General features: G+C 40.9%; 1 protein-coding gene across 1 annotated transcript; it reads right to left on the reverse strand.

Moving 5' to 3' along the window:
- Positions 1 to 13,341: 13,341 nt before the first annotated feature.
- Positions 13,342 to 78,992, reverse strand: TNIP3 (TNFAIP3 interacting protein 3). The gene is made up of 13 exons (XM_074950021.1): positions 78,923 to 78,992; positions 65,489 to 65,621; positions 48,790 to 48,876; positions 46,899 to 46,982; positions 44,989 to 45,054; positions 43,542 to 43,673; positions 38,447 to 38,575; positions 34,299 to 34,418; positions 31,170 to 31,295; positions 29,347 to 29,400; positions 28,141 to 28,299; positions 24,410 to 24,470; positions 13,342 to 13,606 (listed from the first exon to the last, which is right to left on the reverse strand). Exons 2-13 carry the CDS (start codon positions 65,507 to 65,509, stop codon positions 13,575 to 13,577), a joined length of 1,071 nt encoding a protein of 356 aa, XP_074806122.1. The 5' UTR covers positions 65,510 to 65,621; positions 78,923 to 78,992; the 3' UTR covers positions 13,342 to 13,574.
- Positions 78,993 to 125,733: the final 46,741 nt, after the last annotated feature.

Consider the following 125,733-nt stretch of genomic DNA (forward strand, 5'->3'; position numbering starts at 1 on the left):
TTAGTTCCTTTCTGACATCCAACATTTAAAAAAGGAAAAATAAGCGGAGACAAATGTTATAAACTAAGGAGTGCTGCTGTATAGTTTATAAGAGTGTCTTGGAACTGTTGAGAGAACCTGGGTGATTCATGCAAAGCCTGCTCTGGATGTTTCCAGATTCTGGAAAGCCTCTTCTGGAAGTTTGGGCTGCAGAAAGATACTTTTGAACTTTGGAATTTGTGTCTAACAGCTTTCAGTTTTAGCAAACTCATTCTAGGTAGCTTCAAATGAGGCAGTAGCTACTTATAGGTACCAAATAATTCTCCCATAAAACACTCCCGGTGCTGCAATCCCAATCTGAATGGCACTGGGTCTGTTCAAGGTCCCAGGGAAATTTGTTGCCATGGAATCAGATAGTTAAACAGAAAGATTAAACTTTGTTTGCTTGCTTAAACTCTAAGCCTAAAATGAACCTAAGAACTAATGGGCCAAATTCTGCTCTCAGGTACTTAGAGCAACTCCACTGATGTTCGAAGGGTTACATAAGGGTAATAGAACAGAATTTAGCCAGTATTTCTGGACTATCCTATTAGAATGTTGTATAACTGTTGTACACTTATTCCCTCTTATCTGAAGAGGGTGAAGTATTCTTAGGACAGGTCACTACACATTATACTCTGGGGGGGAAAATCTCATTGTTGCCTGCGCCACCCATGTTGAAGATAAGCATAACGCCTTCGCAGGCAAACTGTTCACACTATTCAGTAATGTATTAAGTTAGTTGTTTGGTTATCTGGAGAACAAATGTGCTCCTGAAAAGGTTTGAGACAGTTCTGTGAGCTGCCACGGGTACCCGCGTAGCATATGCAGAGGTACACGGTGGCAGTGGTGTGCGAATGTATCTATGGTTTCTGAATACGCAATAATATTATTCTTTTAGAAAAAGTTGACAAACATGCTTAATAGACAATCACACTTAATCCTAGTTTTCTTTCCCACACTTAAAGGTTTGAATAGCTTTTTTGTTAAGCACGGTAAGCTTAGGGTTGGTTCCTTCTCCCCCTTCCCAATGGTATATTTTTCTCTCTAACCCATTAAGCAAGCTTATCAGTGCACTGATTTTAGACATGTTTTATAACTGAGGTGTTTTAAGTTGTTTTAAACTGTTGTCATTAAACCCATGAAACGGAGGTGGAGGGGAAAGGGAAGGTTTGAGAAAGAATGAACACAGAAACTTTTCAGCAGCCCCAAACTAGAGATTAAAAAAAATCAAAGAGGGTTGAAACAGACAAATAAGGATGGCTGCAAAAAAGCATTTCTTTTTCAATTATGAAAGTTTAACACCAATGGCATTTTCCATTAAAGGGAAGCATCTCTAAAAGTCAGAACTGCCATTCAGCTTAGCTCTGTGACATGAAAAATTCAGTGCAGATCTGTTCTACATCCTATTTTATCAGCTTTTCCAGCAAGCTCTTCGGAAGAGCTTTATCCATCAAAACAACAGCTCCATCTAGTGGGTTATCAGAAAAAGGTCAAAATAGCAAAGAGTAGCACTTTTTTTCTAAGGGCCACAATGCAGTTGATGATTATTTTACTATCTGATTTGTTGAGAGCAGGATTTTGTGATGAGAACAATTCTAACAAACAGCTCTCTATCTTCAATTTTTAAGTCGTATTTTAATTGTTCACTATATTTTCACACACTAAAGTATTCTTTTCAGAGATTGTGCTGTGTGTGTATAATAGATATAGATATTATTAAAGCATTCCCACCACCTAAACATTTAGGTCTCGCAAGACAAAGTCACAAATAGGCTTCGGTGAGAAAGTCTCCCTCTTTATGCAACATGAAAATAACTTATGCAATGATCTTAAAGCATTTTGCAAATATTAAATACACTTTACATCATTTTACTGATGCGGAAAATGAGGCACAGAGAGATTAAGTGACTTGCTTCAGGTAACACAAGTCAGTGACAGAATCAGGAGTGGAAACCATTCCCAGTTGCCTACTCTAGCGCCTAGAAATTCGGCCTCTTTGTATAACTAAGAATCACCTAATGGGACAAACAGGCAACTCAGATATTCCAGAGAGAATTTCCAAATTTGTTCTCAAGACTGTTCTTATAGTTGTGAATTCTGTGATGGGACATTGAGTCAGTGTTTAGTTCCTATTACGGATATTTTACTGAGTCTACTTACAAAAGCTACTTCAAGGATCTGTGCTTCCTGTCTTAAATGAATGGAAGTTAAAAGCCAATGCAGAAGATTACAAATGAATTCTACATTGAAAAAAACACTTCACTGATTTAATTGGCCAGGGAATCAATAACTAATATTTGATCTGGTAATATTTTTTCCCCTATTGTTGCCCAATACAGTGTACCTGAGTACATGTGCAAATCCAAAGAACAAACAATCATGTAACAACTGGAAAAGTTTGACTCTATGGATACCTACCACACCAGCAATCTTTTCTTGGTTAAAAAGAGTGTAGTGTATAGGAATAGAGCAGTAGCCCTTCAAAGAGTTTCCTGAGCCCTCTAGTGGAGTTCACTGTGTTCTATGTTATGGGAGCCACCAGAAATCAGCCAGAGCAACAAGGTGCATATAGCTAAGCCTTGCATGTTAATGTATAGTTAGTAAACATTATTAATGGGTTTTTCCCATATTAATGTTTCATAAAGAACAAAAGACAGAGAGAAATTCTGTTTACACTTCCCTGGGCAAAGCGCTGCAGCACACCGGAGGATATTCAAAACAGATTTATTTGGAAATCCTAACAAGTGAGGATTTCTAGAAAATGGGCAGTTGCAAAGAGAACTGGAGAAGGAACTGAAGACGTGTGTGTGCATGGTCTTATGGAGAACCCATGGATATTCCTAAAGATATTAGGAAATCTGTGTAGACACGCTCACAATCAAAGTCCTAAAGACCAGCAAGGAACGGACAGGATAAACTTATTAAATCCTTCCCCTCATTTTTATAATACCGATTGCAGAAGCACAGAAAATCAGGAAATTAGATATATGGGATGGAAAGAGCATCCTTGAACTAAACGCCTGGAAAACTGGAGTCATCTACTTAAAGACAGGTTACTCTATGTAGAGTCACTGTAAGCATTTTTGGACAGGCCGGTGAAGCAATTTTTCATGCCTGATCAGTTTGCCTCCCGATTTTCACACCCAGAAAACATAACCAACATTCGTCCATTGTAAGCACCACTAGGCCTGAGGATTTTGAAGATGGTTATCAAGATTCTTTGGGACACTTAATCTATTTTAATATAAAAATATGCATGCAAGAATTTTCATAAGCCCCAAACTGCCTAATGCAGGAGAATTGGAGTCCAGGCAGCTAGGGCTAGGGTCCACACAAATATGCCAGTCTTTTAAGAATTTTTGCAAGGGAGAACTATCCAAATAAGCCGAGTCTGGGAGGCCACTGCAGGTGTGTGCGTGCCTTGTGGGGACTATGACCACTTATACAGCTGTATGCAAACATACATTGCTAAAACTAGGCAGTGAGGAAGCATTATTATTATAGTACCCATTTTATAGTGTAGGAAAGATTAAACTCCATGAACAAGACTATAGATAGAGTACATGTCAAAGCTGGGAGGGATTAAAATGCAGGCATCCTTTTGTTTTTCGGCTCATGCTCTGTTCAGGAGACCACACCAACCCTCATGTTGTTGAGCTGCCCTTCTTGTAACAGGCTTTCAGTGACCTTAGTCTCACTGATGGCAGCCTGGGCAGCACTGCTCCTCACAGGAGTGAGGTTCTTCACCCAAATCAAGGGACTCACATCCATAGATTCAACAGTCCCCAAGGGGCAGCCCTGCGGGGCTGTATGACGGAGTGCTGTACTCACCACAGTTATGGCACCTCCTCCTGGGCATTCTGGAGAATAGCTCACCAGGATAACACCTGTCCCCATGGCTGAAAGCCATCCCTCCACCTCGGTCTCTTTGTCTTCAGCCCCTCTCTTGCTCCAGGAGCTGCTGCGGCCTCTTTGTGACTCAGCCTGCCTATGCACTGCCCCACGGGTGGTTGGGGAACCCAGGCCTGCCTGCCCTCTACTCCAGGTTCCAGCTCAGGGATCTTCTAGTCAGCAGTCAAGGTCTGTTCCACCCTGTACCTTGCTGTATTTCTCCGAACCCTTTCCTAACCTACCTGCTCTCCTTTCCTTCTCTGGGTCTGCCAGCTTCACTGCTCCCTCCTCCCAGGGAGCAACTGCAGCCTGCACATTTCCGCAGCCTCCCAAACACTCCTCCCTCTTTCTAGGGAGCGAATACAGCCTTTCCCAGCACTTCCATCTGTTACCAGCTTCCTGGCTTATATAGGTCCCAAATGTTCCTGCCCAGATAACTTTCTTCTAATTAAGTCTTCTCTTGCAGTCTTAATTCCCCCCAGCTTGCTGCCTAATAGGCTAATTGGCCCCTTTGGCCTGCCTTAACCCTGTCAGGGCAAGTGTGGGGTGGGCACCGCATCACAGGCTGTAAGAGGGATCGTGAATTAAAACAAGGTCTTTATATCTCAAAAATCAGCAACCAGCTTTCATCCTCAGCTAAAGGTTTGCACTGGTTACATTTTCAAGGAGCTTTGAGAGCTTCTCACCTTCTGCCTGCAACAAATATCCTTTAAAGTAAAAATAATGGAAAACTGAGAGTGGCTCTAACATTTCCAGGTACAGCAGAAGCTCAGAATTATGAGCTAACTGGTCAACCACACACCTCATTTGGAACTGCAAATATACAATCAGGCAACAGCAGAGACAAATAAAATAAAAATACAGTACAGTACTGTGTCAAATGTAAAGTACTAAAAAATAAAGGGAAAGTTTAAAAAAATATTTGACAAGGTAAGGAAACTTTCCATGCTTGTTTCATTTAAATTAACATGGTAAAAACAGCATTTTTCTTCTGCATAGTAAAGTTTCAAAACTGCATTAAGTCAACTTTCAGTCATAAACTTTTGGAAGAACCACCATAATGTTTTGTTCATAGTTACGAACAATCCCCATTCCTGAGGTGTTTGTAACTCTGAGGTTCTATTGTAAATCAAGTTGGGTGGTAGGGGCTGGCTCTGATTCTGACACTAACTGAATCAATGTAATACAAGAATGAGAGCTTTCTTCCCAGCAAAGGTAGGATCTGAAGTTTACTTCTTTCCTGCCATGTTTAACCATTCACAAAGTTGTGGGAGACCGGAATTTGCTACAAGTATCATTTTATTTGGATATCCTGATTGTGTTTGGGAAGAACTCCGGAGAAAGTTGAAGAAAGATTTCTAAAAGCATTAGTCTGGTTAGAAGCCTATAGACTGAAGCTATTAATTGATAAATGCCGGTTCTGCCGGAGATCAGTCAAATAGGTGGGTCATATTGTGTCTTAAAAAGGTGAAGGTACAGATCCTGATAAAATAGAGGCACACACTTATATGGCCATGCCCACAACATTACATAGACCTCAAGACCTTTCTATGATTTAGTGGCTACTTCTGCAGATCTGTGAAGAATTATGCTATTAGTGTAAAGCCATTGAATGAATACCAGGCAATACCAGTGCAGTACAGAGAAAAGGAAATGCAAGTCAAAAACTAAGAAGTCCACAAAGCTTCTTGATAGGGTTGCCAACTTTCTGACTGAACAAAACCGAACACCCTTGCCCCAAACCTTCTCTGAGGTCCCGCTCACTCTACCCCCAATCCCTCCCTCACCCTCTCTCCCCCACCCTCCCTCCCTCATTCATTCATTTTCACCGGGCTGGGGAGGGTCCCTTTTCGACCAGGTGTTCGGTTGAAAACTGGATACCTGGCAACCCTACTTCTTGAACAGAAACATTATGAGCCCTGGAAATCCTTTGGGACCCGATGAGATGAGACAAGGCCTTCTGATAGTGGAAACATAAGGAACTCTTCTGGTCTACAAGATCAAACCTGAGACAAGGCAGGGTCAAATAAACATAGTATATAGGAATCTCCTGTTACCCATAGGAGACGTTCTATAACTTTGGGTCTGAGCAGCAAAAGGGTGCTGGAAAGAAGTCATCAGACAAAGCTTGTGTAACCCACATACCGTCTGGGTGTGGTGTTCTGTCCCAGCTGGTGGCACCGGGACCACTTAAAGAGAGAGAATTAAATGAATCTGCTCTACAGCCTTAGGTAACAGCCAGTTGGCTTTTAGCTCATGCAGTAGAGACTCATGCACTAAGCTCCTGAGGTCCCCGGTTCAATCCCGCTCACCGACGAGGGTGGTTGTCAGCGGTGTTACAAGTGGGGACTCCTCCGGGGTTTCAACTGGGAAGACTCTGAAGCTCCGGACGTGCTTCCTCAGCTAGGGGAAGTATGTAACCCACACACCTTCTGGGTGTGGTGTTCTCTTCCATCTAGTGGCACTGAGATCATTGAGAGAGATATATAAAATGAGTCTGCTAACAGCCAGTTGGCTTTTAGCTCATGCACTAAGCTCCAGAGGTCCCTGGTTCCATACTGCCCGCCAATGACTGGGGTCTGTTAGCATTATGCTTGCAGTAGGCTTCCTGGGGCTAATCAGTCATGGAAGTGAGACTGATGTACCCTAGTGTGGAGACCAGTTTGTGGCTGAGTCCTTCCCCTTCACTGATGTATAACTATTGTAAAGCAAACAGCAGCTGAAAAAGAAAAGCTCATGGCCAGTACTTTGAAGTTCTGGCTATGGAGACACTATTAGCCTAGAAAAGAAAATATTCTGAGGGGGGGGAAGTTTTTGGACCGGCACTGCTTTGGGTGAGGCCTGATGAAGCTGGAGCTCAATGTCTTTAAACAAATCTTATTCACTTTCTGTATTACACTAGCCCCGGGAGGCAGTGGACACTGACCCTTGACATATGACAGTTAAAACTTTTAGTAACCACGTGCTGTGACGGGGGCCAGTAAACAAAGAGCAGCCTCTTACCAACACATTCCTATGTGTTAGTCTTATTCCATGGTGCACTGCAGGACAGTTGCGTCTACTCAAATTAAGGACCATGAAAAGTTGTGTGTTAAGGAAATACAACACATACATTGGGAAAAGAGCATGTGTTATACTTTGTGTTTGTCTGTAAGGCTCAAATCTTCGTAAGGGTATATACACACTTGAATGGACATAATTTAGACATGCAAGTATCCAGTGTGTGCACAAATGGGGATTTCGCTCACATGTGTATGCAACCCACAACTTGCATACACGCACAGTGCTATCTGAGTACTTGAGCTATGTGCATGCATTTTTTGCATATGACTACAGAGAAGTCATGTAGAATTTAATAGTGACAAAACCAAGAGAACGATATAGAACTTCAATAGGTGTCTATAGAATGTATTCTAAAAGACTACAGAATTTAAGAGAATAAGTGATAAATTATTTTAAACAGCCTATGGAATTTAATAGAAATGAATATCCCTTCAATAGAAATGTATAGACTTGGTCAAATATTCTAAACAAAGGTTAGCCAGAATGAATAGCATTTATTTAGTGGTCCTGAAGGTCCTCAGTATTATAAATACAACGCATAGCATTGACGTATCATCTAATTTGTATGAATCAATGTACATTATATATTTGTCATTTTCTTTTAAAATGATGATGGAAAGACCCAGCATGTTCAAAAGTTAGGCAGGCTATTAAAAATACCCAGACCCACAATGATGGGGAGAAACTAACTAGAGCTGCTGAGCTAATTAGATTTTCATAACATGGATTTGGTTCACACTAAACTTGAAAGCTGTAAGGAAGTTCACTTTCCTACCAGCACCCTTGACCCCCTACACCACAGAAAGTTTTTTGGTTGCTTTTCCTATGTGTCTTTTATCTATGCTTTAATGGTAACACTTGACTACAAATGGGTTGCAAGTGCTTTAGGGCTTCAAAGTTTGCACTCGCTAAAGAGAAAACTTTTATTAATCAGGGTTCAGTTATTTTTTTTTGGGGGGTGGGGGGGAGAAAGATTTCTGTCAGCACAGTAATAGCATTCCAAGCCCCCTGCACACGGGAATTCTACTTCTCACAACTCTCAACTGGCTCATAAAATGTAAAGGCATGGTTTGCTGTGACTACAAAGTAAAAGACTTTGGAGAAAGGAGTGAGAAAACTGGACACTGTCATAAGCATCTGTGGAACAGTGGGAATTTATGGAAAGTTTGTCAGTAGTAGCCCTATCAAAGCCTCTCCATGGGAGCACTATTAAATTAATAGCACATTCAGATTAACTGGCACTTTTCTGGCAATATATTTTTTATGGCTCGACAGGTATATGTTAATACAAAACCCTGGTTAACAGGGATATTCCTATACTGGAGACTTTTTTTTCGGGTCAAAGACATGTCCTAAATCAATTGTCTATCAGGCTAAAATAGATACACAGCACTAATACTCAGCCTCACCCATGGTCCCAAAATACCCGGCTGTGTCTGCTGAAATTATCCATAGTGAAATATTTAACAATGCTGCTATTGAAATTGTTGACATTAAGCACTGGAGAGAATATGGTTGGGCAAGTCACATCTCTTGCACACTTGGACCACATTCATTCCTGGTATAAATCAACTGACTTCTGTGGAATTAACATCTCTATTTGAATGTCTGTTCTATGCTCTTCCATATAGATTCATATACCATGTGCATCCCCGTAGCATCCTAGTCAATGTGACCATGTCCTCAGTGGAGTTACACCGGGGATAAATTTGGCCCATTATTTTGATCTGCAGATTCAGGGTATATCTACACTGGAGCTGGAGATGTAATTTCCAGCTCAAGCAGACTGTGTGTGTGTCTGTGTGTGTAGACTAGCAACCCAAGTACGTACCTTCAGTTTTAGATGGGTCAGCAAAGAAGTAGTGTTGGTATTGTGTGACCCAGCCAGCACCTGATCAATAAACCCCCTAGGTAAATCTCAGGTTAAGTTTGGATAGCACCTAAAAGTTCAGAAACTCATCTGAGCTTTATCTGAATATTAAGACATGCTTTCTAGCAATATTTCTAGTACCTCCAGTTTCTGGTCTGGTTTGCAGCTTCCAGGCTGGATGAGAACCAGCAAATATGAATATTTTTGTAAGATGTTACCTGAACTTTTTCCAGACTCCAAAAGCATTCATTTCAGGGCAAGTTCTAGTCTTAGGGAAACGGTCAGGTTGGTGTTTATGAAATCCATGCCAGTTTGCCTATTCTTAGGGCAACACTCTGGCTTTAAGCCCCTGCCACAGTTAGTGGGGGTAAGTGGGAGCAGGGTGGGCACCGGCAACAGCTCTCAGCAGAAGCATTGTGCTGTTACCAGTTACAGCAGTGTAATGCTGTTGACTTGAATGGATTAACTCAGTTTATACCCCCGTGAGCGGATAATCAGGCCCATCGTTTGCGCAGAAGGAACACCGCCTGTAGGCTGGAACAGAAACTTCTCCCCCCCCACCCCACCCCCAATACATTTCCCTGACATCTCCTTTCCTAGCCCAGCTAACCCATACCAGTAACTGAGTGACATCATGGACTGGGGAGAGAGGTGCCAAAAAGCAGATTTATTCTTCCCCCGGAGATGTCACCTCTCCTTTTATCAGGTTACCCTGAAGCCTGCTTTCCACTCCATGACATCACCCTTCTCCCTGCCCAAGTGCATTTCCATCAGCAATGGGAAATGCCATCAGTCATTTCAGTCCTGGAAAAGCTGGATAGTTAATCTGTTCTCTTGCCTTTTATTGGGCCAACACAATTCTGATCCACATTTTCAAGCCCATAGGTCTTGTGTCACAGTGATTGACAGATTGCTTTAATAAATGTGCTTCACCACATACCTGACTTGTTTGCCTTCATTTGTCTGACCTCTCCGTCTCCATAGACACAACTGTCCCCACGAGCTTATTGCATGATCTGTAACTAGCAAAGGCCCATTGCTCTCCCAGAAGCAATCCTCAAAACAGGAAGCACCTGGGTGTTCTCTATTTATGGGGCAGGTGGAGAAGAAACAGAGTCAGTGGCTGCTGTAAGTGAAAATACAGAATTAACCAGCACCCAGGTTTATGGTGGGAGTGTGTTTTATTAATCAAGAAAATACATTACTTTCCCATGGTGCTTATACACCTTTCAACTTGCATCTACAAAATCAGAGACACTGTCTACCATTTACAGCAAGGGAAGAAAAAAAAATCTCTTATGTAAAGTTAAAATACTAAGATCAGGTTTAAATAAATCTCATTTTTGAATTCTGGGGATTATTTCAACCAAAGTAAAGGTATATTGTAAACGCAGTGCAAAGGTGATGCGAGGGGTGGGGTTGCCAATGTAACTTGCAGTTTATCAAGGTAAGACAAGACAAACAAACTGGAGCTAGGGAGGCTGAGCTTTAGCTTATCATAAATTGTAGTCATGTGATGCCAAACTCTTGCTAATGCTTAGACTAGACTAAGGCTTTTACATGGCCTTTCATGCTCCTAGAACCTCAAGGCATTTTATCATCAAGAGGACCCCAGACTCATGGCTGGCGTACAACATGGGCCATCAAATAGAATAGTCTATTTCACCTATACAACTCATGTTTAAACACTTTTTTAATTAATTGGGTATAATAAATTACTGTTTTCACAGAAAATAAGGTCTTCGTTGCTGAGCTGCTTGAAAGCATTCTTGCTATACTTAATGACCATTTACATAGCAACATAACACTTTACACAATGGAGAATACCACCCAATTCTCTTCTCCAAAGAGGTTACAGTCTAAGGCCCCAATCCCCCAAGGAGCTCTTTTCCTTATTCTAATAAAGTTCCGTTTTCAGTATTTTAAAAAATGACTCAGTAATTCTTTATCATGGTCATATGTCAACACTGACTGCTTGATTTATGCTGCCCACTAATCTCCCTTCTCTAGAATTTATTTTAACACTCCCAAACTTTAAACAGCTTCCAACAGACACCTTTATGAAAAAGCCAGCCTGCCACGAAAGTATGCCACATCCTTGATTGCATATTTGGTCCCCCTTATCCACTGCTGCAATACAAATAAATTGGAGAAAGCTAAATGGGAAGGTTAAAAAGGAGAAATGGGATGATATTTGGGAAAGAAAAATATTGACTGAAGATAGGGGAGTAACAGGAGATCTGATAAAAGGTGGAATAATCTTCCAAAGAACGTGAAAGAAGCTCCATTATTCAGATTGGACAAAGCACTGGAACTGGAGATAACAATTCCGTAGAAATGAATCACAGTAAGTTTAATCTAATTGATTTCCCCACCCCTCCCCAGTTGTCTGTCAAACAGATAAACCAGTTCTTTGGTGTGTGCTGTTCTAATGTGACAACACTAATTCAGAGAGAAGACAGTGCCTGGATTTGGGGAATGTAGCATCACATAAAAGGTAAACAGACCTCTTCCTTCCACTCCCACCATATTAGAAGCAAAGCCTCACAATTAGCATCACTGAGATTTGTGCAAGTAAATATTTACAGAATCAGGCTCTAGCCAACTCACCATTAAAAACCCTGTGTCCATACCAAGAAAAAAAAAAGTTAGCAATGCAAACTCTGGTTTCTTAGCATGAATGACTCATGTTGAGTCATCTCTGCTTAGGCCAGATAATGGTTCCTCAAACTATATAATGAGTTAAGCTTCACAAATAGAAGGCGCAACCTTCATAGTTGAGCAGAAGGGCTGAAGTGAATCAAATGGGGGTTTGTTGGCTGTAACACCAGATATACAGAAGCTTGTCTGTTTTGAACATTCACTACAGCTGAGCGTTGGGTATTCTTCCCACAACACTGGTCACCTGCTGAGAGTCTGAATTGAATTAGGTTACATTATAATTGGATTTTCCTAAGGCACTGCATTAGCATTTTCCATGATCTCACCCTTATTAGCCAAATCATTAATCAGGAGTTGTCTGCTAGTTAAATTATCTGCTGCTACAGTGTCTGTAAGCCAGCTTCATACCCATGCAGAGATAGCAGCTTCAATGGACACTTGGGCTTTTATGCCACAGATTTCTAAAAAATTGTGAAAAAATAGTTATTCTCCAGAGAATGGTTAATTTAGGATTTTGGTCATGTCCCTCTTGGTCTGCGTGACCAAAAAGGGCAGGATTTGTCTCCTTGAATGCAAAAAACAAAGCGGTTGGAGGAATTAATTTAATTGCAGAGAAATCCTTTCCCAGGGATTGTTTTCCATTGGGTCTGAATTCAAATGCTGAAAACATTTAATCCGGGAAGGTTATCATTTTAATGCAGAAGTCTTCGTACATTAATGGGAATAAAAATGGATTGTTATTAATGTGGGAATTATCCTGCATATGGCTGTGAGGGCTGGTAGGTCCACTTGAAAACTCTGCCTTGGTACAATTTAGGAAAGTGTGGTGTGAAATTAGACTCACACTAAGAAATGTCTACTGATTTAGCAAGAACATCCATTAGACTTTTCATGTGACCTAATGTTTAAGGCACAAGACTTACCCCTATGTAAGGCAGAGCCAACAGACTGTGGCAGAATCCCTACAAGAACTGTCCTACTAAATATATGAAGGGAAAGAGCAGTAATACTGTGAGCAGATTACATCATGCAGTATTTGCCAAACATCTGTCATGCTGATTTCCTATAAAGTTTCATGGTTTAAATAGAACTATTCTATCTAAAATGTAATTGTGTTCTCAAATTAAAGGTCGGACAATTATGCTTAGCATTATTAATTACTAAAATCCTCTATAAGTAGAAACTTGTTTTCACGATCAGTATAAATCAGTGGAATATTTCCATTAATATTCCATTTACACATATATATGCACAAACACAGAATTATGATCATATCCTTTGCAGGCTTGAGGCCCAAGCTTTCTGCTATAGAAATAAATGGAAGAATTGGCCATAACTTAAATGGGAGCAGGTTCAGTGTCTACCATGGAAAATTGAACATATGACACAATTAGTTATTATGCAAATGTTGTTAAAAAGTAGGGTTGCCATTTTCATCAACCTATTATTAATAATAATCATGTTTATTACAGAAGTGCACTAAAAATGCGGCTCCTTCCTACTAGGCACTGTATAAACACAGAGTAGCAGACAGCCGCTTCTCTGAAGAGCTATCATTCCAATAAATATATATATGCAGCGAAATGAGTGCAGAATTCAAAATGGCACAACAAATAATTTTCAGAAATTAAATAAAATGGATTGTGATTCTTACACAAGATCACAATATTAATGTGCTTAAACATTTTATATTCAAATCGGATGCAGCATCCTCTTAATCCACAGCAGTAGTTAAATGTTGTATCATAAGATGTTTCTATAGATCCCTGTAGCCAGTATGTGCAGCATCTTCCACAAAAGGAAGAGAAGGGAGTGGTGTTTCCCCAGATAATTTAACCAGTTCTTGAAGATCACATCTGTGAAGGATCTATCTGTGTCTCCATCATCACTCCCACCGTCATCCCCACGGGGATTTCACCAGGTACAAATAACATGCACTGGAGACATAAGGAGTTATAGGCAAAAAACAATGAACAATAAAGTTACAAGGAAACATCAGGCTAGCTCCCAGTCTTTCACAGTATGGGAGCATGTGTAATTCATCTGCACTTCTCTAGGTCGTATGCTTTCAGTGATGGACTTCTTTCTCTGAGGAAGTATCTGCAAGTAAATGAATACAAAATGTTTTAAAATTAAAAATATTAACCCACTTGTGATTAATTTCCCTTTTTCTTACTTGATTTTTTCCTTGAAGAATTGAAGTTCCATATAATCAAAAGCTTACAGTCCCCACAAGTATACAATAAACCAAAAGAGAAACAAGATGGGTTAGGAATGCCATTATTTTAAACAGTGGTCAGTGGTTACCATCTCATAGTCAATTGTAACCTCTCTCAAATACCAGCTGCAAAAGTATATGTTAGGACCTATATGCCACAGCCTTGCACCTAGTGTAGTCTTTTACACTTCTGCAAAGTGGGAATAAAATGTGTCAATTCTCATTCGGCAGAGGTTTACGTCCACTTTGCAGAAGCGTAAAAGACTACACAAGGTACAAGGCAGTGACAAATCTAGTAGTATTAACTCTTAGCACATCAGTGGTTCAAGCATATGTCTATGATAGTAACGCAAATGAGAGTGGACAAAATGTCACCACAGAAAGGAAAATACATGATTGCCACTATAAACACATACATCCTTTCTGAGGAAGTTTCAGCAGAAGTTCCTGAAATGTTGTAACATGTTGCTAGGAAGACCGTGAAAAAGCATGCAGTACATCACTTACAAGCAAATAATTAAAACAACAATAGGAAATACTTCCAAGAGTATTCTGCATTCTGACTATATCAGAGGGAATAATGTACTGCTCCAACATGTTACATCTGTCGTTTACTTCTGAAATTTACAGTACTAATGACATCCAAATGCAGTTAGTCCTGTACTCAGAAGCCAATCACAAAACCTACCAGCCCTTTGGTTCCCAATTGAGGGAAGAATTTGGATGAACATGCTGAGAAGAGGAAATTAAATCCAAAGGTCCATATCTGTGGCAGGAGATGAAGAGATAACATTGCTGGAATGCCAGGTTTTCATAATAGAACTTTGTCTGTAACATCTACAGCTAGAAGCCAATTTATCACAGAGACATAAAGTGAGTGATGAGTATAAGATGGATACCAATTAGATGATGAATATTTCTCCATTTGTGAAGGTATATATGTAGTGTCTATTCAGCTGACATGCCACGTGGGTTACACATCCTCACACCTGGAAGGATCACCTCACCTTTGATCATAGTACTATTACAATGGCACACCCACACAATTAGAAATAGCAGCAGAATTAACAGCGCAATCAATGACTCATGGTAAGTTTCTGAAAAAGGTCTATTTAGGCCTAATTCTACATTGTCTAGAAGGTAGACTGCTGTGCTGGCCTGGGGCCTCCTCACACCTGACAATGCAAGATCAAGACCAGAGAGATATTTTCTTCCCTTATTTTTTCTTACTGCGGACATTTGCCTAAACATACAGTCCTGTGGCTAGATTCTGATCTCAGTTACACTGATGTAAATCAGTGTTACTCCAAATCTGTATTTGTACAGAGAGCTGAATCCCAAGGCATAACATTGTAGCATCAGCACTGACTGTTATAGAAATGAATGTGTCACAAGAAGGAATGATAATTTCAGGTAAGAAGCAAGCAGTAGGACTGATTCTCCATGGCCCGGGGTCTTTTGTAGTCATTTACACCCATTCAAATGAACGGAAAACCCTACCAAATCGGAATGGTAGCATTTTACACCTATTTTGCACAGGTATAAATAACTATACAAGGTACAAGGCAATGTGGAGTTCAGTCTACTGTTTTCATGTTAATATCCTCAGTAATAAAAAAGGAAAGGGTAAAAAACCAAGATAATGTTATAAGCAGAATTATTTCTAAAAAAAGATTTTTCAAAGGTGCCTGTCAAGTGTCAGTATCTGTAACTTTTTAAAACGTTATTGAAAAAATTACAGTGGGAGAGCTAGATTCTCTGTACTTCATGCAGAACTGAGGTGGTGATGGCCTCAATCCACCTTTGGTCTATCCAGATCCTAATAACTGTTGGGGACCACTTCAGTTCCTGCCATAAATTAGAAAAGCAAAGAGGTGTCCCCCAAAAGGGACAGTCCAGCAGTTGAGAATCAGCCAAGTGCAAGGGCATTCCAGGTATGTTCCCTCCACAGATGGTCAGGGATGGGGTGATATTCAGCTGCCACAATTTAAGAATTACCTTTTAAACAAGAAGAATCCCTTGATAAACTGGTTAATTTGGCTTTCTGGCTGCTTTGCAGCAGTGCAAAGCAATTGGCATCGGAGTCTAAATCTGGCCCACAGTAGTTTGCGTTTCAAAAATGCACTGCAGTGAAAACAGACAAAGGGAACTGGGCCCTCACTTAAGCACGAATAGCGTATTTTTGATAGACTCAAGTAATAAACACAGTACTTTCAAAGTTGTTGCATCTACATTAGTGAACAAATACCATGGAACTAATTTTGCATCTCCTTCAGATAATGTATGAGAAAGAAGGAATTTCCCCATGGCAAATGAATGCTTCATGAAACCAGCAGGAAAGAATCTAATTAATTAACATCTGTGTATTGACAGTACCAGTATTACCACTGCCATATGAACTCACAATGTAAACCAGAGAAAACCACGTTACCATAAAATGCCTTGATATCTTCCCAATGTCTTCAATCTAATTTAATATTAGCTTATCAATGCATCTGAAGCTATTTAAAATAGCTGGGACCATTTATTGACAGCAAAAGCAGGAAATGAGTACATACTGGAACATCCTATTGCGGAGGTGGGCTGTTAGCGTTTAAAGCCATACTACTGTTGAAATTTCATCTCATATTTTCTCAGCGGTCATCTCCAACTGGTATTCAGCTGAAACAATATGGCATTTTCTATGATCTTAAGTTGAAGGTGGATTTTGAAACCAAAATTAGAAAATGAAAACTTCTGCTGTTTCAGGGAACAGAAATTGTAGGTCATCCTGAGTGTGTTGATGGTTTGCATTATAGTGGGAGAAAGGATTATTTGAGCATAATTTCTAAAAATATTTGAAAGAGCTAAACATGGGGTAAATTGTCAAATTCTTAGTTTCCCATGTGAAGACCAGCTCATGAATACATCCTAGTTTGCTGAAAAAGCTTCAAGCTTTATAAAGGCCAACTTTGAAATACTTGTGCAGTTTCAAATATGCATGTGTGTAAACACACCTTGGGCCCATCAATAATTTCCCATCAAAACTGTTTTCAGCACTTTCCATGGAAAGTGTTGAGTTTTCAGGTTTTCATTTTTTCTCTGAAAAGTTGTAATTTTCAACAGAAAAAAAATCCATTCTCCCACCAGCTCTAATTATAATATTAGTTGCAGAAGAATGTGTATGTTAAAGGCAAAATTGGCTCCTGAGAATGAGAGGTGGCACTACACTAGGGGTACCTGGACACATCTTGCCTCTAGAGATGTGCAGGTGTCCTGCCACATTTGTGAAATGGTTCCACAGGCTGAGCTCTGCTTACCCCATCTTGGCCTACTTAGCAGCATTAGCTAACCACTCCCATTCTTCCCAGGATCTTGCAACTAAATCAGTACTGCCTGTTGAGCAGGGAGTTAGATGAGGAAGGACAGTTTTATCCTCTTCCTGTGCAGTAAGTCAGGCATCATTTGACCCCAAATTAAAATATATAATGAATATATAAACATTAGAACTAAGAGCTCCAGTACTTAGATCAGGGGTTTTGAAGGGATAAGTGTGCTTCTTGAATATATCTACTGGGGGACCACTAGTTATTTCTGCCAAAATCAAAACAAACCCAAGATGCATCTTGGGAGCAAAAGAGACAACACATGCCAGCAGCAAGGACATGTGAGCTCCGAGCAATAAAACCTCTTTTCCAGAGAAATCTTTATGAAAAGAGGGTTCAGGGAAAGTCTCCAAAACCATTTTTTTTCCAAATCATCTTTTCAATTTTGCACAATTAGATGAGGAAAAAAGCCAGCCCCACCTGCTAAATAAACTGAATTAAGTACACTTGCTGGAATTCTTTATCCTTTGCCCCTAAAGCAAATAAAAACAAATTCCAAGAACACTGAGTGCTATAGCACATAAAGTAGGTTTAGGAACTGGTGCCCCACAAGGGAAGCATGAACATGAGAGCAAGGCTAGATTGCAAGAAAGTGAGGAAAGCCTCAGACTTGAGATCTAGCAAAAATCCAGGCACAAAGTAAAAGAGGAGGGACCAGGTTCAGCCCTGCAGAAAGCAGGTGCAGCTCCATTAGAGTCAAGCCACTGCTATGCTTGCAGGCCCTTGTTCTCATGGGAGACTTCAATCACCCTGATATCAGCTGGGAGAGCAATACAGCGGTGCACAGACAATCCAAGAAGTTTTTGGAAAGTGTAGGGGACAATTTCCTGGTGCAAGTGCTGGAGGAACCAACTAAGGGCAGAGCTCCTCTTGACCTGCTGCTCACAAACCGGGAAGAATTAGTAGGGGAAGCAAAAGTGGAGGGGAACCTGGGAGGCAGTGACCATGAGATGGCCGACTTCAGGATCCTGACACAAGGAAGAAAGGAGAGCCGCAGAATACGGACCCTGGACTTCAGAAAAGCAGACTTTGACTCCCTCAGGGAACTGATGAGCAGGATCCCCTGGGAGAATAACAAGAGGGGGAAATGAGTTCGGGAGAGCTGGCTGTATTTTAAAGAATCCTTATTGAGGTTACAGGAACAAACCATCCCGATGTGTAGAAAGAATAGTAAATATGGCAGGCGACCAGCTTGGCTTAACAGTGAAATCCTTGCTGACCTTAAACACAAAAAATAAGCTTACAAGAAGTGGAAGATTGGACAAATGACCAGGGAGGAGTATAAAAATATTGCTCAGGCATCCAGGAGTGAAATCAGGAAGGCCAAATCACACCTGGAGTTGCAGCTAGCAAGAGATGTTAAGAGTAACAAGAAGGGTTTCTTCAGGTATGTTAGCAACAAGAAGAAAGTCAAGGAAAGTGTGGGTCCCTTACTGAATAAGGGAGGCAACCTAGTGACAGAGGATGTGGAAAAAGCTAATGTACTCAATGATTTTTTTGCCTCTGTCTTCACGAACAAGGTCAGCTCCCAGACTACTGCACTGGGCAGCACAGCATGGGGAGGAGGTGACCAGCCCTCTGTGGAGAAAGAAGTGATTCGGGACTATTTAGAAAAGCTGGCTGAGCACAAGTCCATGAGGCCAGATGCGCTGCATCCGAGAGTGCTAAAGGAGTTGGTGGATGCGATTGCAGAGCCATTGGCCATTATCTTTGAAAACTCATGGCAATCGTGGGAAGTACTGGACGACTGGAAAAAGGCTAATGTAGTACCCATCTTTAAAAAAGGGGAGGAGGAGGATCTGGGAACTACAGACCAGTCAGCCTCACCTCAATCCCTGAAAAAATCATGGAGCAGGTCCTCAAGGAATCAATTCTGAAACACTTAGAGGAGAGGAAAGTGATCAGGAACAGTCAGCATGGATTCACCAAGGGCAACTGATGCCTGACTAATCTAATTGCCTTCTATGATGAGATAACTGGCTCTGTGGATGAGGGGAAAGCAGTGGACGTGTTATTCCTTGACTTTAGCAAAGTTTTGATACGGTCTCCCACAGTATTCTTGCCAACAAGTTAAAGCAGTATGGGCTGGATGAATGGACTATAAGGTGGATGAAAACTGGCTAGATCGTCAGGCTCAACGGGTAGTGATCAATGGCTTCATGTCTAGTTGGCAGCCGGTATCAAGTGGAGTGCCCCAAGGGTCGGTCCTGGGGCTGGTTTTGTTCAGTATCTTCATTAATGATCTGGAGGATGGCGTAGACTGCATCCTCAGCAAGTCTGCAGATGACACTAAACTGGGAGGAGTGGTAGATATGCTGCAGGGTAGAGATAGGATACAGAGGGACCTAGACAAATTCGAGGATTGGGTCAAAAGAAATCTGATGAGGTTCAACAAAGACAAGTGCAGAGTCCTGCACTTAGGACGGAAGAATCCCATGCACTGCTACAGACTAGGGACCGAAGGGCTAGGCAGCAATTCTGCAGAAAAGGACCTAGGGGTTACAGTGGACGAGAAGCTGGATATAAGTCAACAGTGTGCCCTTATTGCCAAGAAGGCTAACGGCATTTTGGGCTGTATAAGTAGGGGCACTGCCAGCAGATCGAGGGACATGATCGTTCCCCTCTATTTGACATTGGTGAGGCCTCATCTGGAGTACTGTGTCCAGTTTTGAGGCCCCCCACTACAAGAAGGATGTGGAAAAACTGGAAAGCGTCCAGCGGAGGGCAACAAAAATGATTAGGGGACTGGAACACATGACTTATGAGGAGGGGCTGAGGGACCTGGGATTGTTTAGTCTGCAGAAGAAAAGAATGAGGGGAGATTTGATAGCTGCTTTCAACTACCTGAAAGGGAGTTCCAAGGTGATGGATCTAGACTGTTCTCAGTGGTAGCAGATGACAGAACAAGAGGTAATGGTCTGAAGTTGCAGTGGGGGAGGTTTAGGTTGGATATTAGGAAAAAACGTTTTCACTAGGAGGGTGGTGAATCACTGGAACGCGTTACCTAGGGAGGTGGTGGAATCTCCTTCCTTTGAAGTTTTTAAGGTCAGGCTTGATAAAGCCCTGGCTGGGATGATTTAGTTGGGGATTGGACTAGATGACCTCCTGAGGTCCCTTCCAACCCTGATATTCTATGATTCTACGAATATTGTGTGTTGTTTCTGCTCCCTTCCATCTCCCCTGCACACTGTCCTTCCCTGTACTCAAAGCTGTCCCCTCCTCCACCTTTATATATTGCCCTTTTCCCTCTTTCAACCAACTAATTTATTTCCCTTCCAGTTTTTCCCCATCTATGGCATCTGCATTATCAGGAGGAGAAAGATGCACAGGCCTAAAGAGGAGGTAAGTTGCAGAGCAGGCCAGCTCTCTCTTCCTACCCATACTCCCAGTACCCATCCTTTCCACTTTCGTCTAGTCACCCTGCTTTTCTTACTCTGCTCTGGAGACTGGCTTTTGGATCAGAGGCTCTTATTAAACGGTCTCTTGCTGGCAGCCTGATCTCGTATTGCCCACTTTCTGGGCAAAGGCTGCTAAAGGCATGTCTCTGCAGGCACAGAACACAGCACACAAAAGAGGAAGAGCTGTGCTCTTTTTTATTTATGCCCACATTTATTTATGCCCTCAGACAAAATGAGCTGCACTAAGGCGTTTTAATAAGATACAATGTGTACCTTTATGGCTATGAATGGGAAGAAAATCTTACGGTCTTAGAACCAATAAACATGAGTGCAGCCCACACCTTTCCACTTGCAACTAGCTGTTTTAATACTCCTGGATTCAGTTTGGATCCCACTGGTAAGACCCTTGGAGGTTAATCACGTAGGTTCCTGTGGACATAGAGCATGTTTCCTCCCAAAGGGCACATGCATGGCCGCATGACTTTACCCTGGGGTACAGCCTGATGTTTCTTACCAGACCACTAGCAGCAATAAGGGGTGCCTTTAAGAAATGCTACCCTGCAAATGTGCAAGGGCTTGGAATACACTGAGTCATTAAACACACCATAAAAGGGGAAACACATTTAATGTACATTTTTAAAATTAGGCTTCAAGTGGTTAAATTGTTCCCATAGCCTGCAGCTAGAGGCAGCCTATGCGGTCTCCTGGCTCCTAACCTTTTCTGGAGGATACATTTTTCCTAACCTCTAGGGGCCTATTAAAACAATTTCTGGGTGAGTGACTATTTGTTAATATCTAAGTTAAATTCCCTAAAGCTACAGACACAATTTTATAAAGTAACTGGACTGTTCAGTATTAAGTAGACTGAAGTAAAAAAAATACAAACTGACCATACATGGTTACACATAAATACGCCTTATAAACGCACAGTCACTGTTTTGGAAATCTGCAGCACTCTAGTCCAGATCAAATTTTCATGAGACAAGTGAAGTCCTTTGAATAACTGAGGGTGGAGATAATCAGGTATGCTGCTGCAGACTTCAAAATCTGCATTCAGGTTCTCCCAACTAAGTTCAGCTTTCTAAGGCTGACGACAGCTCTCCCAATCATGGCCAGCCAGCTTGGGGCTGCTCTGGGGACAACTGGCTAGACAAGACAGCTTCATGCACTGAAGCTCTTAAGCATTTAAGGACTAAGGCATATGCAGCCAGCCAACCAACTTCCTCCAGGCCAGCTGGCTCAGTAGGACCAAGCTTTATGTACTGAAGTCCTTAAGGACTGCAGAGCATACAGATGGACTGACAGCTTACCCAAAACCAACTAGTTCAGCAGACTGCAGTAGCATTAAGGAGAAACAGGCACTTTACAGTATTGCCAAATCCCACTTATGTGAAACACCTTGTTATGTGAAACTGTTGGGGAATACAATCTGATTAAATAAACAGGACGTTAACGATAAGTGAGGTTCAATAATCAAAGCTCTGTCTGTTTGTAAATCCCCAACCATAAAGTCATATTTCACTGCTGTAATCTCTGCAGAAATTTGAAATACAACTTACACTGGGGCTGTTGTGCTTTTTAAAATGCCACTGCCTTTAGTGTTACAACTCAGGTTTAGCAACAAAAAAAGTAAGACTTTCTAGTTAAACAGAGATGTGAACATTGTTTGTCTTGAACATTACCATTGTTTGTTTTAGTCTGGTTTTGGAGGGAAAGCTTTTTCAAGGAGAAGTAGGTAGGATAATTTTTTTCCTCTTTAACTCCTTGTTTTCCTATTCCCTTTGCATTTCCTCTCTTCTCTTGTTTTCATTGTTCCTCCCACCCCGCCTTTGCTCTGAGGAAGGTATTCATTACCATTAAAATGAGAAAGGGTCCAAATCAAAACCCCAGATCCAAACCACCACAGTCCTTGGAAAAGTTCAGCTCTGGAGCCAAACATTGCAGACTAGATCTATATGTAAGTGATCCTCTGCCAACTGCACAAAAAGAGGGTCAAGGTGTCTGGTCAAGGGTCAAGGGTCAAGGTGTCGCCACCCCCATTTACTTTTGGAATTTCAAAATTCAAAGTCTTGCCAAAACTCAAATAAAGTCAATTAGCTTTAACTTTAGTCACTCTTGTTATTATTAAAAACCGATTTTACTTAAGTGCACTCAAAATTTGGGACTTCCTTAAGATTAATGGCTAATTTTTGACTAGTAAGAACAAAATATAACCTTCAGAGGCTCAGTGTGGCCCTTTCCAAACTCAACATAATTTCTCTATGTTACAGATTAATTATATACTATGGGCCAAAATGATGTCGCACCTGTTCCTTTAGCTGGGGGTAGAAAAGGAGGGAAAGTGAAAACTCTTTGTACGTTTCAACTCATTGAGTTTCCAACTGACTGCCTGTTGAAGGGGATGTCGTTGGCCCCTGTCCACCACCAGTGGTGGAACATACAGGGAGCGTGGCTTTAAAAGAACATTTTAGACATGGGAAAGTCAGAAGCAAACTCAAAGACATATAAAAGGAGAAATAGGTAGGCACAAGAGGGGTATTCCTCAGACCCTTTAATAGAGACATACTACCATAGAACCGCATCTGCAGTTACTTCCTAACCTCCACTCTCATGTGTTCACAACATGGAGGGCATGGGTATGATACCGTCAGCATTCTTTTGTGCAGTTAATTCCCATGGGTTTAAAGGGAAGAAGCCATAAAATAACTCCATCTTCCTGGTGTCTGCCCTGGGCCCAGCATTCCATTCTCTCCCACCCCACCCCACCAGAACCTCAGGCTGCCTCATCTTTAGGGGACTAGTCCATACATTTTAAAGGATAGTACTATTTTCATGTACTGCATCTCCTACATATAACTGCTGGAGAAGAAATGGCTATATAGCTTCCCATTTGGATGTTGCAAGATAGCCTCAAGAACGACTCCTTATCATCATATACAGTATTCGTACACACTACAGAATGATACATATGGTGATACCATGCAGTAAGTACCATTATAAATTTAACTTCACAATTCAGAATAGCTTAAGTCACTTGAGAGGTCATCTAGAAGAATGGGGGATTAGAGTACAGCAAGACCCAAAACCCTGGATGACACCAAAATCCCCAAATTGGAGAGGAGGAGAAGTTTCCAAAGAGAAGGGGAAGGAAAAGGGACTTGGAATTCAAAACAATATCCTTTTCCCTGCTCCCCCACCTAGTATCTATAGTGGTCGGAACCAAAATTCATACACCCACAACTTTGTGTGATTTCAAATCTGGATCCTAATTTTGCATAGAAAGCCTAATCTTTTGTAAATAATTTGTATGCTCATTTGTCTCCAAGAGTCATTAATAATTGATACTGCCTTAGTACCTAGCATCTTTAACCATTCAGGCCACAGTTCTAGGCCTCTAGATTCCTGATTTTGTGCATCAGTTGATGTTAACACTGTCTCTGTCACTCAATCCAACGGGAAGAGGTATTTCAATTTGCATCTTTTCTATGGAGTGGGGAAAAAATTCTGTGGAGTGGGGAAAAAATTTTGTTAACAGGGATAACTGCTAAAACCTGTTCCATTTCTTACCCTGTTGTTCAGCATTATTCTTATTTAGTCTCAACGGGGGCACCCGAAGCTCTAAAGGCCAACTCTGAGGATAGCCTTTCTTTAAAGATTATTACTGGGAGTTCAATGAGGCACTCATACAATTCTGTAACATACATTATAAAAAAAGAGATCTTTTAAGGCTCAAAATGAAGTTGAAACTTATATCATAGATGGGACCCCAGTAGAACCTACAACTTCGGTCTTGTGTATCAATTGCAGCCTTATAAAGTCGAGCCTTAAAGTAAAGCATGCACTATCTACACATGAAAGTTTACTAAAAAGGCCTCATTAAAAAAGTGAATTCACAGTATGTTCAGTACAGCTGTTGTCTTACCATTTGCCTTGTGCTGCACATCTGGCGGAAACTGGTCCGGAACATACCACTGATACTCTGGCTGCACAGAACCATAAAACATTATTACAGCAACATGGACTTCATAGACACTTCAAACAAAAGAATAGTGCTGTGTTAAAAATATAATTATGCTGTGAAGCTTTTTATTAGTCATACAAAAGTAATTTACCAAAAACCAAAAAAAAAAAATAAAAAACGTAGATTTGACTCTAAATGTCTATTGATTGAGCTTTTCAGCTTTTCTTTTTCTAACATGTGTTTGAATGCTGTGCACAGTATAAAACTTTCTAAATGCCACAAATCAAAGCCAACATTAGTAACATCAATCAGATTTTCAACAATCTTATGAACACTGTAGACAGAGAGTGAGAAGACAGAGACAAACGAAATGGATCTGAAGACATTATAAACATTTCCATTTTTAACTAGGACCAATGCAAGCAGTTGAGAAGCTAAGAGAATGGTATCATTGGACATAGCAGGTGAAGCTGTTCCAATGTGAAGCGTGCAGTTTGTCAGCATTCGTTTTCAACACCCTTCATCTCAAAGGTGTATTCCCCTGTCCTCCCATAGACTTAGATGACTGTATCAATCGCATTAGATAGCATCATGTGCCACCTTGAATATGCTGTACGACAGGAACTTTTTTTTTTAAAGACTTTTTCTTCTTTCTACAAGAGGACGATACCAAGATGGGGTCCTGGTCCATAACTTGGGCTCCTAGTCATTATGGTAATACAAACAAACAAGACAATGGTGATATTGCCTGGAAATTCCTCCACATTTTTCATAGGAGAGGGAAATTTCTTTCTTTATTTTACATTGCAAAATGTGGTAAATAACTACCAGTCTATTTGAGTCTTAAAGACCATTTTATAAAATTGTTTGTTTTCTAATTACATTAGGACTCAGCCCTTATATACATCTGAGCACTTTCAAAAAACCTTTTAACCTCAGTTGGAGTAGTGTCAGGCTTTCTATCTAGCTTCAGATAGCTAAGGAAGCCTGTGAAATGCCATACATCACAACGCTCAATTAATTAATTGGATGGGAAAATTCTATGGTCCCTGTTTTGCAGAAATACCTCTGGCAAAATTCACATTATCCCCTAAAGAATTCCAATTTATCCATCCTCACTGGGAAGACACTTCACTGATTTCAGTAGAAGTTTTGCCTAAGTTAGAGCTGCAAGATTGGACTCTTGTTATGGACGATGGCTAAGGTCAGTAAAACCTAAATCCTTTTGCAATTATGTAACATTATTCAAGAAGTGACCATAAGCCTCAGGAAAATGAAGTCTTGCTACAATTGGAAGTTCTATACTTTACACAAGAAGTACTAATTTGAGCCAAAGCACATATGTACACACTTAACTTTAAGCACACGAACAGTGCCATCGACTTCAAGAAGTTAAGCTTGTGCTTAAGTGCTTTGCTCTATTCAGTTCATAATGCACATGCAGTTCTCTAATTCACTACTACTTCTTTTCTCTCTCATATTACAGTCTTGAAAGAAATCCAAGGACAGAAGAGAGAGATATTTCGAGTCAGACTAAATATAAAAGTTTCCTTAAAAATTTTCAATAGAAACAAAAAATGAGATGCAGAAAAGGTTAACATTCAGAAGCACATTCAGAGTAAATGCACAGTATTACATTTGTTAAATCAAGATGCTCATTAAATCCTCTCACATTTCTTCTTTACTGAAAATTTCTCAGGGAGCTAAATAGCAAAAAGCAACACTATGCTCACATAAGAAAAATATTTCATAGAAACCTCAAAAAATAAAGGATGGGAACTTCAAAGCAACAATCAGAAATGGACTGCACCTTCTCAGCACTCCTTTAGGAATGGCAAAATTTATAAACCCAGAAAGTCCTTCTGGTACAATTAGAAACACAGATGATGAAAGCTCAAGGAGGAAAGCCAAAATAATCTGGGACCGAGTCCAAACTGCAGTGAGAAACATTTTACAATATTTCAAACTCTGATAAACACAAAGATTAGTGTATTTCTAACACAAAAATGACCTGCTTGCCCACAATTTTCCTCAGTTTTCTGAAGTCTGAAAGCATAAAAAACACATTTTGCAAAGTTAAGCTAGAATTGCCGGAATAATTAATACATTTAATATGTAACATTATATGCATAAATATAGGATTTTAAAATTAGTAGGCTCTTATTTTACTTTTTTGTTTAAAGTGTAATGTAATATTGTTTTACAATAAAATAAGCTTGCCTGAAAAATGACATATTTCAAAAATCATTTAGGGCCACCTTCTACTACCCTTACTCATGTTGAGCAGTACCTTAGTCCTCAGGTAGTCCCATTTAAACACAGCTATCCTGGAGCAAGATATAACTAAATATGCATCAAGATGTCAGCATTTGGCCCTTAGGGCTTTATAGCAGAGTTATGTATCTTGCTACTAGTTCATCTCTTTGCACAGAAATGTTTGCATGCTATCCAGAGAGGATATGATAGTGCAGTGCTGTATAAAGTCATCCCAATTATGGGATGGCTACATTACTCTTGAATGACAAAACCATACAAGAGTCAATCAGGTTGTCCAAATAAATATGGTGATTCACTACATACGATAGGAAAATTTGACATTGTATTCAACAAATATTTATTTAGGCCAACTCTTGCTTTCACATAAGTCAAGAAAATAATCACATTGATTTCAACAGGACTAGCGTTTGAACTTTTGTTGTCACTATTATTTATTTTGAATGCCCAGAGACATGCTACGTATCTCACAGAACAAATTCATGTTTATGAATACAGGTAAACCATGCTGCACTGTAGAAATGAGACATGACTTGTGATGGGATTCTGAGTTGATCTAAATGATAGTGAAATTCTAATCAAACTTCCTGCGTAAAATTTATTTTCAATAATATTAGATATTTTCTAATTAAATCAAATGTAAAATAACCCCCTTTCCCCTTAGGAACATTATATATAAAATGCATTTATAAATGTTTTAATTATTTCTCTCTATTCAGAGAAAGCATAAATTGTACAAAACCTACAAGGGTCAGTTTTAAATGGTAAAATTCAGACTGAAATCAAGTTGGTGAGATATGTAAGTATGTCAGAGATCTACTCAGGAAGCACTTGAGACGAAGCAGAAGTAGGGGAGAAAAGATGTCTTTTAGCCTTTGGGCCCTGCAGAGACTGATCTCGCCCTCAGCACCATTCAGAGCACACTCAAGAAATGGAGAGAAATCCCTGCAAGGACTTTCCCTCCCCTTTAGCCCACTTCTGCAGATTTTCCCAAGGAGGCAGGAAAGTGGGACCAGAGTTACAAATTTAACATGAAAAATTATAGGAGAAAACAGAAACATCAAAGAGAGAGAAAAGACTTTTTCAGATGAGGCTTGAAAAGAAGTGTGGAATCAAAAGGCCAGTCTAGATTTCACGAGAGGTGACAGAGTAGGACTTATTAAATGAAGACTGGGGATTTGTGTGGAGAGAGACAGGGAGAGAGACTGAGCAGAGATCAGGCACAAGGCTGATTCAAGTCCATGGACAGCTTTGAAAACACAGAGGAAAAATTTCATCTGGATCCTGAAATGGACTGAGAGACAATCAAGCTCATTGAAGAAGAGGGTAGAATGAATCACTGAAAGGATCACAGTACTCATGTTAGGTTGCCATGTTTTAAGATCTGCAAAATGATAATTGACAGAAGTCCTACTCACAGGGTGCTGTTGCTGATCATACATGCCCCTTGATGCCATGTGTACTCGAGGGTCTTGGTAGTGGAGAACTAATCCACAGTTTCCATAATTAACACAAGATGGAAGGAACATCTGAGGTGGGAAGCAGCACCTCTCAGATGGCACAGGGAGGTCTTTTGTCTGTAGGAAAAACATTTTTTTTTTAAACCATGCTACTAGCCGCACATGTGGATCAAACAGAATGCCAATACAAATTAACCACTGAACACTAATAGCGAAGAAGGGTCCAGACCCATAACTGGCTACAAGACTTCTAATTTAACCTATTCTGAATGTTGATGAACAAATAAATCTCTCTTGATACAGCATCTTCCGCACACCCTGCCAAGCACCACTGAAATTTTTCTGTTGGATCAAGTATTTGATACCTACCTTGCAAACACTGTTTTCTGGCACCAATTGACATTTTTATCTCTTGTAGTAGCACTCACTGTTCAACCAATACTAACCACATGCAGACTTGCTTAACATGGAACCTGGTTAATAAATAATATAGATAGTAATGAGCCAAATCTTGAGGTCCTCACAGTTTTTGCTCTGTTGTTGCTCAGACTTTCCTGAAGCCCAATGAAGTCAATGGAAATATGCTTTGGTAAAGACTGAGCCAAAAAAAAAAAAAAAAGTAAAAGCTGGAGTCAGCACCTCACAAATTGGCCCAATCAAATAAGTACTTTGCACTGATATACCTATCACTTGTCACGCACCCTCACAAATATTATCAAATCAATCACAGACCCTTTATTGAGTGAATTTGGGCCAGAGTTAATACAGTGAAACATGCTTATAAAGGGTGCTTTCAGAGTACACAGGCATTGTGCTGAGCCTCTGCAAACGGGTGAATTTAATCCCTAGTGAACTCTGATGTAGTGAAACTTGCTCATTGGATAGCATGCCTGTAGCAACCGCCATATATGTAGAGAAAGTTTTCTATGGGGAGCAAAGAGTTTATTATTATGGAATCCTTTCAGAGCTGATCCTGCAGCCCTTACTCTCATGTATCATCCCAGTGACTTTGGTGGTACAAGACAGATAAAAGCTGAAGGATCTGGCCCTTAAGGAGGAAAGATGAGTAGTTTAGAAGTAGGGATTTACTCTACTAGCTCACAGAAGCCTTGAAACATTTAATGTAAATGCAAAACACAAAGTACTGAAGAGGCACACACACACCTGTTGCTTTAATTGCTTCTCTAGAAGTTCTTTTTCTCGCCAACATGCTTTTATCTGTGGAGAAATACAATTTTCACTTTGATAAACCATCTTGACTTCCTGTCCCAAAGCTGCTTCCAACACAACTGTCAGTTAATCACAGAAGACACCACGCATTACACATACACTGGAGCTTCTACAGCACTGGGGCTGGAACAACTCCCAAGTATGTGCATGTTATGATGAGATCCTTACTGGCGCATGGGCCATCTACAAGAAACTACTTTGTGTGTGCATGACACAGAATGCCTCTGCTATCCCTGATCACATCACTGGAGAGGAGTAGGTGGTTCCCCCTCCCCCACATATTGGTGTTTTAGAATGATCTTCCAACACTGAAGTGGAGGACTGTCATACCCTCCTATGACCATTGGAAGGAAGCTCTATGCAGCCATTTCTACTCCCGGCTGGGATCTACCATAGCACAAATATCAATGAGAGAAATGGCTTTAAAACCACCTGAACTCTTTAAAACATTCCCAAGCTGATTAAAATGTCATTCCTCCACAGAAATACCCAACGTCTACTGAGTGGGTAGCATACTAAGGATGTCCATGCTATTCCCATGTGCTTGAATGCCCCGGATGGCACTACTTGTAGCAAGAGGAGGACTTGTGGCACCTTAGAGACTAACAAATTTATTTGAGCATAAGCTTTCGTGAGCTACAGCTCACTTCATCGGATGCATTCAGTGGAAAATACAGCAGGGAGATTTATATACATCTCTAAGGTGCCACAAGTACTCCTTTTCTTTTTGCGAATACAGACTAACACGGCTGCTACTCTGAAACTACTTGTAGCATCACTAACAATTTTGCATTAAAATGAAATGCTGCCTTCTGTGCCATACATCTTTAATAATATTCTCTCATTTGGGGCCTTATTCTGTGCTATGCTGAACACCTGCTGGGAGGGCTAAATGCCCTCAACTCCCAGTGAAGTTAATGGGAGCCATGGGCACTCAACACCTCTCCAGGAGGCACTCAAGTACCTTATCGGGTATCAATCCCTTGCTTCTTATGCTCCAGTAAAATCCAGTGTCTACAGTACTGCTACGTGGGTTGGTTAAGAATCAGCTAATACTTCTGTGGTTGAATAAGGAAGTCCAGAGGGATGATAGTACAGCAGAGTACATTCCATAATGACTTGCCACTTATTGCAAAATGTTGCTCAACTTCTGTCACAGAGAAGTCTCGCAGTTTCATTATTTTTAGAGGAGATTGTGAAAGCTCAATATTTTGTACGTGCCATGATTTCGCTTCAGCTTCTCCCGTCTCAGAACACTGACATCACACTGGAGATAAAAAAGGATTTCCCAACAAATGGAACGACTCAGTTCAGACTGCTCTATTAATCGGAACGAGGACAAATTCTGCTCTCGGTTCCTCTGGAGTAACACCACTGTCTCGACACTCAGGTCTCTGTAATAGAGCAGGACTTGGGGCCACACATTTTTTATTTCAAAGTTTGGGGATGAGGCTGCATTTCTTATATCAAGTGCATGCCAACAAAACAAATAAAAAGAGAGACAAAAGGACTGTGGTTTAAGCGATACTGAACAGCCTTTTTAATAAGACACTCCATCTACTTAATTTGGAAGAAGTCTCTCATCATTTCTCATCTCTTTACAACATTGCTTCAGAATGATTTCATCCCACGTGGTGACCTCAAATAAAATCCAATGTCAATTAAAGGAAGTCAAAAAGTCTTGGGTTGTATGGAGAGTGAGAAAATAAAAATAAAATGCACATGTGCTGGCAATGGCAACTTTCTTTCAATCATACCTGAGAATTCAGCTTGTTCAGTTGGGACTGTGATCTTTCATTAAGTTTTTGCAGTGCTTCCTTCTCTTCATTAAGTCTTTCTCGGTCAGATCTCTCCTTTTTAAAGTCTTCTTCATATATCTGTACCTGAAATTATTAATGTTATTTATGAAATGTATTGTGATAGCGCTACAGTGATCCAAGGTTTCCATTACTCTTTTTTGTTTTTTAAAAACACATTCCAAACACATACAGAATTCATCCTAAGAGGGAACTCTCACTGGAATTCTACATTTCCTGTGTCATTTTTACAAACTAAGCGACAAGCAACTGCTAATTTACAGAGCACTTTTTAGACTGATCCCTTCTATTATATATCTACCTTCAACATTTTTTCCATGCTTTTCCTAGCTTTAGTCACACTTGCTTACTCTGTTTATCGGCATATGATCCCACTCAAAAATAATTCAGAATCTCAGTATTTGTGGAATATTGCTATATTTGAATGGCTTGCTTGGGGACTGCCTTAGACGTGATTAGCACTAAGATTCCAAATATTAAGGGCGTGGATTCTTCAAGATGATTCAAATGCCAGTTTAAGAGACAAATATTTTAAGTTTCCCCATTTTCCAACGACCTCTAATGATTAGCATCTTCAACTTCCACTGCTGGATCTGCTGGTTCTTACTATGCAGGCGGTATTCAGGACCTTGCAAGGGATAGTCCCTGAAATGCTAACATGAGGATATATAAAACTGAGCTTATCACTCGAACAGAATGATAGGCCAGAGGTAAGCTGGGACCCACGAAGCATCTCAATGATCCCTCACCTGATGCACCATGAATTAAAAATGTTTTTGCTATGAACCAGCCAGCATTTTTATACATGCAGCACTTAAGTCACAAGTTAATATTACTGCTGTTTCTCTGGTTCAGTGAAGAAATGCCATCAACTGAACCAGAGAAAATGAAACAAGATAACTTGTAAACCACTACCTGCATTACCTACATATAGCTGGCAACACCAGCAATGCTCTTTAGACACTTCTGCCAGTGCATGTATGCCTATCGGTTCTCTTCCTGCATAAAGCTGTGCATAAAAGGCCTTTTCAGAGTATCAGCTCTACCATATTGTCCCCTCAAGGAGGCATGCCCAGTGTCAGCTTGTAGCACCTTGGGAGGGAGCACAGCAGGCGTTCCTGCAGAGAACCATGTCCTATATGTTTCAGCCCATCTACGATCAACCATCACCCCTCCACAGCACCAGCTGTATAGCAATCGGTCCTGTCATCTTCACCCTGACAGCCAGGTAACCACATGATCTGTTAAAACTCTGGGAGAGCAGATTGTGCTACAGTTCACGGTGGAGTGACTTATGATACCCCTTTGCATTATAAGTTCTGATGCCCTGAAGAGGGGGTGTTACATAGACTGTGTATTCCCACCACACCCCACTTCTCCCTTTTCCTTTGCCCCTCCCCTCTTTTTGTTCAGAGCTTAGCCCTTCTGTCCCAGCCAGGGATGGGCCAAAGATGGCTAAGCAATGGAGATATGATATCATATAGATGCCTATCCCCGATCCTCCTCCACACAACTCTTCTGTCCCCCTTCATGTTGTGTAAGGTCCAGAATGACTATACTGACATCTACAACTAGAAACATACATTAATAAAACTGACCGGCTACATTTCAGTTCCCCCAGGAGGATTTTGAGAAATGGTGTACACTATTTTATTGTCTAGCAGAATGAAGTAACCCATTACAGCACAATGAAGTACAAGATTCTGCTCCCCAGCATGTGGCATACATTATATTAGAGAGTCAAGTCTGGCTCAACTGGTCAAACGTGACAGAAACAAGTATTTTATCCCATGTATCTTCTGATCACGTCTATTTGTGTTTCAATAACTTTGCCTAACACTGTACAGGATGACAGACCTAAAATTTAAAAATTTAGGTACTTTTCAGGTGAGTTTAAACTGACCTATTCCTAGATAGAGAGAAAACAAACCAAAGAAAATCATATCCATTTCTTAAAATGATGATTGTAATACTGATAACCTCCAGATTCTCTAACAACAGCAGAGTTTTCTCTGCAGCCAATATGCAGGTTGTGATTTATGTCTGCTTGTGCTGCATCATTCTTCTGAGAGACTAGAATACCGAGATGTGCGACATCCTGGTTTTCCAAGAACAGGATTCTTATATAATTCAATACAGTGCCAGCCCACAAGAAATGAGCACAGGCAGAATGCAAGAGATCAATATCAGACTAATCAATAACTCTTGAAATATATAATTCATTATGGTAAAATTCAGTCCTGTACAGATAGCTAGCACAATGCCTATGACCTTCTTATATCTGACATAAGCCTTATGTGATGTTTTAAGTGATGCTGTGAGGGATTGCATATCTCAAACCTGGGCCTGCAGGTCCCCAAGCACTGCCCAGACAGCGGCCGCTAACTGACAGCACTCCGGAACTAGTAGGGATGGGGGCTAACAGGACTCTGGACCACTAGAGGCTCTGCTCATGAAGCTCCTGATTGGAGCAGATGTCCAGCTCCAGCAATTGGTCCAAACACATGACTTAAGCCAGAAGGAGCACAGGAAGTTGTCTGAGCAACTGAGAAAACTCCTGATCTGCTGCTGAACTGGATCCTAACTCTTGACTCTGGTGTGACCCTGGCATTGTTCCCTGACTCTGGTTTGATCCTCGATACTACGCTCTGATTTTGGCTTCAGCTTGACCCTTAGCACAGCTCTCTGACTATGACTCCAGTCACGACCCTCAGTGTGACTCCTGACACTGATTCTGGCTCCACTTTTGGCGTGATCCAAATCCCAGCTCCGACTCTGGCTTTCGTTTCTGGCTTCTGACCCTGGCTCTGACCAGTAGGTCTAACTGCCCACATCCCCGTCCCCACATGGTCATAGACCTTGTGCTGGTCCTCAGGACTGAATTTCATCCAATGACAATGCATACCACTTAAAAGGATCTTAAAAGCATCATTTTATCTGGACTAAAGCCAGACTGCTTCCTCCTTTCAAAATCAGGATAACAAGTTAACCAGAACACAGTTCTTAGGAGAAAGGGGGGAAAATAGTACAGTGTTAAACTCGGTCAGACTGACTTCCAGGCATTCTCACCTGCTGTCTGAGCACTTCCAATTGGGTCCTCATCTCTTCATGGGTGCAGTTCCTGTCAGCCTTATCCAAATGAGGCACAAGAAAGGACGGGCACTGCTTTTGCAATGCATCCAGAAGGGCCTGCAACAACATGTAACTGCAGACTTGGATTCACCACATCAGATTAATTCCTTTTTAATCATTACAGTGTTGGCATCTCTGACTGAACAGATTCAAGCAAGTCATGAATTGCTTTTGACTGCATTTATAATTGTCACAGAGTTCATGCGGTATATAAACTGTGCGACTAATATTTAATTACCCAAATTTTCAAAGTGACTACATTCCAGCTTCTAGGTTTGGGACACTATCATTCTGGGAGACTCGGTGCTTAGATTGCATTCATAAGTAGCATTTGCACTTTCAAATCGAGCCATTGGAGGTCCATCCAATTTACATTTACCAATGCCTTTGCCTCTGAAAAATCAGAGTTTTGGAAAGCCTAGAGAAAATTTTGGGGAAAAAAATGTAGGTTCCTAAAGATGGGTTCCCAAAACTAAACATTTTTTAAAAAACATTTAGCCATTACAGTATTTAGCAAATAATGGCTACAGCATGGACTGAACCAAAGACCTTTAAGCACTAAAAGTACACATTTGTACGGCATAAGTTCCAACTCCTTTATCTCTTGGCATGCAGGAGGTTGCATAGTCCCTATGGCCAGCCACTAGAGGGAGTCATGATTACACACACTACACCAGTATATTACTGCTGCTCTGCTTTTCAGTCCAACCCTGCTATGATACTTTGCATTACTTCCCTTACATTGTATTTTTGAGATTACTGTATTCAAATTATTCATGGGTTTGGAATCATCTTAAAACTATTGTTTCTCCTCACTCTCTATGACTTATCACCAGCTAACAAATGTCAGGTTGCTTTATTATGCTGACATGGCCATTTGCCATTTGGTGTCGGCCCATCTCAACCTCTGTCGAGGAGACCCCCCATGCTCAACATTATGCATTTTTAAAATATATAATTCCTGGTAATTGTTTCAGACTTCTCTCCTTGTCTGAACTGTTTAGAGTGACCATGAAACAGCCAGCTATAAAAAGGCTCCCCAGGAGTCCACAGAGGAACCACTCCCTAATGTGGATGTCTCTGAATTTTCTCAGAATGCTCAGTAGAGTCCGTCTGAAGTGACCTCCTGTTGGGCAGCTCCCATATAAGGTCATAAGGGAGGGAAGACCAATTTAGAGAGACAGAGGGTGGGCAGAGCAGGAGTTACAAGGAATTCCAAAAGCACATATGGCCATAGTAACCCAAAGGTTAATATTATGTGCCTTGTCTTCCATGAAATAGTGAGAGTATAACTATAGTTATAACTTATAGCCTCCCAAGGAGGAAACTGAAAGAGGAGAGAGGACTTTTAATCTAATCCAAACTGCTGAGCTACCTTGAGTACTGTCCTAATAGTTGTGGCGTTTGAGAGGAGCACATTACAATATATGTGCACGGTTGTGTGAATAAGGTTGGCTGTAAAGATGAGATAGTATAAAAATATACGCAGCTGGTCAACTTGTAGATTCTCTATATTGTATCACACTTCATGGGGCAGCCTGCCCCTCTGAGTTAGTGTTATTCTGGACCATTCTATTTCTGCAATGATATTTCGCTACTGTGTACAAGTAATAAAATTAATGGAGAGCCAAATATCTATGGCAACCCCCAGCCTGAGCGGAGCAGTATGTCCTAATTCTCTGCAAGATATACTCCTGTTAAAATAAAATTTAATTACAAGTTGGGGGTGGGATAGAGGAAGGCTGGGAAGAGACTCTGAAAAGCTTAATGGGATCACAACACATTTGAAAGCTAAAACACTCTCCTGGTCTGTGCCCAGTCAAACCCGTTCTTTTACGTATGATTTGTTAAGTATAGATGCTTGGGATGAACGTGAATGAAATCTGGTTTTATTTCCCCCCCTATGCATGTGGTATCCACCTGTGCCTTGTTGCACACAGTGGTTCAGGCTCTCTGATTCAAAGATGACCTTATTTCATTGTTCCTTGATGAGGTATTGTTTCCCCATTTCTCTGATTTTTTTGCACTGAATTTTATGCCTTCTGTCTCCTTTTATAAATCAGTCACCAAGCTTATAAAGCTTATTTGTCATATCCATTTTAACTCTGCTGACTTTATATACACCTTTAAAATAAAAACTTCGATTAGTTTTTTAGGTGGCAACAATTCCAACATACTTTATGTCACAGATCTGTGCTAGCTCCAGATCAGCTCACCACAAACACAGGTGGAAGTGGAGGAGATGAATTGGAAGAACATTGTGAATTTTCCTAGTATATCAGAATTATACATGTGTGCTGTAAATAATTTTGTGCTGATCCACTAGGAGAATTCACAGATTATTCTGTGGCCCTCAACAGTTCTCATTTTTATAGTACCTGGAGGAGGAGGAGGAGGAGGGTGGAAGAAATCTACTGTTTATGTATTAAGCTACAATCTAAAATATGCGGCAACACTGCTTCTCAAGCCATCTGGAAGGATTGTTTTTATGCTGTCTGCAAAACAAGTCTCTGCTTCTCTATTTATCAATTAATTTCTTTATTTCTAATTATGAACAGTTGCCAATTCTTGTGATTTTAGAACAAATCTCATGATATTGGGTGCTTTTCTTAAGGCCCAGCTCCTGGAGTCACGAGATAATGTGAGAATCTCAGCTTCCCCCCTCCCCCGAAGTCTCTAGACATCATTGTGTGGAGAAAAAGCTGGAAAATGTGAACTCTAAAGGCTTGAAAAAACAAAGCGAATAAAAAGAACATTTATTTTTTAAATCTCATGATTTTGGGGCAGTCTAACTCAATTTTTGAATCCATCGGGCTGGTAATACTGTGGACAACAGTTTCTATGTACATTAGTGAAATAGTTATAGAAGAACCCAAATATAAGGTAAGCCAGAAAGAACAATTCTCTCTTCACTCAGTGAGTTCTGTATTATAGAGCAACAGGTATCTCACTGGCAGCACAGCTCTTCCCAAATGAGTATATTTCCCACCCTCCTCCTCAGTCCCAACCACACTACAAGACCCTAGCAAAACAGAACAATATGTTCCAGTAAATTATTTTATGAATAGACCTTCGGAGCTGAAGTCACACAAAGTTCCTGTGTGAGTCCGGTCAATGCATTTCGGAGACAGCTAGAGAGACCACAAATTCAGTCAAATTCTTTTACAAGGCAACATGCATTTTCCTTGCTTTGAATTTAGCCTATGCATCACTCAAAGTTACGTCACAGTAATTTTTAAGAGCAGTATATTTCCTCAGGAAGCTTTTGTGGTTTACCAAGAGGTACATTGTTAGAAAATACATCTTGCCTTTCTGTGATCTCTTAATTCAACATTTACTACATTCCCCCCTTTTTAAAAACAGCATTTCACTGGGCGCTGTCTGGTGTAAAGGATTTGGATTCTGAGCTGTAAGGCAAGAGAAGGAAGGTGGTTGGGTGCCAGGAGAGAAAGATTGTGGTGAAATAAAGTAAAAAAGAGCTTTGCCATTGACTTCAACTGGAGCCAGGATTTTACCCTATAAAGCTGAGCAGGGAAGGGAGTAATGTTGCAAAGGGGAGAATGGGATTATGTCTGGGGCGACATGGGTTAGGGATCAGAGGAGAGAGCGGAGGGAAGAGACTGCCGATGTCAGATAGAAGAATTTGAGAAATGAACATTGCTGAGGCAAGAGGATGACTAGGAACCCACAATGTGCTTGAGTCAGGTTTGGAATTTGAAGCACAGAAGATTGTGTGTGAGAAGCCAAAGCTTCCTCCAAAGCTGGCCTATAGGAAATGTACATTCCCCTTCTTAGTGCAACTGTCTGTCAATAGCAGCTGGCTGTAAGGGTGGGCTTAGATAATCCCTTTCCTGTCTCCACTAACCATAGCTCCCCACAGTAGTGATAAGCGTTCCACTGCTGTGCACCCACAGCAACGCAGCAGATGAGCAATATGGGAGGAGAGAAGAGCGCCCTATTTTCAACATTCAGGGTCTTCCACTTTGGCATTATCCAACAGCAAAGTCCCTTGAAATAAATTCAGGTCAAAGATACAAAAAATATTAAAGCAATGTTTCCCATCTGACACCTGTCTCTGTCTATACCTTGTTGAGGCGACTTATTTCACATTCATAGTACTCTTTCTTTTTGGTCACTGAAGCTTTTTGTTCCTTCAGAAGCTTGTTCTCTTCCTTCAGTTCATTCAATGCTTCATTTAGGATTTCTTTTTCATTCTGAAATGTAAAAACATATAGAAATGTTGATAAGGTTCAGACGAAAAAAAATTTCAAGTATGTTTTCAGACTATCTGCTGTCTGGCAGATGTGTTGCACTTTTGTTATCCCAAGCAATTGTGCCAAACTACTGGAAGGAGAAGCAGCAGGAAAAACAATGGGTCGCTGGAGCCTGATGCTATAAAATGTGCTGAGATTGCACTGCGCTGCCTACTCACATGATGAGAAAAAAGACAACATACCAGCCCAGATCCTGACCCCTTCATGTAGTAGGGTTGCACAAAGGGGCCTTGAAGCCAGGCATCAAAACAGATGAGGTTGCAGAGAGATTATTACTCCAGCTCTACATTATAATAGTCCCCCATAATAGTCCCCAGCCCAGGAGGTGTCCCCAGCTAGGGTTGCCAGGCGTCCAAACGCCTGGTCGAAAGGGGACCCTGGTGGCTCCTGTCAGCACCACTGACTGGGCCGTTAAAAGTCCTGTTGGCGGCGCAGCGGGGCTAAGGCAGGCTCCCTGCCTGACCTGGCTACGCAACCGGCATGTCCCTGCAGCCCCTAGGCACAGCTGCGATCAAGGAAGCTCCACATGCTGCCCCCGCCCCGAGCACTGCCTCCGCAGCTCTCATTGGATGGGAACTATGGCCAATGGGAGCTTCGGGGGGGCAGCGCCTGTAGGCACGGGCAGCACGTACCATACAGAGCCTCCTGGATGTTCCTCCGCCTAGGGGCCAGACATGGCGGCCGCTTCCAGGAGCAGCGTGGAGCCAGGGCAGGCAGGGAGCCTGCCTTAGCCTCACTGTGCTGCCTGAGGTAAGCGCTGCCCGGCCGGAGACCACACCCTGAACTCCCTCCCCAGGTTGGAACCCCCCCCTGCACCCTAACTCCCTCCCAGACCCCACACCCCAACATCCTGCCCCAGGTTGGAACCCCCTCCAGCACCCAAACACCCTCCCAGACCCCGCACCCCCTCACACACCCCAACCCTCTACCCCAACCCGGAGCCCCCTCCCATACCCTGAACTCCTCATTTCTAGCCCCACCCTGGAGCCAGCACCCCCAGCTGGAGCCCTCATCCCCTCCCACATCCCAACCCCCTGCCCCAGCCCAGTGAAAGTGAGTGAGGGTGGGGGAGAGCAAGTGACGGAGGGAAGGGAGCTGGAGAGAGTGGTGGGCCGGGCCTCAGAGAATGGGTGAGGAAGGGGCAGGGCCTCAGGGAAGGGGCAGGGAAGTGGGCCAGGCAAGGGTGTTCAGTTTTGTGCAAGAAGAAAGTTGGCAACTCTATTCCCAGCACAGGCTGGAGTGCAGCAGTGCTCCAGCAATCCCTGGCTAATGAAATGGTTCCTGTAGCAGGTGACAATTAAGAGCAGACTTGAGGTTGCTCTACATTGCAAGAGAAGCTGAATCAGCACCCAGCCTGCTCCAGGATCAGGGAGCCATCAAAGTAGCTTAAAGTTACCTTTACCCCCAACCCAGCTGTGCAGAGTGGAGCATGACCACACTTAACTATTACTCAATTAAGGAAAGTATCCCTAATTAAGACAGCACTTTTACCATGTTATTTTTAAGATAGCATTGTAGGGATTAACATGACTGGCACATTAAACATACAGTCCAATTCTGTTTTCACATTACATCTACAGTCTTACTGATGTCTGACCGTAAAACACCACTGGCTTCAATGCAGTTACTGTGTGGATTTACAGCTAAATGGAGGTGAGATCAGTATCCAACTCCCAGAGTGACAGTACTGTACAAGCTTCTCCACATTGCTCTGAAGGGTTAAAACTTTCCTCACTAGCTGCTTTTGTCAGACTGAGTTAGATCAGATTCATTTTGACATTTTTCTAATTTAATTTTAAAACTTGGGGCTTCTTGTACAAAAGGAGAAATAAAATTAAGAGATTTTCTGAGGTCTGCTGCTTTGGGCAATAACGAATCAAACTACAACAAACCTAAACCCAATGTGTTCAAGCACACTGGGGGCCATAAAACCCATTCTTATGTACAACAGGTGTGCCGCAGTGCAGTCAGCTGCGGTGTTTTATATGGTATTAAAATGCCCACAAAAAAAGGATAAATCTTAATGTGCACATCCACCCACTGAAAAAGCACTTTGCAGGCTTAGATTTCCTGATAACGAGGCTACATTCCATCACCATACTCCAAATTAGTTGGAACATTTAATTTCGTCAAAAAAGTGTGTAAATTTTAGCAGAGCATCTCCTGATTACAGATACATGAGTAAACTTGGAGCTTGGGTTTTTTTAAGCTATAAAACTCCTAAAAATCCTTATAAATGTTTTCATCTCTTCTTACCTCGACAATTACTATTATTTCTAAGGCTTCACCCATTCCTAAATCCCAACAAATGCAAAATGCTGGGTCTCCCCTTCTGATACATACAAAAGAACACAACCATATCACTACCTCATTTAACCAACCTCCTCTAGTTCTCTAGTCAGTTCAGATTCCAGTTCAAAATTGCCATCCTTGTTTTAAAACCCTCCATAGACTTGCTCCAGAACAACTCATTGTCCCCTACCCCTCTCCCTGCTCTTCTCCTCACATTCTCTCTCATGTAAACACAGAACTCCTCTCTGTCCTTTCACTCACCCTCACCACTGTTGCTCTGAGAACCTTTTCTGCAGCGGTTGGTTATCTAGGAAAGCCTTTCATCTCTTGGCCTTATTGAACTATCCATTTTCAGATCCCACTGGAAAAATATATCTTTTTGTCCCTGGATAACACCCTTTTAATGCTACTCTCCTTCTACTATCTATTTAAAACTTTATGTATGTTTTATTTTAATTCTGCAGACTATCTGAGGTTTGTATGAAGGATGCTGCCAAGTTGTCATACTGTGTTGTACATCCTTTAATCCAATGGTTCTCCAGCTCTTTCATTCTTTGGACCACTTCATCAGAGAAGGATCCTCTCATGGACCTTGCTGAACCAGGGCCTAAGACTACAGACTACCAATGAAACGTTAAAAGAGGAGATGAAAAGCTTTACATACAAAGATGTGAGTTTATCTTATGGCAGCCAATAGCAAACATTCATACAGGTCAAGTGGAAGCGATGCATTCCTCCAGCTGCATCAGTGTCTCACGTCATCATGTTTTGCATGAAAAACACAGAACCGTGACCTGACTTCAAGTCTAAGGGTATGTCTACACTTACATTTTATAGCGCTCTAACGTGCTGGCTCAGGGGCATGAAAAATCACCACCCTGAGCGCAGCAAGTCTGAGTGCTTTAAAGTGCTAGTGTAAACAGGTTCCTCACTGAGGTGGATTACCAGGAGCACTGAGAAAGCTCTCTCCCACCGTTCGCGCGTGACCACACTCGCACTTCAAAGCGCTGCCGCGGAAACACTTGGAAGTTTCCAGTGTAGACATACCCTTAGAACCTGAGCTAGGAAACACATATTACAGGGCATAGTGTGTTTACTATTGAACTACTCAGAGTAGTCAGCACTATACCAGATAGTGTTTGCAGGACTGGGCCTAACAGTAGTAAGTTAAAGAGCTCTTTAAATATTTGTATATGTATTTGACAACATGTGCTCTGTTAAACACACACATATATTTACTACCCTAAATTATCCTTAAGCACTTTGTGTATGTATCTAGCAGTTAAGGCTCCCCTTTAAATTCCTACAGTAAGAACATAAGAATGGCCATACTGGGTCAGACCAATGGTCCATCTAGCCCAGTATCCTGTCTTCTGACAGTGGCCACTGGCAGGTGTCCCAAAGGGAATGAACAGAACAGGTAATCATCAAGTGATCCATCCCCTGATGCCCATTCCCAGCTTCTGGAAAATAGAGGCTAGGGACACTGTTCCTGTCCATACTGGCTAATAGCCATTGATGGACCTAACCTCCATGAACTTATCTAGTTCTTTTTTGAACTCTGTTATAGTCTTGGCCTTCACAACAGCTTCTGGCCAGGAGTTCCACAGGTTGACTGTGCATTGTGTGAAAAAATACTTCCTTTTGTTTGTTTTAAACCTGCTGCCTATTAATTTCATTTGGTGACCCCTAGTTCTTGTGTTATTAGAAGGAGTAAATAACACTTCCTATTTACCTTCTCCACACCAATCATGATTTTTATAGACCTCTATCATATCGCCCCTTAGTCGTGTCTTTTCCAAGCTGAAAAGTCCCAGTCTTATTAATCTCTCCTCATATGGCAGCCGTTCCATACCCCTAATCATTTTTGTTGCCCTTTTCTGAACCTTTTCCAATTCCAATGTATCTTTTTTGAGATGGGACGACCACATCTGCAGGCAGTATTCAAAATGGGGGCATACCATGGATTTATATAGAGGCAATATGATATTTTCCAGCTTATTATCTATCCCTTTCTTCATGATTCCCAACATTCTGTTTGCTTTTTTGATTTCCGATGCACTTTGCGTGGATGTTTTCAGAGAACTATCCACAATGACTCCAGGATCTCTTTCTTGAGTGGTAAAAATCAATTTAGACCCCATCATTTTGTATGTATAGTTGGGATTATGTTTTCCTATGTGCATTACTGTGCATTTATCAACACTGAATTTCATCTGCCATTTTGTTGCCCAGTCACCCAGTTTGGAGAGAATATTTTCAGCATTTTCTTTTATTGAGCATAAAGAAAATTCACCCACTTACAGATCTGTTTGAGAGGGGACAAGTGTACAATCATATCAGTATGCTTCCCCCCGCCCCGCTCTATTGCTCTATTCATCAGCCCTCTGCCAACTTTTGGAGTGACACAGCCACTGGGAGTCACTTGCATTTCTAGAGATGGATCTCTAATCTACCGCCTCCTCAGAAGCATAACACCACCAGACAAGGAACCCCGATACTCTATTCTTATCTCACTGGTGTAATTCATCCCACGCTGTATCTCTTACTAGAGCAAACCCCATGCAACTCTATGGACACACACAATCAAGTAGGTAAAGTGCAATCCTCCTACCGCTTCCTGAAGCAGTCCATCTCTGGCCAGGGCTTGCAGCCTCTCACACTGTTGCTGATTCTGCTGCCTTTCTTTCTCCAGCTCGCTGACACTCCTCTGTGATGCACCCAGTTTCGCTTTCACTTCTGCAAGCTGTAAAATGATCACACACACTCACAGCAGGGGCGTGATTGAGCCAGAGGACACTTGAATGGAGTAGTATCCCTAAGGCTCCTTCAAAACCTTCCTGCTCTCAGCACGCAGCTAGACACAGAGAAGGAGCCAGAACCGTTTGTACGTAAATAAGACACCCCCCCCCTTTCCTAAATCATACTTGTCTCTCTCTAATGAAAATTTTTAAGCACTCTGGCCCTGGGCCAGATCCTCAGCTATTGTAAATCCAATTAGCTCCAATGATTTAGCTGCCAATTTACATCCGTTAAGGAGCAGTCCCTCTAAAGATTTCCCACATTTAATGCTCTTTTTTCATCCCTATCATGGGCTCCTTCTGCAAAGATGTGCCTCATAATCCAACTGGGGGTAAAATGATCATGCACTGATGGAGACAAGTCATGTGTATTCTCTCTCTGTATAAGCAATTCAGAAAAGAACTGTGTGGTCTATTAATAGAGCTGGTTGGGGGGGGAGGAAATCAACATTTTATTTTTGTTTTCTACCAAAGACAAATGGGAATTTCTTTTTCCTATAAGGCAGTTAGAGGCAGACACTGATGGAAATTATGATTATTTGCTTAAAAGAAGAAACCACACTCAGGCAGCTGAGTTTGCTAACTAACTAATTATGGTGTTTTCAAAAGAAATGTGAAAGGAGGGAGGAAGAGACTACCACTTGTTTTAACAGAATTCTTAATAAAAGAAGTAACAGTATATATTTAAAATAAAAGAACAGGAGCTCCTTATACCGTATAGCCTCTCATGGGGTAAAATCCACACACGTATTAGGGCTAGTGGAGCAACTTCAGCTTCCCCTACCTGCATTACCAAAAAGGGGATCTCCATGCTGGTCATTCATAAACCTACCTAGAACAGAGCATAGGGGATGGCACAGGGGCATATGGGGCTGTGGTTGTGCAGTTCCAGTGGCTTTGGCACATACTGCACACCTGTAGATTAATTCTCAGGGAAGCATGGCTTAAAGTGGGCACAGTTTTCATGATCTTGTGGAGGGTGTGAGGACCCTTGTTTCGATGACCACAACAATCCTCACAGGACTTCAAAGACCACTTTGAACCTCAGCTCCAGTAACTGATTGCCAGAAAACCCATATGCACGTTACTTGCTATTTTATGTTCAAACTCTCAATTTTTCCTTTACGTAAGGGTGGACATAGAATGCAAATGTTTTAATGTTATTTTTCAAGTTATACCTGTAGTCTAGTTTGTATTTAAGGATGGGGCTGCTGTCAGCTGGTGGCACTTTTAGAGCCAGATAGAAACAGTCAAACCTACCTTTTTTTCATAGTGCTGTTTCATACTTCTAAATTGTTGATCCCATTGCTTGTTCACCTCCAGCAGCTGCAATTATCAACCAGTAAGTCTCAGTGAGCAACACTTGCCTGAAGTGCATTGTTAGATAGTTTAAACTGACTAATTTTTTAATCCTGAAGGTAACAAAGGTGTTCAGACTCTCCTCATTATCTATGGCCAATTTACATTCAAGAAGAGAAAGTCCAAAGGTTGTCGACCTTTGTGGCATGTCTTTCATTTCTTTGCTATTTGCATTCCGGAATACAGTAATGGTGGAGATATAAACTGAGCTTTCCCCATCCACAACAAAATAGTTGGGCAGGGAGCGACATTTACATCTCTCTGATGTGCAGTAAATTGCAGGTGACTCATGTTAAACACAGTAGCAATGCAAATAAACTACCACTCCCAATTTCTTTCTGAAGTTACACACGCTTTTTTCCTTGTTTATAGTTCACTGTATCTTGCCAGGTACATACGATAGGTGTTTTAGATGTTGCAAACCCCACTTGCCTTACTCATATGAAAGTGCCATTGAGTTTAGCAAGACTATTTCCATATATAAAGTGAAAAGGGATTGGCTTTTATCAAAATAGGGTCCTACCAAATTCATGGTCCATTTTGGTCAATTTTATGGTCCTAGGATTTTAAAAATCATAACTTTCATGATTTCAGATATCTAAATCTGAAATTTCACAATGTTGTAAGTGTAGGGGTCCTGACCCAAAAGGATTCTAGGGGGGTGTCACAAGGTTATTGTAGGGATGTCGCAGTATTGCCACCCTTACTTCTGCGCTGCTGGTGGTGGCAGTGCTGCCTTCAGAGCTGGGCTCCCGGTCAGCACTGCCGCTCTCCGGCTGCCCAGCTCTGAAGGCAGCGCCGCTGCCAGCAGCAGCGCAGAAGTAAGGATGGCATGGTATGGGTTTGCCACCCTTACTTCTGCACTGCTGCCTCCAGAGCTGGGTCCTCAGCCAGCAGCTGCCACTCTCCGGCTGCCCAGCTCCGAAGGCAGCAGTGCAGAAGTACGGGTGGCAATACTGCAACCATCCCTAAAATAACCTTGCAACCCTCTTTTGGATTGAGACCCCCAGTTTGAGAAACACTGGTCTCCCCTGTGAAGTCTGAATAGTATAGGGTAAAAGTACACAAAAGACCACATTTCAAGGGGGAGACCAGATTTCACGGTCCATGATGCATTTTTTACAGCTGTGAATTTGGTAGGGCCCTAATCATACATGTAATTGGCACATAAAAAGTTAGCAGTGAACCAATACAACTGGTTTACACTCTTCAAATATGCCCCCTGGAAGCACCCTGAGATCCGGCACACATGGATCACTGTTTAGGATGGTCACAAAAAGAAACATTCCCAATTTGCTAGGAGTCAGACACCCAATAAGCAATCTGTTGCTGCTCAACATTACCCCTTGGAATTACTATGAGCATTAATAAAGTTTGCATTAATGTCTTATAATTCCCTACTCAGGGTTCAAGAAATCATTAACCTTCAGCTTGGCTACACCACCTTATATCAGCACATTATTACTGTGTTTTCAGCCCCAATTCTGCAAACATGTATGTTCTTGCTTAACTTTATGTATGTGAAACGTGCCAATGGCTTTAGTCACATGCATAAAGTTAAGCATACACATAAGTGTTTGAAGGATTGGGACCTTTGTTTGTGACAAACTGTGAGGCAAGAGTATTTTGGTTCCAGAATGTAGGACTAGCATTCCACAAGAAAATTATGGCCCTGATTCTGTCACTGACTGCAGAGGAACTGCTAGAGAAGTAAATATTAATCAGTGTGAGCAACAGTAACAATTTGAACCCTATGATTTCCTGCTTTGGGAGACCAAAATTTATAATTACATAATACTATTATCAGTTACCTCTTGTCTCTGTCTTTCCAATATTCTGATCTGTTGTTCAAGGGTATCTGTTGGTATGTTGTTCTTTTTTGTCAGTAACGTACACTTTCAAAGGAGAGAAAAAAACAATATTTAAAATAAATCCTTCTAATTAATACCCCCAAATTCAATATTATCCTATAGAGCACTTATCTACCCTACATGTCTAGTATATTAATATTTATAAAGCAATTTGAAGAGGGAAATTTCTATTTAAGTGCTATATTTATATTACTGTCCCTTGAACTTTCCCTGGTAAGGCAAAAAGGCCTTAAATTGAACAAAAATGTAATTTACACTCAATTTAACGTTTGCTTACTCTGTGGCGAAAATGAGAATTGTGGCCAACTGAAGTCAATGGAAATATGCCAATTTACACCAGCTGAGATTTTAGCCCATTGTATATCATATTGTGTTACGGGTGCAACTGTTTAAAAAAGCAGTTTGCAAAGTCAGCAAAAGCCTAATGATTTTCTTCAGCTTTCTACATTCATATTTTGCTTTTTATTTTAAAGATACTGTGTATTAAAGTATTGTTTGCCTGCCTCACAACTAATAAAGGTCCTGTGCTTCAAACACTGACCACTAGGCATGCTAGCAGGCATGAATAGTCCCATTCATTCATGGGCACTAGTACAGTAAGCATTATTTCCAGCAGTAAGTGTTTTCAGGAGTGGGCCCATAATTAGACCCATAATGGGTTCAAATATACTTCATAGGTAATTTGTAGCCAGTTTCAGGCAAATCCTCATTTTTATATTATTAGCCCAATAGATCATAATTCCGCCCCCCCCCCCCCCCCCCGGTTCTGTTTTTTCACAGTCGTATCTGGTCACCTTACCCCCACCAAATATCCAGTCAGTAGCCTGGTTTTCAGACCAAAACTGTACTGTCAATTAGAGGTCTGTTAGGACCTAATTTTAAAGCCTGATCTGAATCCGACTAGATCCCAGCAAACCTGAACTCAAGTCCAGGCATATCAAGTTGTTTTCATTCCTGACCCAATCCCGACACTTGTAGTCGGACCCTGTCAAGTTCCAGTTGGATTGCAAGGGTCTAGTTGCTGGCCCAGATTCCATTTTCTTTACCTTGTTTCCTCTGTGGAGCTGCCAGGACTAATTACCCCCCAATCCTGCTCACCCTTCTGTGACCCAATCCCTTGCCACTCCTCCCTAACCCGTGTCTCACTGCCACTGCCTCATCCTTGGAGGTTGGCCTGGGGGAGCTTCCCACTCCCCATGCCCGCAATCTGTCTCTGGCTGCCTCCTGCCCATGGAGTTGACCCGCTGGTGGAGTTTTCCACTCCTGCCAGCGGCTACGGCCCCGCGGTACTGCATGCGCTACTGAGCTGGCACAGCTTGTCAGCCCAGGCAAGGAAAGCACAGCCGAACGCAGAATTCTCAAAAGCTATCAAATATAGTTTGCAAATTCTTTTTTATTCAATAGATACATATAGACAGCTTTAAGGACAAATTGTGATTGGCTTTAAATGTCACAGCTCACACTTTCCAGTCGAGAAACACAATGCTAGTAAATTCAAAGAACACCCCGGTGCCTGTGGCTCAAATCTTGGAATAGCTAACAGTGCCTCAAGAAGCTGCCTTGTTACCATGGCAATTGGCCACGCCCAAGATCAGCCCCTTAAAGAAAAAAAAGTAAAGATTAAAAAAAGGATCTAAAGATCTATAGCATTCCAGTATCACCTTCGTACATTAAAACAGAATCCATTCATTCTGACAAGACTATTTTAATGCACAAGCCTATAATGATCCATCCACAAAATGATAGCTCTAAATGTCTAATTAGTTTGCACATTTCCATTAATTAAACAACATGCCACTGATACTGCTCCCCATCAGAAATGCTCACTTACCTGTGACTGGTTTGCTGAAGTTTCCGGGCCATTCATGCCTGTCTGTGGCAGCTGACAGTGGCTTTGGATGTCTGTTTTACTGCAGGTCTTTAAAAGAAGGCAAACAAATAAAATACGTACTTTAAGCAGGTGGGGTTGTCCGAAGGAGGAGGAAGGAAAAAGTTCTATTAAAACATGTGTCTCAAGAACTTCACAGAAAATGTTCCCAACTAGTTGTGTGTGTGTGGAAGAACCACAGAGTAAGATATAGGTGATGGAACTCTGATTTAAACCTTTTTTGCCTTCTATACAGGGGCTTCCCAGAATGTCTCAAGCATGCTGTCTGTGACTAATGTATGAGACAGGATAAGGCTTTGTTTGGTGTGTTATGTAAATTGCAATCCCTTCCTTTACTGGTTGATTCTCCTCTGGGTGAGGAACTAGCAAAGATAAGGGAAGGAAAAATAAACTTTCAGTGAATAGCTCTAGGGACATGGCTTTCTTTTCCCCAGTACCAGAGATATCTGTTTCCAACTGGAACCAAGCCCTTTGGCTTGCCTGAATATAAACATTTTCTGATGTGACATTAAGACTTACTGTATTTCCTTGTAAGAGAGAAATTGGTGAGTCACTTAATGGAGAATACCAATAATGCCTGTAAAAACTATAGGGAAGAAAACACCCCGCAAAAAGAACAATAAGTACAGTGAAATATACACGCAGCATTTCACACTTTTACAGCCGGAGGGTGAGGTTTTTTCCCCTTGAAATAGTTCTATAATTGTGCAAAGTACAGAGCTACAACACGCTGTTTTTCTTATTATCTTTAAGGGCCTGATCCTTCCAGTTCTTGTCATGTATCAGGTTGTCTCAATATAGATTTAGATGCCTAGCTTAAGGTACACAAGTTTAATCATTTTAGTGTTAACTTCTATGTCTAGTTTCCCATCTGCAAATGGGGATAACTATACATAACTAACCTCACAAATGAGACACACAATTAAGTGTTTCTATGGCATTTTGAGTTTTTTAGATAGAAAGCACTAGACAAATACAAAGTACAATTTTTTTCTTCTAAAAATTCTGAATGATGATGGTGTTGGAGGGAAAATTTAAAAGAAAAAAAACCCTTTTCCTTTCTGTGGGAAGATAATAGGTTTTTCTCAGGGAAAGGAACAAATGTAATCATATGAAAATTGATTTAAGACAACATAGTTCCTTGTAAAAACCTGCAACTAAAAAAAAGATTTACACGAACTATAGACTTTTGGTGAAACAGTGGACTTTTTACAGCTAAGCTCCAGACATCTGCTTGGTAATTTATGATTAAACAATTTCTGTATTGTAGAATCTCAAGCTCCATTTGGAACTTCCCACAAACAATAACTGCACTTCAGTTACGATCCAATCATCAGGATTAAACTTTATATTCTCTGGAATATGTCTCAAGGGCTTTTTTTCCCCCCTCTAGTTTTTCTTGGCACATGTTGAACCATGTACAAAATTCTGCATGCTAACCAAAGTTTCTTGATTGAAATCTTCACTAATAAAATGACTTTCTAGGAAACAGCAAAACAATTTTTCCTGAAATCTTGGTTTGTTTCCTTGTTTTGCCCATTTGAACAGGTTAGTTTTCCAACTTTGTTAAAGTGGTCAGGGATCCATTAGGGTACAACCAAGGTATTAGGAAAAAGATTTTATTTTGATAAGGACATTTTGGATTGTACACAAAAGTTATTCTGACCACCAAATTAAATAAATAAATATTTAAAGGTTTATAGAAATGACAAGAATGACAAAAAGGACTTTGTAAAGTGAGGAGCAGTGAAAGTATATTTTTTTGCTTAAAATTCAAGTCAGTGAGTAATTCTCTTAGAGCTACAGAGCGCACACTATTAATGATCACAATTTTAGAATAATTTTGTCTCAGGATTATGTTGTTGTTTGTAGCGTGGAGCTTTAGACATCTGGTTATGACCCGTGAACAGAATATTTCAAGGGGCCTGAGAGCTCTTTGATGGAGAAGGTACTTGAAATATTGACTCAATCAAAGGCTAACATTGGGATGACCTCCTTCATTCTGAGCCGTTTTTACTTAATCTTTTGGGCAAAGATCAGTTCTTAGGATTACAATTACAACTTTTTGGTGATGCTATAGTGAAGAACTAATTTAGCCTCCTAACTCTGTGTTAGTACCTTCAGACTTCATCTATGTTCAAGTGTGAAAATCATATTGTTTCTAAGCCTAGCATCCCAGGATATTAGTACATTATTTGTTCCACCAGCCACGGCACTGGGCCAGCTTTAGGTCAATTTCTAATTTTAACTACAACAGAACCTTAGTAGAGATTACAGTAGGTAAGGCAGAAAATGACTAGGTTGTGGATTTGGCCATCAGGCTACAAAGGAAGGGGTGGATTTTTGAGATGTTGTGGAGGAAGAAGAAATAGGATTCAGCCACAGACTAAATGAGGAGGAGAGGGAGGAAGCAAAGAAGATTCCCAGCTTGCTCAAATCCTGATCAGTTTACTCACATAAGTAGTCCCATTGAAATCAACAATATTACTTCTATGAGTAAGACTAGCAGGATTTAGCCTTGTATTGTCAGGAGCTGTAATACCAGGGAAATTGGAAAACCACACAAAATTGGCAATATGTGCCACTGTTTTTGACATTCCTGCAGATATATCACAGGAAGTTACAGGATTGCAGTATGCATAAATGCAATTGGTTTTCCACAAAAATATTTCACACCAGTTTGAAGTTGGACAGAAGACGACAGCAATGATTTAACTGTGAGATTCCTGTGGTGGTGAAAAGGAAACACCCCCCACAGGTCTCAAAATGAAGATGACATATCAAATGGTGAATCACCAGGTAAATCACAGACTTTGTACCTCTGTGGCTTCTTTTATCTGAGGGTCTCAAAGCTCTTTACAAAAGTAGGTAATATCCCCTCTTTACACATAGAGCAACAGAGTGATTGAATATCTAAGGTCACACAGTATATTACTGAATAAATCTCATGTCCCGTAGACCTGTGGTCTGCCTGTCTATCTATCATAGATAGTTAGAAGGCATCAGAATGCTTACCATGGCATTGATGCATTAATCATGATGGCTTCCTGTAGAAAGGAAGTAGTAGTTTTCCTGATGGAAAAGTTTTTAAAAAAAGAGTCAAGAAACAGATCTCTTGATGAAAGAAAGGGACAAGGAGTAGGGAGAAGGTCCCACCAGAGCTATGTGGGAAACTGTTTTCCTGCCTCACAAATGTTGTTAAAATCCCAAATCACGACAAAAGGTCAAAATCTCAAATTTTCACAAACCAAAAAAGGGAATAAAATATTTATTTTGGACTAATCAAAACTTTTGGGGGGTTGTTTTTTCCCCCATCTTTTTGTGAGCCTTTTTCAGTCTAGTTAGCTTAAGTTTCAAAACAAGTAGTCATTTAACTGGAATTTTTCTTCCAACTAGCTCTAGTCTCCCTACGCACAAATAACTGGGAAAGTCCCTTAATAAGATCATCTTATCGTCTCCCAGTGTGTCTTCTCATACCTGTTATGGACTATAAGTTCATGGAAATAGGGGCTGTCTTTATCTGTTATATAATGCTAAGCACACTGGTAGTGCATGTTAATAGTGATAATAGTGCAATTGGAAGATCCCCAGCTCAATGTTAATGCTATTAGCACTGAAATAAACTCAGCTAGGAAATGAAATTAACATGCTGGCGTTCATACAATTGTTACCATCATTTCGCTGAAACCAGTTTCCAGGAAAGTTGGGTTAACTTTAGGATGCTGACTAAGCCCCTAGTATTTAATACATTTGTGTCAATCTCATTTTGGAGGATTTTAATTAGGGCTTTGGGGAGACTTCTAGGGTACACTGTACTGTAGGTGTGTTATCTCATAGCTGGAAGATGAGGCTGCAGTGAGTTTCAACTGACCCTACCTCTTCCCCCTATGCTCAGAACAGCACCCTGCAGATATGCCCCACTCCCTCTTCTGCTAAAACTGGTCAAAGTCTTTCAGATTTCAACTTTTGTGCAATATTAAGTATTTCAAATTTGAAAAAATTCTTGTGAAGTTCTTGTCTTAAAAAACAAAAAAAACTTATTTTAATTTAAACCAGTTCTATGTTCTGTGAGTTCTTCAGTCTGGGAACCAGCAGGGGAAGTGGCAGATAGCGTGTCAAGGAGACAGGCTAGGGCAAGCAGGAACTGGCATATAGTGCAGAGTGGCATCATGTAAAGTTAGCCACCAACTGTCTCAGTCAAAGGAGAGAAATTGCCAAGGTGGCTCTGAGGTAAGTCTGCAGTTGGGGGGCAGGGGAGGGGAATAGATAAACAGATATGAGTTGCATGAAATTCCATCATCAGGTAATGGTAAGCATGACAGTTCTTTAAGGTAATTCTAATCCCTGACCTAAAATAAAGCAGGCCTCATGGGGTGGGGATGGGAGGTCTAGCCACATTTGGCAGATCACAGAGGTAGGAAAGCGAGATCGAATGAATCTCGGCATTCACACTCTGCACACTATTGTAACAATCTTTGTACAAAATATGCCTTGTGAGGTATCAGCTATGCCTTGTGAAAATAAGCCTTGTGAGGTATCATTTAAAAACTAATAACTCACTAGTCAGTCTGGAACCTCTTTCACCACCAGACTCCTTGACTCCAACCTCACAGCAGGAATTTACTTTAGGGGTAAACTGCCGGGAAATGAATTTCAAAGGGTGACTGAACTATAAAAGTGAGGAGCAAAAACACCCCAAGTTATGTCTCCCTATCCATTTCTTGCTCTTTAACCTACGAAGACAAAAGAGACCAGCCCATTTGACTTTGAGAGAGATTCTGACCTGAAATTTGCCCAGCCCTGTTGCTGGGAGCATTGATAAGAATTTTATCTTGAACCAAGCCTAGCTTGTTAAGTTTTAGTCCTAGGAACTTTATTTCTCTTGTAACCATTTCTGACTTTCATGCCCCGTATTTGTACTCACTTGAAACCTCTTTGTCGTTAAATAAACTTGTTTTATTCTTTAATCGAAACTAATCCAGTGTTGTGAACTGTGTGGGTAACTCATTTAGGGTGTCAAACTGTTGTATATTGGTCCCCTTAGAGGCATAATGGACCTAATATGTCTGAATTGTCCAGGAGAGGGCTGGATAGTGCAGCACACACATTTTGGAGGGGAAATTGAGACTGGGACCATATTTGGGTCACCCTGCAAGTGGTAACCAAGGCTTCTGGAAGTCAGTGTGTGGCTGGTGTTTGATGACAGGCTGCTGGGATGAGAAGTGCTGGCCCAGAGCTGTGGCTACACACAGACACTAAGCATGTGTGTGTGACCTGCCTGCTCACAGGCTGTTTATGAGTGATCCAGGTGGGAGCTACAGCAGCAAAGCATTGTGAGGCATCCGAGGTTACAGGCCAGGGTGACACAGCCCCTCACTGTTCTGGATTACATCCCAGAATGTCATAGAAGGGTCTTATTAAAGAGAGGGGAAGGAATCTGGAAGAAGGTGAGGCTCAGAGTAGAGCAGAAGAGAATGATAGCAGCTATGTTTACTGGGTACCTGTTCCTCAGTTCAGAGCCCTCAGAATTAGTATTGTTATTCTGAGGGTTATTTCCATATACACAGAGGGCTATTTTAGCAGCCGAAAGGCTAAAACTGTGATCTTGTTAAATATGGCAACTTAAATTCATAATTAAAACGCGAAGAAAAGTTCTAGAATAATGTTTCTGTGCATTGTTTCCCAATATCAATTTCTGTAATTCATATTGGTTTCATATTATTATTAATCAGATACAACATTTGACTAATATTGCCATTACTTATTGAATAATTATTCTTCTATTTTGTTCTAGCATTCAGCCAGCTCTGCTATCAAAGAAGAACATTCAAAGAGGGATCTCTGTACCAAGACTCAGAATGCAGTCAGTGTCATAACACACAGGACAGACCACACCAAGCATTTCCTTTCACTTTCTTGACCTTAAATTTCACTCTTCTCTACAGGGGTTTTACCAAGATATGACAGCGTAGTAACCACTTTGGGCACTAGTCCCTCTCTAGCTCTCATAGGCCTGGAACTTCAGTGGATAATGCTAATGCAGCCTCAGCACATTGGGACACAATGAGCAATCCTCAGTCCATTCTTCCAGGAATTCTCCATCATTACACTAGTATTTTATTTATTTTGCCTCCTTTACTAAAGGGGGAGTGATGCATATCGCTTTGCTCTTCAGACAAAAAACCAAAACCCAACACAAAAAACACAGGACCCCCCCCCCAACTCTTTCCCTGCCTATTTGGATGTTGATTAATTTGTCTCTGAAATTATTATTTCAAAATTTTCAAAAACATTTTTTGCTAAGGCCAAAAAAAGTAATGCCGAGCACAGCAAGAGCTGTAAATTGCTGTCTAACTTGCATGGGATCTCATATCTTTATTTTATTTCTCTCTTTTTCTTTAAATGGACAAATATGTGCAATGACAGGCTCTGCATTATTGGGTGCGCTTATATAAGTCACCAGAAAAATATACCTCAGGGAAGAATCTTGCACTGGGAGGATGCAGACTTGATGACCTTACAGGGCTTCACCACTAACTTCTGCCATTCACACAAACACACACAGCCATATCAAAGTCTACAGTGAACTCATGTGTTTTATATTCTCTTTAAATATCTATTTAAATAAAAACAAACTGTCTTCCAAATGGCACCAGTGCTCCTAATACTGTGTAGGACATGCCCCCAAACATTCCTTTTCTTCATTCATCTAAGCCCTACTTTTCATTATTACACCCCTTCCTTCTATTTCCAGCATATTTTCAGACCTGCCCTTGCCATGCATGTGCTCTCTTTCCTCCAATGAGAGCAGGACCCCATTTTGCTCTTTAGGCTGCATCTCCTAGTGTTGGATTCTGACATGCAATTTTGGCACTAAACCAACATTGACTGTGATTAGGCTTGGAAGGATTTGATTTGATTGGTAAATGCAGGTAAGCGATTTCATTGTACACACAAACTGATGAAACAATATTTCCATTGATAATAATCAAAGTTTATAGGTAGGCTAAGTAAGAAAAGTACTACTTGGGAACTTATTAGTGTTTGATTTAAGGATATTTATTGGTATATTTTGGCACAAGCAGTTGGCAAGTTATATTTTAATGGTTATAAAGCTTTAACTTTTTGAATCTCAACAACTACTGTCAAATCCTTGTCTGACCCCTAACCCCATTGTGTGCTGCCTCCTAATTTCCCTTAACTGTCAACGTTTTACATTGATAACTATTTTTTAAAATTGCTTAAACCCCATAATTTTGCACATGAAAATGTAAAATCAATATCTTCAAAATGCTTAAAATAAATATGGGTATCTGTCAAAATGATAAAATAAAAGTCTATTTCTGCCAAGCCTAAATATAATTTAATTTCTCTGTTCATTTTAACACAATAGTGGCAGCAATGGGAAACTGACCAGACAAACTCCATGTGGAATCAGTCCTGACTTAAGTAGAGCTTTCTAATTTAAGGGAAGACTTCCTTCTCAGTTTGAGCCACAACATAATCACCAAGAGCATTTACTCTCTTTTTGGAGCAATGGCGGGCTTTGGATATTTCTTTTCAGGAAATTTGCTAAAGGAGTTCCCTGCTGGGTCATTATTGTTTAATTTATATTTTTATATATTACACACACACACAGTATTTTGTCTTTGTTTGACACAAACTATTTTGTTGCTTCTCTCCCGCTGTAACATTTTTAATATTCAGCTGCAGTGTGACCTTTTAAAAAGACTGCCCAAAAGTATGAAAAGGTGTATTAAAAGATAGTATCCTGCACCAGAAGAGAGATAGTTTAGTGTACTTAATATTGGAGGTCTTTTTCATTTCTAATTTCTAAGATTCACAGGTTTCAGAGTAGCAGCCATGTTAGTCTGTATTCGCAAAAAGAAAAGGAGTACTTGTGGCACCTTAGAGACTAACAAATTTATTTGAGCATAAGCTTTTGATGAAGTGAGCTGTAGCTCACGAAAGCTTATACTCAAATAAATTTGTTAGTCTCTAAGGTGCCACAAGTACTCCTTTTCTTTTTAAGATTCACAGTTACCATTTATGATATCTCATTACTAAAGTTAAGATTTTGTCACAGTTATTTTTAGTAAAAGTCATGGACAGGTCACGGGCAATACACAAAAATTCATGGAAGCCCGTGACCTGTCCGTGACTTTTATTCAGAATAACTGTGACAAAATGGGGCTGATGGGGCGGGGGGGAGATGAGAGCTTGAGCTCTGCTGCAGGAAAGGACGGGGGGAAGGAGGGGTCCAGCACCTACTGCCCATGGTAGCCGAGAGCTGCAGGGCTCCCCCAACGGCGGCTCAGAACTCCAGGGCCCCCACCAACTGACAGCTCCAGCCCTGCTGCCCTGGGGCTGAAGCAGAAAATGTCACAAAGGTCTCTGGAAGTCACAAATTCCATGACAAAATCTTAGACTTACTCATTACCAAGATCTACTCTAGTATGCCTTATTCCTTTCCTTCCCCACTTTTCATCTTCTTTGTTCCCTGTGTACCCTCATATGTGGCTAGATGGTATAAAATCATTCTTTTCTTTCATGAGTTTCCATATTAAAATTATAAAAATTACAGTAACTTCAGAAATTATGCTTTAGTGAATATCTAACAAAACTGGCAAATTTTTCAAACACATATAGTGATTTTGGATGTCTTGTTTTTTTGGTGCCCAACTCGAGATATCTTAATGGTTTGATTTTTAGAAAATGCTAAGCACCCTTCCTTTGAAAGACAGGCCCCTTTATGTATTGTAAATTGGGCACTCAGAAATTAAGGTACTCAATCACTTTTGGAAATCTCGGTCATTATATCTTCCTTAATTCTAATGAAACTAAAAAGACTTTTAAAATGCTGAGCTGGATAACAATCTCTTTTTGATGATGCAGATAACAGGTAAAATATAAGGAGTACTTGTGGCACCTCAGAGACTAACAAATTTCTCTAAGGTGCCACAAGTACTCCTTTTCTTTTTGCGAATACAGACTAACATGGCTGCTACTCTGAAACCAGGTAAAATATAGAATCACTTCATTCTATGACTCCTAACTTAGCCGGTGTTTGCAGTTAGATTGCCTTTATAAACTTGTACTATTCAGTGGCAGAATAGTATAAGCCATATTCACTATAAGATTATTTAGGCTAAGAATTTGCTGGTGTGTGTGTAGCATATGTGTGTATGTGCGCACACACCTCTCTCTGTCTCTCTCGGACTCTGTGAAGACTTTCTCCACCCAAACACTTTGAAGAGGATTTTATAATATGAATAAAAAGAAAAGGAGGACTTTTCTACAGCTCACTTCATTGGGTGCATCGAAAGCTTATGCTCAAATAAATTGGTTAGTCTCTAAGGTGCCACAAGTCCTCCTTTTCTTTTTGCGGATACAGACTAACACGGCTGCTGCTCTGAGACCTGTCATATGAATGTTTTTCTCCAACTGTTATTGTACCAGTAGGGCTTGTTTTAGTCTTAATTTAAAAGATCATTTCAAAATAATGCAAAGAGTGACGATAGCAAGAGACATTTGGGGTACAGGGTGGCAGCTATTTCCTGTTCCCAGTCTGGTGCAGTAAAATAGTGAACAGCAAGGTAATTCCAGCTGGGAAATACAGTCAGTCTTTAAACAGGAAAGAGAGTGTGTTATTTCCTGTCTACATTTGATCTTTGTGCATAGAAGCTTCACCCAGACAGAAAAATGTGTAAGGAGGGGATTTTCCTGAGAAAATGAGTATGTCAAACACACCTTTTTGACATATGTATTAATGTTCATCTAGACACTTGCAATATTCTTGTATGTACATGTGTTCAGATGAGAGTATGTTCCTCAGTATTTGAACCATAGCAGCTTAGGCACTGAATAAAATAAGATGTGTTTTCATCAGAGTAAATAATATTGTACACACATATTCTGCTTCAAGCTTTCCTTCTGTTGTTATTTGTTGACTTCAGCAGGACTAATCATGTGAGCAAAGTTGCTTACATGCGTAAGTGTTTACAAACTGTTGCCGTCAGGACTTAAATACCTACTTCATGAATCTACAGTTAAACTGGAATAAAAGAGAGCAAGGAGGCACTAGAAAGAAACACTAAGAAAAATAATGTAGGAATGAGGAAATTCAAGGATACTGTGAAACTTAGTATGTGTATATCACACTGTACCCACTGATGAATCATAATCTTCTTGTAATTATATCCAGTGCCAGAACTGCTATGATCCGTTTGCTCAGGAATATATTTTCATGTACAGAACAGTTATTGTAACTCTTGATCTATATGTCGAACGAGTGATAGTCCATGAACCAAATGTTTTCCTTGCTCTTCCTTTTTGCTGGAATGTAAATAATATTTTTAAGTTGTTGTTCGTCCCTTCCTATTTGGTCCTATTCTTCCCTATATGGAAAAGTTGCCTTCTACTTGCATGTAAAACATAAATGAATCAGATTTCATATGAATGTCATGGATATGATATATTTAAAATACTCTGTATATAAAAAATTATTTAATGTGGAAAATATATCATTTTGAGAAATAATATTTGGCCTAGTTTGTTACAATAGGAATGTTTAATAATTTTTTATGTAATTTTTGGGAACAGAGGCTGTGCTAGTGGTTCTAGCAGGGGACTGGGATTTCGGAGATCGGTTCTATTTGCTGCTTTGACTTCCTGCGTCACTTCGGCCAAGTGACTTGTGCCTCAGTTTCCTCCTCTATAAAATAGGGGATACCTCTCCTGGGACACATTGAGGATTATGCTAATTTATTGAGATTGTGCCAGACTCAAAGGTGGTGTGTAGGGGAGTGCATGTTAGACTCATTTAGACTTTTTATACACACTGCAACAATGGGGAAGAAAGTGTTAGCTAGAATACCTCAGTATATGAAACTTACACAAATTAGACTTCTGACCCTTTTGAAGAACAACAAAGGTCTGAGTTAGAGATGGTTGAAAAACTTGATTAAATTTGAAACCACTTTTATAATATGTTTCCCATTTTTTGTTAGTGAAAATTTTTTGGCCAGCTCTAGTCCAATGGAAAAGTTTCCATTACAGTAAATGGAAAGGAGTCTGAGCTAGGGCAAGAAGTCTAATTCACACCACATGACACTTCTGAGTTTGGCCCTTCGTATGTACAGATGAAATGTGTATTTAGTTCACTTGTGCAATTCAAATACAAGGACTCAACCCTTTCCATTTGCCCATATATGGACTGATCAGATGGTCAGATGGAAATAAGTCCATTTCATGCATTTCTTGTGCCTTCAAACTCTCTTTGAAGCCAGTCAAGCACTATGTTCTTCTCACACAACATGGTGAAGATTAAAAATGAGACTTTCCATGCAGGGCCACCATGGTTTAGTACCAAGATGCCCCAGGACTGTGGGTAACACAGCATGATGACATTCCATAATTTAAAAACTATAATACGTGCAGTGATCAGGGCATGAAGTTGATGCTTGGAGTCCAGTCTATTCACTCTGGATATCCAGGTTACCTCTCTCAAATGGCCTCTTTCAGCCCTTAGATGTTTTTTAATTTATTAAGAACTTAGCTTACATAAAGAAAAAAAGGGAAGGAAGCAAGAGGAATTTGTTTACATTAATATTCCAGAAACACAGTCTTACTAGAGCCTTGTAGTTAGAATATGCCAGTTTGCTGTTGGTGATATTGTGTGTGGCCAACTCTCATGATTTTGTTATTGGTCTCATGATTATGACTGTTTTTCTTAAAGCCCCTGGAGTCAAATGGATATGTGATGATTTCAGCCTTCATTCTTACCGTTTCTTTAAGTTTCTAGCCCTTGTGGCTGTGGAGAAAGCTTCAAAATGTGACCCCAGGGCACTCTAAAGGCTTAAACAGCAGAAGGCAAATAAAAAGAATACCAAATCTATTATTTTTACATAATCTCATGATTTTTGGTGTCTGACAGGATTTTTGAACATCTGGGGTTGTCATACTGCTACCTCAAACATTGTAAAAATCTGACAAACATTCTGTATCTGAACAAGTCTGTGCCTGACTTGTCTGAAAGGACGCACAAAGCCACGGAGGAAGCATAAGATAGGGATAGAGGAAGAGGTGTAAACTAAGTAAAAGATTTCCCCTCAAACCAGCTTCTGAGTCTACTCAAACCGACATTCGTGGCTGTTTTCTTTACCATTGTAAATCACTTACATCTGAAGAGTATTCTTTAGCATAGCAATGATATCCTGATGATATTCAACTTATACAACCCAACACATTAATTTTAAGCCACCTGCACTGAAAATTGTTGGATTTTATCACAGCTGGCACTTACTGAAAATCCAAGTAAATAGTTGACCAAGTAAAAGAGCCACTCCTTTTAAAAACAATTTTAAAACCACACACTTTTTTACACTTGAAACACTGTACCGCCCTCTCAACTGTATGAAAAACCCTCACACGCATCCAAAGGGCAAGTAACTGGAATATGTGCTAGTGCATACAAAGAGGGGGAAAATATTACAGATTTGCACAGTTCAAGTGAAACACTGAACTATATAACAAAGGAGGGGGAGTGAACCCTCTCTCTGTTCTCTTCCCTAGGAATCCTTGTCTACATTCCCAACTTTCTGTTGGAAAGAAGATCACATCTAGTGGCTGACTGAAACAATCACCAACTTTTGTTTTGCTGATTTGTGTATTAAGTGAGAAGTTTAATGCTACTTGCTTTTGTGGTCTTGATGCTGCTTTTGTTTCGCCACTTTTGGGAGGGGAGGAGAGGGAGAGATTTTTGTGGATTTCAATGATAATGTGAAATCCATCTAGAATTTTTTCCCTTTTGTGACAAATCTGATCCCATTGATCTAATTGTGACATTTTCCCTTAATCTTATTGTTTTGTAATCTTATTGTAGGCAGCAAGTAAGGCTGGATAAAAAACAAGAATTCCTTGAAAAATATCCAAGGTTTTGACATTTGTGTTCGGTCTGCATCAGAATGAAAACTAGACTATTTGAATATTTTTATAAAGAGAGAGTGAGAGATCCACCTTAAAATAGCCAATACCCCTGTGATTAGGGCACTCACCTGAGATATGGGAGACCCAGGTTCAAATGGTCTGGACTCACACCTAACCACAGGGCTACAGAGTCAGTCTCTCTCTTTCTGCTTCAGTGAATATTTAATTATTTATACAAAGTGGAATAGCTCCAACAGGAAAGGGAGAGAGAGTAATGCTATTAGGACACTCACATGGTACACAGTAGGAGACCCAGGTTCAAGTTCCTGCTCTGCCTGAGTCAGAGAAGAGATTTAATCCTGGGTCTCCTGCATTGCCCAGTGTCCAAATCACTGGGATACTGATGGGCTATTCTGGGGTCTCTTCCTCTCCCCCCGGAAATTCCATCCGGGATCTGACATTTTTTCCAGCAAAGCTTTGATCAAAACAGATGCATTTCCACACACGCACACAAAACAGCTTACTTTGAGATGTGTGGTCGCTATGTGCATTCCATGCATGGGTACACACGCACACTACATGCGGGAGAATGGAAAAATCTTTCAACGGTGTCCATTGGTCCATGGCTGTGCCCTGAAGCCTGTCGTGCTCAGCACCATGGTATATGGGGAGGTGCAGACTGTTTTCTACCACTAATAGTGTCATGATCCATGGCAGAGGGAAGGAAGGCAGGTAGAGGAATGCAGATAGGGATCACACATCTCAGGACCTGTCACATTACAGGTAAGCAAACTCCATTTCCTCTTCAAGTGCTGGTCCCTATATATATTCCAAATGGGGGTGACTGGTAAACAGTAGTCAGAGAAGAGGGTGGTATGAGGCTGCAGGCAGTACTGATGTTGTTCAAAGGCTGTGTCTGCAGAAGAGGCTTAGATTAAAACTTAATGCTTCATGAAGGTGTGGATGGAACTCTAGGTTGATGCCTTACAAATATCCCACACAGGTACTTCTTGGAGAGATGCTTACTGAGGTTGCCTGTGTTCCAGTGGATGGGCCCTCATCCTGTCCAAGGAGTGATGTGTGGTAACTGACAGCAGCCAGGAATTCTCTTGGAGAGGATCTGCATAGATATTGCTTAACCCCACGTTCATTCTGCTGTAGCAACACATAGTGTAGACATTTTTCGAATTGGTTTCATTCTTTGTGGGTAGAACACCAAAGCTCCTCTGATGTCAAGAGAGCAAAGCCTCTGCTTTTCACTAGAGGCATGATGTTTTAGAAAGAATACCAGTATGTGAATTAATTGATCTATGTGGAATTCAGAAATTACCTTGGGAATGAATTTTGGGTGGAAGCAAAGGGATACCTTTTCTTTTTGAAAAGTAGCATATATAGCAGGTTGGCCATGAGTGGCCTCAGCTTGCTCAACCTCCTGACCAATGTGATGGTGACCTTCATAGACAGGAGGGACATTGAGCACATGGTTAGATGTTCAAAGGGTGGCCTGATAAGTATTGACAGTGCAAGACTGAGGTTTCACTGAGGTGTTGGCTTCACTACTGGTGGGAATGTCCGAGTGAGACCCATCAGGAATTTGATTATTATTGAGTGTGTAAAAATAGAATAGCTCTCTACCCAAGGGTGGAAGGCAGTGATTGCTGCTAGGTGGATCTGCAGTGAGCTAATAGACAGGCCCAACATGTTCTGGTATTCCTGCTTTTCTAGACTATCATCTGTCTCTGGGGATAACTGGTTTTTTCTGCCCAGGTGTGGAACTCCCGAAGAAGTTTCAGTTTCAACAAATGGGAATTTGCTGACAAAAAGCATTTCATTGAAAAATTCCTTAGCAGTTGTAGCAGCAAGTCATTCTGGAGGTGATGGTTTACTTGTGAAATACCTGTAAATTGATTCATCATAGTAACATCTTCTTTCATTTTCCTGGTAATTCCTTGAAACATACTTAGAGTTGTGCTTTTCAGCCACATCCTTTTCCTCATGATGATGTCATAAAGGAAGGGAATTGGGTGTCCACTTTGTTCCTTTTAGGTGGTGGAATGAATAATTTAACAGTATCTCTCCCCAGCCTGGGTGCACTATTCTGTTTCCCCTTCCTTTCCTCACTGCAGGAAAGAGGAATTTCCTCTCCTCTCACTACCAGACGGAGAGTTGCATCTAAACCATCACTTTTTCTTCTTCAGACCCTCATTCCCACTCCACCAACTTCCCCTCCCATCTGCACAAGGAGCCTTATTTTTGTTTCCCTTCTTCCCCTTTCACCGTTAAACTGTTGAACACAATGGGTCTAGAGATGTTTGTGTTTGTTTAAGGTCACAGCCATGTGAGGTCACAGCCATGCATCTCTAGATATCACTATCCAAAAGGTCCAACTGGCCAATCAGAATGCTGCTTTGGACAATACAGCTATGTCTACACAGAGATAAAAGGGGAGTCACTGCAGCTGGCCTGGATCAAAAGGCATAGGCTGCAGGGCTAAAAATTGTGTAGACATTCTGGCTTGAGCTGGAGCCCGAGCTCTGGGACCTTCCACTTTCGCAGATTCCCAGAGCTTGAGCTCCAGTCCAAGTCCAGACATCTACACAGCAATTTTTCAGATCTGGAGCTTGAGCCCCATGAGCCTGAGTCAGCTGACCCAGGCCAGCTGATGGTTTTTTATCCCTGTATAGATGTACTCTCGGTGTCTCTAGCTGGGCTTTGGAAACTGCTGAAGAAAAGTGTCTTCTCACTTAAACAAAAACAAACAAAAAACAGGAGTACCTGTGGCACCTTAGAGACTAACAAATTTATTTGAGCATAAGCTTTTGTGGGCTACAGTCCATTTCATCAGATGCATAGAATGGAACATATAGGAAGAAGATATATATATATATACACACACACACACACACACACACACACACACACACACACAGTGTTCTCCTACCGGTTTTTGAATGTTATGATTCCTGATGTCAGATTTGTGTCCATTTAGAATAATAGAACACTTCAACCTCTCTGGTCACTCAGTAACAGACTTAAAGGTGGCAATTTTGCAACAGAAAAGCTTCAAAAACAGACTCCAACGAGAAACTGCGGAGCTTGAATTAATATGCAAACTCGATACCATTAACTTGGGTTTGAATAGAGACTGGGAGTGGCTGGGTCATTACACATATTGAATCTATTTCCCCATCTTAAGTATCCTCACACCTTCTTGTCAACTGTCTAAATGGGCCATCTTGATTATCCCTACAAAAGTTTTTTTTTCTCCTGCTGATAATAGCTCATCTTAATTAATTAGCCTCTTACAGTTGGTAAGGCTAATTCCACCTTTTCATGTTCTCTGTATGTGTGTATATCTATATCTATATCTATATCTATATATATCTTCTTCCTATATGTTCCATTCTATGCATCCGATGAAGTGGGCTGTAGCCCACGAAAGCTTATGCTCAAATAAATTTGTTAGTCTCTAAGGTGCCACAAGTACTCCTGTTCTTTTCGCGGATACAGACTAACACGGCTTTGACTCTGAAACCTCACTTAAACAGTTTCCCTAGTCACAGGAAGTGGCTTTGTGAGAGAATTTACAGTGTGTTCAGCATATGATGTGTTCATTAATCAAGGAAGTTTGTGCACAGTTGTTAATACAACAGGAGATATCCCCTCAATTTTCTTCCCTTGCAGACAAACTGTTGCAAAAGTAACATTTGCTTACCTTCAGGGAACACGAAGTCATCTGTTTGAGCACAAGTTCTTGGGCAATGAACTCAGAGTTCTCATGGCACTGTGAAATACTGTTCTTCTCTATCAGATTTCTTATTTCATCATCAAGCTCTATGCTTTCACACCTGCTTAGAAGGAAATGGTAGGGTTATATTGCCAAAGCATACAGGAAAGAATTTAGGGAGCTGTTTTTCTGGTCAACCATTTCCTTATGTGGCACAATATGTGGAAGAGCTAATTCTGTACCTATCACAGGCTTCACCCTTGCACACAGGCACAAAAGAGTAAAGCAGAATCACAGAATTTCAGAATCCCCAAAATGGAACAATAAAGAGTTTGTGTTAGAGTTGGTATAAGATTTTTCTAACATGAAGTTTTTTTTGTAAAATGGCTTTTTTCCTTAAAATGAAAAATTTTTTGCATAAAAATCATGAGTCATTTTTGGGGGTTTGTGAAAAATGTGCCTTTTCCCATTTTTTTCAGAAATTTTATATCAAACATGAACAAAAATTTTATCAAAACTGTTGACTGAAAACCTGGCTCCGGTAATATTTACAACAACATTTCTGATCACTAAAAACAGATTTTTTAAAAAAACACTTTTTTAAAAAAAAGGTCTGTTTGAACTTATTTATTTATTTTAAACCACAATAGATGTTCATTTTTCCTCTAGATCTAGTTAATAATTTCTCCATTTGAAGCTATCAGGAAAATCATAGGCAGTGAGAATATTTTATCTATGAGCTTTACTTATTTCAGTTTATATAAACAATCCAGAAAGGGGCCTATTCCAGGCAATTTAAAAATGTATTTAAGAACATAGTTCATCCATATAGCAAATCCATCAGTCTCCCCCATAAAAATAAAGGCTATAATTAGGCAAGCGGATATTTGGCAGACAACAGAACAGTTCATTCTATTCTGTGCTTTTACAGACAGGGACTGTGTGTATTTCTCTTTCCATCAGCATTAGTTCTTTCCCCTGTGTACTAAATAAAAGAGTTGGCAATAAGGAAGGGTAAAGTTTTTTATTTGGTTTATTGTCCAGTAGTCAGACCCCGTGATTATGAGACAGACATTCTTGACTTCTGATCCCAGAGCTACCACTAATTCTGGAGCTAACACTAACTGTATGTCATTCACAAAATGTATGAACTGGGAGAGGTTTTATATAAATTACTGTAACTTTCAACTAGAAATGTTCAGTCTCTTTGATGCTTTGGACAGTGAAATGATGTTATAGACAATGTCTAAATCCCTTGCCACTTTGGATAAAGTTCAAGTTATACAGTGCTCCAGAATGAGACACAGTACTGGTGTAGTTAGGCATCTAAGCCCAGAGTGATTACATGGCACTGCATAACAAAGATTGGCGGGTGGGTTATTGAAAACTGAGTAGGGAACTGCTACTAACATGGTATGGTAACTTATCACTCACCAATTAGGTTAAAAAGCTGACTATCAAAATTATACAACATGGCTTGTTGCACTATGGAGCTCCAGATCTCCTAATGAAACAATCCAAATCGCAATGCCCCCCGACAAAGACTCTGCACTAAATTATGCCACTGCAGATATCCTAACAACACTGAAGGTGCCACAAATAATGGCAACAGGCATTCCAGTGACAATTTAGGATGTACATGAGTTGGTGTGTGGTTGAGTTTAATCACAAAGGGCCCAGTTTGGGGAAGTACTTGGCCCCTTGCTGGATTGGACTCAGAAAATGAAAATTTAACCCTGTGCACAGTGCCAGCATAAAGACCTATGTTTCTTAACTTCCATTTAAGCCCTATTTTCAGACTATAAATAGGAATTAAGTGATGCATGGGCTGGCCTTCTGTACAGGGTGAGTTTCACCTAAAATGAGCAGAAGCAAGCCATTTCAACAAATACGAATGCAAAGCGAGGATTATATGCTAACTAGACAAAATACAGTACCTTCAGCTATGACGGGCAAATGGAATAAGGGTAGTAAACAATGTCACTAGACTACCCTGATCCCTTTAACATTGTTAAGTTATACACAAAGAAAAAATTTTAAAAGGAAAAAAGAAATTCTACCTTTTCCTTAACTTTTATTATAAAACTTCAAAAACACTGTAGACATTACAAGCTGCACATTAGCAACATATGTTTGTAAGATACTTGAAATGTGTATTGTTGCACAGCATTATTCATGAGTGCATTAATTTGTATGCTCTGTTTTTAAACACACACATAATTAGGACTTTTTAATGACTCTGTAACATGCATTATTACATACCCATGCTCTCTTATTCACATCCCTCCAAAAAACATTTGTTTCAGCTCCTCCAGATGGCCTGCAAATATGCCTACTGTATGAAATATATTTATACCACATGACAAAATTTATTACACATTATGCAGTAAAATTAAATGCATTTGATAACATCTGGAAGTATTCAGAAATTACATCAAAGCAGTCATTTTGGCACAGTTAGGGAAAGGTATACTGAATATTATTTTCATAATTAATGTAAATGTCATGATTCACATAACTAATGTAAATGCCAGAGACTCCAGCCTGTAGTACCTGAACCAGCCATAGGAAGGACTACTGCACTGATGGGAAGGGAGTAAAATTAGGCATGACTCTGGTTCAGATACAGAGCTTTGCATAAATGAGATTTAGACAATGCAGGTTGCACTGTACAGGTTATTTACATAACAAGATAGCAGGCAGGCAGGCACTGGGATAACACAGATTCTCACTGGAGATCCCATAAAATGAATTTAAAAGCTTCCTAGTGCCTTCCCTCCTTTTTATACAAATACTCTGGGTGCATTTCCTAACTGATTTCCCAGAGGATTCATATGGGAAATTGGAGGGGAGGGGGGTGACTTTCATGAGGACAAACTTAACTCCTCATTTCATTCTAACAACATATTATTTTGAATGTGGATAGTATAAAACTAATTGACGTTCAGTACAGTATTTCCCACCCTTCAGAAAGAACTAATAGAGGTTTGGACTTCAGTCCATTTCCTAAGCCTCCCTTTTACTGAACTTTAGCCAATCACAGTCTTATAATACATTGCCTTGGATTGCTTGTTCTTGACCCATTTCATTATGTTATGCTCCTGTTCATTAAAGGAGTGAAGTCAAGTTTTGTTAATTCAGTGTATGGAACTTACTGTGAAGTATATAAAACATTAAACCATAGAAATTCATTGCATTTGGCATGAAAATAAGCAAATGTAATTTTCTGCTCTGTTAAAGAGTGCAGAAGGTTTCTGTGCGACAAGTTTCTTGTAATTTTAGACAGCCCTAATGAAGCAGTTCTTCCTATTGACCTCTGGACGGCACTCAGAATTTAGCTGTCATAGAAAGTAATGTTCCCAAACACAGTAACTACATTAGGTTTTACAAAGTTTAAAGGTGCATTTTGTACAATCTTAACTTAAAAGTTGTACTGAAGGAAAAACGTTAATAAATTAAGGCATCGTGTTCTGGACTATTTAAGCTGTGCTTTTGTTACTAAAATAACTGTCAGATATCACTGTATTGGATCTACAATGAAAAGATGACAGCTACATTTACTGAAGTGGCAAGTTTCTATTAGAGGTTCTGATAGTTCATATTATGCTTTTCCTTTTTGTAAAAATTGATAAGAAAAAATCGGAAGTGCATGTAAATGGGACAAAGTCTTTGCTTTCCATATCTTCACAATGCAAGCATATCAACATCTGTGATGTGAGAAAGACATCCAGATTATGAATATATAGCAGGCTGAACGCAGAAGCAAACAAAGGTAAGATGAGCATAGTACTTCCTTCTTGTAATTTAAGTGTTACTTTTATAAGCAAAAAAATCTGATTAGAGCTGTCCAAAAATGGACAATTCTCTTGTACATTTTGAGGTGGTGCTTGTTAAAATTTCATCACTTACCTGCAGGAAACTGTTCTTAAATGTCACTTTAGTTTGAAATTTTGCTGAAATTCCTATATTGGGAAATATTTTTTAGAAGAAAAATGTTTTTTTCCGTTTTTTTTTTTTTATCAAAAGCCAGCCTTACCTTATAAAAAAAGTGGGGGAGGGAAAGATATGGGATTCCAAATAATCACCATTTTATTATCATCATGCCTTTGTTTTGCAAGGCAACTGTCCTCTGAGAAAGATCAAGACTGTTCTTTTGGTGCATCTAGTGCCCGTTTGCCTAGGTCTGCACACTGCCTTTGATATTCCCTCACTTATACAGCCTAGCAATTGTTTGTCTACTTTGTTCACTTAGAGCCTGATCCTGTATCACTGAAGTCAACAGGCTCTTTGCCATAGACTTCCACGGATATAGGATCAAGTCTTTATAGAACAGTATATTAATGAGGTATTTATAAAGAATCTCAAATAATGAAGAAAAAACAAACAAACCAGTTCCCAGGCCTAATATATGAAGAAATATTTAGGGATAGTAATCTACAGGAGGTCAGGCTCCAAACACATGGAGCTACTTGCCCTCTGATGCAACAACAGAACAGAATTTTCATGTGTCTCATACGGCAGTGCCCTTGTTAAAATGGAATCAATATTTGAAAATTCTCAACTGTCTAAAAAAGGAATCTCTTCACAGCCTATGCAGTGATGGAATTACAGGAATTAGCAGCATAGGCTTGTGGAGACCTGTATCAGATAGACAGACACTAGGTTTTTTGGACTGGTTTTGAGAAAACCCCCAAAATACAGTCTCTCCCCCGTCAAAGGGTATGTCTTTACTTCACAGTTCACCCAGTTTATTATGCAGATGTTTCCCCAAACCTCCTCCTATCCACACACAAAAACTTCTGACCCCAGTTTAGTGATGCTTTCACTCCAAGATAACTAGCCCATCCTGGAATAAAGCCTAAAGCCCAGGTGCTGCTTTCGCACATGCACTTTGCAGTGTAAATCACTTGCGCACTAGTAGCTCTCCAATGCCTTCTCACAATTAACTGGAAAGAATCAGAGTGTCTCAACTTTACTGCAGCACAAAGAACCATGGGATATGCCCCCACAGGTCATAGTGACACACGCAAGTAACACAGCACTAGCAAGGACACAATAACTCAGGTACAGCTTTGCAGTGTGGCTGCTCACACCCAGGCTAGGCTAACGTGGGTGCAGATCACTCATGTTAACTCTGTAATGAAGACATACTGAAAATGGCTTCTATGTGCTTTTGTGAACACAAAGAGTAGATTCAGCTAATCAAGAAACCAGGAGAAGTGCGATGTGACATTGGCCATGTGAGGAATACCACCAGCCAACCCAGCTTGAATCTCAACATGCATCGCAAAAAGCTTGAAAATATCAGTTTTTTTGTAGAGCCCCATACAGTGCAAATAATTCATGTCCAGAGATCACAGGAGAGCTGGAGCATTAACAACGACAAAAAAAAATAAAATAAAATAAAAAAAATGGTGTGTGAAAGAGAATGATTTGAGTACTTTCACTTTGAGTTAGGCTTTTATAGTTCTGACTCAGATTGCTGCTTGACTCTCAGTCCATTTTTTCCAGAGTGAGTTTAGTGATCATGTAACTGCTCTAGAAGAAGGGCAGACCTGGAGACTCAAATTATCCACTGACCAGGTACACCAAAGGCAGCAATATTTTCCCCCAAACCTCTCTGCCAGCATTTCGTCCTGAATCAGGGTAGGGGTGAGAAAGCAGCTTAGTCTCCATGGCTATTCTGTTCTTCCTCTTTCTTCTGAGGCTTCCCACATAAGTGCCCTATTGCTCCAGTGATATCTGACATCTGTCATCTTGAAAATGGACTAAGACCACCAATTTATTTCATATAGGATAGTGAACATCCAACAGATGCTAACTTCCAATCATGATTGATCCTAGGTGGCCTAGAGGTGAAAAGTTCTATGCTCCACAACCCTGACCCATCTGATTTTTCCATGATAAACAAGAAAGCACACAGAGCATCAATGGGATATTTACATTAATTAGGTTGTCAGCTCTATCTTGAGATATAATACATCCCTCGTCATCATCTCAAATACAACCTAGGCACCAGATAAACTTAATGTTGAGATTTAGTTAATGCACAGTGCTAGACCCATATTGCTCTTTTATAGAAACGGTGACCAGTTTTCATACTGTAATATCCTATGACTTGGAATGGCCCAATGCTACTCTAATGTGGTGCTGCTTCAGAGGTTTAGTTATACATGTATAACCTCAGAGGTTATGTGTGTACGTACACACCCAACAAATAAGAAGACCTAGCTCTTATATAGTGCTTTTCATCAGTAGATCCTAAAGCACTGTGCAAAGGAGGTGGGTATCATTAACCCCATTTTACAGATGGGGAAACTGGAGCACAGAACGGTGAAATGACTTGCTCAAGGTCACCCAGCAGGCCTGTGACAGAGCCAGGAACAGAATTCAGGTCGTCTGAGTTTTAGTCCAGTGCTGTATTCACCAGGCAACACTGCCATAGTATATATACACGTATCACCAAATATATGAAGGAGATTGACAAGCTATATTTAGTGACAAAGACAAGGTGGGTGAGGTAAATCAGTGATGTGTGCAAGAACATCTCTTCATCAAACAATCTAGATGCAATTAGAAGACTACTTACCCCAACTGGGGAGTCATAAAACTGAATCACAGAGGAAATTCTGGGCTAGAGCTATGCTGCCTGAGCAGTTCTGCTTGCTAAGTAAAAGTGGAAGATGAACACAAATTTAGAAAATTTTATCACATTATACCCACCCTCACATCCCCACCACAACATGCTATAGGTTTAAATGTATTTGCACAAGTCTTCCACTGGTTTTGTGCAATAGCCTAATAGTAGCACATCATGAGTATTATGAGGGGTGAGATCTGAGTTTGATTTACTTTTGGTCTCTTGATTTCCAAGCCAGCATGTAACAGGAGAATCATGGATGTAATTCTTACAAGTCTCTGGAAGAAGGGTTTGGCAAACCCTTTTTTGTTTTTATAAGCAGTGGGCTACACTTAATACTTTTACAGCACAGGATCTTGTGATGGGTGGACAATATTCCTGCTGAGCAAAAATGAGTCCTGATCCACAGTCTGTTGAATTAAATGGAAAGACTGTCAGGACTCTGGTCCTTGGAAAAGGTTAGCAAGAGGTAGAATACAAAAGGAAGAATTTTAAAGTCCTAAGATAAACACCCCACTACTCTGTCACAGCCCGCAAGTTCTATACTGGCCCTAGGGGCTACCCAGACCCTGCTGTAAAGAAGAGTTGAGAAAATAATTCATTTTTCAGTTTGGAGGCTGAACAAGAAAAATACAACAAAAAAGATCAGTTTGGTTTGAAGCAAAATTGAGTATTTTCCATTTTCCCCTCACCAAAATGGGGGGGGGAGGAAGACATTTCTTAACTTTTTCCAGCTGTACTGTGAAGGGGCAAGTCCATGTAGCAGCCCAGAGACAGTATGGGGCTTAGGGAACCATCAGGATGAAGAGAGGTCAATCAATCTCCCCTCCCACCTGCATAAGGGAAAGACTTTGAATTGTGCCTAGCATTTTAAATGCTTTTTTATTGTGGAAATAAATAACAAAACAAAACTAATCACACACACGTACAAACGTGGAAAAGAAGTTAGCCATTTATCCAGAGCTGTACCCGGTTGAGGACAAAAATTTCATTCGCATCTTACATCTAAAAAGAATACATTTGAGAACTTAAAGCTAGCTATCAGAGTAATTCTGACTCAGTCATATCATCCTTAATATCAAGAAAACTGCTTGTATCTCTACATTCACTGCTGCATGTAGCCACGTCATTTGTTCTTTTCAATTCTAATGGTTAACTACGTGTCTGGATAAAGATCATATATCACTTTCTCCCATATGCTCATGTATGGTCAAGTTGTAAAAATGTAAACTGCAGATAGGCTTCTTCAAAAAATTATTTTCACATTTTTCTCTAAGCACTTGGCTTTAACACCCAAACTGTTAAGAAACTATAGGGTTAAATGGCCCTTTGATGCTCTTTATTTACACATTGTTGTCTAATCTTTGCCAATTTTTCCAATTAAATTATGTTGTTCTAACTGGGAGACAGAATGTAATGACATCCAGTCCCTCTTTTCTTTTATAAACAGCTGTGCAAATCAATGAGCCAGGATTAACCAAAGCTTACTTTGGTTACACAGCACATTGCTTCCTCTTCATATGGTTATTCTGGAGTGCCACTACTGTATCCAATAAAGCAAGCTGAATTTTATAAAGAGAGAGTTCTGGACAAACAACTAGCAAGCTAGTGTGAAATCACTTTGTGGCAGGATTGGTGCTATCGGGCAAATCCTGTGCCTGTGAGGAAAGCCAGAATGGACATACGAGACATGGAAACTCTGAAACTAGCAATAAAGTCTCAAGGACAACTTCACAACCAAGCTTCTGCTGGACATTGGAAGGAAACAGAGACTGGGGGCAGGTCATCTATAATTGAAAATGGTCATAGCTCCATTGAAGTCTGGGGTTATGTGATTATGAGATGGGAGGGCACACTGCTTCTTCCTCTTGGCCATCCTGGCACACCATTTGCCAGCTCTTGGCTCCCTATAAGTGGTTTTCTATGTAAGTGGAATATGGGACTCAGAGAAATGAGCATAGTTACAGGTCTTTGGGGGCTGTTCTCTATGTTTCTCAGTGCATTAACTGTCTCTAAATGATTAATTTCATCTCTAATGCACATGATGCTATTCAGTGTAATTTTAACATGTCAGCCATGCTTGTGTCATAGGTATGATTACTGAAACTATGAAATACACCATAAGCAATTGTAAACAAGGGGCTTTAGAGAGAGGATTTATAGCCAGATCCCAGCACAGATCCATATTCTGAATGGAAATGAATCCAAGAGTCTAGGGGTTAAATCACATGCTTTTTCCCCATGGGTGGCCATTTTGGACATGAGAATCCTGCTTGGCTACATCTGCTGTGGAGGAAAGAGCCATATAAAGAAATAGATTTATGTATTGTATTAGGGATGGATGCAGTGTCTCAGATAAAATGAAAACTGCCACATCCCAAAACAAACCATTTTATATATTTGAAAAGGTTAGTTAACATTTCCTCCTATTATTTATCACTCTATGTGCCTCAGTGCTTCCTTCCCTTATGGAAATGGTCTATATAATTTGATAGAGAATAGGATCTTTCTCCAGAACTTTTAACCCTATCTGCAGCAGGAATAAATTTGTAGTGGTGACTAAATGCTACATGTTGTTTAAAAATATATATATATATATATACACAAAAGCAATATCCTCTATTTAATTCTGTAGAAGAAACTATATTATTCTCTTAAATTCCATAGGGTTCTACAGGAATCTGATCAAATACTGTTTAATTTCTATAAAACCTTTGATTTCACTGTCTGATATTAGGACCTTTGTCTTCAGGTTGATCCAACCAAGACCAGACGTGAAACTGACAAAATACCATGACAAAGGCTTTACATGGGGAATTTCCAACCCAACTGGAAGCAGGAAGAACAAGGAATCTTGCAAGAAAACCTGTTTTTGCATGAATTTCCAGTCTAATTTTGCAGCCTTAAGAGGTTCTGATAGTTTTAATTAATATCAGTGGCCAGATCCTGAGCTGTGCAGCTCTTCTAGAGTGCAGCTCCAGTGAAGTCAATGAAGCTGTACAAGATTACAGCACATGGGTATTTGGCCCTCATGAGATTCTTGGTTGAATGTTTTGAACTTCAACTCCACTAATTCACGTCTGTTCTACCGTACATATGTCTATGCAATACACTCTACTACACATAAATAACCAGCCTATCTATAGTTTGACATAAAAAAATAATCCTTTTTCACCCCCAATATTTTTCATTTGAAAAGAATAAATATTGTAAATGACTTCCAACGTAATTCACTTTACTTCATTAAGCTTTGCAAATTCAGAAGTACAAAGAAAAACAATAGAAATTTACCAAAGTTGTTCTGAAAACATTGCTGGAAGATCCAGCCTAAATTCACAGAAGTTAAGTAAGATCCATTCAAAAATGAAATCCAAACAAATGCAGAGTCTTTCAACTTGGATGCCTAAGGTCTCTAGGTAAAATGTTTTGAAATAATCCTTTTTCCTTCTTGAGAAGAGGGCTTCACAGTGCAAAGTAGATGATGGGGGTTAAAATGTGTGTGTATTGAGACTAATAGAGAAATCACTTCAACTTTCGCTCTATATTGTTCCAGCCAAAACATCTGCCTGTCACCCCATAAATGTCACTATATTTCTGTTCCCTTTATGACAAAGGAGTGGAGCTTTTAAGGCACATTTAATGGCCAGCAGCTGTTTGGCTGTCAAATGCCACATCTGGAGAAGCAGTGTGCTGCTAACGTGAACAGAAACAATTGCTCTTTAATACTTTTGCTTAATTTTCAGAATTATACAAATCATAACAATGAGAGATGCATGTTCTTGATAGAAACACATCTGGTTTATTTGAAAACAATCTAAAAAGATCCCAATAATTAACTGAAGCCACACCTATAATCCATTGCATTTTGCTAAATGATACATGAGTAAGCCTATCAGCCTGGTGGCATTTAGAAATATACAATATCACATACAGTCCTTATATTAGCCTTATAGCATATGTGTGAAAGAAGAGGAAAAAAAGAAGACTGCCAATACATGTCAAGTGCCAAGGGGCTTGGCCCATTATGTTCTGCTTTTCCCTTTTCTCAGGGTTCCTTTTCTCTTGAATCTCTGTAGTGACATATAGCTCCTGCCTACCTCTATATCATATCACCTGCAGATAGTACAATAAAATGTCTCCTTTGTTTACTTGACATAGTTGCCTGAATAACGCAGAAAGAGCCTGATCCAACATTCCTGTTGAGCAAGAATGAGACTGGATCCAGTGAAGTCAATGGACTCACTAACCACACTGGACTTTGGAACAGTCAGAGCGAGAATTATGAACGCTACCCATATGGGAAAAAGTGAACAGAGCACTCACCCAGAACCATGACTCAGGAATCTTTTATCTGCATGTTGATTACTGGTTGACAGAGGGTCGACATTTTGCCATGCAAATCAATGATTACTCAATTGACCGGAAAGCTCAACCAAATGGAACCCTCAAACAGCATGCAAGTTTCGGAATCGGCAAATTATGGTCTCCTTAAAAATCCAAATGCAGAAAGCTAATGAGAGGGGAGGGGGCAGGAGACAGTGAAAATGGAAGTGAAACCGGAGACAGTAAAAGAGATACAGAAATTCAAACCAGACCAAGAATTAATTCCTTTTCAAACAAGTGTGGCACGATTGACCCATTTGCAAAAACCAATTTGCACCAGTAAAACATAGGTATTCTCTCAGACATCACAGCCACATGAGTAACTCCTGAACACTATTACCAGTAGGGTAGCTGAAAACATAGGTGGAATAACCTGTCATTTCACTCGGCATCTTTCTAGAAGATGTTGTATTCTCACTGCTGGGTGGGGCTGTGATGGCCCAAGAGAGAGAGAGAGCGTGAGCATGCGCTCACACACATATATATGTATACACATTTCCATCAAAAGATAAACTTTGGTACCTGCATTTCAGCAGTCTTACCAGCCATCAAAAGAAGTATGGCTGGATATTTATAATTAATCCTGATGGGCAAGGAATGCACAAAGTGTGATCTCTTCTTATATGCCACCCAAGCAGGAAGAATCAAGGGAGAGAAATGAAATGGTTATTTGGGACAAGGAAAGGAGGAGTTCATAGTACAATACAGTAAGAATATAAAATCGCTTTCTGATAGGCTAGAAATCTATGTTTGAAAGCACAAAAATAGCATTCTGAAAGCCTCAAAAATGCTCAGACACTACCCAACTGCTCTTAAAATTGCCGCTCTACCTGTGCTCAACTGTCTGAACATTTAAATTAATTGCCTGCATAATTTTGAAAGCACCCAACTGGGAGTTGACAGCTTTCTTTTTTCAACTTGATAACGCCAGTTGGCATTCTCCCTTTTTCTGAATTAGCATAATAAATGAAATAAAACACAATGAATATTTATTCTCCCTTTTACATGTTAGGTCACTCCAAGACAATATTTAGATTTATTACCAGCTTTAACCCTTATTGGTGCCTTCTGAACTGTGCTCCAGCACCTCAGCTAGTGTAAATTGGTGTAGCTCCATGGAAGTAAGTGTGATTATGCTGCTTTACACCAACTAATGATCTAGCCCAAAATGTCTTGGTGTGTTTTTCCCATATGAACCAGACAAGTTCAGATTTAGCCATCTCTAATATAAATAAAATACAACAAAGAAGAGACAATTTAGAGTTAGTCTAGGAAATTTAGAGTGGTTGGTAAAGGGAAGTCTGGCAATGCAATACACTCCTTCACCTTATGCTACCAATTCAAATCCAGCTCAGTCGTGGCTGGTCAAGTTATTATATTTCAGTGCCTGCACAAGACAAGTTGGAATCTTGTTGGTCAGGATTTCACATCACAGAACCACCACCACATACTGCCATTAACTGGCTTCTTGTCTCAAAAGGGGTGCCATCATCAGCATATGTCATGGAAGCTGAACTCCTTTCAGATCCATAGAAGTAGTTCTTCCAGGTCACAGTTGAGCTACATTAGCAGGATGATATGGGCAAGCTTGGAATTTGGCTGCCCGTGCTGTAGCTACATTTTGGATAAACAGCGAACGCCCATTTCCAGGGATATCCAACCCAGCAATTCACAAGGATTAAAGTCACTAAGGAGAAAAATGCCTTTTTATTTTTTTTTTTAAATCCTCTCAGAAATCCAACCAACAATTAGCTTTTGAATGTTGTCTCCTTGCATTCTCCCTCCGACAATGATAGCACACTCGGTTCTTTTTAAAGCCACTTTTAATTAGTTAACCTCTAGCTAGAGAGATACATTTGTCAAAAGTTTAACATGTTGATTAGGTATTACAGGATTCACTGGAACATGCAGCATGGTTCTTTATGGCACTTTATAGCTGTACTGGCAAATCTAGGAACTTTAGGAGCTGCTACTCACCCTGTTTTACACCGAGCAGAGTCAGATGGGGGAGGGGAGGAGGGAAATACTTGAGTCCAACCTGCACTATAAGCTCTACCATTAGTAGAGCTGCAATGGTAGTCAGTTATAAATCTTTCCCTCTAGTGTGAGCAAGGTCTATATGTACCCTCAGTAATTTAACCTATTTCTGTTGATCAAATTTGCAGATATGGTTTTTCAGAGGGATGGCTGGAAGTTAGGAATGAGAGCTATGGAGAAGGATAAATTCCAACTTTGGGGAACACAGATTGGCATACAAAATTTTGATTGAACAACAAGAGAAAGAGTGGTGTTCAGTTGTATGGCATGGAAAGTGCTGTTTATAAGTAAGTTTTCAGTATTTACAGAATGTGTCTGATGCCTTAAAAAGGAGAAATTTTCTGTGATGAATTAATTAATACCTTTCATTCTCAGCAGATTCATTGGTGCACAGCTCTAGAGCATTCTCTGCATCTTCCTTCTTCTTTTTGAGCAGTCCACAATGAATCTGTCAGAAATGGAAGGAAAAAAGTTACACTGAGGAAAAGAACAGTTTGAGTGGGGACCAGGCCTTTTTGATGTTTTTAGTGAATTACTGGAAAGAAATAATCATGTTTGAAAGATACTTTTCAGCACTTGGTTCTCTATCTTGCTCCTTTTCCTCTATCATTAGCTGCAACTGGCTGGTGGACTGTAAGACCACCACAGTTTATGCAGAAATTTGGACCCTAAATACAGATATTCTATACGCAGAGACATAAGGATGACACTACCTCCATCCCATGCCCAACCCCCACCCCCCTGCGCCATAAATAGCACCAGATTTGGTGGTGACAGGGGGCAGTAGCAGAGCTCCAGCAATCCCAGGCCTCCCTCAAGGATCCAAATACTATCTCATGTGTTTAGAGCTGAGTCCAAGCACAAAGCAGTGTTTGTGCCCAGAGCAGGAGAACTGAATTTGACACACTGAAGATATATTTGGAGATTATTTGTATTCTTTAATAAGACAAGTGGAAGTAATTTAGAACATCAAACTGCTATGACCTAAATCATTCATTAAGGGTCTCTAGAAATGCAGTAATGTTTGACAGAGTTACTCTAAAAAAGTACTATAGAAGTTTACACAGAATGACAGTCTATAGGTTTATTGAACCATTCTACAGAATTCTGTTTCAGGACTAGAAATCCCTAGTAAATTCCATAGCATAGTTCAAAAACTATTTTCTATTTTATTCTATAGGAATTGTTCCTCGCGACAGAACTCTGAATGCAGGATGGTGGCAGGGGTGGAAGAGTGGCTTGTGAGAGATTCTTTCTGAAGGACCAAGTCTGCTCCCCTCAGGCTTCTAAATGAATAGGGGTTGCATGTCTGGGCAAGGTGGTTCAGAGGAGAGGGGTTGGGCAATCACAGGATAGAGAGAGTCAATAGTTCCTGCCTTCACTGGTGCTGAACAAGTGCAGTTCCAACAGGAGATGTGTAGGAGATGCAAGGATGGGGCAGCCTCCTTATACTCTTCCCTTTCCCTGCGTATGGGTCAGCCACCATATGGCCGTGTGTCTCCAATGTGCAAAAGCAGAAAAGAAGAAACTAAATGGAGTGGAACCCAAGAAAAACCTTCTCAAGCAAAGATTCCATCAAGAACCACCACCACTACTACCTGGGGGGAAAATTACATTTAAATAGATCCAGCCAAAGAACTAAAAAAACCTCAACAAACATACATTTATTAAGTCTCACAACACCCGTATGAAGTATTATTCCCATTACACACATGGGGAAACTAAGACACTAAACTGTTAAGAGCCTGATCCCATGCCCATTGAAATTCATGAGATTCTTTCTATTGATGGCATTGTGTGTTGGCTCAGGTTCCATGCCCTGTGGGGAGTCACTGGTTCATTCAGGAATGAAAGCCAGAAATCCTCAGTCTCACTACTTTGATCTAACTACTGGAGAACAATTGCATCACTGTAATTGCTGCTTTTAGAACACTAGTTTTATCTCCACCTACCTATTGTGACTTATGTGATTTCAGAATATCAAATGGAAGGATAACAGTGTGAACAATGAAATAAAGTGGGAAGTCATCACGACCAAAAAAAGATTGTTAGAAACCAAATGAGTTTTCAATGAGCGGTAACTATATGTATTAGTACCATCAACAAATTCAAACCACAGCAAAACATTTAAGAGACACCTGTGCACACAAAAATCTTAAAATAAAAGGTTACCAGGGTAAGATCTGAGGTGTTCGGCTTTTTTTCCCCTTAAATTCCCATATCCTCAGGCACTTCACACATTTTAAATGCATCTGGTAATCACTAATTACAAGGATCCCATTAGAAAAGAATGGCAATTCAGTTTCAGGTGAAACTTGATTCCAGCTTTCCTGAGTTTTACAAATGTCTTTAATTGTAACAAAAATGTGTTGAAATGCTTAAAGTTGTAGTAGTTTGACTTCAATGGGAGCTGTGGGTGCTCAGTATCTGAAAATTAGGCCACTTACGTAGGTGCCTGAATTTAGGTTAAAGTGCCTAATTTTAGATATCAAGATTGAAAATTTGGACCCAGATGTAACAAAAACAAAAATCCATGAAATTAAAGAAACTGGCATTAGTGGTTCAAGGAAAGAAAATCCAGAGTTCAGATTGCCACTCCAACTCTAATTCATCCTGCTGGACCTAGCTACGGCATGTTGAGCTGAGACTACTGCAATGTTGTGTATTATGGCATGTGTCAAAATATTTAGACATAATGGGCCAAATGTAGATGGTACCTGTTAAATTCATTCAACCTCATTACATTTACTTATTGACGTGTAAAGGAGTCAAAGTGGATGTACTCTAGATACTGAGGAACTGGGAAATAAAGTTTGACACCTTTTTATACATGCCTGTTAGCTGTTTCACAGACTCAGTGAGCCAAATTCAGAATGATGTGTATGAGAGATGTGTTCTACACTACACATTGGTGAGTGCACTAAAGCCACACATGTTGAGGGCATTCTGGAAGGAGGTAAACGTTAAACCAACTTCAACTCTTCGGTATCAGGGGATGTTGTAGAGAGTAGCAGGGGCAGCCTTATTTTTCAGATCTTCAGTTTCTGGATACAGCAAGTGAGAAGCTATTTTAAGGCATCATTTCAAGGAAATTGCCACATTGAGTCTCATTCACACAAACAGCCCAACAGAGTGCTAAGTTCGAATCTAAATGATTAAGCCAATTATGACAAATATGTTTATGGTATTTGTGCATGGTACTAATATTTTTCTAGTAATAACTGATTTTTACAGCACAATATCATTTATTTACAGGGCTTTTCATTATTAATTGTGAAAAGTAAACTTAAGATACTGGAGAAATCAGCTACTTTAAATAAAAAAAAAGTCATGGAGTCTCTGAAGGATATGGGTTTGTAATGTTCAGGTAGAAAACTACTGAGAGTTACAGAAAGTGTCTGGCTATTTCCAGGGCTTTTAAAGACAGCAACAGAGTTACAATGATGAATTTGACACATATTTATAAAGTGTAGAGCCAGTTAAAAGAAAAAAATTCCCATAAATTAGCATTTTTCAATTTTTTCCAGAATTTCTCACATACAAAAAAATCTATTTTTCCAATAAATGAACAAAAATATTTCAGTTTTTGAAAGATGTTTTCAGAAAAAAAAAACACAGTTTTTCCTTTTTTTAATTATTGAAAAAGCTAGAAAATTGACCAAACATGAGAATTTTTCTCAAAAGATTTCATTTTGGTTAAAAAGGCATTTTTCATTGAAAAGATACTGACAAAATTTGACCATCTCTAATAAATTGTCATTCAGAAAGTTGAATGACACTAGCCAGCCCTGTATTCATCAAGTTAAGAAGCCCAGAAAAGTTCTTAAATTGTTAGCAAGTTTCTATATTATGTAAATTAATTCCTGTGAAGTTTTCATTTTATTTCCTTCAGACAAAATACTCCTCTGCAACAATCCATAAAAAATCGTATTGTTTAGTGCCATAGTGGTAAAATCTAGAAATTGGATTAGGAATGTGCAGTGCAATTTTAGAAGATCAGAAATGTTAGTTCTTCCTTCTTACTCTTTCCGCCACCAAATTTCTATGTATGTGCATCTTTCTAATGCAAATCCTGCATTTGTATGCATTTGCCCCTACTGCATACACATAAAAGTCACAAGAACAGAAACAGGTAATCATACAGAAATGAAAGCCACAGGGCTTTCAGGCTTATGGGAATAGAAGCTCTTTGTCTCTCTCTCTCTCTTTAGGTAAATGAGATAATTGTGGGGGGAAGGAATTTGCATATGCTGCTTTCTGGCTTCTCCTGTGGGCAAAAAGGGAAAACAGAGGGTGCTCCCTATCTGCTGACAGATATAACTTGCATACAGCTTAGAAGAGTTTCAAAAGGTGCTGAGAGCTATACCATTTGAGGTTTCCCCATATTCCAAAAACTCATATACTCCATTAAATGTGCTGTGTAACTATGGATATGTGAAAGAATGTGCGTGTGTGAGAATTCATGGGGGTTATTCAGTGCGGGGAGAGTGGGCCACTCTGATCTAGAATTTAGTAGGCATAAATTGCCTAGTGACTGAGTTGGGATGGGACTGTATTTGTGAATGCAATTGGTGAGGCTTCTCCTGAGATGCCCAGTTTGGAGTGAGTGGGCTCTAACCAACAGGCAACTTGTTTATTCTGGTTTCTAAATCAATTTGGCTATGACCCTAGGTTACCAAGACCCCCGCACATGTTTGTGAGGGGAAAAATATTGAGGGGCCATTTTGATTTAAATGGGCTTAGATTGAGTACAGCTCTTGGTGGGGGCTCAAGGCAAACAAATTTTAACAAGGGACTCTGGATACCACACTGAATCTAGCCTACCAGAAGAGTCTGATCCCCAATAGAAAGGTTACAGAAATATAATGCTTGCAGTAAGTGTCTGTACTGGCAGCGACTGAAGGGGTGATAGGTCACATTATTAAGACAGGGAGGTTTTTTTCTTTTTTAAAGCAGATGTTTCCAGACTAATTTATTAATGCTAGAGTTAACATAAAATGCAGATTTAGACCCTAGATCAACGATACTCCAGCTTTTCCAAAACTACATACCATGTGACGATAGAGATGCTCTCATAGGACACATTCTACCCAAACACCCTCAAACCATTTCTTTTCCCAAATGTTTTATTCTGCAGATCACAAGAGGTTTACAGTTTATAGCAGTTTGAGAGCCACTGCCTTAAACTATGTATTCTCATCATTAAACAGGTAGTTGTTATTGTAAAGATCAGGCAACCCACCATTACAAAAAAAGACAGGAGAAACTGTACTCTTCCTCTCAGTCACCTAGCTGTTTAACTCAGTTACCAAGTTAAGGAAGTTAATATGAAATTACCATCACGTTTCACCAACAAAACTGAGAAAAAGCATGGGGTAATAGAAGGGACATTGTGGCTTTTTTTAGGGAGAAAATATGTGAGTGAGTGAAACTTGAATATAAGGTTACCAAATTATGCAAAATGTATTAACTCAGAAAGAAGCTATTCAGTGTCGCACATTTTTCAGCCTAGACACAGGTGTTAAACAACACAGATTCATATAATGATGAGATAAGAGAGACACACGTCTAAGTAGTACAAATATTACAACACAGCCCCAAACTTAGTGGAACTCTTGTAGTCACGAATGCCATTGGTAAACAAGCCTGTAGGTCATGGTAAGTGTAAGTGGTGTGTGGGTGTTCTGTGGGAGGAGTTGGAGGAGAGGGAGGAAGAGATAGGCTGTTACTGTAAATGTGATCAAAATATAAAAGCAATAGAGTAGAGCGTATTGTGAGAAAAAAGTTCTAAGCTACACATACCGAAACTAATTGATGGGGAAATAAAGCCTTCAAGACTCTTTCCCCGTCATGTTTCAGGGGAAGTCATATTTTAAAGACTAATACTTCAGTGATCTGTTTCCATCTAGAAAGTCATTTCCAGGTTTGGCTTTTTCATCATAGTAATATTTCCACAAGTGTTTTACAAGACTAGCCTTGAACTAGCCATTAGTGTCTGTCTGCTCTTATATCAGCCTCTCTTCACTGAAGACTCAGCATAGTCATTTAAATGCAGTAGAAAGATCACACTGAAATGCACACAAACTACCAAATCTTGGGACTCTTCTGGATCTGCTTTTGTTTCTTCCTGATCCAGTGCTCAAAATGCTATATTATGTAGAGTCCTTGATTAACATTTTAAAACTTGAGGTCAAGATTTTCAGAAGTGAATAGTGATTATAGACACCTGAACATTTTGTTACCCAACTTGATACATGTAAAAATATATTTGATACACTTCTTGTATGGTTTCAGAGTAGCAGCCGTGTTAGTCTGTATCCACAAAAAGAAAAGGAGTACTTGTGGCACCTTAGAGACTAACAAATTTATTTCAGCATAAACTTTTGTGAGCTACAGCTGAAGTGAGCTGTAGCTCACAAAAGCTTATGCTCAAATAAATTTGTTAGTCTCTAAGGTGCCACAAGTACTCTTTTTCTTTTTCCTGAATGGTGTTAAGGTACTGGAATAAAATTTAACTGATCTCACTATTAATCTTATATAGAGTATGATTCTTTATTATTTGTTATGGTAACAGTGCATTGAAAGATGTACAAGAAAAAAAAAAACAAAATACAAAAATCCCTCCTTGAAGATCCTGCAATCACAGAGCACTTGAATCTAAAAGCGAATAGATAAGCTGTTTAGAGAGACACAAACCTTTTCAACAGACCATGCAGAAAAGAAACCCACTTGTTCGGACACCAGACAGAAGGTTAATTAAAGCCCCAATCCTGCAGTCCCCACTATGGAATAGTGTGGAAGGTTTATAGCACATAGGATGAGGAGCAGAAGCTGCGGTTTTGTACTATACAAGTCCTTTGACTCTAATCCAGCAAAAGGAAATACACTAATCCTCTCAACACTCGCACAGATACCCATTAGGGCAGTGCTTCTCAAGCCATCTGATGTGGGGGACTGGCATTTTTTTTTCCAATGTGCGTGCAGACCGGCAGCCGATGGCTCGCGGACCAGCACCGGTCCGCAGACCACCACTTTGAGTAGCACTGCACTAGGGTAACCAGATGTCTCGATTTTATAAGGACAGTCCTTGTATTTGGGGCTGTGTCTTGTATAGGTGCCTATTACATCGCACTCCCTGTCCCAATTTTTCACACGATTTCTGGGCATCCTAACCCACTGAAGGCACTGGGGTTTGGATGGACACAAGGAGACCACTGCATGGTTTTCTTTGCAGGATTGGGGCCTTTAAGCCCAGTAGTAGGTTGTCTGGGAATGTTTAATACTGGAACTTAAAGCTTGCATTTATTCAGCATTTACTCTTAATACTGTTATATACTTTGTCCAGGTAGCATTATTGGTGTAACTATATTTTAAAATCAAAGAATCTCATTAGAAATAGACTATAATAAAGGGGGGGGGAACCAAACTGGAGTTTTTATGCACATACATAATTTGTTTAAAAATTGAATTAATTTAACTGATTTGTTTTTCATTTGTTTCACATCTGAGCTCTCAAGAGTAGAGGTGGGCGAAATTATTCAGGGAAAACTTCTTTTGGCAGAAAAAATACAGTTTCAGGTTGACAAACATTTCATAAGTTTGGGTCAAAATTACTTTTCATTAAAAAAATTAAACTAAAAAACCAAACAAAATGTGTTCAACCCAAATCACATTTATTTTCCACTTCTGCAGTTCTGTGGGGGAAAAAATATAAAAAGTCATTTGAGGTTGATCTGAATTCTCTCTCCCACAGCTCCCACACCCCACGAAAAAAAAAATCAGTTATTTGCCTGGCTCTCCTGGAGAGCCAAATTTAAACTTACAACAACTATTTCTAGATGTGTGATTACAAACCCTCTTCCTCAGAAATAAACAAGGGGTTACAGTAGAAGTGTCACCAAACGTAGGCTCCAGGCCCACATAGGGATCTGCTCACACAGACCACGATGCCCGTGCAAAACTCCTCTGAAGTCAGTGGGATTCCATATTTGGATGGAGCTTTGTATGAGTGAATCCTAATGCAGCATCAGGCCTTTAATTTGTGGGGTTAAAATATGAGTCCAGTGCAAGAAGTATCAGCCCTATACTTTCGGTTCGACTGAAAAAAAGGTACAAACCACAGGAAAGCAATAAGTATTGCCAAGCTGTCTAACCCACTTACAATGCCCCTCTGACAAGAGCACCCAGCCCTTTCCTTTCACCTTCAAACAAGTACCCCAACTTTTCATCTCTCCATAAAAATACAACAGTCACAGGAAACATTTTTAAAATTCAGAAGCGAAAATAAAACAGAAGTCATAGATCCCATTAAGTTAGAAACAAATTACAAATATCCTCAAATTTAGATGAGTCCCCCCTTTCTCTGCAAATATTGCATGCATGTCTGCTAATAATCCTTCCCTGAGACCTGAGGAGACTCCCCAAACCAATCATTTTATCAGTCCATTTTATATATTGTAGCGAAATCCTCTCATGTGCTTAATAGTTTTACAAGAGCTCACTTGTTTACGGGAGCATGCTATGTTTTAATTAAGCCAATGCTGATGTGCAGATTTGGGGGCTGAGCCAGCAGCACTTTAGGCCCATGCATTTCACACTGTTTTTTATGAGACTGGAACAATGTTCGAGCACATAATTTGGTTAACTTGTTTAATAAAGTTCAATAAACCTCTAAACATGAATACACACTCTATTTTCGGACTATACAAACTGTTTCTTTTTTGCAACCACAAACATTCCAGTTCTGGTGATGTTGCCTAAGAATTCTACTGGACCTTACTCTGAGCGTATTCTGTATTTCCAGTTGGATTAGTACTGTGAGAACAATCTTTCCAACGGCATTGCTAAGATAATTTATATTTAATATTCATTAGCATGTAAAAAACCGTTAGGGCTTTTTTTTTTAGGGTGGGGTGGAGGGAAGGAGGAAGTAACTGTTTAGTGCTTTGTAAACTTCAGGTTATGCAATGAACAACTTGTGCTTTATTATTTATAAAGCACCACAAGGTCAATGGGGCAGCATAGCTCTTTACAATGTCAGTAATAAAAGACAGACAGTGGAAAGGGAAAGAGAAGCAATGTAGAAGCAAGGTGGTCAGTCAAGTTTGGTAGATGCCGTTTTAGCACAAGGTGGTTTTACTTTTGCAAATTATAAGGAGAACTACATTAAAAGAGCCATGATGTGACGGGAGAGAGCAGAAATGGGAAGTGGCTGGTGAAATGCTAGTCAAAATAGAGCAAGTTTTTAGAGGGGACTTGGAGCCCACTGACTTCAAGGGGTTTTGGAGCAGACACTTGGGGCATAAGGAGTTTGTTCAGCACATGAGGGGAAAGGAGGTTGTTCCAGGTATAGGGACTGGGAGGGATACAAGTAAAACAAAAAACAACACACACACACTGGATTTGGGAGAGGAGAAAAAAGGTGTGCGTACTTTGCAAAGAGTAATGCACAAAAGAGGGTACAGTCGGAGATAAGGGGTAAGATGTAGACAAGCTCAGCACTGTGCAGAGCCTTAAAGGCAAGGCTGAAGAGCCTGAGTTTGATGAGGAACTCAGTTCTCTTTCACTTGTTTTTAGTGCACTATATCTAAACACCTTGATATCTGAGTGTAGGCTGAGGAAGCAATGGCAAGACTGCAGACAGGCGGGGTGGGAGGGGGCAGAGGGCATGGCTGACATGATCATTTGAGATAAGCTTAGCACAGATCCTATTGCATGGCTGCAGGGAGGAGCTCCAATTTTAAATCTCTCTCAACTAGATTGAAAACTGTTACTTTCCATATAAGTATATATAGGAATATAAACAGACACACCAGGATTATATATGATGTTTGACCACTGTTGCTAAAGATTTGAATTCTGCCAGAACCAAGCTGCATACTAATCAGGACCCCAGGGTGCAGCCAGGTCTGGGAATAAGAGAAAGGATGACCTTTGAGGAATGTCTGCCACCCACTGCATCTAGCCTGTTTGCTTGTTAACCCTCACAGGTGTCTTGGTGGCTATTACTTAATTTTAACAACATGGAGCTAGTTGGGTCTGGAGTTCCTACCGTTAACCCTAATGCAAAAAGCATTTTCACCTCACATCAGGAAATACTAGTTCTCAGAGTCAATGGGGGTAATATTACAAATACTGTAGCACTTAAACTGTATTAACTGGGGCAACTTACAATTCAATCAAATTAGTAGTTATTCAAAAGAAAAACAGTCAGAAAAAGTATTTGGTGGATTATTTCCTTTCCCCCCTACACAGTGTAACTCAACATTACTCACAGCTGGTTGTGTTCATACTACTAACACTGTATGTATCACTGTGAATTAAAGACATTATGGCTCTGAAATGTTCCCATATTCAGAGGTGAGGTGTACATAACCTGATTGTACATTTCTTACCACCACCAGGCATAACATCTTTAAAAAATATGAATAAAATGAATTCAACATTATCACTGCAGTGAAATAATGAGCCCCAAAGTCCTGGTACATCCTCAAATGCCATAAACACCAGCAGACAAGGATAAAAAGCCCCACTTGATAGTAATGGTAGACCATAGTTAAACACAAAGACACGGTTTCTGCTCCTGTTAAAGTCAATGAACTTTTACAATTGAATCCAAAGGGGCCAGAAGCATGAGCACCATCCAGCTCATTTACTTCAATAAGAGTTCTACCCTGTTAAGGAGTATATGATGGGACCCAGAATGGATACATTATACAGATTGTGGCATCTTATATTGCTGGATATTGAATAAATGCTTTAGCTGGCAATACACCTAACTATATCTTTTTGCTATGCAGCCCTGTGTGGAGAAAGGTGATCTGCAAATTACTAAGAAACGAAAAAGTTATAAATTTTCTTGAAAGTTTTAAATACAAAGTGAGACTTTTGGGGTGGGGCAGGGGAGGGAAAGGAAACGGGATAAATCTGGCTGATTTCTTTTGGAGGCTAGACATGTATACGATTAAAAATAAAGCACTGATTACTCACCATTCTTTATGCGAGTTGCCTCTGGGTGCTGCTAAGTTAGAATGCTATAGTCTCAAAGGCTCAAGAATACTCTCTGAATCAAATGATAAGTAAGTGGTTTGGAGACACATATATATCTCAACATTGAATCCACCCATGCTCAGGGAAACCCCTTTCTTAAAGTCATTCTCCCACTGAGAACATATTAATCTCTCTCATATAAATACAACCCACGTAGATCTACTTGAAAGCAGTGCTGATGAAAGACCACAGAGGATTCCCTCGTTCTTCAGGGTACCATGGAACAGTGACACAATAATACACCTACTCAGCCGGAGGGAGCTCTGTGGGAAAGGCAACAGCCTACACAGTGGAAAAGTTATATCAGCCCAATAAAGGTATAAACACAAATATTAATCTAGAAGTGGTACGATTTACTGTAAGGACCACATAGGTCATCGAACCATTTCTAAGAATGCACTTTACTTTGGTTTCATCTCATTATTGGTTTCTCTAAAGAGATAGAGCTAGATTCTATCATTCATATGGTCTCTATCAAAAAGGATATACAACACCCACTCGCTGATGAATAAATGGCACTTTAAAGCTGCTGATTTATTCCTTTATTTCTGAGGGGAAGACGGGTGTGAAAAGGCAGCCATTGCACAGGTTCATTATGCTTGACAGGAAGTGATGTGATATTCTTTTCAGTTATAGTAATTAATTTTAGGATATAACTCCCTGAACACGGGCTGGTTAATAAGTCTCTCAGCTGCTGATGAAAGGTAGCACAGTCATGCTGTTAACTAGAGATGGGTTAAGGAGATAGTAACCCCTGAATTAGGTTGAGGTTCAGGGTTAAGCCTGTTTCAGGCACAGGTTTCAGTTTCGATGACACCAAAATCTCACAAACAAGTTTTTACAATTTAGCTCCAAATGGGATAAATTATCCTGACCTTTGAGGAGATTTTTGCCATCTTTAATGGTGTGATTATTATTGACCTCACTGTTCTAATAAGATTTTCACCCTCCTCTCTTCCCCTCCTGACCCCCCCCAAAAAAAACCCTTACAGCTGCACAATCCTGTATTTGCAAGTGACCATAATTGTGTTATTTTATAACTAGAAAGGCCTATATAAACAGACAAACATTTCAAAAGTCAGTCATTTCAGGAGTTATTCACTTTAAATAAAAAGGTCAGGTTTTACAATAAGGAATGTATTATTTTCCCATATAATTTCTTTGCTATAGTTCCTTGAGGACCTGGTGCTTTAGTCTAAGCACTGTGTAAAACATATAATGAAAAAAGGGACTGCCTCAAAGGACCTAGTCTAAGTGTGTTTCTCCTTCCCTAACTTTAAAATAGGTACAGGGATTGTGTTCAAGCCTTCACAAAAGATGAATTAAAAATAAACTTCATTTTTAAGACAAAATGCAAAGCAAGGAAGGCAAATAGTTTGGAAAGTTATGTGCCTGTGAAAACAGTGTGCAAGGATGGAAACTAGTTTGTAAACTTGAGAGTAGCGGTTGCTACCCATACATGCTTCTGAGTTAGACCCCTTATTACTTAATTGAGATGTACAGTGCATGAAATCCTGACCCTAAAAATCAATGGGAGTTTGGCCATTGAGTTCAACAAGGCCAGAATATCATCTCTGTGTCTGAGTGTTTGTGTGAAAGGAGGTCCACCTAGCAAGTAAAGAAATGGGGATTGCTGACAAATTTTAGTTACTGTTCCTATTAGAACAATGGATTTTTTCCCCATGACTAGAAATGAATCAATGTTCCAGTTTCTGCTAGAAAATATTGGCAGAGCACAGCTAAATCACCACCAAAATGTCTGAACTGAACAACCATTTGGAATCTGAACAAATCTGCAGAAACCGTTTTTGCAATATACATCTTCTCATAGTCTTTAAGGTCAGAAGGGACCATTGTGATCATCTAGTCTGACCTCCTGCACATTGCAGGCTACAGAACCAACTACTGCCAGCTACCTAATGGTATGTCTACACAGCAATGTAAGCCCAGGGTTAGTAGAACTTGAGTTAGCAGACCCTGGGTTTGCTAACCTAGGACTTGAGTGTCTACACTCATTTGTAAGCCCAGGTTAGGAATTGTTGAAACCTGGTTCCCAACAAAATCTGACTGTCCAGAGGACAAAGGAAGTTATCCCGTGGGATTGTGGAATACTTTTGGCGGACTCCCAGAGCATGAATCCAGTGTGGGCTTGAACCCTGAGTCCCAGCTTAACTCAGGATTTGACCCTTCACTCCCATGGGGTCCTGGCACTCTGGGTAAGCACAATTTGTGCGTATACAGAAGGGGGGTTAGATTTGTGCCTGAGTTTGAACTCTGGGCTTACCACTGCAGTGTAGACACACCCTAAGGCACTTCACAATGCATGCACAAAGGGTTGCCCTGAAGCGCAGATATTCCGTCCACTGAGCATCAGTCATGAACAGCAGTTTCTCCCTAAAATTCCCAATACAGAACATGGGCCTTGTTAAGTCCTATGAAGAGAAAGTGGAAATGTATTCCCCTTCCTTCCGATTAAAATTGAGTTTTAACAGCCATCCTGATTCAAACAATTACTTTATTTCATTGTAAGCTTCTCTAAACATTGGTAATAGGAAAGTAATAACATTTTCATCACAGAAAAGAAGGCAGAGCAAAACATTTTGCAGAGGTAGAGAATAGTAACTCATGAAACTGAAGGAGGAACCCTTTCTCCTGACTTAAAGGGGAATAGTTGTGGGGATCCATCAGAATTCACATATGCATCTTGCTATCCTGGGTCTCCCATCCATATAGTTAAAAAAGGAAAACCCCTTTGGCTACACCACTGTAAACTATAATTGGACAATAAAACATTTCATGGTTTTTTGGACATAGCCAAGTCACTTATCTTCAGAAAGCACAGACTGGATGTCTGCCATCCAAATTATTTTACTGCTCACTGAAGAGCTTTTTGTTTAGAGATTTTCCATCAGGGAAAAATAAGGAAACGAGTTAGAGAAAATTTAATACAGCTTGAAGATAACAGCTTAAATACTTGATCCTGAGTGGCTTGCAAATGACTTAATTGCAATTTAAGTGTTAGAGTAGGGAGAAGAGACCACTATGAGGAAAAGAAATTGGGAAGAAAAACAGAACAATTCAGAAACTGTGTTTAAAAACAGATTGGGACCCATGCATTCTGGAAAAGAAGCTGAAGGAGAAGGATTTGCAGCTCAGGAAGTTTCCAGTTTAGCTCTGGGAAAGTTAAAACTTTGATCCTGCACTTTTTGTATCAAAAATTCTTTCTTCGGTAACAAGGACGCCTGTTGCTTCCCATTCTCCAGCATAACTGTTATATACAAGCTGTCGACAGCTGTCCCATTTTCAGTGGGTTGAGGAGAACTACTCCCACACACTTCCATTTTTGTCATGCTGCAAAGAACTGCTTGCCTCTATCATAGATAGGTTGGCTCTTTTTACAAATTCACATGCCCCAAATCAAGAAGTAATGGTGGGCAACAGCCAGTCCAGCTGCCATGCCTCTGAAACCCTGCCCCTCTATAACCCTTGGCATATGCACTTTTAACAATTACAGGTACTTGCAGTATATGGACTTTAATTTGTTGGCATAATTATGTGTTTGGTTTTTAACTTTTATTATTGAATATAAATATTTATAATAGTACTGAAGATTGATGTCTTAGGACCCAATTCTGCAATAGGATCTGAAAGAAGACCCTGGCGCCTACAAGGAGTTCGACAGACATAACTGTGGGTGCAAGAGTCTCTGTTTGTAGACTTTGTTGCAGGACTGAGGCCTCTATTGTATCCATCCACACAAGAGTCACAGTAGAAGCCTCTCTACACTGCCTCTCCAATATGCCCTAGTCTTGCCCTAGAGAGTGCATCAATCTCCCTGGCCATCCTCTTATTGACCTCAAGTGCTCAAATAGTGCAGTGAAGGCACTCAGATACAACACTGATAGATAGAAGTATACAACCCCTATGACAGACTATGTTGAGACAGCAACTGCTCATAAGGGTGTAAATTGTGGTATGGACACAAGCTCACTAGGAATGGGACAAACATATTTCACATAAGTTACCAAACGGATGGTAGCATTTTGGGGTCTTTAAAGAACAGGGGCCAGACAAAAGGGAGTGCAAATAGCATCTGCTGTCCTTGCGTGGGCAGCTGTACTAGAATGGTGATTCACCCTCAAGGGAGGGAAGATAGGCGATTCCACTTTTCGACTTCACCCACAGTTCTACCATAAGAGGACAATGTTAAGCCACAGTTTGGGCTCCATAAAGGCCCCTCAAAAGAGGCTGCTATGAGTTGTGCTAAAACCAATGTATCTCCCAGCCAATCTTTTTGTGGGCTGCACTGGCTTATTCTGGGCCCATACATGAAGGGGAGAGGTTGTTGGTGACTTCCTCTGCAGCCCCCACCCACATCAGAAGTTCTGTCCCTTACTTAAAACTAGCAAGTTAAAGGCTATAACTACTTACTTGAAATGTGGATGAAGGTTCCATTCAGTTCTTATTTTCTCCCCCCAGATCTTCAGACATTTCAGTTTATAACAACTCTTAATATACAAATATGTCATTGTGAAATAATTTAAGATTGCTACACATGTAACAAACATGACACAAAAGGAAGGGAAAGAAAAATTAAGATACCTTCTAGTCCTCGACCTACAGATCTCACCATTAATTCAATTACTGAAACAGAGACCATGCATTGCAACCTTAACTCTGCCCCACCTAAGGATTCCAGCCTTCAGGCACCCACTTTCCCATACTACATCCTCCAAACTCACCAAACTTGTATACTAAGAATGAAATCCTAGCCCGACTGGAAATCATTAGGAGTTTTGCCGTGGACTTCAACCACGACTAATCATGTTGGGAGGACGTAGTGTGATGAAGTTGGTTCTGCCAAAAGGAAGGTGGAAAAAAATCTCTGAGCCTTGTCTAGGACACCAAAAAATCAGCAGCTTCAGGAACTTGTTATTTAAAAACTCAAGTCAGCCTGTCAAAATTTGTTTTAGAGCTGGCCAGAAAACTTCCAACAAAACAACTACTGATTTTTTGAAATTTAAACAGCTTTGTGGAGACTGTTCACTTCTATAAAGTTGCGATGGAAACCAGGGGTCAATCATGGGTGGCAGGTTTGTATAATTTTTGGTGGTGCCCAAGTGGATCTGTCCCATCCATAGAATGGACCGGGGCAATCGCCCCGGTCCCTGCACTTCAGGGGGATGCGGGGTCCAGGGTGGCCTGCGGGGTTAGCGTGGTGCCTGGCGCCGACAGCAGTGAGCAACCCTGCTCCGCCTCGCCTCTTCCCACCCCGCCCCCACTCCACCTCTTCCCTGAAGCCCCCGCCCCTGAGCAATGCCGGGAGCCAGCGAGGTGGAGTGGGCTGGGGCCAGGTCACTTGCTGCTGCCAGTGCCAAGCCCCCCACTAACTCCCCAGGCCGCCCTGGACCCCATGACCCCCTGAAGCACAAGGCAGGGGTAGGCACCACCATGTTGTGTGACGAACACTTGACAAAATTACCGGACTTAGTGATGGACATTGGGGGTGGGTGGGGGGTATTATGTCATTCAATCATTCAACCCATAAAATAGCACACATTTTGCCACACTGAAAAAAAAAACCTAGTAACCTAGCTAATAAATAAAATAATAATAAATTCAACTCATAATTAATGAAAAATGTGTGTACTGTATATGAGATGATATGAGAAATGAAAATGAGCTTGCTTTGGGATTTTACAAGGCAATCATCATTTAAACACATCTGGTACCTTGAGTAATGATAACACTTCTTGCAAATCACATAAATAGGGAACCCACGGTCCCCTTCCCTCACCCCATTGCAAAGGCACAGGGGTTATTGCTGGCTGCCCTAGGGCTGCAGAAAACCCTACAGGCAAAACATATGGAAAGAAGAGGATCAATTTATACAGAGGACTACAGGGGAGTCCCATAGTGCATTAATTAACAATACATCAAAAATTAAATACATTACAGAGATAAGAACCTGTAATGACAGACTTTACTTCATGAGAAGCTCCAGAGAAAGAAGACCCAGAGGGAGTAATGGTAGGGGCAATCCTAGGGAGACCAAAGGGGCTGGTAGAGGGAGCAGACAGAGAACAATGGGAGAGGCAGAGTCACTGCAGGATTGACCCAGTCTTCTGCCTCCCTCCCATGGGTGGAAACACTGATCACTATCACTATAGGAGGGAACAACAGAATGGAATGCCCAGAAGAATGAATCACTTGAGGACAATTTCCTGAAGGGACCCTTACCCTTGCAGAGCTTTTCTAGCTCTGACATTTACATTTCTACACAGAGTGGTTTGGCCCACAGAAATAAAAATCTGCACATCTTCCATGTGTTTTTGGACCAATGGAAAAAAGCAGATACAATTCAAGTGACTTTTTAAATTGCCTATGAAACCAAGTTAACAAAATAAATGAACTTATGAACAACCAGAAAATATACTTCTTAAGTGAAAAAACTATAAATGGACTTCTTTGCAAAGAAATTGTAAGTTTTCTTACAAGAAAAGCCACAAACTGCTTGGAAAGGAAGAGTAGATTGAATTACTTGAGAGGGGTGACAGGGGCAGAGGGGCCGTTGGCGGTTTCTCGGGAAGGGCCAGAGGGTTGTGTGGGTCTCTGTGGGGCGGGGGGAAATGATGGACGGAGCCAGCCACAGCCCGGGTCTGCTCTGCAGGGGGTATTGCTATACCCCCCTCAGGAAGCCCCCTATGTACTGTATATTTTATGCCAGCCCCAGAGTGCCCATCGCTGCTCCTTTCCCCTGCCCACAGCTCCATCTGTCTGTCCCCACAACCCCCCGGCTGTGTCTGTGTGTCTGACAGTGACAGATTCCGGCTGCTCTCTCTGCCTGTGGCTCCCTCCCGCTCCCTGCTGTGGAGGCATGGCCCAGCAGCTCTGGCACCAGCCCCTGCAGCTCCCATTGGCCGGGGTTCCCAGCCAATGGGCTGGGAGCTGGGTCAGTGCTGGGGGCAGTGGGGTCTCTCTGCAGCACACAGCGACTCCAGGGACTGGGGGAGCTGCTTGTGGGGAGGCGGGGGAGCCACCCTCGAGGTGAGAGCCACCCACATTGCTGACCCATAGTGCGGGGCCCCCGAAAGCACGGGGCCTGGAGCCCAAACATTGGTGGAGCTGGGCCCACCTTCATGAATGTTGATGGAGCATGGGCACCACAGGCTCATAATTCGCCGGCTATGGGGTGGGGATTTCCCTACATCCCCCCCCATGGGGGTGTTTACCCCTCCTGAATTTCTCCAACACCCGCCCCGCCCCCAGTTTTGTGAACTAGTTACATGCAGTGTTGCCAATTTAGTGATTGTTTGGAAATTTGAATTGAAATTGAAACATTAATACATACTTTAAAAGCATACAAAGTGTATGATAAAATACATGTATCTGAAAAAGTATAATAGATTTGAAAAGTATGAACATAGACTAGCTTCCTTGTACAGCTGTTTATGACAGTGTCAGTGCATTCATTTCAGTAATGTTGGCCAACCTAATAATTTCAAATTATGATTTGTAAGCAAAGTCTAAATTAGCTCTCCCTGACAGCTAGTGATGAGCTGGGGGGAAAGGCTTCAGGACCAGATTGTATTTACATTCACACCTAATCTACCTAGGTATCCAACAAACAGAGCTGTGTTGCTCAAGTGATAGATTTTGGCTGAGGTTGGGTTACAAATCACTTGAATGCGGGGTGCGGGGGGGAAGGTGTAGTGAAATGTTGTTATTCTTATTGTATGAGTAAAGGGCAGTAGAACTGTACTTAGCCTGGGCTGATTGAGGGCATCAAGAGAGGGTAGGGACAGGTGTTTTGCTTGATGGTCTGCCTGAGTCACAAGTACTATTAGATCTGCCCCTCTCCACTGTTTAAAGACAGAGCTGATTAGGCTCCATAGTCAGTCTTTGTTTTGTTAAGTGACCACTACAGCTGAAATCACTGATAATCAGGTCTAAGTGCTTAGACCTGCTATGGGACAATGTTTCTGTGGAAGAGATGGCCCAGTCTGCACTAGCATTGAGGTTCCCCCACTGAGAGCTCAGCTAAAATCACTGAGAGCTGGGTGGAACCTCAAGAGACCAACTTGCAGAGGTCACAGTGGCAGGTGGCAGCAGAAGGTGACAGCGCAGGTCCATCGGCAACAGAGCAATGGAGTGAACAGTGGCACAATGAACACCAGTGGCCAGAGCGAACAGTGAGCAGCTGGAGGAATGAGCAAGGTGTCTTCTTACCCCCCACCTGGGAGATGAACTCATGTGAAAGCACCTCTGAACTCTGAGTCTCCACTGACCAAGGACAACACCAGTGAGTGTTAATGAGGCTGTTACACAACACAGTTCATGTGAACAAACATGGCCGTGGCATCATACTTTCTATTTAAGCAAGAGATACCACACACTACAAACTGGAGGCCAATGTTAAGTGCATTGTCACTTGTTTATCCTGAAGCTGAACACTGGTTCTGGACAAGACCAGCAAATGGTCACTATCTTTCTGCAAGAAACTCAACTGACTGGCTAGAGGTATGTGGTGCAACAGTGAAAGACTCAACAGTTGAAAAAGTGAAGAACTCTCTCATCCACATTAAAAAAATTTGCATACATGGCTGATGAATGCACCAATGCAAACGGTCATCAAGTATTAAGTCATTGTGTACATTATCTTGATGTCAGTGGTAGGCCAGTAGATGCATTTCTAGATGTTCAAGTTATAGAAGACACATCAGCTGCATCTGTGACAACCCACATCTTAGAAGAGTTAAATGTTTGTCAGTGGGACCCCAAACAGATGGCTGCTTGTGCATTTGATGGAGCTGCAAACTTCTCTGGAAGACATGGTGGAGCACAAGCTTTGCTCAGAAAAAAAAGTGTAACCCTAGTCTCTCCTATACACACTGCAGAGGCCATCTACTCCAACTAGCGCTAGTACGAGCTGCAGACTCTTCAAAAGACATTACAAAAGCTATAAATTTAATGTCTTCATTATATTCTTTTTTCAGCAAGAGTCCAAAAAGACTGAATATCTTGGAAAATATAGAAGATATACTGGGACTGACGTTCAAATTAGTCCAACCTGGGAAAACCCTCTGGCTTTCTCATGAGCAATCCTTGGCTATTGTCTTAAAATTACTCCAGCCATTATTACTGGCTTTGGAAAGCATCTACCAAGATGGGATGGATCTAAGTAGCGAGGCTGGTGGATTACTTTTGCTACTACATTCAGAGAAGACTATTGCCATTCTCTCTCATAAGTCTACTGTTGAAACCACTTGGGTCATTAAACAGGACAGAATAGAGAATTTGAACACAGAGTGGCATATCATACGATGAATGAATGAAGATTTGACTTCAACTTCTTTTTTATCATCACTAGTGGCTCCACCACATCTTTGTGCTATGTTTCCTGGGCTGAAAGAAGTAGGAATTCATCTCTTGCTACTCCCAGTCGCAACAGCTACAGTTGAACATTCTTTTTCATCATTGAATAGAATTTTGTGTTTTGAAAGAAGTCGCCTTCTGCCTGATCACGTGAATGAACTAATAAGCATATCAGTTGAAGGAATGGAAATACCGGACACAAGAGAAGCCACCAAAGATGAACGCATTGCATTCAGGAAGTTCATTAACAGAGCTGTGCAAAATTATAACAAGAAACCAAGAAGGATGTAGATGTAGCACTTCATAGAAGGCTTGAGTAGCCAACTTTAATTTGTGTGATGATTTTAAAATCTAATAAAATGGTCATGAAACATTTTTCAGTTTTTACTATTGTGCCATACAGCCCACCTTCACCTCCCATCGGCCCTGACTCCTCCCCTGTAAATTTGAACACCCCCCTTAATTTCAATTCCTGGGGAAAACACTGCATATGGGGTCAATGTGACCCTGCCTAGCTCCTAAGCAGCCTGCCTGCAAGACTCCCTCAGAGTTGGCAACCCCTTGGTTCTCAGGATCTGTGGTTCTGGAACTTCCTGCCAGACGAATTTGCCCAGGAGCTAGGACTCCACTCTCTTTCACTGAGAATTTTGAAATTTTCAGTTTTCATTTCAAATCAGAATGAAATCAAATTTTGAAATATCAAAATCCTTCATAAAATGAATTCCCTTTCTCCACACAGCTCTAGAATGTTTCTTCGTGCCCCCAAATATAGAATTACCTCCTGCCAATAAACATACAAACATACATACATACATTACACCCAGGATGGAGAAATAAATCAGTCTTGTATCCATGACTACTTTTCTGCACTTTAAATTGCTGACATATTAAAGTGTTATCTAGTGTCTCTGCAGAGCAAGAAACAAGAATGCTAGATTTCCAGCAGGATACAGCATTGCTTCTAGCCTTGGGAAGCCCTGAGTCTGCAACTTTAAAATCTTTAGCAATAAGAAAAGGTATTTTAAGTAATTTTCAGAGATTTTCCTGGCAACACACAAGTCCAGACTCATGAATCCACTTGGGGCCAGAATACATACCAAAATTAGAGCGTATTGACAAAAGGTGAGGAGAAAATGGAAGTAAATTCCAAAAGAAATAATTTGTCTCCCAAATCCAGCTACTCATTGTTTCCTTAGTGTAAACATTCACATTTCACTTTACCTGCTCTTGCACCTTACGCACTTACTAGTACTATAACATTTCTGTACAAAGAATTCAGGGGACTCCTTACCAAAATAGTCTGTATTAGAAGAAAAGTACTATTTTGTTTGAGAGATCCCTTGCTTTTGAACCTGTTCTATTACAGGCAGATCATTAAAGCAGCCCAAACGACGTCATGCTGAGTGTCATTACATGGAATATCCTTGTTATAAGTGGTTGAACCAGCTGTTGCTCCGGTCTGCTATTGCTATCACTATCATCCTGTGTATACACATCCAATAATGGAGAAAGGAAATACTGCAGAATTCAGAATGCAGGAGCCTAGGCTCAAAGCAGAAAAGAGGTAGGGTCTGGTGTCTGATGCAGGCGCAGACAGTGGGATGAAGTAGGAAGACAGTACACTGAACAGGATGTAAAGTTGACTGAAGAAGAGGAATGGGAATGGAGAAAGCACTTGGGGAAGGTTGTGTGACTGCTGGTGAAGCAGTTGGCTGGATAGCAACAAGAAAGGAGCCATTTGCGAGCAGAGGAAAGGAAGGAAGGAAACTGAAAAAACAGGCTTCTCCACAAAAGTTCAGATGAGAACTGTAATCTCTAAGACTTTGCCAGATGACTTTGTGGAACCTTTAGAGACTTTCCCTTCTTAGCCACTAATATTACCATAATAAGCAGTGCTTCCACCCCATTGGTAATACATATGAATCTATTTTTCCTTCTTTCTGAATCAAGGATAATACCAGTTTACAACATTACAGTATATCTGCACAAGATCTGTGTGGTAATGTTAAAAACCACATCATAAGAAAACTCTCAATCATTGGATCTGGCTGTTAAATAATTTAAAAGATGCAGTATTTCCAATATAGCTCCTCCTCTTCACTAGAAAACTGGTCTAAAATTCAAATGTCTATGTACATTTTTGACAGAACTGCCTTAAAGCTCCTGTTTCCTCTAGAAAGAACTATAAAAGTGAAATAACTCCTGATCTTTGGCTGTTATTTCCACCTCACATGACCCTCATTTAATGGGAATAGCACCCATGTGAACTTCAGATTTTACTAATAAAAAAATCTACAGGGGGCAGTGTTTAAGCACTGGGGAACAATTAGGAAAAATGTATAAATACTTAGAACTGTAAAATAGGCTGTAAAATGATTAATTTTTATGCACATTGTAAGGAAAAACCATTCACTGAGTTTCGGATAGGGGGCTCCCATTTCTTTACTAGTGGTTGGAGTACTAAAAAGCATAGCAAAGATTTTTATACTTCCATGACCTTTAAAAACCACAAAAAATATTTTTTAAGTACTGCAAGTTATTTTACACACTAGGAATAAGTCTCTCTCAATTAGGCTCTTAAATGATTACTCTATCTATCCATCCATTTTATTTATAAGGCAGTATTTAACTACACTAGGAAATACAGTAATCTGGTAATCTTTCCCTTAGAACCCAGAATTCTTCTCAACAGCATCTGGTAACAACCTTCTTAGTTTTGTTCAGCATAATTTAATTATTTTGATTTATAGGGCATCTCTCAGGGCTTTGTAAAAATGAAACACACAAAAGTGATAACAGATTGAACCCAAATGAAATGTCCATGTGACTATTCAGACTAAATAAAACCATAAAGACCAATTGTCAGGGGGTTGAGACCCACTCCCACCCAGCTGCCTCAGAGGGTATGTCTACATGACAATAAAAAAAAAAAAAATCCATAGAACCAAGTCTCAGAGCCCAGGGTCAATTGACTCGGGCCCATGGGACTAAGGCTGTGGGCTAAAAATAGCAGTGTAGACTTAGGCTTAGGCTGGAACCTGGCCCTGAGAACTTCCCACCTTGCAGGGTTTCAGAGTATGTTTACGCTGCAATATAAGCCCAGACTCTGACTCATGCTTGAGCCCAACCCTCCACCCCACTTCTGTCTATACACAAATTTCTCAGACTTCGGCTTGAAGCCTGCAGACGCACTACAGCAGCACAGCGGTACCGATGTAGCGCCATTGTGTAGACTTGTCCTGACTTTATTTCCTGCAGCCACTTCCTCCAGCCAGCTGAAGCTCCCCAGGCTTCTGTCCTGCTGCTATCTCTGGGAACGCCTCCCCACAGGAGCACACCTTCCAGCTTCCTTGATCTGGTGAGATTTCCTGGAAGCTCCTATCCTTAGCCGCTTCCTTTCTTGAGGGCACCAATTCCCCTCAATAATGCAGTAGCTGATAAGCAGCAAGTGTAGGTTACAGAATATCAGGGTCATGAGCAGCCTGGGTGTAGCTTCTCTTAATAAATGATCCACAGCATTTAAAGTTAGCTTGTTACAGGCTCATTCTACACACAGGATGATGCCCTTAGAATTGTTTTTAAAATATTAAGTGGGTTCTTTACAAATAAACAAATGCAGATGCTGTGCCATGTATCTGGATTGTTGTAATACTGCCTGTTGTCTTTACTAGCCTCTCATGTTGACAACCAATATTGATTGTGTGTTTATCAGCGCAAAGTCTTTAGAAGCAAAACACCCATTGACTTCTATGGTTCATAATAGGCCCCTTAAGATTATATATCTCTCTCTCTCTCTCTAAGGAAATCCCCTGTGCAGTCACAGATTTTTTTAAAAAACGCTTTTTAAAAAAAGGATTAGTCAAAGAGTATGGGAAGTTGTACATCTCTGTGGCTTTTAATGACAACTTCCTTTGCAGCAATACGCTTGTAAAATCAGTAGTGGGATTCTTTTTAAACTCAGGCCCTAACTTTGGGGTGTTCTAAACCCCAGGATCCTACCTAAGTAGACTTGAGTTCCACCGGTTCCCACTGCCACAACTCAACAAGGAAAAGAATGCAGATACAACTTGCTTTACTACAGTGTCTTTCACGTACATTGCACCCCAATATACCTTACAGAGTAAATGCAAAATAATTTAGTCTGCTGCTGAATTTTCAAAAGACTGCTTCTGGTGCAGCTAGTCCTGGAACACACAAGGAGAGAGGCAATTCCTGATTTTGTCTTAAGTGGCTTACAGGATCTGGTCCAAGAGGTGATTATAGCTGAACTGCTTGGTAATAGCAACCATACTGTAATTAAATTTAACATTGTTGAGGAAAAAGCCAAAAGAAGCCCACCATAGTCGCATTTAACTTCAAAAAGGGGAACTACACAAAAGTGAGGAAGCTAGTTAAATGGAAATGAAAAGGAACAGTCACAAGAGTGAAATACCTGAAAGCCGCATGGAAACCTTTTAAAAACACCATAATAGAAACTCAAATGAAATATATACCCCAAATAAAAACAAAACAACATCAGTAAGAGGACCAGAAACATGCTACCATGGCTAAACAGTGTAAAAGAGTCAGTTAGAAGCAAAAAAAGCATCTTTTAGACACTGGAAATCAAATTCTACTGAGGAAAATCGAAAGGACCAAACTCTGACCAGTCAGGTGTAAAGGTATAATTAGGCTGGCTAAAAAAGAAATTTGAAGAGCAACTAACAAAAGGCCAAAAAAAAGCCGTTAGCTTTGTTAGTACATCAGAAGCAGAAACCCTGCCAAACAATCAGTGAGGAGAATGGGATGGAGATTCCTACACCTGAGCCATTCTTTTACAGTTTACAAATCCGAGGAACTGTCCCAGACTGATGTGTCAGAGGAGGTTTTAAAACAAATTGATAAATTAAACAGTAATAAAATCACCAAGACAAAGTCACCCAAGAGTTCTGAAGGAACTCAAATATTAAGTTGCACAACTTCTAACTGGGTATGTAACCTATTGCTTAAATCAGCCTCCGTATTAGATGACTGTAATACTGATTTAAAAAAAAAAAAAAAAAGAGGCTCCGGAGGCAATCTTGGCAATTACAGGGCAGTTTGCCTAACTTCAGTACTAGGAATATTGGTTGAAACTATAGTAAAGAACAGATTGACCAGACACAGATGAACATGATTTGCTGGGGAAGAGCCAACACAACTTTTGTAGAAGGAAATAATGTATCACTAATCTATTAGAATTCCTTGAGAGGGTCTAAAACAGGTGGATAAGGGTGACCCACTGCATATATTGTATTTTTTACTTGCCGAAAGCTTTTGACAAGATCTCTCACCAAAGGCTCTTAAGCAAAGTAAGCAGTCGTGGGATAAGAGGGTACATTCTCTCATGAATCAGTAACTGGTTAAAAGATAGGAAACAAAGGACTGGAATAAACTTTCAGTTTTCACAATAGAGAGAACTAACAGCAGCATAGGCGCCAACTCCGTGGGTTCTCTGGGGCTGGCTCACCCACGGGGAAAAATTAGCGGGTGCTCCACACCCACTGGCAGCCAAGCTCTCCCCCTCCCCCCACCCCAAGTGTGCCGCATCTCCGCTCCTCTCCCACCCTCCCAGCGCTTCCTGCTCCCCTGCTGCCCAACAGCTGTTTGGTGGCACTTAGGACTTTCCAGGAGGGAGGGGGAGGAGCGGGGACATGGCGCACTCAGGGGAGGAGGTGAAGAAGAGGCAGGGCAGGGGCAAGGACTTGAGGAAAGAGGGCGGAAAGGGGGTGGGGTGAGGATGGGGCAGGGGCAGGGGCATGGATCGAGCACTCACCGAACAGAGGGGAAGTCAGCACCTATGAGTAGCAGGATCCCCCACAGATCTATATTGGAATCAGCGCTGTTCAACATATTCCTAAATGATCTAGGAAAAAGGTGTAAACAGTGAGGTGGCAAAGTCTGCCGATGATACAAAATGAAGCGGGTGGTAGATGAATGGAGGAAATGAGGATGACAGTCACAAGCAGGTCCATGGAGAATTTTGCAAATGAGAAGGGAAAAATCTTGAAATCAATGAGCATGTGAAGCTGTTTAATGATCGCGGTGAAGTCTCTATACTTCTCCATGTGTGAGAGAAGGCTTGAACTAGAGCCTGTCAAAAATGGATTTTCCATTTAGTGAAAAACTTGCATTGGAACCAGATGTTGAAAACTTGAAAATATACAGCCAGAGAGTTCCTTGTCCCAAAATAGCCAGTAGCCCAGCGGTCAACACACTGACCTGCAGTGGGGGTCTCTCACTCTTGCCTCTATTCCAATTTATATACTATTTAAATGTTAATTTGGCCAAAGAGAGAGAGACTAGGACTGACACTGCAGCCTGCAGGTTTAGGACACATTGGGCCAGAGACACCCCAGAATAGCCAGTAGCCTGGTGGTTAAGACACTGGCTTCAGATGTAGGAGACTAAGATTTAAAACCTGCTCCAAATCAGGCATGGCAGGGCCTTGAACTTAGATATCCCACATCCCTTGTGAGTGTCCTAACCACTACAATATTGATTATTCTAGGGTGGGAGTTTCTTTCTTTTCCCCCATCCTGCAACTGAGATTCCCAACAAAAGTTTAATCGAAACAGATACAGTTCTGCAAAAAGTTTTGGCTTTGATGAATTGGTATTTAGTCAAAAAACATTTAATCAAAAAATTCCTGACCAGCTCTAGCAAGCACTGATTTTCTGCACATGCTGGAGAGGGTGAATTTGGGAGTTTGTAGGGAAGGGAGTTGCAATTAGCAATCAAGGTGGAGGAAAAATGATGCAGGAAGCTCTGAGAAGAGGTGGTGGCTTGTAGGAGCAGTTCTGCAGAGGTGATGATAGGCATATTTATGGACAAGAGAAACGTGGGGAGAGACTAAAAATATGCAAGTTGCTCCATGCCAATATTAGATATTTTAAAAATATTTGGCTTTTAAATGTGCCTTTTGTTGGCTTATAATGATGACCATTACTAGGAATACATTAACAATTCACGTTTATACAGAAATTTATATTCGAGTGCTACATGCATTCAGAGTAATATTTTAATCCCAATTGTTATTTGAACCCTTATAAAGCTGTTAACTCCTTGAGGCAATAATCAATATCCCAGACTTAATATACAAATCTAGTGAGAACACTGATTACTTACCCGACAAATGCTAAAGTCTCTTTCCAGTTGCGGCACACACCCAAAGCAAAGAAACAGGATTATATTTAGCAATTATTGCAATTTAGGAGATAGTTCAAACTTTAGTTCAAACTGAGCAGCATCACTGACTCATCACAAGTGGGTTAGAGAAGGGGATTTCCTATTTAAGTACAACACAGATGAACAATAAAAGTAAAGCATTTACAGCTAATAAAAAAAGGCTAGAAAAGATCCTTAATATTCTTTGTGGAGGCAAAAATCTTTACAGAACATAGGTGGCAACTTCTATTTCAAACAGATACGAGCTCTGCTATTCTAAAACCAAAAGCATCCCCATAAAGCTGGCCATCATTCTAATGCCTAACTTAACTGAGCTGTGGCAGCCTTTGCCAGGGGAGAGCTAGGGCAGGGATTCTCCACAGTCTTTGGAGCTCCCTAGGTTCTGGCATAGAAGAAATCCTAGATTAACCAGGCAGGTATTTCACAAAAGATGTTCTGACATGAAAATGGCTTTCATTGCAGCAGTTGCATAAGGTGGTAGAGAAGGCCATACTAAAGAACCTTGCCATTACCCAATATTTGGGCTCAACTCCATGAGTCAGTGACACCATCCACAAATTTCAGTAAGTATGAAGGTCATTTTTGTAATTACTGTTTCTAGTAAAGATGCACTCCCACGTACAGTGAAGGTGGGAGGGAGGTTACGATCTATGTGGGAAGCTTCAGCTGTAGGCTGTGTCAGTGTGGGACTCTTTATGGTTTAAGAATGAGCTTCTGTAAGTATATTAGTAATTAGGTAACTACTTTTCGCTTCCAACACACAGCTGGGTGATGTTTCCAGAGTATTGGGTTAGGAAACATCTGAACAACTGCAAAAAGTTATTTTGTACTATTGATAGGGAACACTCTAGTGGTCAGAGCACAGAATTGGGAGTTTCAAGATCAGTTCCTTGTTCTGCCACTTGCCACCTTGGGCAAGTGTTGTGTGACCTTTCTGTACCTCAGTACAAGATGAGACTGCACAAGGATATTATGTTCATTTCTATTTGCAAAGTCCTTTGAGAGCCTCACACGAAACATACTATAGAAGGTGGAGTACTAGCATATTAGGTTTGAGATTTATACTGAATTTAGATATAGACTAGTAAAGAAAATTAGTGATTTTTACATCTTACTAGTTCTACGGGGGTGGGGCTGGAGAAGAGGGAAAATCAGTAGATTCAGCAAGATGGAGTTTACCTACCACTCTCTCCTCTCCATTCCTTCTTTATTTCCTCCCCAGCCTTCTACTTCCCCCATAAATAGCTCATTGTGGAGAGATGGGAGGGTGAGATCACAGGTATCAGTAAGTCAGCCTGCCATTCCTCTTCTATTGGGTTGGCAGAATGAAATAATTTGGATAGATCACTGCTGAGTGGTAGAGCTGGGGTATCCAGAGGTGAGCAGCTGACTTTAGAGTAGTAGTAATACATGAAGATATTTCAAATTAATTAGTTTGAGCCTCTGTGCGTGTTCTACACTAGTGGCTGTTATTTTGATCCTTTCTTCAAGACAGTTGAGCTGCCCTGGCTATTTGGCAGCATCTCTCTAGGGGTAGTTTTGTTTCTAACAGTCTCTCCTGTGAACTGGAATGACATGGTGCACAAACAATCCCATCTTTAATGTCTCCAAAGTTACATGTGGATGTCAGTTCTCAGCTCTGTAATTTAAGTATCTATTCCCTCTTCTGATTCTTGGATTTGGATGAAGTAACAGTATCTGTCTACAATCTCTTTCTGCCTGGGATCACAATACTCAAACACCTTTATTACTCCAGGCAACAGTGTCTAACTCATCTCTCATCCTTTCCCCCCACAATGTGATGATAAAAAAAAGCATTACTTTCATTTTCACATCTTTATCCCTCCCCCGGACAGATACGTATACAGACTTAATTCTTGCTTCCACCGTTTCCCTGCTGGTGCAAGGTTTTTCCATCTGGAAATCCAGCATTCCTGGTGGTGAGTGTCCCTCCATGCCTGTTAATCATACTCTCTTCCCTTACTGTGGGCCTCACTAAAATGACTGCTGTCACCATGGTTCATATACCATGTGCTAAACAATAATGTGAGAGCTCCACGTTCCTTAAACTAAACTGGCTCTTTACTATTTACTAAGATGCTGCAACTGCAGCTGGCATTCCAGCCATGTGCACACAGACTGACTTCTTGGTAGCTCCTCCAAACTCCAGGTTGCTACATCCTGAATCTACTGTTACAGCTACATGGGTTATGGAGTTTTGCTCTCCCTCCCAGTTACCTAGCTGCACTGATAGTGCTTCTGAAAAGCATTCTGTGTCTCACTGTACCTGACTTACCCAAATGACTGTGAGTTAGTTGATGCCATTTAGGCACAGCCACAAATAGGGAGCAATGTAAAGCCACATAGCTTTGGTAGGGACTGTGCTTCTGGAAGCACAGCTACTGCTGGACCATCCCTGAACAAAGGGATGTGTTCATACTGCACTGAACCTCAAGATGGGGCATACTGTTACCTTACCTGTAACCAGCCAGTACCACGAGCCAGGTGGGGTTGGGATGACAGACAGGGCCATTGCCCCTACCTTTTGCCTGCTCATCGCAGAGTACCTAACACCTTTGAGGACCGTTGTATTAGTTTCTCTTAGGATCAGAATGAAGAAGATCCATGGTCCCAGGATATGGTGGGCATGATGGTGAAGCTCGCTTCAGTAGCCTTCATCTGGTTCTTCCCCTTTCAAAAAACAAAAACAAAACAAAAAAAATCTATGGACCCAAAACAAGGGAGGGATGGGTAGAATATCCCATCCCCTCATTTTTGTCCACCAATTCTGGTTCATTAATTTTTGGACCCACATTTTTCTTATTATACAAACCATGATCATAACAGTCCTTGAGTTATAGCTGCAGGCCTTTTTGTTTAGACTAATTTAGCCTGTCTCACTTTCACACCTTTTCCCCATCAACATTTGATTTTATAGGTTATTGTGACATCTTTTGCATTTTTACATACTTTTTACAGATGAGCTTTCAATGAGAATAAGTTTTTCAGCCCACTTATCACATCAGAAAGGACACAGAAAGGAAACAGTTGTTTGCATGCCTGAGCTTTTTACTGATTAAGTTTACTATTTACATACTAAGCTCTTACTGGGTACATTATCACGTACGTTATGTGTTATTGGACATAAGCAATGCTGAAGTCAGTTTTATAAACTAAATCTACGACTATTATTTCTAGCATACCTCTTACATTCTGATTACGAAGTCTAGAGAGACAAGGTGGGTGAGTTAATATCTTTTATTAGACCAACTTCTGTTGGAGAGACACCCAATCTTTTAGAACCAGTATTATTTTGGTCCTACACAAACCTGTCTCATTTACTTCTGGAAAATTAGTGATCTGTCAAATGACTCAGGGCAGAGAAGTTAAAACTTTAATAGTGTTAGAAAAAACTCTCTGCTCTTTATACAACAAAAATAGCAAAGGACAACATTTGAGTCATTTGAAGTAGTGGCCAAAAGGTATTATTCCTGTGTTTAGGGGATAACAGTTGAGTAACTAGAAGGACTAGGCCTTCAAGTCTCAAAAAGGTTGAGATACATGTTTTTCAGGTAGTGATTTCTATAATTATGTTAAAGAAAGCATTAGGGCAGAGGTCCCCAAACTGTGGGGCATGCTGAATATTGGGAGGGGGCGTGGATGGGGTCTGGGCCAGCCCCCACAAGGGTCAGGGAGGGAGCACCACCCAGCTCCACCCGGGGCCCCGGCTCCCAGCCCCGCACCCAGGGCCCCCTTACCCCTATCCACCTCCCCTGCGCCAAGAGCTGCATCCCCTCTCCCGGCCATAGCTGGGGGTGGTGGGGGGGGATGAGGTAAAAAATGTGGGTACCACTGCATTAGGGGTTCTTCAAAAGTACATCAGGAAAACAAGTTTATTTTGAAGCTAGCCAGCCTTTATTAACTAAGAATGTGTTTTGTTTTTTTAAAAAGACACATAATGGGTCAAATTCATCCATGCCAGGACTGAATTAGGTCAATAAGTTAATTTTAGTACGAACAGCAGACCAGATGCTGTGTGTTATGCAAACCAGCCCAACTCCATTGCAGTCAGTAAAACAAGGTTTAGTTGCACCAGTGGAGAATCTGGCCCATGAGTTTTAGTTGGGGGATAATGTAGTATTAAGCTAATTTTTATTTTCATGATCAAAGCCCAAAAGCAATTTTGTTAACATGAATGAAGAAAATGGTACTGAAAGGTGGAAGTCATGTCCACAGAAACCAAACTCTCAAGTTTATTCATTTAGTAAATTGTCTGACTCAGTGTTTTTATATTGAAAGTGATTCATACTCAAATATTTTCCTGTTTTCTGAGAGTATACAGCACATGCACTTCACCATATATGCCATTAATGGGTCTGCACGTTGGCCAAGCTTAGTTCTAAGTCAGAATTCATTTTCTATAGCTTGTACCCATATCTAGTTTATTGTATCAAAGTTATTTCACTTCAGTAACTCTTTGCTTTTAGCATTGACTAAAAGCAGAAAGTACCATTTAAGAAATATGGAGAACAGTTCTGATACAGATTAAGGTGTCTAAAGGATGTAGGTTTCAGAGTAGCAGCCGTGTTAGTCTGTATCCGCAAAAAGAAAAGGAGTACTTGTGGCACCTTAGAGACTAACACATTTATTAGAGCATAAGCTTTCGTGGGCTACAGCCATTTCATTGGATGCACAGAATGGAACATATAGTAAGAAGATTTATATACACCCACTCGCACACACAGGTAAGTTAGAAGTTGCCGTACAAACTGTGAGAGGCTAATTAGTTAAGATGAGCTATTATCAGCAGGAGAAAAAAACTTTTGTAGTGATAATCAGGATGGCCCATTTAGACAGTTGACAAGAAGGTGTGAGGATACTTAAGATGGGGAAATAGATTCAATATGTGTAATGACCCAGCCACTCCCAGTCTCTGTTCAAACCCAAGTTAATTGTGAGTGGCTGGGTCATTACACATATTGAATCTATTTCCCCGTGTTAAGTATCCCTCACACCTTCTTGTGTGTATATAAATCTTCTTAGGTGAGCTGTAGCTCACGAAAGCTCATGCTCAAATAAACTGGTTAGTCTCTAAGGTGCCACAAGTACTCCTTTTCTTTTGAGAGAATGTGTTTAGATCATTTGATATTATTTTGTATTTGTTAATAATTAAACCTGAATCCTGTATATGGATATTTTGTCTCCTAAAATGATCATTCTACAAGTTTTGCTGAAAGAACCTGAAAGTGTAAATAAAAACAGAAAGCCTTTTTCCATTTAAAGAAAAGGAGTACTTGTGGCACCTTAGAGACTAACAAATTTATTTGAGCATAAGCTTTCATGAGCTACAGCTCACTTAATCGGATGCATACAATGGAAAATACAGTAGGGGGATTTTATATACAAAGAGAACATGAAACAATGGGTGTTAACATACACACTATAACGAGTGATCAGGTGAGGTGAGCTATTACCAGCAGGAGAGAAGAAAACCTTTTGTAGTGATAATCAAGGTGGGCCATTTCCAGCAGTTGAGGAACAGTAGGGGGAAAAATAAACATGGGGAAATAGTTTTACTTTGTGTAATGTCCCATTCACTCCCAGTCTTTATTCAAGCCTAATTTAACGGTGTTCAGTTTGAAAATTAATTCCAATTCAGTAGTCTCTTGTTGGAGTCTGTTTCTGAAGTTTTTTTGTTGTAATATTGCAACTTTTAGGTCTGTAATCAAGTGACCAGAGAGATTGAAGTGTTCTCCAACTGGTTTTTGAATGTTATAATTCTTGACATCTAATTTGTGTCCATTTATTCTTTTACACCGAGATTGTCCAGTTTGGCCAATGTACATGGCAGAGGGGCATTGCTGGCACATGATGGCATATATCACATTGGTAGATGTGCAGGTGAACAAGCCTCTGATAGTGTGGCTGATGTGATTAGGCCCTGTGATGGTGTCCCCTGAATAGATATGGGGACACAGTTGGCAATGAGCTTTGTTGCAAGGTTACGTTCCTGGGTTAGTGTTTTTGTTGTGTAGTTGCTGGTGAGTATTTGCTTCAGGTTGGGGGTCTGTCTATAAGCAAGGACTGGCCTGTCTCTCAAGATCTGAGAGTGATGGGTCGTCCTTCAGGATAGGTTGTAGATCCTTGATGATGCGTGGGAGAGGTTTTAGTTGGGGGTTGAAGGTGACGGCTAGTGGCGTTCTGTTATCTTCTCTGTTCAGCCTGTTCTGGAGTAGGTAATTTCTGGGTACTCTTCTGAGTCCATTTAAGTCACTATGAAGAAGTGCATTGTCATCTTTCAATCCTGTTTTTATTCAATGGATGCTAAAAAGCACCTCAAACTCAACATATTTTATTCCTCACTTCTAGTAACTCAAACTGTTTGTTTTTAAAGTGAGATCAAGTCTGAAAAGCATTTCCTCTGTGAAATAAACTTTGGTGATTTAGAGGACTGAGTTAACTAAAATATACTGCTGCTCAAATAAACCACTGAGTAGGTTTCTTCTACGAGGTCATTTTTATTTGAGACAAAACTGTTCCCCTAACACACAAAACAAAAAACACCACGCTCAGATATGCCACATGATGTCACCAGAGACACATCAAGAATTTTAGGTTTCAGAGTAGTAGCCGTATTAGTCTGTATACGCAAAAAGAAAAAAAAAAAAAAGAGTACTTGTGGCACGTTAGAGACTAACAAATTTGAGCATAAGCTTTCGTGAGCTAGAGCTCACTTCATCAGATGCATGCAGTGGAAAATACAGTGGGGAGATTTTGGAGAACATGAAACAATGGGTGTATATAAAATCTCCCCACTGTATTTTCCACTGCATGCATCCGATGAAATGAGCTCTAGCTCACGAAAGCTTATGCTCAAATAAATTTGTTAGTCTCGAAGGTGCCACAAGTACTCCTTTTCTTTTTGCGGATACAGACTAACTCAGCTGCTGCTCTGAAACTTTTCCCAATTGCCTTTTTGTAAAGTCCGCAGGTCCCTTTCTTGTTCTCCCTTACCGAGCTCTGGAGCAATGGCTTCTTATATATTGCAGCACTGCATTGGAGAATTAAGTCAGTGATTTTTTTTTGTAACAGGTAAAGAATACCTCCAGCCTTTCTGGCATAAGGAACTTCATCTCATTTTGCAAGAGTCAGAGAGCGGCTGTTTCCTCATGGTAACTATAGTAATGGATTTCTAAACACAAACATGGAGACAAATGGTTGTATGATATTAAAAACCAGTTGATCACATACCACCGGGGGAAGAGTTTCTCATGAAGTAGACACATTTCAATGCATTTATCCAGGCATTACCTATTCAGTGTAGGACAATATTTAGTTAAATCTTGTAGCACTTTTTCTTAAACTGTTTTCAGGAACAATTTCAGAACAGATCAGTGCTCAGCAGAAGGAAGAGGTGGGGTTTTGAAGTCAAGTAGCGTTTTTTTAGGTGATCATCAGGAATGAAAGAAAAATCACAAGGAGACAAGGAATTTCAGACATTGGTTGAAAAAATTATAGGGACAAGTGGTTAGATTTACAAAGAACATTTGAAAACTGTAGCTTACAGCCATTGTGGCCTTTTGGAAGGTATACATTGAGAACTCTCTTTTTAGGACCCATGGAAGCTATGCTTGGGAACAGGTGTGGCAGGTTTATATAATTTTTGGTGGTGCTCACAACAACAGGTCCAAGTCCCCTGCCCCCGCCTAAAGCTCTGGGAGGGAGTGTGTGTGCAGAAGGGGATGTGGGCTCTGGGAGGGAGTTTGGGTGCTGGGTGAGGGCTCTGGGCTAGGACAGAGGGTTGGGGTGCAGGCAGGCTGCTCTGGGGCTAGGGGCCAGAGAGGAGGACTCATCCCAGCCCTCTCCCTGCCGGCAGCAGCGAGCTCCAAGGGAGAGGGGAGAAGGGGCCCCTCTGGAACAACACTCACCCAAGCCCCCCAGGCTGCTGCTCAGGTGGTCCAGCCAGGATAAGCCACCAGAGTCCCACCAGAGTCAACTCGGAGTCACCTGCCAGGGGGGCTGCCAAGCACCTCCTTCCTCTGCAGGTGCCACTCCCTTGTAGCCAGCTACGGTAGTGGCCTGCGAGGGAGGGCAGTATAGAGCTGCAGGGGGCAGCCACTCGCTGCACAGGGAAGGCAGGGACGCCTGGGGGGGGCGGGAAGAGGCATGCGGGGGCGGCAGGTGAGGCTGGGGGAAGAAACCCAGCTCTGAACATTGGTGAAGCCAGGCCCTGAATATGCTAGAGCCTGGGCAGCACCGCCCTTGCTTGGGAAAGCCTTGTTCCAGGGAAATCAGGTCCTTTCATGGGGATGATCTACTCTATCTGCTGCATTACAAAGCCTCATAACGCTATTGAAGAGGGAAAGCATGATAAGATCTGATACCAAATGGTAAGTAGAAACCTTGATTAGTCCTGTTTGCAAGTTTCTGAAGTTGCTTCATGTAAAATGTAATATAACTTCCTGCTTCAAATAAAATAAACTGAAGCCATAGTGGCTGAAAATACAGTGAACACTTTTTGTACTTTGGGGGTTTTGGGGTCTCAGAACTTGCTTAGAATATTTGCATATATACACAAGAAAAAAAACAGGGATATCTGGGGGTTTTCAGGGAGTGATTTATAATCTAGATGTTCAATCTGATATATAGACTGTTCGTGTCCCTGATGGCAGTTAGGCAACTAAAATAATCTGGCAAATTATCCTTAAGGTAGTCAAGAACAGTTTAGAGCGATTTTATAGGACACAATGAAGCTTTCACAGGAATTGTGACTACAGTGACGAGGCTAGGCAAGATCATTTTAAACCATGTTCAAGTTTTCTTGAGGAAATATTGGTGTTTCAGAATTTTTACAAAGCACTTTCTAAAGGATCTTTGGAAATGAGATGCACTATTATATCCTATAACATGCCTGAGAGCATAGCTCTGCTCTAGGAATTTTTGGGAGGAAATGATATGGCCTGCGTTATTACAGGTGGTCAGACTACATGACCATAATAGTCCCTTCTGGCCTTGGAATCCATCAATCTAGTGAAGCAGGAGTGGGATTCAGGGGGTCATTTCCACAAAGGGACATAGGAGTTGCCGCTAAGCATTGCAGTGCCCAACTTTCAGGCACCCAGAAAAAAAAAAATCACAGAAGGAACACTGCAATCTACAAAGCCTGAGTTAGCTGCCCAGGATCCCTTTACAATGAATGGGGAGAGATAGACACCTTAGAGTGCGATCCACAAAACCAGCAGGGTAGGCAGGGAGCTGTCTAAACTCATCAATGGGAGATGCTACCAAAGGTGTGCATGGTAAGCCCCATCCCTCTCACAGAGATTGATGCGCAAGTCTGTTCTGCAGGGAGGCACCTCTCTCTGCCAACAATCCATGAACCAGGGGAAGATGGGTGTTTGGCTGCCTAAGTTGCATTCAGGGCCTGATACAAACCAGCTGGAGGCACAGAAAGGCAGAAGACTTCCCTTATAAAACTTTTAGCCTAGCAGATGGAGGTGGGAGTAGGTGACTGCCAGTGAGTTCCCCCGCCTCCTGAGGGGGGAGAATGGATTTGAAAAGGAATGGGCCACCTCTCAGGGGAATATCCTAACCACTGAGCTATGGAATATCCTGGTATGGGTCTCCCTCAGTCTCTTCTGTTGAAGTTATTCCACTTTAAACAAACACTAATTGGACCAGTGACAGTTAGAATGATTCTGTAGCCCAGTGTTTAGGACATTCACTTGAGAGCTGGCTGATCCCTCTTCAAATCCCTTCTCCCCCTCAGAAGGAGGTGGACTTTAACTAGAGGTTGTCCTCCATGTTCTGGGCTCCCTCTTCCTCCATTCTTCCACCTACAGGCCACAAACTGGATCCAGACACCGACACACACACAATTTAGGCAGCCAAATGCCTATTTGCCCAGTTTGTGAATTGCTCTGAGGTTTAGGCAAGAGATAGGCAGCCAGACACCTATCATGAGGTTGCAGTTCATATGCCCAGAGTGGAAAAAACTTAGGCACTGAGTGAGTTTAAGTGCCTACAGAATTAGACAACAGCAGAGCAGAAGTTTTGTGGTTTGTAGTGGTGCCTAAAAGTGATTTAGTGCCTTCATGGATTACAACCCAGGTGACTAACCAAAGTCAAATTTCTAATGCCAATTTGATTTAAACAATGTTAAACAACATGAAAGTTTAGTAAAGCCATGTAAGTCGGTGATTGTGGAATGACAATAGACAGATTTATGCCAATACCACCTGCAGCAGCATAGATGAATTCTGGAGGGAGTATAAAGAATATTGGGTCAAGTTGTTGTGAGAAAAATGGATAAGGGCTTTCTTAATGCAAACAGTTTGAAGTTGGAAATGATTGTTTTTATTAAGATCAAAAGCTAAAGACCAAGTCTCCAAGCATTTAATTAAAAAAAAAATCTATGAAAGATTCCAACAGCATTTAGCAAAACAAGGCAGATGTGTTGTTAACATGAAAAATAGACTGACAGACATTTACAGCATTTAAAATGTGAAGCTAGTGTTCCTAACTAATTAGAAGAGTTAGGAGAATGGGTTAATGAATACTGAGAAAAGTAGATACACAGAAGATTTGTGTACTAGAGAGGGTAGGAAAGGGAGAAGAGATGGATCTTGAAATGGGAGCTGGATTTACAAAGTAATCTAGGAATCAGTCTTGGATAAGCAGGGATGCACTTGCAGATAGAGGCAGTGTACAGAGAAAAAATACAAAGCAGCAGCAAGGAAATGGGTCCCCAATATGTTCAGTATTTCTTTTCTCTCCCTCTACTAGGGCTTGTCAAAAATGGCACACAAAAACAAAAACCCCCCAACAAAAAAAAAAAAAAGGTTATTTCCTCTCACAGGAAATGTTTGCTTATTTATAGTTTAGGGGTTTTTTGCAAGGGGAATTAGACATTTTCAGTTGACAAAGAACTGGAAAATGTAGAGCTTTTCACAAACGTTTTTGGTTTCTAGGAAAGGTAAATTTGTCAAAGAAAGTTACAAGCAGAATATTCCAGCCAGCAAAGTACTCCCATTGGTCTTCTGAGATTTAACTGCTTGTTCAGATTTTGCTTATGCCAACAAAATATTTGTTGAAACTATTTGTTAACTTACTTGTTCTATGTAGATGCCCTCATGCTTTATCAGGCTGCTTTTATGGTGCATTCTGACAGTAGAATAAGGTTGATACAGTGGTGCAAGTAGATTTTAACCATTACCAGTATGATACTGACCCCACGACCCCGCCTCCCCCTCACAAAAAGTGTTCCGTGACTAGAGTCCTGCATGGACACAAATTTATACCCACGGAGGTGGATATCCACGGATATCCATGGGTAGAAATCCAGACAGCTGCAGCAGCACAGGAGCCAGCAAACAGAGCTGTAAACAGGGGAGTTTGAATGGGAGTTCTGTTGGAGGAGAAGGTATTTGTATTTGGTTTTGTATGTGTAGAGGCTTGTAGGGGCTTTGTGCTGGGAGGGAAGCTGAGCCCTGATTAGGGGGCGGGGCTTCTCTGACTAGGGGTCCTATAAAGGTAGCCAGCCAGTCAGGCAGCGGCACAGGAGCTAGTAAACAGAGATGTAAACAGGGGAGTTTCAGTGGGGAGTTTGTCTTGTGGTGCTTGTTTGGGGTTTGGTTTTGCTGTGGGTGGTGGTGTTTTGGTGTGGTTTGTGTTTCCCAGATTAACAGGATTTAGGTGGGAAGGCGATGACAGATACAGAGGCAGCAGTGGGAGTGACCCATGTAGTGGAAGACACAATGAAGATGACTGGATGTGGAAGCTGCAGTATGTACATGATCCTGGAGGGGGTATCTGGTAAGAGTTTTGTCTGCCTGAAATGCCATCTGATAGAGCTGATGGAGGAAAAGATCCAAGGATTGGAGATGCAGGTGGAAAGTCTGGTTGAGTTTTGAGTGGATGATGGAGCAAAGATATGAGGAGGCTGAAGGGAAAAGCTCAGACTTGCAGATGGAAGCAGGACTGAGGAATTCTGAGGGGAGACTGCTGGGTGAGGAAAGTGGACAGTGGAAGCATGTGACTAAAAGAACCAGGCAGAGGAAAAGACGGGCTAGTGAAGGAGAAATAGAGCTCAAGAATAGGTTTGCAGAGTTTGAAAATGAAGGGGCTCAGCTGGTGGTCACTGAACGTGGAAGGGCAAGGAAGAAGAGAAGAGCAGCTAGTCCTATAGGAAAAGGGGAAGAGTCAATGGAGACTACACCAAATATGAGTCCCAGGAGGATACAGGATGGGTTGAAGAGAATTACAAGGGAGAATAGGAATAGAAAGAACTTGCAGCCAGAGGGAACAGGGGATAGACTGGAGAATAGCACAGTCACCAGAAAAAGGCAGGTCTACGTGATCGGGGACTCTTTACTGAGAAGAATAGACAGGCCTGTAACCAGAGCTGATCCAGAGAATAGAAGGGTGTGCTGTCTTCCAGGTGCTAAGATATGGGATGTAGACCTGAGGTTGAAAAGGATCCTAAAGGGAGCAGGAAAGAATCCCCTAATTATCCTTCATGTGGGAACAAACGATACCAGTAGATTCTCGCTGGAATGTATCAAGGGAGACTATACTAGGCTGGGGAAGACGCTTAAGGAAATCGAGGCTCAGGTGATCTTTAGTGGGATTCTGCCTGTTCCTAGAGAAGGGCAAAGGTGTGACAAGATTATGACTATCAACAGATGGCTTAGGCAGTGGTGCTATAAGGAGGGCTTTGGGATGTATGGCCACTGGGAGGCATTCATGGACAGAGGACAGTTCTCTCGGGATGGACTTCATCTGAGTAGGGAAGGAAATAGACTTCTAGGATGGAGGCTGGCACAACTGATTAAGAGAGCTTTAAACTAGGAATCTGGGTGAGATGGTTGGGAGATATCCAGGTAATCTCCAAGACGGATTTTAGCATTGAGAGGGAAGAAAAAGTAAGAAAAGATACAGCCGTGGATAGGAGAATGGACAGGAGGAGGAAGGGCAGTGTGGATACCAATCTAATAGGTCATACTGGCTGTAGAATGACTGTGCCTAATCAGGTACAGAATGTGAGCGAGGCCAAACACCAAAAATTAAGATGTTTGTACACCAATGCGAGGAGCCTAGGTAATAAAGTGGAGGAACTAGAGCTACTGGTGCAGGAAGTGAAACCAGCTATTATAGGGATAACAGAAACATGGTGGAATAGTAGTCATGACTGGACTACAGGTATTGAAGGGTATGTGCTGTTTAGGAAAGACAGAAATAAAGGTAAAGGTGGTAGAGTAGCACTGCATATCAATGATGAGGTAGACTGTAAAGAAATAAGAAGCGATGGAATGGATAAGATAGAGTCCATCTGGGCAAAAATCACATTGGGGAAGAAAACTACTAGAGCCTCTCCTGTGATAGTGCTTGGGGTGTGCTATAGATCGCTGGGATCTAATTTGGACATGGATAGAGCCCGCTAATGTTTTTTATGAAGTAAATACTAATGGAAACTGCGTGATCATGGGAGACTAACTTCCCAGGTATAGACTGGAGGACAAGTGCTAGTAATAATAACAGGGCTCAGATTTTCCTAGATGCGATAGCTGATGGATTCCTTCATCAAGTAGTTGCTGAACCGACTAGAGGGGATGCCATTTTAGATTTGGTTTTGGTGAGCAGTGAGGACCTCATAGAAGAAATGGCTGTAGGGGACAATCTTGGTTCAAGTGATCATGAGCTAATTCAGTTCAAACTGAATGGAAGGACAAACAAATCTGCCAGTAGGATTTTTTATTTCAAAAGGGCTGACTTTCAAAAATTAAGGAAATTAGTTAGGGAAGTGGATTGGACTGAAGAACTTGTGGATCTAAAGGCAGAGGAGGCCTGGGATTACTTTAAGTCAAAGCTGCAGAAGCTATTGGAAGCCTGCATCCCAAGAAAGGGAAAAAAATTCATAGGCAGGAGTTGTAGACCAAGATGGATGAGCAAGCATCTCAGAGAGGTGATTAAGAAAAAGCAGAAAGCATACAGGGAGTGGAAGATGGGAGGGATCAGCAAGGAAAGCTACCTTATTGAGGTCAGAACATGTAGGGAAAAAGTGAAAAAGGCCAAAAGCCATGTAGAGTTTGACCTTGCAAAGGGAATTAAAAGCAATAGTAAAAGGTTCTATAGCCATATAAATAAGAAGAAAACAAAGAAAGAAGAAGTGGGACCGCTAAACACTGAGGATGGAGTAGAGGTTAAGGATAATCTAGGCATGGCCCAATAGCTAAACAAATACTTTGCCTCAGTCTTTAATAAGGCTAATGAGGATCTTAGGGATAATAGTAGCATGACAAATGGGAATGAGGACATGGAGGTAGATATTACCATATCTGAGGTAGAAGCAAAACTCGAACAGCTTAATGGGACTAAATCGGGGCGCCCAGATAATCTTCATCCAAGAATAAAGGAATTGGCACATGAAATTGCAAGCCCATTGGCAAGAATTTTTAATGAATCTGTAAACTCAGGGGTTGTACCGTATGGTTGGAGAATTGCTAACATAGTTCCTTTTTTTCCTTTCTTAAAAATAACGTGATCCGGGTAACTACAGGACTGTTAGTTTGACATCTGTAGTATGGAAGGTCTTGGAAAAATTTTTGAAGGAGAAAGTAGTTAAGGACATTGAGGTCAATGGTAAATGGGACAAAATACAACATGGTTTTACAAATAGTAGATTGTGCCAAACCAGTCTGATCTCCTTCTTTGAGAAAGGAACAGATTTTTTTAGAAAAAGGAAGCGCAGTGGATCTAATTTACCTCGATTTCAGTAAGGCGTTTGATACGGTGCCACATGGGGAATTGTTAGTTAAATTGGAAAAGATGGGGATCAATATGAAGATTGAAAGATGGATAAGGAATTGGTTAACAGGGAGACTACAGCGGGTCATACTGAAAGGTGAACGGTCAGGCTGGAGGGAGGTTACCAGTGGAGTTCCTCAGGGATCAGTTTTGGGACCAATCTTATTTAATCTTTTTATTACTGACCTCAGCACAAAAAGTGGGAGTGTGCTAATAAAGTTTGTGGATGATCCAATCTGGGAGGTATTGCCAATTTAGAGAGAGACCGGGATATCATACAGGAAGATCTGGCTGACCTTGTAAATTGGAGTAATAGTAATAGGATGGAATTTAATAGTGAGAAGTGCAAGGTCATGCATTTAGGAATTAATAACAAGAATTTTAGTTATAAGCTGGGGACGCATCAATTAGAAGTAACGGAGGAGGAGAAGGACCTTGGACTATTGGTTGACCACAGGATGACTATGAGCCGCCAATGTGATATGGCCGTGAAAAAAAGCTAATGCGGTCTTGGGATGCATCAGGCGAGGTTTTTCCAGTAGAGATAAGGAGGTGTTAGTACCGTTATACAAGGCACTGGTGAGACCTCACCTGGACTACTGTGTGCAGTTCTGGTCTCCCAGTTTGAATTCATCCTTCTTAAACCTGAAACAGGTACAGAGAAGGGCTACTAGGATGATCCGAGGAATGGAAAACCTGTCTTATGAAAGGAGACTCAAGGAGCTTGGCTTGTTTAGCCTAATCAAAAGAAGGTTGAGGGGGGATGTGATTGCTCTCTATAAATATATCAGAGGAATAAATACTGGAGAGGGAGAGGAATTATTTAAGCTCAGTACCAATGTGGACACAAGAACAAATGGATATAAACTGGTCATCGAAGTTTAGACTTGAAATTAGACGAAGGTTTCTAACCATCAGAGGAGTGAAATTTTGGAATAGCCTTCCGAGGGAAGCAGTGGGGGCAAAAGACCTATCTGGCTTTAAGATTAAACTTGATAAATTTATGGAGGAGATGGTATGATGGGATAACATGATTTTGGCAATTAACTGATCTTCAAATATTCATGGTAAATAGGCCCAATGGCCTGTGATGGGATGGGATCTGAGTTACTGCAGAGAATTCTTTCCTGGGTATCTGGCTGGTGAATCTTGCCCACATGCTCAGGGTTCAGCTGATCACCATATTTGGTGTCAGGAAGAAATTTTCCTCCAGGACAGATTGGAAGAGGCCCTGGAGTTTTTTGCCTTCCTCTGTAGCATGGGGCATGGGTCACTTGCTGGAGGATTCTCTGCTCCTTGAAGTCTTTAAACCATGATTTGAGGACTTCAATAGCTCAGATGTGGGCAAGAGGTTTATCGCAGGAGTGGGTGGGTGAGATTTGTGGCCTGTATTGTGCAGGAGGTCAGACTAGATGATCATAATGGTCCCTTCTAACCTTAATATCTATGAATCTAAATTGGTATCCGCTGAACCACAGAGCTGTCCCAGGAACCACAGCTGCAAAAGAAGCAGAATGTGGGGCCACTGCTCCCAGGAGCCAGTGCCCTGTGCCGGCAGCTCCTCTGGCATTGCAGTACTGCCCTCAGCCCTGCCCTCCAGCCCTGTCCTCCAGCGGGGCTGCACAGATCCCAGACCGGAGATGCAGCTGCGTGGAAGTGCTGGGGGCAGTAGGAGGAGCTGCGGGCACGGGGGACTGGCTCCTGGGAGTGGCAGCCCCAGGTTCTCGGAACTGCAGTGACAAAAGGAGCAGGAGAGCCCTGCAGTTCAGTGGATACTGATTTCTTTCCACAGATATCTGCATCCACCAATAGACATTTGTATCCATGGATGGCTCTACAATTCATTCTTGAAAGTGTCTTTTTCCAGTATGGTGTACCAGCAATAAATGTCTTAATTGTATAGCATACCTGACGGAACTGGTTTACTTGCACCACTGCAGATATATCATAGGACTTGCCCTTTCTCCCTGACTCACTGATCTGGTCCCATGATGATGATGGTTGGTCAGTCCAGTGCATCAGAAACAATTTCATTTGGTTTCTTGGCAAGACTACACTTTAACTGCACTCTGATCCAGCCAGGAAAATAGTTTTAAAAAAAGGCCCCTGACAAATCCTCATACCAGTCACTCTAGCAGGCAGTGGCCTAGTACATTAAAGAAATTAACAATTCCCTCCTGTCTCTGAGACATCAAGAGGAGATGTTTAATCAGCTTTAAACTTCACACAGGCAAAACTAGGCTCCCAATTTGTCCCACATTCCCCCCCCATCCTCTATCACTGTCAACACCACCACCCTTTTCTGGGGCACTCATACCCATAACATGGGGATTATCTTTGAATCTTCCCAGTCCCCCATCTGGCACATCTGGGCTTTGTCCAAATCTTGCCATTCCTTCCTCCATAATATTTCTAAAATCTGATCCTTTCATTCTGGCCACTTAAAGAGAGCCTGAATGATAGCTCTAGCTATCTCCTTTCTTGATTACAATAGCCTCCTCCTCTCAGGCCTTGCTGATTACTCTCACCAATCTGTACAAAATGTAGCTGCTCAGTTAACCTTCCTGACAGGTCACTGGGATTGACATGGAGGTTAGCCTTAACCAAAAGGTCGGCTTTCAGTCTAATTTCCTGTGGGCCAATATAAGCAATCTTTACTGAATGTAAATAATCTATGAAGGTTGTAAAAAGAATTAAAAGAGCTATAAAATCAACCACCTCTCATGACCATCACTGGGCCTCAGTGTATTCTTCCTGCTTACTTTGATATGACAGACTCTCTCACGGAATGAGCACTGCGAAGGGTGTTTCATACAATGTTTTCTTGTTTACATTATCCATGTACAGAGGGTCCCTTTTCTGTCCATAGTCTATTATCTAGAATGCAATGACAGACAGACAATCTTTCTCCATCCCAAAAGTAGAGCCAGCAGCTATAATGCTCTACTTAACATTCATACTCAATACAACATCCCCCCCAACCAGTTACTCACCTTGTAAACAGTGTCTTGTAATATCATTTGAAAGCTAATAACAAGCTTATCATTACTATCAGTGTGACATGTATGCAACATGTGAAATTATGGCTACTCTCTGATATTATGTTTTGGAGTCTATAAACAGACAGAGAAGGCAAAACAGGTTTTTTCCAGACAAAGAAGAACAGCCAACACATTGAGTTTTGGACTGAATCACAAACAAAGCCAGCTGTGGCCAAGAACAATGGAATATATTTGCACTGAGGATCATAGAAAGATCATTTGCACTGCAAAAAAAATATTCACAGGAGACTGTCAAAATTAACATGGTATCAGCTCCCTGGTGGACACAAAGTTCAGCCCCCCACGAAGTCTTCCTGACTTTGAAAAGAAAGATGAACTGCTGGAAGACTTCGGCAGTATCCATCACCAGAGGGTGCTGCTCTCCTTTGTCTCCTAGAGTTCATGACAAATGGATCCTTTTGGCCCAGGAGGCAAGAGAGATGAAAACAGACTACTATTTGTATCACTTAAATATCTGTTCTTTGTTAATAAACGGATTTGAGTTTTATTGTAGAACCATCTCAGTGCTGTGTATTAAACTGAAAGGTAAAGTCCTCAGGTAACCTAGCAGGCTGGTGTGCATTCTGTCTCTGCAGAGGCAGCCAACTTAACTTCTGAGAGGGCCCGGTGAGAGAGACTGGACACTGCAGGGGAGACTCCAGACTGGAGGATGCCCTGCAAGGAGTAACCAGGCTAGTAGAAAACAGGGTGAGGCCATTTTGCTGGGAGCAGCCTGTCAGGGCACTGAACCAAAGCTACGTAGCACAGTAGCACCCAGGGTTTCAGGGCAGGCAGGTGAAAGCCCACAGTGCCACACCCTCAATGCCAGCTGAGAAGGTCTGGGATTGCTCAGAAGAGAATGGGTGGCTAATAGACTGGAGGTGTTAGGGAGCTGGCATCCATGTAAGCTCAAACAAGTCTTCTCACTGGGGGTAGAGGCGGGGTAACAAAGTGACTCAGTCCTGGGGACACCAAGAATCATCACAATGCCATCAAGTGTTTTAACTATCTGCATTTGGCCAGGTAGAACGTTATGGGTAACACTAGGTAATTGTTATAACCCTCCTAGCCTTCAGCAGAAGTTGTGGTTAGAAGAAGTCAAGAATTTAGTTTAAACCACATAATCTGCAAATCTATTGGAAAAATACTGAAGCAGATGAATAAAACCTATTGCAATTTCCATTTTTATAAGATTCTGCTTCTTGGGGATATGTCGCTAAACTGCCAAGTGCTGTATTTCTGAACTGACAGTGAAACTACAGGGTATTTGAAACAGATTAATATGCTGCCATTCAAAACACTTCAGGAAATGTATTTTGATTTAGATTTTTAAAAAGCCACTTTCAGCTTCAAAAAGAACTGGCAGGCAACTCTGTCCAGACAAAAGAAAACAAACCAACAAATGGAAAGCTACTGCATGGCCTCAGACTATGGGCTAGGATCCAGAAAGGCACTTAGGCATCAAGTCCAGCAGTTAGAGACCACTGAGATCCTCAAAACCCCCACTCACTTGTCAACTAATCCTATAGGTGCATAAATTCCCCTGGCACTTAAGATTCTGCTGGTGGGCATGCACAAAAGTCACCAGCAATGCCCCTCTGCCATGTACAGTGGCCAAACCGGACAGTCTCAATGCAAAAGAATAAATGGACACAAATCAGATGTCAAGAATTATAACATTCAAAAACCAGTAGGAG

This window comes from Natator depressus, chromosome 4 (genome assembly GCF_965152275.1).
Source record: "Natator depressus isolate rNatDep1 chromosome 4, rNatDep2.hap1, whole genome shotgun sequence".
Taxonomy (NCBI): domain Eukaryota; kingdom Metazoa; phylum Chordata; order Testudines; family Cheloniidae; genus Natator; species Natator depressus.

Bases quoted from the DNA above. Each gene is read 5' to 3' on its own strand.
- TNIP3 (XM_074950021.1), bottom strand. From the start codon at position 65,509: ATGACTTCGTGTTCCCTGAAG. The intron at 34,419-38,446 runs GTATAGACAGAG...ATGTTGTTGCAG, and splicing joins AAATAAGTCGCCTCAACAAG to GCCCTTCTGGATGCATTGCA. The intron at 29,401-31,169 runs GTATGATTGAAA...ATTTCTCCACAG, and splicing joins TGAACAAGCTGAATTCTCAG to ATAAAAGCATGTTGGCGAGA.